Source organism: Lissotriton vulgaris, chromosome 1_1 (assembly GCF_964263255.1).
Source record: "Lissotriton vulgaris chromosome 1_1, aLisVul1.2, whole genome shotgun sequence".
Taxonomy (NCBI): domain Eukaryota; kingdom Metazoa; phylum Chordata; class Amphibia; order Caudata; family Salamandridae; genus Lissotriton; species Lissotriton vulgaris.
In genome coordinates, this window is record NC_141685.1 from 87,866,617 (window position 1) to 88,010,795 (window position 144,179).

The following is a 144,179-nucleotide window of genomic DNA, read 5'->3' on the forward strand; positions in this document are numbered from 1 at the left end:
GGAAATATAATGTAGAAATTGCAAATTTTTAGAAATAGACTCAGCATTAAAATTTATATGTCACTAAAAATGACAAAGTTCTAAGAACAGTTGCCACGTTAGGTCAAGACAATAATTCTCTTACCCTTTAAATGAATTCGCAAGTATATTCCTCACTAGTGTCTTCAACAATATAATCCTCTCATTTGGAAGCGACAGGCAGTATAAGCCTATAACTCTGGAACCATCAAGTGTATCTGGAAACCAACGTCAAGCAAACAAATGTTTACCAATAAATTACTCAATTTAGATCGTATTAACACTATAGGTGTATTTTGAGCATAAATCAATGATCGCCTAATAGTGCCAGTTTACCGCTACAGGGCTTTCCCAAAGTCATACTCGTATTTGCATTATGAGGATCTCTACGGTAAGCCCAATAACACATGCATGTACGAGTAAAAAATAAAAAATAAAAACGGTATGCTGACCATATCCCCCGCAACCGAAGAAGCTAGAACCTATATTTCCAATTATGTGGGCATACGTTATCTAACTAGTATCAAGCAAAACTAACATTACACTCACCTCGGGTTCCCGTACCCAATCCTCATCGTTAGAACGGCGTGTTGCGCCCGCGCCATCTTGAGTAAGTATTAAATACTAACGCTGAAGCACTGATGTCGAAAACGGACTCGGCACACTGCATAAAATAGCTCAGTGCTTTCGGTCCATTAGCCGATAATAGTTGCGGCCATCAAGGAATATGTTTAAAAGCTAGTATCTTGTGTTAGCAGTCCTGTACATATTATGTAGCGGAAACCAACGCAAAAGATCGTTAGATCGCGGACCTAATCGTAAACAATTAGAATATATCGGCCGATAGCACACTACCGCCGGCACCATTTTAGATCGGTCCTATTAATGATAAAAACCCAAGTTGAACATATATATTTTTGTAAAAACAAAACTAATAAATCTTTAAACAATAAAACTCAAATTCTTAATATTGCTCCATTCTCAGCAAAGGTTTAAGAAGTATCTAGACACAAAGGATTAAATTAGGGCAGTCTTGAAAAAAAAATTTTGAATTTTTTTTTTTTTTAGAAGAGAGTAGAAACAGAAAAAGGACAGCATAGAAGCAGCCCAAGTAAAAGAGAAGTAAGGAAATTAGTCAACACTACTATGTGGGAAACATAACCACAATTGCATAATAAGCTTGACATTTTACATGTGAATACATATGTAATCATGTGAGCTGATGTTGTTGGTGGAGGTGTCTTTTATTTTGACTTGGTTCCCCCATTTTATGGGGATCATAATAGGGTATAATTTGTTGTTTCAGCCCTGAGGAAGTCATTGGGTGATGCCCCTTGACGAAACACGTGTTGGCGTTTGGCTGTTGTAAATTATATCAAGACTGTACTGCTATATCTGCAAGTCTTCGTGATCATCTGGATTGAGAAAATAAAATAAGGACTTTTTTCAAACTTGGATACATAGATATGGACTATCATTGTTTGAATGGATATTATCTGTAAACCTTACAGATACGCTCTTATATTCTTGTGCTCAGGGAACTCTACAAAACTTGTTATTGTGACAAAAATTACTTTGTAATTTGCTGTCTCTTGACAGCGGTGGGTGGTAGCTGTCTGTGGTTCCCTTGATGCCCCTTTGAGATAACAATCTGTAGATTTATTGCTGCATAGGCTATGCGCTGACAATACCTCACCACCTATTCATTAAAGTGTGCTCCCAAGGATTTAGCAGTCTCCGTGTCCTTTTTCATTTTTTACAGAGTGGTGTCCACAGCCGGTCCAAAGAGTTGTTGCTGATTGAACAGCTGGTTGAGGATAGTTGTTTGTACCTCCTGTTTGAAGCCAGAAATGCGCAACCAAGCATGTTGTCTGAGTAACATACTAGTGTTAAAGGCCCTAGAGGCGGGGTCTGCTGCATCAAGGGCACACTTGATTGATGCATTGGATATTAATTTCCCCTCTTGGATGAGATCATTGGCCTTGGGCTTGTATTGATCTGGTAAATGTAGCAATAGGTTTTCTAGTTGGTCATAGTAAGCCGTATCATACCTAGCAAGTAATGCTTGTGTGTTGGCTATCCGCCAGGGATTAGCTTCTTGAGCAGCAACTCGTTTGCCAGAAGCATCTAATAATTTAGACTCCATGTCTGGAGGTGGTGCCTCACCAGAGGTCTGAGAATTAGCCCGTTTTCTAGCATTAGCTACCACCAGAGAATCTTAAGGGAGTTGACTTTGATGTAGGCGGGATCATTGAGAGGAGGTTTATATTTTTTGGCAATTCTCGAATTGAGAATTCTAGCCCTAACAGGGTCTTTAAATATGTCAGAGGCATGTTTAATGACACCTTTTAACAATGGCAGGGTTTGTGCAGTCTTTAGTGGCTGCTCAAAAGTGTCTGAATGCATTGAAACACCACGGTATGTAGCTGCCCTATTTACCAACTGACTAAAGCCAATATTGCCATCGGTGGGAGATGGCTTTGTTGGGTATGCCTGGGGATCAGGGAGGTCTGGAGGGTCTACTGGGTCATCATAATCGGCTGAGTCTTCCAGTGGTACGTCTGTGTCGGTATCAGGGTCTGTAAAAGGGTCATTGTTGCCTCCCCCATCCCCTAAATCATCATCAACCTGTAGTAATGGTGAGATTGGTGAAATTATAGGAGAGTGTGGAGGAGAGATAGGCTTAGAAGGAAGAACAGGAGAAGAGAGTTGTATAGGATAAGTAGCACAGGCTTTTTTCTTAACAGACACTGCAGGAATGCCTGGTATATCCAGTTTCCTCTTCTTGGGTGGAACAGGAGACACATGTCTGGTTTTAGGGTCTATGTGGAGTATTTTTTTATTTGGATCGATAGCATCCGGTCGAAAAAGTTCTTCCTGTTCGGTAGACGCTTTCGGTGCCGATCTTTTCAGGTCCAAGCGAGGTTTGGATTTTTGCTCGGGAGTCTTTAAAGGTGTTTTTGTATCCTTCGACTTTGATGTGGAGGCAGAAATCATTTTTGGTTCTTAATGTGTTGGTTTCGGATCAGATGCCTTTTCTTTCGGTGCCGGGGTGGTCGGTGCTGATTTCTTTTTTTGGAGAAGGCTGCGCTCCTGACTTGTGGGACACTGACATGCGGCTTGCTCGGTCCCGTGCTGCCTGAAGGCCTGTTGTTTGTCTTCGGAGCCGAGCCGGGGACGGGCTTCTGAAGATTGTTTTCGGTCACAACTGGGGCCGACAGGTGAAGTCTTGACCATGGCCTTCTTTTTTGCAGGTGGGGTTGGGGTTGGGGCAGTTGTACTCACTCGTTGACCTGGAGAGATGGGGTGGTCGTCTGAGTCGGAGTCGTTGGCCTAGAACATGATTTTCAGATCCTCAGAATCTTCCTCCGGGATATAGAGGCCTTCATCGAAGATGCCGGTACCGGAGCTGCATGCTGCGCCATGATGTGTCGTTGGGCCTGGCGATCACTGATGGTTTGTTTGGATCAAGAGGAGGTGCAGGCCTGGCAATCATTCTCGCTGTGCTCTGTTGAGAGACCCAGGTTACAGACCTTGTGGTGGTCACTGAATGGGAATTTAGCTCCACACTGGGGACATTTTTTAAACAGAGTCTTTTCCACGAGCCATAGGCCCGAATGGCGTCGATAGGCCCAGCGGCCCGCGTCGACGACCGGAATGGGATATGTGAGGAGCGCGTCGAAGGTCATGCGATCGAGAAACAATACAGCCGAGTTTTATGATGGTTTGCGCGTCGAAAAAAAATGTGGAGATATGGTGCCGAACCGGAGCGCAGAAGTTACATCCGAACCCGATGGCGGAAAAAAACAATCTGAGGATGGAGTCAATGCACTATTGTCCAAGGGAGGAATCACCTATCTTGTGACTACAAAATACTTCTTCCAAGACAACAAGGTTCAAGCATCCAAACCCAACACCAGATGGCGATCTATGCACAGAGTGTGAATTCTGCGGCTCATATGCCTCGAACAGTGTGTTTCTGTTGCAGTAATCCCCCCACTTTTTGCCAGACTACTGATGCACTTTTCTTTGGTGTGCCCTGGGTCCCTGCTAATCAGGTTCCCAGGGCCTGTGTTCTTTCCCCAAAACTAACCCAATTGACACCTCTGGGCACATGTCACCCCTGGTAAATGGTACCACAGGTACCCGGGGCACTGTGACCTAAGCAGGCCTCTAAGGGCTGCAGCACTTATTGAGCCACCCTTAGAGGCCCTGTACCCTGACACTCACACACTGCCCTTGCAGGCTGCGTGTCTTGGTGCAGAACAAAGGGAAGAGTCGACATGGCACAACCCTGTGTGCCCTGCCCACAAACAACTGCCCTGGCTTACATCAATATGAAAGAAACAAATTGCCTACAAGGGATTTTGTTTGTGGAAAGTTAATGCTAGATATTATCTCTGTTATATCACTTGAAGGCACACTCTAATTAGTGGTGTACAATGTACTCTCGACGTTTCGGTCTGTGGTGGCATCTCTTCAGACTGACATTGATTGTCTAAAAGTCTACAGAAAGATGTCAACATAGCTGTTGTATAGGCTAAAATATTGTCACCTTGCAAGGTATGTTTGGTTGCTTTTTATCATTTTATACCTGTTTTATATATTAAATATAAGATTTTTTCATAGTACATTTTTCGCCCCGTGTGTTACTTATGTAATTACTTTATGTGATTGCTATTCATCATTTGTTGAATTCGAAGAGATTTCATCAAATTGTGTTTTTGATTAATTTCACTGTACACCACTAATTAAGAGTGTGCCTTCAATTGATATAACTCTCACCAATTGCTGCCATTGCTTTTAACGGATGCCATATACCTCATCCCAGGGAACACGGAGAGGACTTGCGGGGATCTTCTGTTCTGCCCAGCTTACGGAAGGGGCACGAAGAGGGAGACGTCCTGCTGGGTTCTGCGAGGCCCCGGACTGCAATTCCCAGGGGGCCTTGCAGCACGCAGAATCGGTGACGCGCCGCCAGGGCAACCAAGGCCCATAAGACCAGGAGCGCTCTACCGCAGCGCGGGACGCACGCGGGCGAAGCCCGTGCCAAGGGCGGGCCCGTCCGCGCCCGTCAAAGCCAGGAGAAGGCAGGGCAGGGCAGGGCCAAATCTCTTACCTCCGGACTTCAGGCTCCTTGGCCTTATGCTGTGACATTTGCAAGTGGTCAGCGACTCTTCACCCTTGTTTTGGAGGTGCATGCATGCTGATCCTTGTGTTTTATATCTAGCCATATAATACTGGTAGTTACTTGAGACTATGAGCAAAACCAGTGATAAGGGGGCAGGGGGCTCACGGGTAGTGGGAACCCTTGATGCGTTTTTAATAAGAGCAGGGTCTGTTCTGTGTCGGAAGATTGAACTAACACAAAGGCGCCTTCCTATGGATCATCGTCGTTCTTCCATCGGTGTCCCTGTTACTGGCCCAGTGGTGTCGTTAGAGCTAGATGGATCTGTGGGTAACAGAGAAGGCCGGGTGGATGTATCATTAGCGCCGGGTCCATCAACACTCTCACCAGACCATCCTGAAGTTTATACCCATGTAGAAGGGGATACTCCCCTTACCCCCCTTCCCCTTCCCCCGTAAAATATGGACTCGTCAACAACGCATGAATAAAGCTTTCAGGAGGGAACACCAGGCAAATGTAACCTCAACAAAGCGGAAAGCGGGCAGCATCCCGGCCACCTTACAACAAGCTAGTAAAGTGCCCAGAAAAGGGGGTGGTACACGGGGAAAGAAGGGGTGTGCACGGGAGGCCGTTGGATTAAGTGCACACAGTGCGTTAGACAGTAGTTCTCAGGTTGGGCCAGAGCAATTATCATGTGACCTGGAGAATCGTATTGTGTCTAAAATCGAAGAGAAGTTATTAGAATTATTGAGACCCATCTCTTCTAAACTCTCTGAAATAGACTCCAGGCTAGATAAAATTGAACATCAGCTGTTTTTCTCTGTAGGTAATCCACAGAGAGGAGGATCTAGTCAACCTACTGCCCCGACTGGGCCTATGAGGACCTTGCCTATGCAGAATTCCACAGTGGATGATGCGGGGTGCAGTGTAACACCAATGCCCCCGCGCCGAATGTAGGTGGTAAGCCTGGCCTGCTCTCTAATGAATGATCAAGGGATGGTCCCCGGGATGGTAAAACTGAGGCACCAGGGCGGGGGATTCGTTCACATCAGCCCACAACGGATAGGTTCAATCTTCCCCCCGAGGCAACCCCATATTCGGTCATTATGACAAACGTTCCCCCCCTAAAGAGTGGTGTGGATGAACATTGGATGTCCCTGGGAAACAAGGCACTACACCACGTAAATAACCTGACTGGTTTGGGGAGCTGTTTATTCAACGAATTTAAAATGACACGTAGGATCCCATGGGTAGGGGAGTCTGCTAAAACTTTTAGAGGGGATTGTGTAATTTTGAATTTTGCCTTACCACAGATCGTCAAAGTGATCCTGGAGAGGGCAGGCACGAGGCAGGGCTTAGAGGACGCTATTGGTATTGTACCCTTGTTTTTTTTTTATAGAAACCCCAAATAAATGAAAGGCCACCACGCAGGCATCTACCCCAGGTACGAGGCCCCTGCGACTTTTTTGTACCGGTTCAAAACAGATTTGAGGTATTCTCAAACCTGGAAGAAATCGACTGACTAGTAACTCCAGGAGCATCTACTATTGATGTACAGCTGAATGGGGCCAAAAGGAAGGAATTACTAGGAGTAAGCCCCTCCCCCAAAGAGAGGGAGGTTCTGAGTGAAACCAAAGAAGGTACCAAGATTTTAACTTGGAACATTGCAGGTTTAAAAAATAAATTAGTCGATGTCCTATGGAGAAACTCCTTATGTGGGGTTGATATCATCGGGTTGCAGGAAACATGGGACACTGAGAGAATTTGCTATGTTTAGATGGCTATACAACCCACTTTATTCCAGCAATTGCCTCTAGTATGGGGAGGGCAAAGGGTGGGTTAGTGACTTTGGTTTCCGCTATTATCCCAGGTATCCATACCAACTTGGACACGGGGTCTCCGCATTGTCTGGCAGTGCAAATTGCTTCTAGTCACGTGTGCACTATTTTAATCATTAATTTTTATAACTCATTTGACAGAGTCACTGCTACTGAACATCTGGTTAGTCTAAATCAGTTCCTTGACAACTATAGAGCAACTTACACAGACCCTTTCTCGGTTATTGTCTTAGGAGACTTTAATGTTCACGGTTGCCCTGAGAATTGTCTGGTTATGGACTGTTTAGGCCCCATGGACCAGGGCATAATCCATTTTGAGCATTCCCCGCAAGGAGAATTCTTGGAAGCTTTAATGGCGGACAATGGATTAATATTGCCCTATATAGGGAGTAAGGTTGTACCCACCTTTAAAGGGAACGGAACATCTTCGATTATTGATTATATTTTTATTCGTTCCGTGCTGGGTGCCAAGGTCTGTGGATGCACAGCAATCTGGTCTACATTTAGCGACCATAATCCAGTGGTTCTGACCATGGTGGACGTGGTCAAGAAACCGGAACGGTGTAATAGGAAGATGGATAAAATGGACATCCAGCCTACAGATCAGGCCCGTAGAATTAGATGGTGCCGAGTGATACCTGGGGATTTTCATACCAACCTATTAACTAAGGTTGGAGCAGAGATGTGTATTTGCTTGAATGAGCAAGCTGGGGACAAGGAAGTTTTAGAGGCATACACTAAAGTCTGCTCTCAGGTTGTGGATGATCTCAACCGGCTTGGAAGGTGCAAGATCTAGCCGGGGAGGGGTGGTTTGATCACAATTGCTCACTAGCACATACGAAACTGTTGGAGGCCCTGAAACGAAATCCAGTCGATAAGCCCACTGTGGCAGCTTTAAGGAAAGCATATAAAGATGTACTGGAAAGTAGAATCCGTGAAATCAGAGGCGAGGCATGGGAGGACTTAACTTCTATTGACGTCCTCAAAAATAGCTCCAAATTTTGGGCAGTGGTCAATAAACCTTTTTTTAATGATTCCTAAAATGATCAACTAGATTGTGGTATCCAGGAACAGGTGTGGTGTTCGCATTTTAAATCAGTCTATGAAGGACCAGACTTGGGAGGGGTCGGTATATCCCTACCCATGAATGATCCTTATACTTTATCGGTTACTGAGCTAGAGGTGGCAGATGCCATCAGCCAGATGACAAGTAATAAGGCTCCCGGACCTGACGGCGTACCAGCCGACCTCTTTAAATCAGATGTCAAGACATGGTCAAAGGTTTTATGTAATGTTTTTAACAGGGTGTGCAAAACAGGTTTGCCGGGAACTTGGTTTGAATCTGTCATTGTACCCATTTTTAAAAAGGGAAACAGAGGGGACCCTGGCTGTTATTGACCCATTTCCCTTATTGATTCTGCTGTTAAAGTCCTCGGACGAGTGGTTTTAAGTAAACTCACAGGGTGGCTAGCAGAAACCAATACACTTTCGGGCCTGCAATTTGGGTTTAGGAAAGGGCGAGGTACAATAGATCAAAGCCTCAACCTTCAATTACTAATTGGAAAGTACACAATCGCCAAAAGGGGCACCCTATACTTAGCGTTCATGGACCTTTCCTCTGCCTTTGACCGTGTGAATAGGTCCAAATTATGGGTGATGCTCCCTCACCTAGGCGTGGACAAAAATATTGTGTACTTTCTTGCTGACCTTCACAGGGATCTGTCGGTCACAGTGAGATACGGCCGTAAGGGAAATTGTACAGGGAACATTTGTATTGCCAATGGTGTTAGGCAGGGGTGCATTTTGGATCCCCTGCTTTTCACCCTGCACATTAATGACCTAGGTTCTGTCTTAACGGAGGCTTGCAAGGACATACCGAGGGTAGGCAAACGATCAATTCCGGCATTGTTATATGCTGATGATGCCGCCCTTTTAGCACGTACAGCGGTAGGACTGCAAAGCCTTTAAAACTCATTTTCTGTTTTTATGAAATCTATAGATCTTAGCGTTAACTTTTCCAAATCACATGTTATGATGGGGGGCACAAATGTGAAGGGGGTAAAAACTCTGCATTGTGAAGGGAATGTGCTGTCTAGGGTATCAACTTTTCCATACCTAGGCGTTATCTTTGATGACAAGGGGACATGGACGCCTTAGATAACAGCTAAACGTAATGTTGTAGCTAGATCCATTTTGGCCGTTTTGGGCTTTGCCCGTAAACTGGGAGTTAAACCATTTCAAGCCTTGCTAAAGATATATGACGCCAAATGTACCTCCCTTGCTATGTATGGGGCAGAGCTCTGGGGCTTTAAGAATGTTAAGGCCATTCAAGTGGCGGAGGATACATTTCTGAAAACCATTCTATCAGTTCCTCAATCCACATCTGGCTATATCATTCATCAGGAGTGTGGAGTTGGTTTTCTGGAAGACCGGATAGCTGTAGCTCCTCTTTTAAAATGGATTTCTATCTGGCTAAATCCCGAGCTGGAGCTGAATCAAGAAATCCTTAGAGATTGTTTAGCACTTGATTTTGGTCATCGCATTCCCTGGCTGAGTTATGTCCATAAACTAGCTGTTAAATTGGGTCGACCAGAATTGTTTAACTCGCCTGATAAGTTAGTGAAAGGGGATATCAAGTGGGCTAAGGATTCCCATAAGTTAGCAGCTTGCTCAGCCAGAGAAGATAGAGAGCTGGGTAAACCTACTGTAAGGGCTCACCTATTGTTACAAACCTCAGATTTGATTGAGCCCTGAATATTGTAAATAATGCAAATCATCGTTTTTTACTAACTAGATTCAGGCTGAACCAATTCCATCTCCTTTTTTCTGAAACCCCAGGGTGGACAAAGGAGGAAGATTTGGGGATCTGCTCTTGTGATGGCTTCTCCACCAAAGATACTATGCACTTGTTTTCTTCTGTGAGCACTTTCACCCGATACATAAGCGTTTTATCATCCCCCTCATAAAAGATAAAGGTTTCATGCAGGTCAAACCGGCCCTCCTTTACTTGCAGCTATTTTCCAATGTGTGGGAGATTTTTAACATAGCCAATTTCCTCACGGTGGCTGTAAGATTAAAGAAAAAAAAATGGAAATAGTTATGATAATGATTTCTGAAGTAATTAATTGTGACTGAGTACACCCTTTTTATTTATCCAATTGGTTTTAAAGGTTTTATAATGTTTTTAAATTGGTATGATAAAATGTACTGTATTCATTGTTAATGGGCATTTTTTTATTGTATATTTATCTTTTTTATTCTTGGTCTTGACACAAAATGTTTAGTATACTTTTATGGTTTTTGTTATAAAGCGAATAAAGTATTTTTGCCTGACTGATATAACAGAGATAATATCTCGCATTAACTTTCCACAAACAAAATCCCTTGTAGGCAGTTTGTTTCTTTCATATTGATTTCGCCCAAGCCTGCAAGGGTTTATTGGGTTCCCACCCCCTTTGTAACTGGCATACATCAGTCACCCCTCTAGCTGGGTGCCCTATGCCAGTGGTGAGGGTACAGGTGCATGAGCCCTGTATCCCTACAGTGCCCAAGTCTATTTCTGGGCACTGTAAGTGCAGTGCTGCCATTAAGAATATATGGTGCTGTGAGTTTGTCATTACGAACTCCACAGCACCTTAATGGGTACACTGAAGACTGGGTAGTTTGGTATCAAACTTCTCAGCACATTAAACCCACACTGATGCCAGTGTGGGATTTAATGTAAAATGCACAACAGAGGGCATCTTAGAGATGCCCCCTGAAACACGACCAACTCCTAGTGACTTGACTGAGTGGCTGCTTAGGCTGCCACCACCAGACATGTTTCTCGATCCCTAGGTCGAGAGCTTGCTGCTCTCAGGGGCCTGAAACAATGCACATCCTGGGAAGAGGTGCCAAGCCTCCTCCCCCAGGATGGGCAACTCCACCCCTAAGATGGGGGAGGCGAGGAGAAGCACAACTTCGAGTCCCCACCATCATGAGGATAGGGGAACCCAACCAACCAGGGACAGGCTCCTGCCCCCCCTCCCACTGGAGAGTGGCAGAATGGGGGTGTACCCACCACAGGGAAGGGACCCATTTTTCCCTGCCCTTTACCTACCTGTAACACCCCTACATTTTGTATTCAGGGGCAGCCTGAAACTTCCTTCCTCAGATCCAGCAACAACAAGAAAAGAAGAGAGGAAGGACGAGAAGCAGCGCAGAGAGGACGCCGCCCACTGACTTGGCCCCAGCCCTACAGGCCTGTCTCCCCTTGAACCTGCTCCTTGGAAACTCTGGCGTGTCCAACAGCCAGCAACCTCACAAACCCCGGAGGACCTGCCTGCCTTCCCTTTCAAGACTGATTCTCCTGTGAACACCGGACGTGTTTAAACTGCAGCTTCTGGTGCCAGCCAGAAACCGAGAATCCAGCCCACTCCGCACCCACCGAACCGTGGCTCGTTCCAGCCCCATATACCTAGCCTTCATGGACCAGTTCTCAGCATTCGACTGTGTTGATAGGTCCAAGCTGTGGCAGTTGATGTTCTCCATTGGCATTGACAGTAACATCATTTTATTTCTGAGGGATCTGCACCGTGATAATAATCACTAGGGAAATCATTTACAGGGTAGCATAGTATTCCTCACAATAACTCCAGGAGTCACAGTCCACACAATGTAAATGCGTTGTTCCCCCTAATTCCAACTTTACATGTACCCCCAATCACTTGCCCAAACCTCTCCCTGCTGATGTCAATGCGTTCCTCCGTCAACCCGCAGACCATATTTTTGGCCCCTTTGAAAGTGCCCATACAATAAAAATGCTGCAGTTGTAAATACATATCAACTACCATTTGTTGTGTTTAAAACATTTTATTGAATAATAAAACCTAGTAAACATAAGCTGATTATTAAAGCAAAACAAAACATCAGTTGCCATACACATAAGAGACAAAAGTTGTACATAAACAGCTTTATGAAGTAGTGAAGGGACTAGTGGGGGAAACTTCTGATCTGGCCCCACCTCCGTCACAATCCTTTTGTGATGAACTAGCCAATTTTTTCTACATGAAGGTCAATGATATTTATATGGCCTTCTCCCCCAAGCAAACTCCCCACTCAACCAGTACGATATCTAGGGAATGTACTCTAACTCATTTCAGAGAGGTGACAGAGCAACAAATCCTGGATAATATTAACACCATAAAATCAGGATCTGCCCTGCATCCATGTCCCCCAAAAATCATCCCACCAGTCTTGGATCTGTTAATCCCTGTGGTTACACAAATTTGCAACGCCATTTTTAAATCAGCAACGTTTCCCACCACCTTGAAAAATACTCTTTTAAAACCCCTCCTGAAAAAACCTCACCTGGCAAAAGATGACTTAAAAAACTATCGACCTACAGCCAGCCTCCCCTTCCTGGCTAAGGTGGTGGAGAAAGCTATGAATCACCAACTATCAGAGTATATTGAAGAACATGCCTTGCTGGATAATACCCAGTTTGAGTTCCGCAAACATCACGGCACAGAAACAGCTTTAATCAAAGCCGCTGACGATATCAGAACCATCAAAGATCAGGGAGGTACGGCAGTACTTGTACTTTTGACACGGTCGATCATTCCATCTTGATCGACTGTGTTGGAAAGATGGGAATCCAGCAGCGTGCGAAGAATCTTCTGAATTCTTTCTTGTCTGATAGGACCCAGGCAGTTACTTTGGGCCCTTTCAAATCTAGTGAGCTTTCTCTACCTTGTGGGGTGCCGCAAGGCTCATCCCTGAGTCCGACACTTTTTAATATCTATGTGTCGGACCTAGCTACTGTCATCAGGCAATATGGGATGGGCCTTACCTCTTACGCAGACGACACCCAATTGGTCATCGCCATTAATAATGATGGAGAAAATATGGCGAAACGTTTTCAGGAGGGTATCCTGGCTATTGGGGACTGGATGTCCGCCAGTTCCCTTAAATTAAACTCCCAAAAGAGCGAGGTTGTAATTTTTGGAAACATCTCCCCCTGCTGGTCTCCTGAGTGGTGGCCTTCATCCTTCAGAACTCCGCCACGTCCTGTCCCAAAGGTTAGGAATTTGGGAGTGGTATTTGATGATAATCTCAATTTTTCGGCTCATGCAAATCAAGTTGCAGGCACAGCTTTTCATAAGCTGAAACTCATCAAAAAAATTACTCTATTCTTACCTGACGCTGCAGGTAAAACCCTGGTAAGTGCATTGGTATTATCGTCACTCGATTATTTTAATGGACTGTTTACTAGTGCACAAACCAGAGTCATCAATAAAATGCAATCGGTGCAGAATGCAGCAGCGAGACTGTTGACCAGAACCCCAAAATTCAAACCCATTGCTCAAACTATTCGCAACCTTCACTGGTTGACGATCAAAAATCGAGTAAAATTCAAAGCAATGTGCCTGGTTTTTAAGACTCTTCAGAACTCAGGTCCACAGTTTCTTAGGAATCAGATAACTCCATACCGTCCACAAAGACAACTGAGATCAGCCACCTTGTTTCATCTAAACGTTCCCCGCACAAGAACAGTCTCTTGGGGAGTTGGACGGTTCACAGTTGCAGCATCCAGACTTTGGAATTCCCTTCCTCTGTCGATTCGGATGAGTCATACGCTGTTGTCATTCAGAAAGAACTTAAAAACTTGGCTGTTTAACCAATGAATTGGTCGATAACCTCAGTAGGGAATCATGAATTGAATTTTTAGCGCAAAGACGCCCTTGGGCATATGTTCGCGCTCTATAAATTTTAAAAATAAATAATAAATAAATATATTTTAAATCAAGCGCACGATTACCAAAAAGGCATCCTGGCACTAGTGTCATTTGAAACCTGACAGTGCGGGATATAAAATACCTAAATATTTGCCTAGCAGTTAGATGAGAACATTAAACTATGGGCTGAAAAGAAAAGGCTTAAGTTCCTTCCTGAACTTCAATAGTTTAGGCTGACCTCAAATGATTGGATAGAGTTCCACCATTTGGAGGTGGAGTAGGAGAAACATCTTCCTACCCCATGGACACTTTTTATTCTGGGTACACATACCTGCCTAGTATTGCTGGACCATAGAGTACGAGAAGGGGCATGTCATTTAAAAATCTTGTAGGAAGCGAGGGCCATCCTGATGCAGTGTCTTATGGGCACAGCATGAGGCTTTGAATTTAATTCTTGTCCTAATAGGCAGCCGATGGAGGTCTTAAATGGCTTCAAAGGCAGAGCAGAATTTGGGGAGGTTCTTCAGCACTCTTGCTGCCACATTTTGAACTGTTTGCAACTTATTGAGAAGACAACTGGGAGCCCATATAAAGTTCAGTAAAATAATCCATTTTAGATTCGACAAGAGCCAGGATAACACTTTTCCTAAGCTCCATGGGAAGGAAGGCCAAGATTTTCTTTGAATGTTTTAACATAAGGAAACAGGAAGAGGTTACCTGATTGGATTGGTCTTATAAAAGTGAGTTTTGAGTCAAAGACGACTACCCAAATTTCTAGCCTTCTGAACTGGGAGTGGAAGGGGCTCGAGACTGTGTGGCCACCAAAAGGTGTTCCAGAAGGAGGAATCCTTACCAAATAGCACTAACTCTGTTTTTTCCGCATCTAAATTTAAGAAATTCTTCTGCATCCAATTAGCGATGCTAGTCATACTCGTTCTAAAGTCTTTTGCCACTTTTTCAGGTTCTGCAGTCACCGATACCACTATTTGGGTATCACTGGCATAAAATAATGTAGAGGAGCAACAGGATCGAACTAGTTCAATTAATGGAGTGCTATATGCATTAGGCAAAGTCAGACTTATTGAAGATCCCCAAGACCCCACAAGGAAGTGAAAATGGGGCAGAGGTCAAATCTTCCAAAGGTACCAATTGCCCTCTGTTTGACAAAAACAACCTGGTCAGTTTGAGAGCAGTACCGTTGATGCTTATACTTACTAAACGGCTTACCAAAGAGAAATGGTTAACTGTATCAAATGTGTCCGAAAGATCCAATAGGCTCAAGGCTGCATTTATCTCCTCTATCCACAATGGATCTGATCTCTTCAACTACTGCTGAGAAGGCCGACTCTGTACAGCAGTAGGGTCTAAACCCATGTTGAGCAGGATCCAGACAGTTGGTATGTTCAAAGAAGGCGGTGATCTCCTGATTCATGGCCATTTCTAAAATTTCATCAGGAAGAGGAAAGACCAATTTGGATCTGTAGTTCTTTACATCTGAGGGATCGAGGGAAGGAGTCTTTAGAAGTGGCAAAATCGATGCTTTTTCTAAGCATCTGGAAAAAAGACGGACTTGAGCACCATTGTAATAACAAAGTGAGATGAGCAGAAATGGTCGCTGAAACCGGAAGGAGGGCAAGAATCTGCAGGGCTCCACATTTCATAGTGCTAATAAGATTAGAGACTTTCTCTTCAGAAAGTGGGGTGAATGTACTCATTACCAGGAAATGGTAAGTTAGTTTATTCACCGTACGTTACTCCACTGTATCTGTCCCTGAAGATTATCTGGTGTTATCTTAAAATCCAGGAATATTTTATTTACTTTGGGAAAAAGAATTCGGCTAGTTCATTACAGCTTTTTGGCTGGGAGTTGCTAAATTTTTATAACCAAATGATGAAAGTGATTTAACTGTGTTGAACCGTAGGCTGTAACTCTTCCTCCACAATTGTTATTGGTGCCTATATTTGCAGATCATAGGAGTACCATGGCGCGGAAGGCGCAGACAGATGGTTAGTCTTCAATCTAAAAGGCCCTACTTGACAAACTGACTGGTAACAATGTGCAAGATGAGGTCCTACTGTCTGGTGGGGGAGTCCGAAGCCCTCCAGATGAATGCAAAACAGCAGGCAGGCCGGTGAGGAGTAAATAAACAAAGAACACATCACTTGCCTGCTGCTGAGACTCCTCCTTTTATTGGCCCATTGGCGAGCTCTGGATCAATGCAAGGACGAGGTAGCATTCACTGGCATTTTTTTGAAAAATGCAGACTTGTTCCAAAACTGGCGATTTTTTTGGCACATCGCTAAATCCTGGAGGGTCTCAATGACAATGCTCCCAAATATAATCATGCCCTGTGGGAAACAGTGGCCCAAATTCTGCAGGCGAACACAAGCTATTCAGGATAGATGTGTTGCAGCAAAGTTTGTACTATGTTGTGACTTGGACATAGCCTATTGCTTGGGTCAGGCGATTGGCATGAGTGTAGAACTACAGTGCATTGCCAAGATTAGGTCTATATTGTTCTCTAAAGAAACCCGAGCATCGTTAATGGACAAGCTATTCGATGGCTCTCGCCTTTTAAGCAAGAAAGTGGACTAGGCCCCAGGCAGATTCCTTTGGTCTGTCTGCCTCCGCCACGCAATTTCATCACAAATCTCGTCCCCTTTTGGTTACTGTAGGGTTTTTTAATACTGCCAGCGCCAGACCCTGCTGCAAACCCAACAGGTCTCCCAGTTCTTTCAAAGCCATAGCACATAAAGGCAAAGTCCGGGACATCATGCCACTGAGGGACCTGCTGCTACAACTGGTGCAGCTGCAAAACCTCTTTGTGTCCGTCCAGACACTTACTCACCCTATTGTAGGCCGTACCCAACATTTTCTCCAGTGAATTAGATTATGCCAGTGGCAGACCCCTCTCCCTATTCCACCCAGACTTAACAGTGGCAACGGATGTATCACGTCTGGGATGGGAAGGCCATATGGGAGACAGAGACTAGGGTACCCTCGTCACAGGCAGAGACCCAACTCCACAACAAGCTGTTGGAGTTGCGAGCATTTCACTTAGCGGTGAATGTCTTCCTGCCCACCATCACAGGATGGCTGGTGCAACTTCTCACAGACAAGACAGTCAATGACGATGGTCTCATCAGGAAGAGTCACACTTGAACTTGTTTGACAGCGAGCCGAGGATTCACTGGCTGCAGTAGTTTGGTCCGACGAACGGGCCCTGGAACTGTAGTTGAATTTGACTTCCTCCCAGGTACGCTGCCCCGAAATACAGAAGAATCCTTACTGGGTTGTATTGAATATAGTTGAGAATCATATTGGAGAAGCGGCGATCTACCATCCTGATAAGACCATGGTAATTAACTGGAACGGTTGAAACATTGACTATACAGGGACTATTTCATATAAATGATATCTTCTAAGAATCGCCTTTGCTTAACTTGTATTGTACAAAAGTATTTACACCCCTGTTTCTGTGTGCAAAATGTGGATCGGACTGTTTTATTATCATATCAGTTTCAACTTTAGCACTGCGCAGTCATCACTCAACGATTTATATATACACTTGCTGCTGAGAACACAATTAGAATTTTTGGAATTGAAAAGACTTCATCTGAATTCTAATCTTGATAAAAATGGTGAATTAATATCTGCCCAGGGCCTGCATATGTGATACAGACCAGTGAGATAATGAACTCACAGACCTTTGTAGTTGTTCACAGTGCACATGGGAAGTGCTTCTATGCGTCTACGCTTGTCACTTCTGGAGCAGGTTGATGTGACACTGAGCTGCATGATGTTTCCTACTGTGTGCAGCAGGACTACTTTAAAGTTTGAGGATCCAGTCTGGCGTGTGGGGAATATTCACACGGTAAGGAATCTGTAGGTAAAGGAGTATCCACCAGAAAGAGCGTTACCGAAGGCAAGTAACTGGTTTGTTATGTTTTCCTGCTGTCGTATATTATCTAATTCCGGGTGGTGAATTCCGCTTGCAGAGTTTCGCGTACTCAGCGGAGCTCGCGGAGTTCCTAAAAACTCTGCACCGTGGAGCGTAGCAAGGTTTTTTTTCACGCTCGCGCTCTTCAACGTCATGTACTGGAGCGAGGAAAATCCACCTCCTGATGAGATTTTCCTTGCTCGCGCTCGCCAAGGTCTAGTTGGAGGGCAAAATCCACTTCCTGGCGAGATTCGTTGTCGGATTTCTCAACGCGAAAGGTCGCGGCAGGTCACTAGCACTCGCGTTGAGAAACCTTCCTTCGCATTGACAAAGCTGCCGCTCGAGTAAAGCAGCTGCACCCTCTTGCGCTGCACATGATGCCATTCACGATTATTTTTGCAGGGCATGACAAACAATCGGAGATCAAAATCACCACGAACGGCATGACCCTAACGCACTATGCTGCTCGTAGAACTCCACGTAGAGCGGCGGAGTTTTTTCTTACACTTCGCGGAGTTCTTCATTGAGGAACACCGCCTAGGTTTAATCTTATCATGAAAATATAGATTTCAGTCATATGTTAAGAAACAAGGGTGAGTAGAAACCTTCTGGGTGGAGAAAATTTAAGGCATTAATATTGTGAATTTTCTGGTAATTTGTTGATTTTTGCAAGTACTAACACTTCTCTGTGTGAAGTAAAGACCTTGAGAGTTTTGTAACTTTCAGATACTTAAATTGTGGATTCTGTTGCAATTAAAACATTTTCAAGACCTGAAATTTCTTTGGAGGTTGCATGCGGGCAGCCTAAGTTATCCTGCAAGAGTTTCTTGATGAATCCTATTGCAACTACAATATGTGCTCTCTCATGTAAAGTAAGGTTGTTAGAAGCTTTTCTGCAACTCAAGAAACGCCTCACTTTTCACCTCATGTGGATGCATTTCTCATGTTTAGTGAAATCTCCTTTCTGAGTATAACGTTTCTGGCTTTCCCCTCCTGTATAAGGCTTTAGTCCAGTGTGAATTCTCTCATGTGAAGTGACATAGTATTCAAGACTAAACCTTATCTGACATTCAGAACACACAAGGCTTTTTCCTCCTGTGTGAGTTCGCTCATGACAAGTGAGAAGTAATTTGTAACCAAAACTTTGCTTGCATTTCGAGCACTCATAAGGTTTTTCCCCAGAGTGGGATCTCTCATGAAGCATAACACTATCTTTCAGATTCAAGATTTTATGGCATAAGGATTTTCTCCAGTGTGGAGTTTCTCATGGTGAGATATCGTTTTTCTCTGCAGCTTTTCTGGCATTCAGAGCACTCATAAGGTTTTTCATCAGTATGGAGTCGCTTATGGTTAGTGAGGCTGTGCCTATTAAATAGGAATTTCTGGCATTCACAACATTGGTAATGTTTTTTCCCTGTGTGCGTCTGCTCATGTACTGTGAGATTGCGTTTAAAATTGATGCTTTTCTGGCATTTGGAGCACTGAATCATTTTTGATGGTGTGTTTTCTTATGGTGCATGTAACCATCTCTACCTCTGAATCTTTTCTGACATTTAGAGCACTGATAATGTTGTTTTTCCCCAGTGTGGATTTTCACATGTGCAGTGAGACTAGATTTTTGGCTGAAACATTTTTGGCATTCGGAGCACTGGTAAGGTTGTTCCCCAGTGTGGGTTCTTATATGCTGAATGAGACGTCTTTTTTCACTGAAACATATCTGGCATTCAGAGCACCTATAAGGTTTTTCCCCAGTGTGGGTTCTTATATGGTGAGTGAGATTGCGTTTGTCACTGAAACATTTGTCGCATTCAATGCACTGATAAGGGTTTTCCCCAGTGTGGGTCCTAGTATGTTTAGTGAGTTTTCTTTTGTCACTGAAACATTTCTGGCATTCGGAGCACTGATAAGGTTTTTCCCCAGTGTGGGTTATTATATGCCGAGTGAGACTGCGTTTGCCACTGAAACATTTGTCGCATTCAATGCACTGATAAGGTTTTTCCCCAGTGTGGGTTCTTATATGCTGAGTGAGATGGCTTTTTGCATTGTAACATTTCTGGCATTCAGAGCACTGATAAGGTTTTTCCCCAGTGTGTGTTCTTATATGCTGAGTGAGACTAGGTTTGTCCCTGAAACATTTGTCGCATTCAATGCAGTGATAAGGTTTTTCCCCAGTGTGGGTTCTTATATGCTGAGTGAGATGGCATTTTGCAATGTAATATTTTTGGCATTCAGAGCACTGATAAGGTTTTTCCCCAGTGTGGGTTCTTGTATGCCGTTTGAGGCTGTTTTTGTCAATGAAACATTTCTGGCATTCAGAGCACTGATAAGGTTTTTCCCCAGTGTGGAATCTCAAATGTGCAGTTAGAAGTGATTTAAGTTTGAAATGTTTTGGGCATTCAGAGCACTGATAAGGGTTTTCCACAGAGTGGGTTAATGCATGTTGATATAGACTCCGTTTAATACTAAACCTTTTCTGGCATTCAGAGCACTGATAAGGTTTTTCCCCAGTGTGGATTCTCATATGCTCAGTGAGATAAGATTTACTGCTGAAACTTTTTTGGCACTCTGAGCACTGAGAGAGGTTTTTCCCAGTGTGCATTCTCTCAAATTCAATGAGATGAGATTGATGGCTCAATCTTTTTTGGCACAGGTAACTTATTTCCCCAACTTGGGTTATTTTGCTTTGATTGAGGTGGGTTTGAACTCTGAATTTGTTCTCACAGCACGTGTTTTTATAAGGTGTATTACTAGCGTTACATTTAGTTTTCTCTTGCTTATATGCCACGGTACGAGTGAACCCGATTTTAGAGTCGGGCTTGTTTAGATAATGTTCAGTATTTATTTCTAAAAGAAATTGTGTGTAATCTTCTTAACACTTTAATTGAGCAAAATATGTCTAGAAGCAGCCCTGTAACACCTGTCGAAATGTTTCTAGCAGATAATAGTCTTTTGGTAATAGCCTCTCCGGCAGCAACTTATTTTGTGACTGAAGTTTTTCTCAAAACTATTCTTATAGTGCAGTGATAAGGTGTTAGTCTGATATTTAATGATTAAACTGAGAAGTACCTTTTTACACTGACCTAATGGCAGTAAGTGAGAACATTAGAACATGCACAGTACTATTGTGGCTCACCAGTCGCAGAACATCAGTTAATTTTACCCTTTCTATGTTTGGTGTAAGGTGTAGTTCTGAAGACGAGGATTTATTTACATTAGCTATAGCGCAACGATGCTCATTTAATCAGTTTTTACATATCACTCCTGCACAACTAATAATGTTGAGGCGATTTACATAGAATTACAGAACAGTACACATTAAAAAAGAAACAATCTGAGATAGTCATGAAAACAATAAAGTGGTGGATTTTTAAGGTTTTCGCCAGAGCAGAGTGGGTCGAGGTGTTATATCCCCAGGCAGATAGTCTCAAACTTGTGTAACTGGGTAAAAATGGTTGTTGAACAGAGGCGATTTTCCAATCTTTTGGTTGTTAACGTGTCAGCTTCGGAGTCTTCTTTCAGAGTCTTTTCTTTGATGGTTTACAGAAGAAACCTTTTGTTATATCTTTCTTTTATGCAGTGTGTGCTTCCTCTCTGAAATTACATGATGCTTTAGATGAAAGTTATTCTGTCATGCTGAGGTAGTTTGTCTTTCTGATAATATTTCAGATGAGGATGCTGTGATTGGTCTTTCTGGGATTATTTCTGATGCTGTGTGCACAGATATGGCTTTGCTCTGTGTTAATGAAATGCTAAATTAGAGACTTCACTTACAGATATAGTACTTTCCTCAGCTCCCACTTCCTCGCCACACCTAGATTCTGGAAATTGTTTAAACTTAGAATGCTGGATGTCCTTCAGTTTTTCAAAATAATCCTTCTTATGGCACTAACATTCAGTTGCCTGGTGCTAAATCTTGCTTTCTTCGTCCGTAATTTCAATCACCTATAGTATTAAAATTAAATAGTTAATGCATAATACATGTAAATTTCCACAAAAATAATTTACAAGCAGAGTGTAGAATGGTAGCCTGAGAGTACTTGGATGTAGGAGTGACGATTTGTAGAATTTCCAACATTTTATTAAGCTCACAAAGGATACATGTACCCTATGGACTTGTAACATAGAACCCCAAAGGCAGATATTAAAGTCATATGGACTGGCACCAAACAGATATTTAAAAAAGAATACTATTAATTTATTTTTAATGTAGATTTTTGAGAATTTCCCTCCCACGGAAAACAGGTGTTTTCCCCTGCCCTGAGTTACCACCTACTTGTATCTGGTACCGTGACTTTTGAGTTCTGGCCTCTGCCGCACGCAAATCTATAGTGTGTTGCAAGGACTATGCCTAGACCTATCCCTCAACTATGGTCCAGAGTATGAATCAAGGGCAATGAAATTAAGGCATACTTTCATGTGTCAGATAGTTACTAACTGGTACTATACGCCGGAGCGCGTGAATCGCTTTGACCCTCGATGTAGCGATCTGTTGTTGGAGGGAGTGCGGGGAGAAAGGAATATTGGAACACATCCTCTGGAGTTGCACCCACATACAGCCATACTGGTCCCAAGTACTGGATGAAATAGATCTTCACTTAGAAACTCGGCTCCCTCGTTTTCCCTCCTATATCCTCCTGGGCCTACCTAATCCATTGATGTATCCACTTAAATCCCGAAGGGAACGACTAATAGCGATTGCCATAGGGGCGGCCTTGAAGAACATCTTCATTCCCTTGTGCAGCGCCAGAATCCCTACACTCTCCGGCTGGCTTCAACGGCTTTGGATGATCCTGGGTATGGAGAAATTCACACTCACACTGGCTGGTAGGGGGTCGGAGTTCCCTGAGTTGTGGTGACCCTTCTTGACCCTCCTGGTGTCCGAATTTCGAGAGTTGACATGCCCCAGATATCTTCTACTACTGCGTCTCCCAGACACGCAGATTCCTAGTGACAGTTCCACGAAAAGTCATACAAGACGACGCTGATCAGGGCGTAGCCTTCCCCTTTATCCCTTCCAATTTTACTTTTTTCGGTGGACAAGGGACGGGGGGGGGGTTAGTTTGGGAAATTCTTTATTTGTTCTTCTCTTGTTGATTCTGTCGACCCGCTCCATGCTTCTTGCCTGTGGTAATGTTAAAAATTGCGACCTTGTGGTCTCCTTTGCATTCTGTCGTGGGAGCTGAGGGTCCTGTTTTTCTTCTGTCTAAAAATTAATAAAGATTTAAACCATAAATATTTGGGCGTGTTTATTACAAGGGAGCCACAGACAGGAACATACTCCAGAAATTAGACCGGCTTCGCTGGGATGCCCCACACTTGCGGGCGCTCCCGCTCTCCTTACTGGGCCGAGTTGCCCTATTTAAAGTGAATACCCTCCAGGGTCTCCTGTACATCGTGCAAAAAAACATCCTTTAAGATCCCACCAGATATTTACTTTCAAAAGGTAGACGGAGAACTTTGGCTCCTGTTGTGGGATGGTTGCACTTCGTGCTTAGTAAGGTATAGAGGGGAGATTAAGGTGGACTGGCGGTCCGGAGCATTCTCAAGTATAACTGGGTCACGCAGCTGGTGGCAGTCAACAACTGGGTTTTTGCGGACCGCGAGGATCCTGCTTACCGGGTAGATCAATTGGCCATGGGCAAGAGAGGTTACCTCACCCCGGTGCTGTATTGAAGAAAGTATGAGTGCACCATATCTACTCATACCCAAACAGTGGTAAGGGTGTGGAGAGAGGCTACCAAGTGTTTAGGCTGAGGAGGTAAGCTGACTGAAATTACTCCACTGTATGATGGTGATCTCTTAAGTGCAGTGGGAGGATTGCAGGGCTTCACAAAATGGGGATTGGTTAGCTTAGAGCGGCCGGGCGATGTGTGGAGGGGACAGGCACTTGTGTCCTTCACGATCCTACAACAAAAGTATAAATTAGGTGACTAAAAACGGTTCTTACATTTGCAGGTGGGTCACGCTCTGCAAGGTCACATCTGGGAAGGGGGAAGTTGCCTGATGCATCCCTACTGGAGGACCAGCTGCTAACTAATCCACTGACCGAAAAAGCAATCTCAACCATCTATAGGAAGTTGATCCACAATTCTCTGGATCCCTTGGGGATGTTTCAGGCAGCCATTCACCAACTTTGTGGTTTTCAACAACAAGCTTCCAAAGCTGGAGTTTGTTTTTAAAAACCAATAACTAATCTTTCTCACACCCTTGGAACTTTCTCCCTGATTAATTTTCTCCCAGGAAGTGGGATTCATTTAAAAAGAAATTCTCACCACGACTGCCAGGTATTCCCTGTTGGTCCTGAAAAAGAGAAAAATACATTAGACAGCCTGATCTAGAGAGGAAGGGCTGTCCGATCTATTTACAGGCAGACCATCCGTTTGTTGGACAGGATACTCCACCACACTTGTGAAGGAGTACCCTGCTCACCAAACTCTAAATCAAGACCTTTATCTTGTATGCATGAATCTCTAGGTCTGCTTCATTATGTCCATCAGTCTTTGTATTAGTTACCTGTTATTGAGGCTTATGTGTTTAGTACAGCGTAATCTTACGGTGTGTGTGTGGGTTTATTTGAACCCTGCGGTTTAATTTGCACTTGTTGTTTATGCGGTGTTATGTGGTGTTGTCACACCCTTGTAATTATAAAAAGTATGTGACAGGCGACCAGGAGCCTCTTGCCTGTGACTTCTGAGGAAGTAATGGGGCACAGTTAACAGCAGCAACATTGCAAAGTGTCAAGAGCCTGATTTAGAGTTCGCTGGCCGGGTTACTCAGACACAAACGTGACGGATATCCTGGCCGCCGTATTACAAGCACCACTGAATATAATATATGGGAGCCTCATTTCTTTCTTTCGTACTTTCTATTCCCTTGTTTTTATTATCTTTATTTTACTCTTTTTTTTCTTTCTTATTTCTTTGTCTGTTTCTCTCTATTCCTGGTTTATCTTTCATTCATTTCTTAGTTTAAGAAGGCTTAGCCTCCTAAAGCATTTTTTTCATTTGCATTTCTTCTTTCCTGTCATGGGGATGACTGCAAGATATCCTCAGAAGTAGGATCTTTTGAATTCTGCAAGAACCTACAATTCGGCAAGGTGAAAGGAAAGGGAGAGAACACTGGCTAGTTCTGGGGATTGAGACAGCGGGTGAGGAACTTAAAAAATTGGCCGAGAACATTAAAGACCTTGAGAAATCGATTTCTGAGAATGATAATATCACTGATGCAAAAAAACTATTAGAGAAACTTGAGAAAACTGTCTCGGAATACTACCGCATTGAACAGAATAAGAAATCATTGAAAGTTAAAAAAGATATTAAATCTTACACGGCAGAAAGAACGTATCCATATCTTCAAAAAGATTTCTATATTAATCGCAATTTCAATCAAAACCCCCAGAACCCGAGACCTTGGGGCAGGTATAATCAAAGGAACACAGTGTTAGGTTTCACTGATTCATCAGCTGATTCATCAGATAATTCAGACGCTGGTGAGGGCTCCAGCACTGCTCCCCGCAATCCCACTCATAATTTTTTAGGACGGGGTACAGGCAGAGGGGAACCCCCCAAGAGAGGCAAAGTGAAACAGCAGGCTCGCTGGCACAACCCTCCAGGGGAACGCCAGACGAGGCAGAAATTTTACAAGTGGTGAGCAACACGGGAATCCCTGACATGCCTATTCCTTTATTTAATCTTTCCAACCATGATCTCTCCTCCCACGAGATCTCCTTGCTCAGTAAGGGATTATCCTTTGTACCAAGGTCATACCCCAATTTCCTTGAAATGCAGTCTGAGTTACTTGCATTCTTTCGTAAAATCAGACTCAAAGCCTTTTTTGAACTGAACCCCACCTCACCAAAGATCACTACCACACCCTTCAGACCCCCTTCCACCTTTCTGCCCTCTGCAAATATGGTCCCTAAGGAAATCTCCACCTTTGAAAAAGTTATTCTGAAGGCGGCCAATGACCTATCGCAAGAACATATGTTCATTCCCTACAATATTTCCTTGGACGAGAGAAAGGCTATCAAAACATTAAGAGACAGGAATGAACTTGTAATCAAACCAGCGGATAAAGGGGGTGGGATCGTGGTACAGAATGTAGATAGTTACAAGGCAGAACTCTCTCGCCAGGTGTCTAATACAGATCATTACAGCAGACTTCCCACTAACCCCACCAAGGAATTACAAACCTTGATAAAACAGGTTACCTCTGAGGCTTTAGATATTGGCTTCATCTCAAAACATGAATTTAACTTCCTGAATGTTAACCACCCACGCATACCAGTAATTTATACATTACCCAAGATCCACAAACGCCAAGATAACCCACCAGGCCGACCCATTGTCTCGGGCTGTGGTTCAGTCTTGGAACCTCTCGGTCAGTATGTGAATTTCTTTTTGAAAGATTTTGTCCCCAACACCATCTGTTACGTCAGGGATAGCATGAGTATGATCAACCTCATTGAAAACTTACCTTTTGACCCTGATTCACAGACTCTTTGTACACTTGACATCGAGTCATTATATACTAACATCCCCCAAAAGGACTCACTACTTGTTATGGAGTCAATACTCGACAAACGGCCACGACCACATCCAGTACCGACCTCCTTCATAATGCAATTGTTGGAAATATGTTTGACTCGTAATTACTTTATGTTTGATGAACAATACTTCCAGCAAAACAAAGGGACCTCTATGGGAGCGGTTTTTGCTCCAACATTGGCAATTCTATACATGGACTGGTTGGAATGTACCACCATCCTCCCTGCCACCAACCCATTCCACTCGGGCCTCCTCATGTGGAAACGCTACATCGATGATGTCTTTATGATATGGGGGGGTCCGGTGGAAATTCTACCCACCTTTATACACTGGCTGAACAATAACTGCCATGGACTAACTTTCAGTATAGACCACAGCAAAATCAGCATCCCCTTCCTGGACCTATGCATCCAGCATAATGAGGGAGCACTATTCACCTCACTATTTCGTAAGCCCACTGAGAGAAATACGCTCTTATGCTATAACAGTTGTCACCCCCGGGCTCTCAGAGACAGTCTGCCTTACTCACAGTTTCTGAGGCTACGGAGAAACTGCTTTAAGAAAACTGATTACTTCAGGGAAGCAAATACCCTAGCGAACAAACTCAGGTCTAGAGGTTATCCAAAAAGATTGATAAGAAATGCCATGAAACGGGCATGGTACTGTCCACGCGAGACATTACTTGAACCGAAGGCCAAAAAAGAGTCTGACAGGCTGGTGTGCGTGACGACCTTCTAGTCTGCCTCAAACAGAATAAAGAAAAGCATTAAAAAAAACTGGCACATCCTCAATTCGGGCGATCTCTCACTTGATCAACCCCTATTTGCCTTCAAACGCAGCAAGAATCTAAAAGACCAATTGGTGAGGGCAGCACTACCACCTCCCAAGAAAACTAACACCACTCTGAACGATCTGTGGGGTCTCCCTCCCCTGATAGGCCACTCCAAATGCGGTGCTTGTGTTGTCTGTGATTTCTGTATTGAGACTAAGGAATTTGTGTATAACGAAACTAGGAATGTTCTGAGGACTTTTACCAACTGCAACAGCTGCAACTTGATTTATGCTATTCTGTGTCCTTGCGACATGATTTATGTTGGTCAGACGAAACAAAAAATTAAACTCAGGATATCACAACACCGCAGCAGGATAAGGTGCAGAACAGCAAATGCACCGCTGGTCGAACATTTCTTGGAAAAGGGACATTCTGAGAATCAACTGAGATGGACAGTGATCAACCAGATCATCTTACCACCACGAGGAGGCGACCTCACTCGGATGCTGAACAAAGAGGAACTTAAGTGGATTTTGAGAACTAACAGTCTCAACACAGGACTCAATCTACAGGAAGATTGGACGAGCCTACTGTAAACTGGTCCACTGAATTGTAAAATGAACTGTATGGGTCAACTATCAGGCTTTTTTAATAGTTTTTTATTAACTAGGATGTTTTAAACACTCATGGATGTCACTTCACTTTTTTGCATGCAATCCACCACATATCCCAAGATGGCCGCCACGTTTATTCCCTTCCCTTCCTCACTGTTTACTAGCAAGTCTACCACCTAACCCAAGATGGCCGCCGTCACTAGTCCCTCGATTGTTTCTATCCTTCTGTCCACCTATCAGCAACCAACCCTCTGTGGTTTATACTTCCCCCTCCCCTCGGACTCCGTGTACAACGCGGAACCACATTGCTGGTATTCTGGACCCTGCGAAGCCTTCGGTAAGTGTAACTAACTCCTGATGCGCTACCTTAGCTCTACCACGACACGGGCTTTAATAATGCCCCTCGTGTGTTAATAATGCCCCTCGTGTCCTTCCTAAACAGGCTCGCCTCACTGCGCCTCATTTGGCGGCTGTATCATTACCCAGTGCCCCATTGTGGACAATCCTGAACTTTACCGGTGACCTCCCTGTTCCTCCGGTAAGTGCAGCTCTCACGGCCAGCTCCCCTGCTAATGCGTACTGTGTCTGATCACCTCCCCCTCTCTCTCCAGACACACAGAGAGGCGAGGCACCTCCGGTTTCGGAAGTACAACTGATCGAACAGTCTCCTATAAACCTCAATAATAGGACCTGGGTAAGTGCCCGGACGCGGTCTACCGACCCGATCCACCCAGATGAATCCTTATTGACCCGTTCCTTTTCCCTCCTCAGCCCAGACCAACCCATGATTGGCGCCATCCCTGCACTTAGACGTCGGGGTTCTCAGGCAATTGCCATACAGGTAATTCACTATATGGCATTATATGGCTATGCATGATTCACCTCAGCCACCCATGCTCTTTGGACTTACTGCGCATCATTTCACCACCGGGCACTACACAGACACTCGGTTGGCTAATTCAGTAACCTATCACACCGGTTATCAGGTTTTCTCACTTAAGGAGCTGTCACTCACATGTAGACACTCGAGAAACCCCTTTTGAAAAGAAATCACTCTTCGAAATCACGCGTGCTATATTCTGCTCCCTTATGGACCATGTAGTCACTTAGGCTCACCAAAAGTCACCAGATACGTTCTGTTCTATGTTCCTTTTGACTAAAATTTCCTAATTTCTTTTTTCTCTAGGCTATTGTGTAGAACAGGTTTTAGGCATAACACTTTGTGTCCTGATGATGATTCCTTGTATTTAGGCTATGGAATCGAAACGTCGTCGACCTCTTGTCGCACCATATATGAATGTGTATATTCATTGAGATATGCTATTTATGGTGTGGTTGAATTTCTGTCATTGTTATATTTTACAGAAATCGCTCACTTTCTGCCTAAGATTCTTTCTCTCCCTTTCCTTTCACCTTGCCGAATTGTAAGCGTGAAGGCACAGGCTTGTGTCTCACTCTTTGCTGAATGTAAGAGAATTGTTGTTTTTCATTATATATAGTAAAAATTCCTGTGATCACTGTCCGGCTGGACAAATCACTCTAAAACAAATATAGTTCGATTGTGTCTATATGATTATCTCTTTATTCTAAACTTGCATGGGACCACTGTTGTTAGATATAACGCAGGGCTCCTCCCTGTCACCGCACCTTTTTAATCTGTATCTGTATCCTCTAATTCAAACCTTAGGCTAAAGAAAGGTATGCACTTTCAACTACGCTGACGATCGTCAACTGATCTTGTAAATCGACAAGTCTGCAGCCTCCGTTAGTAACTTTCAAACTACCATGTTACATATTGGTAGCTGGATGAACAGTAACCACCTGCATTTAAACCCAGACAACACTGAAATGATCCTAATTGGTGGGCCCTGGAACTCAAATTTTTGGCCGACTGAGTTGGAAAACCCACCCCTACCATCTAGATCAACTAAAAGACTTGGCATCACAATCGCTGCGATCTGTCTATGAAATCCCAGATTGTGACGGTGGTCTCTAACTGCTTTTATCCGCTCCGGAAGATCAGGAAGATGAACATAAGTTACTTACCTGTAAGCTGTGGTTCTCCAGTATTGGTATCTTTGATAGACTCACATGCTTGAATCTCCGTCGCTGAAGTGGGAGTCCCACGGTACATAGAATAAATAGCAATATAGCAACAGCATAGCAACGCGCAGAGATACCCCTTCGGGGCTGATTCAGGCGCGCTACAAGACTATAAATAAATAAATAAATAGCTAAAAGAGCAGTAGGAAGTATTGTAACATAGAAGTTAACAGGAAAAAACTTGTCACTTTAATAACTTGTCCAAGTCCTTAGATATGGTCCAAACTCCAGCCAATAAGGCGACAGCACCCTCTGGAACCTTCACATCAGAGGCTCAGGCTCTACGATTTTTGAGCAAAAGTGTGGCATAAGAGCCAAGGAGAAGAGGGGAGCTTCTGAGGGAAGGTGGGTGGGTCACATGTGAATCTATGAAAGATACCAATACTGGACAACCACAGTTTTCAGGTAAGTAACATATGTTCTTCTCCAGTATTGGGGTGTCTTTCATAGATTCACATGCTTGAATCAGAGTAGATAGCAGTAATTCGAGAACTGTGCATAGTAAACCAAAAGTAAATCGTAAACGGAGTACGAGAGAATACATGTACGTATATTACAGTATAGCAGTAAAAATGGGCACATCTGCAAAAGCAGAAATATATACATACATACAATGTGTGCAGGAGGAGGTAAGAAACAGAGGCTCACCTTACTTAAAAAGATTACGTAGCACCGCTTGCCCCACAGCAGTGTCAGCATTGTTGGCAGCTGCCAGACAGCAGTGCTTGGTCGCAGCTCTGCAAATCTGATGAAGAGGCACACCAGCAAAGAGAGAAGTAGAAGAGGAGACTGCACTAGTAGAGAGCGCTTTAATCGTTACATGAAGTGTCTTGCCTGCTTGCTGATGGCAAAAGGAAATTGCTCTAGATATCCAACGTGCAATAGTCTGTTTAGCAACTAGAAGTTCTTTACGCATCCTGCTGTAGGCTATGAAGAGCTGATCAGTTTTACGAATACTGGTTGTTCTTTGCAAATAAAATGTCAAACATCTCTTAACATCTAGAGAATGTAAAGTCTTTTCTGCTGGCAACTGTGGATTAGGGGAAAATTCTTTAGGATGACATGCTCATTCAGGTGGAAATCAGATGGAACTTTAGGAATTAAGGCCGGATTAATGCGGAGCGCCACAGCGTCTTTGGTGAATTGAAGAAAAGGTTGTTTGATAGAAAAAGCTTGTATCTCGCTGACTCGAAGTAAGAGCTAAAAGCAGTGATGTCTTCCAGGAGATGAATTTAAGATCAGCCCTACGAATGGGTTCAAATGGGGACTTCATGAGTTGTGCCAACACAATGTTCAGATGCCAAGGAGGAGGCGGGCGTCGAATTGGAGGGAACATCTGAAATAAGCCTTTGAAAAAATGTTGAATAATTCATGAAGAATAAAGAGAATTGGAGCCATCCTGCCGGAATCTGGAAATTGCAGCCAGAAAAACCTTCAGGGTAGAGTGAGAGAGGCTGATATTGCTAATTGTAAGAAAAAAGGCAGAAGCTGCTCTGGCGTAGAGTGAACAGGGTGAACATTTATTTTATCATTATTTGTAAAGCGCAACTGACCCCCTACGGGTAACCAGGTGCTGTGATACAGGCGACTAGCTTAGGGCCCGAGAGACTGTGTTCCCTGCCAGGAAGGAGTTAGCAGGATGCCAAGGAGCATACTCGAGGGTAGAGCCAGGTTTTTAACCTTTTTCTAAAGTGCAGGATGTTGTCTATTTTTCTCGTATCAAATGGAAGCGTATTCCAAAGGCGGGACGCTGCCGCACTGAAGGCCCTACCTCCTGATTTGACTTTCCTAACTCTAGGCACCCTCAACAGGTTAGCCGATGAGGAGCGCAGTGCTCATGGAGGGACTTACCATGTCAGTTTCTCCTGCAGAGATTTGGGCCTGTGACCATGTGGAGCCTTAAATACTATACATAGTGCCTTAAATCGTATCCTCTGCAAGACTGGCAGCCAGTGTAAATCTGAGAGTGCCCGGGAGGCGGAGGAGCGGCGTTGTTGCACTAGTACCAGTTTGGCCACCATGGTCTGTACTCTCTGCAATCTCTCAATCAGATATTGCGGGGATTCTAGTAACAGGGCATTACAATAGTCCGGCTTACGGAGGATGGTGCTCCGGACTATCAACGCTCTGTTCTGTTAAGAGAACATCGGAAGGATTTTTCGAAATGCTCACTTCCAGCTGTTTTGTTGACAGTTTTCTAATGTCGATTTGTTGTCAACCATGACTCCCAGATTATGTACCACGCTACTGGGAGCCAATGGAGTAGCAGGGGATGTTGGCCAAAACTCAAGCAGAAGTGTAGGAGGGATTCTACCTACTGCACAGTGTAGAATCTCTGTCTTCTAAGAGTTAAACTGAAGAATTTGGATTTGAAGCTTCACACCAAAGATAGAACCGTTTCCACTTGAGTTTGTAGGTTTTGATAGTGGAGGGTGCTCTAGCGTTAGTGAGGACCTCCCTGCAGTCCAGAGGAATTATCAAATTAGCAAACTCATAGTGCTCAGGCGCCAGTTGGATTCGGATGGCAGATCAGGCCGTGGTTTATAGTAAGAAGATTCGAAATTGGGCGCAGCCAAATTGGATTGCACTCCGACAGAAGGAGGAGCTCCGTAAACCAGAACTGGCGAGGCCATCTGGAGGCTATGAGAAGAATGCAGCAGGGTTATTTCCGCATTTTCCAAAATACCCTTGGGACTAGAGGAATCGGTGGAAAAGGTCTTGCCCAGATATGTGCCTGCGCTGCAACACTGTGGGGTCTGATTTCTTACATTAACCATGGCCCAGCGATGCAATACACTCCATCTGGCAACAAGCTGTCGAAGAAATGGTGCATGCCACACAACTAAGTATTGATCTGACAACCAAATGCTGTTTATTAGGCCTCTTTAGATGCCAGAAGGGCGCAAAATAACCTATAAATTTGGTCAGTCGCCTATGGTACTGGCATGACGTAAAAATGCAATCACATCACTGTACCCGCTAATGACTGAACTGATGTGATTTTCTATAATGTAAGCACTACTGCTCTTTCACTGCTCCATGATGTGTCTTATGATGGAACTGTTTCTTTCAATAAAAAGATGTTAAAAAAAAAAATGCAATCACATGGCTGTCCCAGCATGCCCCAACGATTGCGCTATGGCACAGAGATGCGCTCGACTGGGCCCTAGCTGAGGAGACACATATGCACCTTAGCAGAAAGAATGACATGTTTGAGAATACACTAAACACTTGCCGATGCTCATACAGATAACTCCTAGCTCCTGCTTCCCGAGTGACAACAGACACAGACTCTGGTTCTGAAACTGATGAGGCAGAACACTACGACACTGGGGACGAGCAGGGAGGTGTCTCCACATGATAAATATAAGGTACATTCCCAATTAGGGGAATGGGACACTTATTGATCACCTGGAGAATGGGAAAGCAGATTAGTGCAAGTGTAATTATTGATTGCTTCTTGATTAACCTACTTACGTAGAACATATTGGTATGATATGTCTGTGAATACTCTGACTGCCAGGTTGTATGTTGACAAAATTAAAATAAAGTTCTAAAAAAAAAAAAAAGCCATTACATTGTGGGTGGTAGAGGGTAGTGAACCGGTAATTCACACCACACTCCTTCGGATTCAAGTAGCCAGACATGAAGTTGGTACCTCTGTATGACACCACCTCCTTAGGGAAGCCCACCCTGGTAAAGATGCTAATGAGGGCCCTAGCCACTGCAGGGGCAGTGGTAGTCCTGAGGGGAAGAGCCTCAGAATACCTGGAGGCATGATCTACTACCAGACCTCACTGAAGGACGTAGAGTCACCACGCCACGGCCCCGGAGTGACGTGGCTCTTCCAGGTGCGTGGGGCTCTACGGGGTTTTGGAAAGGGGCTGAGTATGAGAGGGACGGGAGGGGAGGCTGTGGGGTGAAATGGACCCAGGGAAAAGGAAATAAGTGAGACAGAAAAGAAAGACAAGAGCAGAAATCATCGGCTACTCTTTTTCTTTTGGTTGCTCCAACCTCTAGCCCCTCCCTTCACATTTATGCATAGCTATTATTTATCCCTCATTGACTAAACCATAAAGCAAAAACACTTACCTGAGTCTTTTCCTTCTGTCCGAGGGACGGCGACAGCCGAGGCTCACCTAAGGGACTGAAGAGGAAGACCCTGTGGGAAAGAAGAATATAACAGAGACAATCAATCATTGTGATTTCCTGTAATACTAATAAAAAGTGCATACCAAGAAATTATTCAATGCAGTGTGCTCCTTCTTGACCGACTCTTCTACAGCGAGGAGCTACATACTCTCCCTACAGGGAATGGGAGACAGACACACAGACACACACACGGGAAAGCACTGTAGGAAAAAGCTACATACAGTTGTTCTATGCTTGCCATATGTACATTGTTTTAGAAAGATGTTCAATGTGCTTATACTGCTAATTACTTTTATCTGCTTATATTATCATTGCAGCACATAAATTCTATACAAGAATTACGACGGTTCAATAAATAATGAAAATGCTAATGTTATGTTATTTTAATTTGAATTCGCACATGAATTACCCCTAAGCAGAAACTACTTTAAGGAGAAATTTAGGATTGGTATGTAGAACCACTCTATCTTTGTGAAGTTGAAAGAAAGGCTCTTGTATAGGTAATGCCTGAAGTTCATCAACTCTCCTTAGTGAGGTTATCGTTTTGAGGAAAGCAACTTTCCATGACAGGAATTGTAACGGACATTTGTGCACTGGTTCAAAAGGCGGGGCCATTGGAAGAACTATGTTTAAGTTCCACTCTGGAGCAGGGGGAATACTTGGCGGTATAACCCTTTCTAATCCTTCCATGAAGGCTTTAATCACTGGTACTCTGAAGAGAGATAAGTGTTGTCTATTTTGCAAGTGTGCAGCTACGACTCCCAGGTGTAAACAAATGGATGTGTAAGTTAATCTACATTGCTGTAAATGCAACAGTTAAAAAATTATTCCGCACAAACGCATCAAGATAATTGATATTGTTGTAGTTACAATAGGAAACAAAACGTTGCCATTTGCTGCATACCATGCTCTAGTAGTAGGCTTTCTAGCTTCCTTGAGAATATTCATGCAGTCTGGTTGTAGTTGTAATTAAACAAACTCTATGACTTCAGGAGCCAAATCGCTAAGTTGAGTTCTCTGGGAATTGGATGTCCGACTTCCCCATGGATCTGAGTGAGGAGACAAGGTGTGAGATGTAGCTTTTGATGTGGAACCACTGAGAGTTCTAACAGGGTGGTGTACCAAGGTTGCGAGCCCATGTGGGGGCTGTTAAGATCAGTGTGAGGGACGTTTGTCTGAGTTTACGAACAAGTAATGGAATTAGCAGGAGAGGCGGAAAAGCATAAGCAGATATACCTGACCAAATCATCCAAAGGGCATTGCCTTTGGATGCTGGTTGTGTGAACCTAGATGTAACGTTTGGGTATTTTGCGTTGTGTACTGTTGCAAACAGATCTATATGTGGAAAAGCCCATTTTTGAAAGTAGGGAAGAAGAACTTCTTAGCTTCTCAGACTGTGTTTGCTAAGCAGGGCTGCAATCTGATGGCCTACCCCAGGGAGGTGTTCTGCTAGGAGATAGATTTGTTGGTGAACCGCCCAATTCCAAATGCTTTGTGCACAGCGTAACAGCTGGAGAGAGGGAGTCCCTCCCTGTTTCTGTAGGTAGTACATTGCTGTGATGTTCTCTATGCGAACTCAGACAGTCTTGCCTACAAGTTGGGTGAAAAAAGCTTTGAGTGCTAGGAACACTGCTAGAAGTTCCAGGTAGTTGATGTGAAGACGTTTGTGTTTGTCCGACCACAGCCCTGTACTGTGTAATATTGAAATGGGCACCCCAACCTGTTAACGATGCGCCTGTTGTGAGTATAGTCTGTGGAATCAGGTCTACGGAAGGCGCCCTTTTGCTAAGTTTTGAGGGTTCAACCACTGCAGAGAGCGTTGGGTGCCACTGTCTACCGACACTAGATCGGTTAATAGACCCTGTGATTGATTGCACTTACTCGCTGGACAGTGCTGCAGAGGACACATGTGAAGCCTTGCATGAGGTACGATTGCAACGCAGGATGCCATCATTCCCAGCAGCGCGATACCAAAGGGGATGATGGACGGAGCGATTGAGCAAATCAAACACTCACCCCCAGTCAACTGATCTGGGTTTAATCCATCACCATTCTTTAGCTCACTCCGCCACTCCAGTTCAGACATGGCCATATGCAAATCAGCCTGACCCTGTGCCTCATGGGAACAGTCCAGCCCGAACTGCCAAGCGATGTCTTCCCTGGACCGGAAACAAGCATCCTGGGACCGGTTTCGGATTCATAATCCTCTTCAGCCAGGTTGATGAAGGCTGATAGCCAGAAACCAGACTTCCTCCAGCCCGTAGATACCACGATTCCTGTATCAGGCCTACTCCACGCCCCACTCAGACTGAGATCCTGCGCTCCGTGATCCCAGGAGGACCCCACCCGGGCCCCTTGAAGGGCTGCTGCTTCCTCTCTGCCCCTTCAAGCATCAGCCCCCCGGACAGCCCGCATTTTCAATCACCATCCACTGCAGCCCATCGTTCCAGTTTTGAGCCTGGGACTCCTCATTTGGAGTTCTCCACTCGGTTATCTTTCTACTCCTTTTTGACGCCTCGCTCAGCATTTGGCCAGCGTGTATCCCGACCTTGTTCAACCTTCCCCGGTGCACTGATTTGCTCCCCTGTTACCTGCCGACTTGTGCGCCTTTCCATTTGACCTCCCAGATACCCCCACCAGTATTCTTTTATTGACTTGTGCCCTGATGAACGTGAGACCTCGCTGAGGTCGCTCACCGAAACATACGTCGGCACCGCGAATTTCACCTGGCGATACCTATGTTTACTATTGTATCTCCATATTTTTCCATTGTCATTATTTGTGGAGAAAGGTATTCCTTACTGTTTATACTTTGTTATTTTGTGCAACATTTATTGTATTTACAAATTCTGATTTGGTTGGACTTTGATCCACTAATGATTTGATACTACACCGTATTCAGTAGGAGTATCTCCATTTATTATCTTTCTTCATTACCCTAACTCATAGGTTTTCGCCCCTGTTTGATTAGTTTGAGAATTTTAGTTTCCCTAAATGAGTGGATCTTTGTGAGTCTCTGGACGTCTGTGAATGAATGAGTGAGAATGTTTTATTCTTGTGTGGGGGATCATTAACCGTTTTTGTGTTTAGTTATCAAATGTCTTGCAAATTTATAAATTATCTCTTTATGAATTTTGAATTTTGATTAAAACATACCTATGTACTCAACTTTTTTATTGCTTTGCTGATCTTCTTTCTCCTGGGAGGGAGGCCTTCTATATCAAGTGACTTTATAAGCACTTAATGATTTAATACAGGTGGAGCTTTCTTGTTTTATTGTGATGAAGGCTGATAGCCAGAAACCGGTCCTAGGATGCTTGATTCCGGTCCAGGGAAGACATGGCTTGGCAGTTCGGTCTGGACTGTTCCCATGAGGCACAGGGTCAAGACTGATTTGCATAAGGCTATGTCTGAACTGGGGTGGCTTGGTCAGCAAAATAACGATGGATTAAACCCAGATCTGTGACTGGGGGTGAATCTTTTGCCATTGTGCAACATTCCGTCCATCATCTTGTGTGTTTTGCTGTTCCCTCTATGTGGGAAGGGTATGCCCAGACGAGGGTCCCTTGCTCACAACGCCACTGGAGTCAAGCTATCCTGGCTGATGAAGGCTGATAGCCAGAAACCGGTCCTAGGATGCTTGATTCCGGTCCAGGGAAGACATGGCTTGGCAGTTCGGTCTGGACTGTTCCCATGAGGCACAGGGTCAAGACTGATTTGCATATGGCCATTTCTGAACTGGGGTGGCTTGGTGAGAAAAATAACGATGGATTAAACCCAGATCTGTGACTGGGGGTGAATGTTTTGCCATTGTGCAACATTCCGTCCATCATCTTGTGTGTTTTGCTGTTCCCTCTATGTGGGAAGGGTATGCCCAGACAAAAGTCCCTTGCTCACAACGCCACTGGAGTCAAGCTATCCTGGCTGATGAAGGCTGATAGCCAGAAACCGGTCCTAGGATGCTTGATTCCGGTCCAGGGAAGACATGGCTTAGCAGTTCGGTCTGGACTGTTCCCATGAGGCACAGGGTCTAGACTGATTTGCATATGGCCATTTCTGAACTGGGGTGGCTTGGTGAGCAAAGTAACGATGGCCTAAACCCAGATCTGTGACTGGGGGTGAATATTTTGCCATTGTGCAACATTCCGTCCATCATCTTGTGTGTTTTGCTGTTCCCTCTATGTGGGAAGGGTATGCCCATACGTGGGTCCCTTGCTCACTACGCCACTGGAGTCAAGCTATCCTGGCTGATGAAGTCTGATAGCCAGAAACCGGTCCTAGGATGCTTGATTCCGGTCCAGGGAAGACATGGCTTGGCAGTTCGGTCTGGACTGTTCCCATGAGGCACAGGGTCAAGACTGGTTTGCATATAGCCATTTCTGAACTGGGGTGGCTTGGTGAGCAAAATAACGATGGATTAAACCCAGATCTGTGACTGGGGGTGAATGTTTTGCCATTGTGCAACATTCCGTCCATCATCTTGTGTGTTTTATCATTCCCAGCAGCAGTATAAAGACTCTGGCTGGTAATGATTGGTTGGGTTGAAATTGTAATAGTGTGACCTGGATATTGTGAATCCTGGCTATATTTGGAGTGGCTAGAGCTTTGAGAGTGTTGATGGAAGCTCCCAGATAAGATTGCACTTGTGCCGGATACAGGTGAGATTTCTGTGCATTTATTGTAAAACCCAACTGGTGAAGTAGGTGTACTGTTGTCTGAGTGTGTAGTATACAGTTTTGGTAAGTGCTCGCTTCGATAAGCCAGTGGTCCAGGTAAGGGAAGACATGTAAACATTGTTTTCTGAGATGAGCAGCTACTACTGCAAGACATTTGGTGAACACTCTGGAGGCCGTGATGACGCCACATGAAAGTACCTTGTAATGGTAATGTTCGCCTGCTATCATAAACCTGAGATATTTGAGATGAGCGGGATGAATTGGAATATGAAAGTAGGCGTCTTTTAGATCTAATCAATCAATTAGGGGACTAGTAAGCGTGCTACTCTCCCATGAAGGTTTTAAGGCGCGGGGGTGGGGAGGGGAGAAGCAGCTCTTTTCAGTAGAAGAGCCAGGTCTTGAGCGTCTTCCCGAAGATGTTCACGGAGGGGGAACGTCTGATGTCGATTGCAAGCTTGTTCCAGGTCTTGGCCCCGATGAGAAGGCTCTTCCACCTGTTCTGGCTTTTCTGCTGCATGGGGTTTCGGCGAGGTCGGCGGATCAGGGGTTTCTCTTGGGTACGTAGAAGGAGATCCTTTCGTTGAGGTATTGGGGGCCGGTGTTGTGAAGGCATTAGTAGGCATGGGTGAGTTTCTTGAAAGTAACGCTCTTCTCCATGGGGAGCCAGTGGCGGTTACGCAGGTGTTGGGTGATGTGTTCATGTCGAGGGATGCAGAGGACGAGTCTGGCTGCGGTGTTCTGTATGGTCAGGAGTTTGTGGAGCAGAGACCTGTTGATCCCGGCGGACAGGGCGTTTCCATTGTCCAGTCTGCTGGTTATGAGTGTGTGGGTGACCGTCTTCTTTTTTTCGGCGGGGATCAGTTTGAAGGTCTTTCGGAGGATGCAGGGGTGTTGAAGCAGCTAGAGGTGACGGCGTAGACCTGTCGGGTCTTGGAGAGGGAGGAGTCGAGGACGATGCCAAGGTTTCGGGCGTGGTCCATGGGGGTTGGAGGGCTGCCGAGGGCGGTGAGCCACCAGGTACTGTCCCATGCAGAGGGGGAGGGTCCAAGGACGAGGACCTCTGTCTTCTCCGAGTTGAGCTTCAGCCAGCTGCTGCTCATTGAGGATGCAACATCCATCATTCCTTCCTGGAAATGGAGTCTGGTGGTGAGTCCATGCTGTTTGACGATGGCGGCGAGGGGGGCCATGAAGATGTTGAAGAGCATGGGGCTAAGCAACAATCCTTGGGGTATTCAGCAGTTGATTTCCGTAGGTTTGGAGAGGAAGGGTGTCAGTCTGATTCTTTGGGTTCTGCAGAGAGGAAGGAGCGGATCCAGTCGAGGGCGGTTCCGTGTATGCCGGTGTTGTGGAGTCTGGTGGTTAGTGTGCGGTGGGAGACGGTGTCAAATGCAGCAGAGAGATCAAGTAGGATCAGAGCCGCGGTGTGCCCTTGGTCGAGGAGGATGCGGATGTTGTCTGTGACGGCGAGTAGAGCTGTCTCAGTGCTGTGGTTGCTGCAGAATACGGATTGGGAGGGGGCGAGGATGGAGTTTTCTTCAATGAATTTTGTTAGCTGGGCATTGACGATCTTCTAAGTGACTTTGGCCGCAAAGGGGAGGAGGAAGATGGGTCGGTAGTTCTTGAGGTCAGTGGTGTCCGCAGAGGGCTTCTTGAGCAGGGGTCTGACTTCTGCACGTTTCCAGTTGTTGGGGAAGGTGCTGGTCTTAAAGGCGGTGTTGATGGTGCGTCGTAGATCTGGGGTGATGGCGGCACTGTGGTAGATGTGTGGTAGGCAGGGGTTTGTGGGGGCTCCTGAGTGGATGCCTTTCATGGTCGAAGTGGTGACTTCGGTGGTCACTGGGGTCCATGAGGAGACGGTAGGCTGTCTGGCATTGTTGGGGAGGGGGTGGTTCCGGCGTCAGGTGTCTGGTCATTGAAGTGGTCGTAGAGGCCCATGATTTTCAGATGGAAGTAGGATTCAAGCTTGTCGCAGAGGTCGTAGGAGGAGGTGATGCCCGTGGTTTTGCTAGGTGTTTGGTGAATTCCTATATAGACTACTATTGGGGGCATTGATTGGTGGTTGCATCTGGTGTTTCTATTGGTTTATGGTTAGTGTTCTCATTGGTTGGTTATTTGAGGGTTCTGATTGGGTCCTGGATCAGTGATTCTATTGGTGTAGGGATTAGGGTTAGTGATCTGATTGGTGGATAGGTTTAGGGTTTTGGATTGGTTCCTGGGGCTAGGCTTTTTATTGGACGTAGGGCTTAGAGTTTTTTGTGTGATTGTTGTGTAGTCTAGGGTTAGGACTAGGGCTAATGTTAGGCTTTCTATTGGAAATAGGGCTCAGGGTTTCCTGTGTGATTGGTTACTTAATATAGGGTTGGGACTAGGCCTAGGGTTAGGTTTTCCATTGGAGAAAGGTTTAGGGTTTCCTGTATGATTGACAGGGAACTGGGTTGGGACTGGGTTTGGGGTTAGGCTTTCTATTGGACGTAGGGTTTAGAGTTTTGTGCCTGATTGAGTCCTTGGCCTCCTATTGGCCCTAAGGTTCAGGTTTAGTGTTGCGATTGGATAGGGCTAGGGTTTCCATTGGCTGAAGGGGTCACCTGACTACTATGGATGTAAAAGGCCAAGGGTACGGGAGGGGATGTAGCCTTACGGTAAGAGCGGTTGACCTCAAAGCTGGAGAACCAGGTTTGAGTCTCGACAACAACGCACAAAATCCTGTGATTCTGGGCAAATCACTTAATCTCCCCTTGCCTAGCAAAATGAATGTGTCCTTGTGTAACGAAACTGGTGCTCATGTAAAGCACTCTGATACCTGACATCTTCGGGTCTAGTTCGGGCTACATAAAAAAAAAAGCTTAGGGTGTCTCACCTGTGCATCGAGGCTGAGGGTGGGGAGGACAAGGGTGAGTGCCTGTTTGAAGCTGGTCGGGACTAGGGTCAGAAATGCTGCCCATTTCCCCATTCATCAGCACACACCCTGCAGACCTCCCGAGGCTTCTCCGGGAGCAACGTTTCTTTTTACTTGTGACTTTTAGACTTTGCTCACCTGCTCATCTGCACTGCCATAAGCACTCAGGACCCAGCGCTCAGTTACTCCCTGGCTGCCCTCTCTCCTGCACGCGACCCAGACCGCCTCCGCTGATCGCCCCCTCCTTGCCTGGCTCTCGGAGTGGGACGGGCGGCTCCTCCATCTTGGGCGGGTCTGGGCTCGGCGCGGCAGTTCTCTGGCTCCTCCCCCCCTGGCAATCAGTTAAAGGCTCATTCCTGTCTGCTCGCCTTAACCTGCAGACCTCCCGAGGCTTCTCCGGGAGCAACGTTTCTTTTTACTTGTGACTTTTAGACTTTGCTCACCTGCTCATCTGCACTGCCATAAGCACTCAGGACCCAGCGCTCAGTTCCTCCCCGGCTGCCCTCTCTCCTGCACGCGACCCAGACCGCCAGACCGCATCCACTGATCGCCCCCTCCTTGCCTGGCTCTCGGAGTGGGACGGGCGGCTCCTTCATCTTGGGCGGGTCTGGGCTCGGCGCGGCAGTTCTCTGGCTCCCCCCCCCCCTGGCAATCAGTTAAAGGCTCATTCCTGTCTGCTCGCCTTAACCTGCAGACCTCCCGAGGCTTCTCCGGGAGCAACGTTTCTTTTTACTTGTGACTTTTAGACTTTGCTCACCTGCTCATCTGCACTGCCATAAGCGCTCAGGACCCAGCGCTCAGTTCCTCCCTGGCTGCCCTCTCTCCTGCACGCGACCCAGACCGCCAGACCGCCTCCGCTGATCGCCCCCTCCTTGCCTGGCTCTCGGAGTGGGACGGGCGGCTCCTCCATCTTGGGCGGGTCTGGGCTCGGCGCGGCAGTTCTCTGGCTCCTCCCCCCCTGGCAATCAGTTAAAGGCTCATTCTTGTCTGCTCGCCTTAACCTGCAGACCTCCCGAGGCTTCTCCGGGAGCAACGTTTCTTTTTACTTGTGACTTTTAGACTTTGCTCACCTGCTCATCTGCACTGCCATAAGCGCTCAGGACCCAGCGCTCAGTTCCTCCCTGGCTGCCCTCTCTCCTGCACGCGACCCAGACCGTCAGACCGCCTCCGCTGATCGCCCCCTCCTTGCCTGGCTCTCGGAGTGGGACGGGCGGCTCCTCCATCTTGGGCGGGCCTGGGCTCGGTGCGGCAGTTCTCTGGCTCCTCCCCCCTGGCAATCAGTTAAAGGCTCATTCCTGTCTGCTCGCCTTAACCTGCAGACCTCCCGAGGCTTCTCCGGGAGCAACGTTTCTTTTTACTTGTGACTTTTAGACTTTGCTCACCTGCTCATCTGCACTGACATAAGCGCTCAGGACCCAGCGCTCAGTTCCTCCCTGGCTGCCCTCTCTCCTGCACGCGACCCAGACCGCCAGACCGCCTCCGCTGATCGCCCCCTCCTTGCCTGGCTCTCGGAGTGGGACGGACGGCTCCACCACCTTGGGCGGGTCTGGGCTCGGCGCGGCAGTTCTCTGGCTCCTCCACCCCCTGCCACGCCCCCGTGACCCTCTTCCCTCATGTGTCCCTACATAATGGCTCCTCCTTTCCGGCGGCGCAGCGGACGGGCGCAGCGGGCGCGCCGAAGGTGCGCCGAAGTTGCGCCTTAGTTAAGCCCATCTGTGCCCGTCCGCGGCCGTCCGGGGCTAGGGGCACGTCACTCTGCTCAAATCATCACTTACACTTCCTCCCAACTCCGCAGTCTTCATGGCCCGTGGCCTTTGCCCGCCTCCCCTTGCTCTCGCATATCTTCACTTGATCTGTCCCCCGCCTCTTTATCTTCCCGCCCTCTTGCTCCCCCCACTCCCTCTCATTTTCCCAGAGAGGATGCCAGCCTAGTATCACTTAGGACTCTCTCGGCCTATTATCTTAACACCCGGTCAGCAGTGGCCCACTCACACGAACTGTCGGTGCTGCTGGACCTTTAAGCACCTGATCTCCTCTTCCTAACAGAGACTTGGTTTAGTGAGGATTCTCTCCCTGCCTTATTGGCCACTCTCCCTGCTCCATACTATGCTCTACGAGCAGACCGTTCTGCTGGTAGGACCGGGGGTGGCGTAGCGGTCATTACTCGGGCTGACCTCCCCTTCCAACTTCTATCTTTGCCAGATATCGCCACAACAGAGTATCTTGCCATTCGTACTACATCTACCACCCCCCTCTTACTTGTGTTCTCACTTACCGTCCCCCACAGTCACCCTTACTCTTTCTCTCTGATTTTCAGGAGGTATTGGCCACACTTACGGTCAATAACTCTTCCATCTTATTATTGGGAGACTTTAACTTTTGGCCTTCAGATCCAGCGGAATGTCCGTCCTCAAGAGAGTTCTCAGATACACTTCAATCCCTCAATTTTGTGTCACATGTTCATTCTCCCACTCACGTCAAAGGACATATCTTAGATCAGATTTGGTCCTTGAACTGTCCGGTAGACTCCCTGTCCATCTTACCTTGCACCTGGTCTGATCATCACTTGATTTGGTTTACCCTTCCCATTAACCCTACCTTTAGGCCCCCGCTCCCAAGGAATGTTTGGGTCCGCTCATGGAGCCGAGTGGATCCGGGGAATCTATCCGCATTATTAACCTCTTCCTACCCTACCCTACAAGGCCTATCCACTCTTTCTCAGGCCGTTGCCATTGAACATTGGCTCTCCTCAGGCTGTGATTCCATTGCCCCGCTGAAGCGGGTGACTTCAAAGCGGGAGAAGGATGCCAACTTGTGGTTTAACGAGGATCTTAAGACCATCAAACTAGCGGTACGCCGAGCCGAGCGTGCCTGTTCGAGAGGGATATTTGTCCCTTACTCAGATCTGAGTTCACCACTCTCCTGGCTCAATATAGGAAGGCCATCTTGGCTGCAAAAACGGCCTACTTCTCCTCAAAGATTCTTGCAGCTGAGTATAAACGGAGGGAAATTTTCTCGATTGTCCACAATTTGGCATTTTCCGATAGGACATCTCTTAAGCCCTCCCCTTCCCAGGACCTTTGTCACTCCTTAAATAATTTCTTTATCGAGAAGATTGCTATTTTCAAAGCCAACATTCCCTTCACCCCCCGACTTTTGTTGACCCTCAGTGTCCTCCACCTAAGGGACAACTCGATGCCCTTCCCCCCCTGACTAAGGAATCCTTGACCTCGATAATTCCCCTTGTTAAATCCGGCTCCCCATTGGACACTTGCCCCGCGCACATCCTTCGCCACATTTATACAACTTTTCCAGATTCCCCTCTTCACTTCCTCAACAGTTCTCTTTCCCAGGGGGTTGTAGCCAATCCACTGAAAACAGCTGTTATTGTTCCCATCTTAAAGAAGCCTGGCGCAGACCCTTCGGTCCCCGCCAATTATCACCCCATCTACCTCCTACCATTTTTGGCTAAGGTGCTCGAACGCCATGTTACCAGGTCTTTGAGCACTTTTGTGGAGGAGTACGGGGTTTTGGCTCCCCGCCAGGCCGGCTTCCGCCCCGCACACTCTACGGAGTCCGTAGTACTCTCGGTCCTTGACAACCTCAGGGAGGGAATGGATACCAACCAGGCCCAGGCTTTGGTCCTCCTCGATCTCTCAGCCGCCTTTGACACGGTTGACCATACCATCTTGCTTTCCCGTGTCGGGGCGGCGGGGATCGGGGGTACCGCCCTGGTATGGTTATCCTCCTTCCTGAGGGACCGCACCCAGGCTGTTCACCTGGGTGATTTTTCTGCGGACTTCCGGAAAGTTCAGTGCGGGGTCCCCCAAGGTTCCTCCCTTTTACCTCTTTTGTTTAACCTTTATATTGCCCCCCTTATTTTTTCGTTGCAGCAAATGGAGGTCAGCGTATACAATTATGCAGATGACCTCCAACTTGTTTTCAATCTGTCTTCTTCCTCTGCTTCCATCTCAAACTTCCAGTCTATTATGATTTTCATCCGGGACTGGATGAACTACAACCACTTGAAACTTAACCCGGATAAGACCGAGCTGGTGTTGACGGGTGGTTGCTCCAGTCCCTGGTATTCACTTTTTTGGCCCCCTTCCCTAGGCTCTCCCCCGGTCCCTTCTACCTCAGTTAAAACTTTAGGTATCAAACTTAATTCTCAGCTCACTCTTCACTCCCAGGTTAGTTCTGTGGTGTCCTCTTCTTTCCTGTCACTACGCACCATCCGCAAGGTATCCCACTTTTTTTCCTTCGATGCCTTGAAATTGATCATCTTGGCGATGGTTATTTCCCGCCTGGATTATGGCAACGCCCTATATGCAGGTATACCTGCATATAGTTTAAGGCGCTTGCAGCTGATCCAGAACCAGGCGGCACAGTTGGTGTTCAATCTTCCAAAATCCCACCACGTAACACCCCTTCTCAAATCCTTACACTGGCTCCCTGTCCGTGAACGCGTCCAGTTTAAGCTTGCTTCTATCATCTTTCAAGCATGACTGGTCGCGGCCCCGGCCTTTATTACATCTGAGATCGTTCCCTATGTTCCAACTAGGGAACTACGCTCATCCACGCAATCCCTGTTGTCAGTCTCCCGTTTCTGGAGGAAGAAATGGGGAGGATCGAAGTTTGTGACCCTTGCCCCAGTCCTGGGGAATTCCCTGCCTTTAGAGCTTAGATCTCTAACTCTTTACCCTCAATTCCGGAAAAAACTCAAAGCCCATTTATTTGCTAAATCTTTTAACTAGATCACTTGCTGTTTCTGTTTTTTTCCTATTATTTTCTGTTACTCCTACTCTGGGGATCTGTCTGTTGCAGTGCCTTGAAACCGCTGGTGAAAGTGCGCTATATAAATATTTTTAAACTCAAACTCAAACACCCAACCCCATCCACGACCAGAGTAACACACACACACCAAATGTACTCCACTCATGGACTACAAACTAACCCTATGCACAATCCAATTTCTCAGCACACACTACTAAACCACGTCTTTATACCGTTCTATCCCAGCTACCACACATTTCTACCATCACCTGCGAACAGTACATAACTCTATCCTACACAACTAACCAATCCACTCATCACTAACTGTAGGAAAGTAGGAACTGCTTCTTATGGTTACCCCCACTTTTTGCTGATTGCAACCACTGTTTTTGACTAGTCTGGCTGGGATCCTGCTAATCAGGACCCCAGCCTATCTGCTTTTTCCTCCTAAACTGTAAAACACGTACTAGGTACACTCCAGATTGGACACTGGGGTACCCTTATCAGTCCCTAGTATATGGTACACATGTACCCAGTGCATTGCATAGGTACCCCAGAGGCCTCCCACGGGCTGCAGCATGTATTATGCCACCCATGAGAGTCCATGCAAAATGCAACTACAGGTCTGACATTGCAGCCTATGTAAGCTGATGCTTCACCACTTATGAAAGATATAGGTTTACTATATCTATAAGTTACTACACTTAAAACCTATCAGTCACCCCTATTTCAGGCCTTATCAATCCTGAAGGCAGGGTGCTGGGTTTTACGTTAGAGGGCGCCCCTGCATAAGCAGGGCCCCTATAAATAATAAATTGGTGGCGATACAAGGAACTTCATTCTCACCAGATATGTGGAGGTTCTGCTGTGCCCGAACAGGCCGCTTAACTGCAAATTGCAACCTCCGCATCATCCATTTTAAATACTTGCACCAGTTGTACTATACACCGCTGCAATTGAAGCGCTTTGGTCTGCGGGAGAATGCCTGCTTTGTTCGGTGAGGGCAGGGGGATGCAGAGTTTCTGCATCTTGCATGGCATTGTACAGGAATCTATCAATTCTGGACCAAGGTCACAACTCTGCTTACTAATGTGGTCTCTGAATCCGTGATGTGTACTCCTGATGTCTGCCTGCTGGGCTGGGTAAAGAACCTCAAACCCTGCAACCATAGTTTAATCGCTGTCTCGACCTTGCTTGCTAAACGGGTGGTGGCACAATGCTGGGGGGTCTAAAACTACTGCTACTCTGAAAAAGTGGATCGGGAACTTACTCTACTGTAAAATACAACTTGAAATATATGCAGAGGAACTGCCCGAGTCTTCACGCCCTAAAGATTTCTGGGCCTAGTTGTTTGTGCATCTCCTGGGCAACCCTGATTTGCAATAGATACTGTATTGGGGCTGGGTGGGTGCACTGCCTCAGTGCCAGAAAGTCTGCACGAGAAGCACATTTGGTGTCCCTGTGCCTAGTCCAGTTCAAACCAGTTCTTTGAGTCGTTGGCACAGGCTCTGGCACGAAACTGGACAAGGACATGGGAGTATCCTCCCCACTGTCCAGACCCTCTCCTGGGAGGGTCCCCTGAATCTGTCCAACCCTCTCATGTGGGTAACGAAGGGCTTACCTGGCTATAGGACCCTAGATTCGACGTGGACAAGATTCTGAACCAGAAACCACTGAACTTCGACCGTCGGGACACTCTGGACTTTGCTGGACTTCACTGACCCCGACTTAGTCTCCCTCTCTGTCCAAAGCATCGTCTGTGCCCATGCACCATACAGGTTCAGTGTAGGACCCTGTGGAGCATCAAAGACTACGGAAGTATTTTCCTTGGAGTGAAGGAGTCACTCCCCTGCATTCACAGGCATGTAACACAATTAACCGGTCTGCTGATCCTGAGCTCCTGCGGATTCCGAAGGCTCCAACAACACAGGAGGTGGGTTCCCAAGTTCCCTGAGGTCGAGCTGCCCTCTCACCGAGTTTGAGGCCAGTATCCCTCGTGGGGACCGCATAACCCATACCCCTGTGCACCGCGTTCATTTGCAAGTGCATATGCTTCTTGGCATTCCCCAAATTTGTGCATTGGGGTGTCAGCCCCAACCTCTGTGCACATTTCCTACCAAGGACTTCGGCCTCCTCGCACTCTGTGCCCTGGGAACTGAGGTTTTGTGAAATTGCCTGAGGTCCCCTTGCGACTCCTGTGCCTCCCGGATGTGGGTCCTCTTGAGGGTCAACAGTGCTTTATTTGGGCTCCCCTGGTTGCTCCAGGCTTGCCCTGACTTCCCTTGCTGTGGTGAGTCTCCTGGTCCATGTTGGGCCAGACCTAACCAATCTTGACCATCTTCGTGGGTTGTCATTGCCAAGGCTTGTTGGTGTTCCCGCCGGACACTGACCCCTCAGCACTCGACATCCGGGACAGCTCACATCTGGCTCCTGGTCGTCCTCGACGTTTCCTTGTCCCTGCAGCTGAAGAATCAAGAACCCCCTCATCTCACCAGAAGCACCCGACATCGGTGGGCATTCGTCTCCAGAGCCCCTGGTCACTCCTGAATGACCCAAACTCTGTCCCCTCTGCTTTCAGGTTCCTTCCATCAAGAATCCACTTGTGGATTCCAGTGGACATTCTTCTTCCTTCCAGCAGTGGCATTTCCTTGAAGTCTCCCATTGAGAACGACATCGGTTTCCGACACCACTTCAGCCCTATGCACCCAGCTTCCCTGGGATAGGTAACACTGGTACTACAGTATCCACGGCTCTCCAACATTCTAAGTTCCAAAGGGTTCTTCGTAATCCACTGGTAAGGGTCCTTAATCTTTAAAACTTCAACCGCAACTCTCCCATAGAGTTGTCTGGAGCACGCGTCCTCCGTGGGGTCCCTACGTACTCAACTTGGGTGGTTCCTTGGGGTTGTGCGATTCTACACGTCCTAGACATTGTCTTGACTCAAGTCGTGGTTCTTATACCACTATTTTAGTATATGGTTTGGTCTTCCCCTGGAGCCCACTGCGTATTGTGCTACTTATGATTGTTTAATTGCTAAAGTATTGTGTGTTGTGTGTTATATCCTCAAATAGAGGATACTAGAGAGTGTTATATTAATAAATACATATTTTTATAACTACTGTGTGGTTTACCTTTAATTCAACCAATACTATAGGGTTGCATTCTGGTAAAACAAGCATTCCTTCAAGACTAAGCCTAACGGGTGCTCTCCACAGATACCACTTGGATAGCTTTTTCAGGTTATCTTTAACCTAATCACCATAAGGGATGTTTGGACTGGTGCAAGGTGCCCTAGTGGACAGCATATACCAGGCCAACTTCTCATAATTGGTGTGCAGCCGTTGGGATTCAACCCTGCATTATTTTGCTACATAAATCTTTGTATTGATTAACTGGAAAACCACAAGTACTAGGTGCATATAATACTAGCTTGGATAAGTAAGTCCTACTGAACTTGGGGTTGAGTAGTCAAGGGTTTAGCACACACTTCCCCAACCTAAGAGAGTTTAGTTTCCCATTAGGTTAGGTAGGTGCACACACCACACCACACTTAGTATGTTTACTAAAGAAGAAACCAGTGGCTCTCTGCCCTCTAGATACAGGAATTGAAAGCCCCGTGTGCCTCTAGAAAGCTGAAGACAGGGCGAGCAGCCAACACTCAACGCCTGACTGAGGTGTTACTCATAAATGACCTTAGGAAGACCCCTGGGTCAGAAGAGCTGGAGAGAGTGGGTGGGTCAAGGAATGAGGACATGTCAGGAGGTGACACCTTTTATGACTTAGACTCAAACCCGGCAGGAGGAACCTGAAGGTTCCCACCTGGACTATTCAGATATTCCAGAGGATCTGGGAGATGGCTCAGGGGAGCCAATCGTCACCCCTCCAGGAAGAGTGAAGAGTTTACCAAGGATATCTAGATCTCCATCGGCAGAATCAGACCGCTCCGGGCATTCAGTACAGACCTCTGTATCCAGCTAAAGGGACCACTCCACTCTTTAGATAGGGAATACCAGTTACTTGAGCTTGAGAAAGCTAGGTTTAGAGTCAGGCAAGAGCAACTGCCCCTTGACAAAAAGTCCCCGGAAGTCCAGAGAGCTAGAAAAAAAGTTGGGACTAGAGTCCCATGGTGACAGCAACAGTGTCCCTAGAGTTAAGAAACATTCATTTGACAATAGGAACCTGAGCAAGATTGTCCCTCTCTACCATGTTGGGGAGGACATCCACAAATGGAGACCTGCTTTAGAGAGGGCATGTAAAGTACAGAGGGTCCCTCTAGAGCAGTGGGCAGCTATCTTGAGGCTCTCCTTTGCTGATAATAGAGATAAGCTCCTCACTGTTAGAGAAGAAGATGCTGACAATTATTCAGTTCTGAAGAGTGCTCTCATTGATGGGTTTGGCTTAACCACTGAGCAATACAAGATTAAGTTCAGAGACACCCAGAAGGCTCAGACTCAGGCCTGGGTAGACTTTGTGAACAGTGCTATTAAGGCTCTGTAAGGCTGGTTGTTTTGCAGCATGATTTTGTAGGATTGTATAATAAATTATGAAGAAGCAGATACTTAATATTTGCCAAAGTCCGTTATTGCATCAGTACCTGGTTGACTCAGATTTGATCTCTCCCCAAGAATTGGGATAGAAGGCATATAAGTGGGCCAGAACCAGGGTGAAGCAGAAAACCCAGAACAATGGTGGTGACCAAAAGAAGCAAGATTCTAAGGGCCAGATGTAGGTAGCCCAATACCGGTCGGTAACGGCCGAAATTCGGTAATTTCAGCCGTTACCGACCGGTATTGGGATGTAGGAGTCAAAAATGTACCGATTCGGTAAATACGAGTCTGTATTCTACCGATCCGGAATTTACCGAATCCTCATTTACCGAATTCTTATTTACCGAATCGATAAATAAGAAATGGTAAAAAATTACCCTTGAGATGTAGGAAAGCTCAAAAATACAGAATTTCATGAAATTCGGTATAAAGAGTCGGTATTTACCATGGATTGAAGGCAGGTGGTAACCAGGTGCAGGCTATAAAATGAGGCCCCAAAATGCAACAGTTTCACCAGAATGGCGTCATTCTACGTCATAGCAAGGCGGCTACGGCTACAGGCAGCAGGAGAGAGGGTATGGAGAAGGGAGGAGCAAGTCTACAGGCAGAGGATAACGCTCTTCCAAATGACTGAGCCAGAGATACTGCAAAGGTACAGGCCACGCCCCCACACCATCCTGGACTTGATCAGGGACCTGCACCCACTCCTTGAACACCCAACACCAAGGGTGCACGCCATCCCACCCCATGTGCAGGTGCTGTGTAGCCTACACCTGCTTGCCTCTGGGAGTTACCAGAGTGTGATTGCTGCAGTAGGTGGGGTGTCCCAGAGCTGCCTGTCCCGTTTCTTCAGGAAGTTCCTGGAGGCCATGATGCAGAGAATGCATCATTATATTAGGTTCCCTGACACACCTGCGGAACTTGCGAAGACCAAAACAGATTTCTATCAACTGGCACACTTCCCTCACGTCATAGGCTGCATAGATGGCACCCTCATTCCACTCTGCCCACCTGCAGCCACAGAACACATTTACAGGAACCGGAAGTCAACGCACTCAAGCAATGTGCAGGTGATATGCAATGCTGGCAACATCATAACAGACATTGTGACCAAATTCCCTGGGAGTACCCACGACTCGTACATCTTCCAGAACAGTGGGATATACACACGCCTTGTTGCTGGAGATTTCCGTGACGGATACCTGCTAGGTAAATGTTGGACAGGCCACGTGAAGGGCTTGCTCCCTCCCCGCACGACCGGTCCCGAGCCCGGCTCTTCAGGAGTGACACGCAACAACCACCCGTTTCCCGTCTCATATGGGACCCCTGCCCCTAGACATCTCCACCTCATGGACCCGAATCACTACCGGCCCCCTCGCCCGGCTTGGGCGCCATCTTGGACACAGCACCACGAGGCCGGGTGGCCTCCGATCGACCCTAACCCTGGGCCTGGCCAGGCCCCGACATCCCGACACCACCATCCACCCAGGAGGTGAGCGGACTACTTGGCAGGTCAATGGGAGAAAGAGGTGTCGATGGCTCTCCCCCGCCAGGTGCCGATCACCCCCGGCTCCCCCGGGCGCTGGCTCCACCCCCCTGCTGGGTGTCTGGACTCCCTCATCCCGGACCTCCCGACCTCCAAGTGCGAGGGTCCGGACATCAAAGGGGGACAGACCTATAACTGGGGCAGCTCCAGAGCAGGAAGGCAGTTGTATCCTGGAGTCGAGAGACGCAGTGAAGAACTCATCCTTGACGGACTACTGGCGCTGCCGTAGCCCTGCCTTGCGAACTATCGTCCTGCCTGCTGGCGCTGCCGCAACCTTCTGAAACCTTCATCGTCGTCGGGACCTGCTGGCGTGGCCGCGGACCGTTTGGAACTACCACCTTCATCGGGACCTGCTGGCTCCGCCGCGGACCGTCGCTACCTTCAACCATCTCGGGACCTGCTGGCTCCGCCGCGGCCCGATCATCTAGAACGCCGAGCTCGAGGATTGTGAGCTATCCATCTATCACCGCATCTACCAGATTGGTAACAAGACTGTCCCGCTACCCCTTTTCCCAACCAAGAGACTAGAACCGAGGGGACCCCTGAGTCCAGACCTCCTTGTACCATTTCACCGTACTTAAAGAATTGCTTATAAAGAACGTTAAACCTTATCCTTGTGTGGTGTACATCTGTGGGGGGGAAGTTACTCGTCTGTACGATCGCTGGAGACGGCTCTCCCCGGAGACCTCTCCCCTTATTCTCGGCCGACCCTCCCGGTCCGTCTAACATTGGTGGCCAGCGGCGCAATCCGAATCAACGCGTAATCGTACAGAGAGTAGCTCACCCCACGACGAAACCACAATGACAACCAAAGAGAGCGGATCCACCGAGAAATTCCAGATGGAGAAATTGGAAGAGTACAGCCATCGTGAGTTGAAACAATTCTGCATTGAACTAGGTATCGCTACCACCGGTCTGAGTACTAAGGACGATTTCAAGCACGCCATTGAGTCATGGGCGGAAACCGGGGCCGTCAGACCCCCGGACCAAAATGTCGCAGCAGCAGAGAAAAACACCACGGCTCCCGAGGAGCAAAGAACGGGTCTCTCGCAAAACGAGATCCAAGAACGAGAGAGAAACAGACTACATGAACTAGAAATGGCCCGGCTCAAAATGGATGGCGAACTCAAATTAGCCGAACAAAAACTGAACCTAGAACATCTACGGCTCCGAGAAGAACGGGAAGAGAAACAGAGACAAAGAGAGCTCGAAGAGAAGAGATTGGCGTATGAACACGAGCACAAACTAGCCGAGATAGAATTACGTAAGCAGAACAAAGAATTAGGGGTGCCCGAGCAACCACGCACCCCGGGAGCAACAGAAAAGAAAGTACACATCCCCAAGGATGTCGTTCGAGAATATTTCCGAGATGACGACATACAGCAATGGTTCAAGGCCTACGAGATCGCTATGACCTCCCACCGGATCGATCGAAGCGACTGGGGAGCCGGTCTATGGGGGAGGTTCGTCAATGAGGGCCGCGATGCCCTGTTACAGCTCCCAGACCATCTGATGACCTCCTATGACCACATGAAAGCTACCCTCCTCACCCGCTATGGGCTCACACCCGAAATGTACCGCCAGAGGTTCCGAGACTGCACCCGGATCCCGGGTACAACTTGGGTGGAGTACGTGAACTATTTCAGCCGAGCCTTCGAGGGTTGGATCAAGGGAAGCAATGTAACGACCTACGAGCAACTCTTCAATCTCATGGTATGGGAGCATCTATCTAACAACTGCTTCGTCGAGCTCAGGCAGCACCTCCTCGACAGTAAATTGACTGATCCACGGCAGCTCGCCGCCGAGGCTGACCGGTGGGAAATCACCCGAGTGGGCCGAAATGGGTCACATGAACAGAACCGGAACCACCCAGGTCAGCACCGTCCCTGAGGAGGAGGAGGGGGCCAGGGACGAGGAAGAGACAATGCCCCGGCCGCTCCCGCTGCCAGCACCCCACCCCCGGCCAACCGGGGCAACACCCCGGCGCGCCCGGGGTACAGAGCCAATGTCACGTGTCACCGATGCCAGCGAGTCGGCCACTACGCAAACGACCCGAATTGTCCACAGAGCCAGACTCCGAGACCCCGCCAGATGGCTGCCGCCGCCCTGGGGGAAGAACAAATCTCCGAAGAACACGAGGAACGTGAGCAAGAACACCAAGAATGGGAACCCGCCGCCATGGTTCTAGCGTGCCTAGGGGGAAAAGACATGGTCCCGCGGGCCCCCCTACCCGCCAACACCCGGAAGTACAGTCAGTGGGTGAACATTAATGGACGCAGGGCCGAAGCCCTACGTGACACCGGGGCCAGTGTGACAGCCGTCCGCTGTCACCTGGTGACCCCAGAACAGATCCTGCCGAACGTTCTCTGCCCTGTCCGTTCAGCCGACAATTCGGAGAGTCTATGTCGGATGGCCTGCGTCCCCTTCGAGTGGGGAGGAGTCTCTGGCATGTTGAAGGTGACGGTCCGAGATGATGCCCCCGTAGACTGTCTCCTGGGAAATGATCTGGAGAGTTCCCCGTGGGCCGCCGTAGAGAGAAGAGAGCACCTGGGGATGTTGGGCCTCCCGGACTGGGCATGCGTAACCACCCGGTCCATGGCTGCCCGTACCATCCCCCGACCCGAAGAACCTGAATGGCCGGCACCTCCTCCCCCGGTCGCTCCAGTAGAAGACACCGACCGTACCGACCCCCCAGAGCAAACTCCCGAGGGGCTCGCTCAGCCTCAGGACCTTCCCGACCTGGCTCAGTGGCGTCAGGAGGGGGGGCCCACCCAGGAACAGTTTCGCCAAGAGCAGAAGACCTGTCCCTCCCTCGAGGGACTCCGCCAACAAGCCCTCGCCCAGAGCGCAGGGGATACCTCCGGAACCCATTGGGTCTATTGGGACAACGACCTGTTGTACAGCGAACAGAGAATCGCGGAGTTAGGGGCCAGTCGAGTGCTAGTGGTGCCCCTCCGCTATAGAGACTTCTTGCTAAACCTGGCCCACGATGTCCCCCTGGCTGGTCACCTGGGTCAGGACAAAACCTACAGTCGCCTGGTGACCCACTTTTTCCGGCCCAAGATGAGGAACGACGTACTCCAGCACTGCCGGTCTTGCCCCACGTGCCAGGCCAGCGGGAAGAGCGGCCGCAAGCTTAAAGCACCTCTGCAACCTTTCCCAGTGGTCACCACCCCGTTCGAGAGGGTGGGGATAGACATTGTGGGGCCCCTGGACCCCCGTACAGCACAAGGACATCGGTTCATCCTGGTACTGGTGGACCACGCCACCCGCTACCCCGAGGCTGTTCCCCTGCGAACTGTGACAGCCCCGGTGGTCGGCCGGGCCTTGATGGGGATCTTCTCCCGGGTGGGCTTCCCCCGAGAAGTCGTCAGCGACAGAGGCACAAACTTTATTTCAAAATACATGAAATCCCTCTGGCAACAGTGTGGGGTCACCTACCGATTCACGACCCCCTATCACCCTCAAGGAAACGGACTAGTTGAGCGGTTCAACCGCACGCTCAAAGGGATGATTGGGGGGTTGGAAGAGCCCCTCCGTCGCCAGTGGGATGTGCTACTGCCGTGCCTCCTCTTTGCCTATCGAGAAGTCCCCCAGAAGTCCCTCGGCTTCAGCCCGTTCGAACTCTTATATGGACACCCTGTGCGAGGGCCGCTCAGCCTAGTCAAAGAAGGTTGGGAAATGCCCCCTCTGAAGAACCCTCCAGATGTTTTCAAGTACCTCCTGACCCTACGCAACCAGACCAGACGGTTCAGAGAAATGGCTAAAGCAAACTTGGAGGCCAGTCAGGAAGACATGAAAAGGTGGTACGATCAAAATGCCTCCTCCATCGAATTTGAACCCGGCCAACAAGTATGGGTGATGTCTCCCACCGAGCCATGTGCCCTGCAAGACAAATGGACAGGGCCCTTCAAAGTGGTCGAGCGCAAGAGCCCTGTCACCTATCTCATCGATATGGAATCTTCACGGAACCCCCTTCGGGTCCTCCACGCCAATAGACTAAAGCCCCACTTTGTGCGCTCGGAGCTCAGCCTCCTAATGGCAACAGACAACGGGGCCGAGGAGGACTCCGAACCACTCCCTGACCTCCTACGGACTCAGGAGAAGGACGGCTCCGTGGACGGGGTCCGACTCTCGGAGGCCCTCAACCTGTCACAGCGCCAAGGCTGCCGAGACCTCCTACTGCAGTTCGCCACCCTGTTCTCCCTCACCCCAGGGGTCACCCCCTGGTGCTTACACGATGTGGACACTGGAGACAGTCCCCCTATCCGACATCGGGCCTACCGCGTACCAGATCGGGTACGGGCCTGCATCCAAGAGGAGGTGTCCAAGATGCTCACGCTCGGGGTCATCGAGCCCTCAGACAGCCCCTGGGCCAGCCCAGTGGTACTGGTCCCCAAAGCGGCCGCCCCCGGCACCACTCCTGAGCTCCGGTTCTGCGTCGACTACCGGGGCTTGAATGCGGTCACCCGAACCGACGCACACCCCATTCCCCGAGCAGATGAACTAATCGACCGCATGGGAGCTGCCCGCTACCTCAGCATCTTCGACCTGACAGCGGGCTACTGGCAGATCGGTCTCACACCCCGGGCCCAAGAACGATCTGCCTTCTCCACCCCTGATGGCCATTACCACTTCAAGGTCATGCCATTCGGCATGAAGAATGCTCCAGCAACATTCCAGCGGCTAGTAAATCAGGTCCTGGCGGGACTTGAAGAATTCAGCGCCGCCTATCTGGACGATATCGCAGTGTACAGCCGCCACTGGTCCGACCACCTCAACCACCTCCGAGAGGTTCTGCAGGCCCTCCAACAAGCCGGCCTCACGATCAAGGCCAGCAAATGCCAAATTGGCCAGGGGTCCGTGACCTATCTCGGGCACCAGGTGGGAAGCGGTCTGGTGGCCCCGCTGCAACTCAAGATCGCTGCCATCCAGTCTTGGCAGCCCCCCATCACCCAGACCGAGGTCCGCGCCTTCTTGGGACTCACAGGCTACTACCGGCGGTTCGTGAGGGACTATGGCAGCATTGTGGGGCCCCTCACGGAACTCACATCCAAAAACCAACCAAAGAAGGTCAACTGGACCCCAGACTGTCAAGCGGCCTTCGAGAAGCTGAAGGCCGCCATGTGCTCCGCCCCTGTGCTCCAGGCCCCCGACTACAGTCGGGAATTTATCGTCCAAACGGACGCCTCCGACCATGGCATTGGGGCAGTCCTTTCCCAGCTGAACCTCGAAGGACTTGACCAACCAGTGGCCTTCATCAGCAGACGTCTCCTGGCCCGAGAGCAACGCTGGAGCACCATCGAGAGGGAGGCCTTCGCAGTGGTGTGGGCCCTCAAAAACCTCCGGCCTTATCTCTTCGGTACCCACTTCCGGGTACAGACCGATCATCGGCCCCTGCAATGGCTAATGCAGATGCGGGGGGAAAACCCGAAACTATTGCGTTGGTCCATCTCCCTGCAGGGGATGGACTTCACTGTGGAACATCGGCCCGGACAAGACCACGCCAACGCGGATGGCCTGTCACGCTTTTTCCGCCTCGACGAGGAGAGTCCCCAAGAGGATGGGTGACTCTCCCCGCCTTCAGCTGGGGGGGACGCATGTTGGACAGGCCACGTGAAGGGCTTGCTCCCTCCCCGCACGACCGGGCCCGAGCCCGGCTCTTCAGGAGTGACACGCAACAACCACCCGTTTCCCGTCTCATATGGGACCCATGCCCCTAGACATCTCCACCTCATGGACCCGAATCACTACCGGCCCCCTCGCCCGGCTTGGGCGCCATCTTGGACACAGCACCACGAGGCCGCGTGGCCTCCGATCGACCCTAACCCTGGGCCTGGCCAGGCCCCGACATCCCGGCACCACCATCCACCCAGGAGGTGAGCGGACTACTTGGCAGGTCAATGGGAGAAAGAGGTGTCGATGGCTCTCCCCCGCCAGGTGCCGATCACCCCCGGCTCCCCCGGGCGCTGGCTCCACCCCCCTGCTGGGTGTCTGGACTCCCTCATCCCGGACCTCCCGACCTCCAAGTGCGAGGGTCCGGACATCAAAGGGGGACAGACCTATAACTGGGACAGCTCCAGAGCAGGAAGGCAGTTGTATCCTGGAGTCGAGAGACGCAGTGAAGAACTCATCCTTGACGGACTACTGGCGCTGCCGTAGCCCTGCCTTGCGAACTATCGTCCTGCCTGCTGGCGCTGCCGCAAACTTCTGAAACCTTCATCGTCGTCGGGACCTGCTGGCGTGGCCGCGGACCGTTTGGAACTACCACCTTCATCGGGACCTGCTGGCTCCGCCGCGGACCGTAGCTACCTTCAACCATCTCGGGACCTGCTGGCTCCGCCGCGGCCCGATCATCTAGAACGCCGAGCTCGAGGATTGTGAGCTATCCATCTATCACCGCATCTACCAGATTGGTAACAAGACTGTCCCGCTACCCCTTTTCCCAACCAAGAGACTAGAACCGAGGGGACCCCTGAGTCCAGACCTCCTTGTACCATTTCACCGTACTTAAAGAATTGCTTATAAAGAACGTTAAACCTTATCCTTGTGTGGTGTACATCTGTGGGGGGGAAGTTACTCGTCTGTACGATCGCTGGAGACGGCTCTCCCCGGAGACCTCTCCCCTTATTCTCGGCCGACCCTCCCGGTCCGTCTAACAGTAAATAACTGTGACACACTCTGATAGTTAATGCTGTTGAATGTATCATGAGTATGTAACTAATGGCGCTCTTTTCTACCTAGGCGATAGCGCTTATGCTGTGCGGTCCTCTGTGCTCACCCCCTACCTCAATCCATCTACCAGGAGTGAGCAGCGTTACAATATGGCACACAGAGCAACTCGCAGCGTTGTAGAACGCACATTTGCACTCCTAAATAGCAGGTTCCGCTGCCTCCACAAGAGCGGACATGCACAGCAGTACTCCAATCATCTGCTGCAAAATCATTGTGACCTGTGCCATGCTGCACAACCTTGCCACCAAGGAAGGCACAGAGGTGGAGATTACACATCATGAGGACATTGATGATGGAACTGAACAGGCAGAGCCCTATGCAGCAGGAGCAGCGCAAGCCACAGATGGGAGACTGAGACGGGCAGAGATCACACGCAGCTATTTCTAAGTAAGTAAGGAGACACAGCCAGGCTTTGTATTTCAATTACGTAGTTAAATTGTCACTACGGCAGTGGACGGATAGCAGACCATGGTACTTCAATGTCTGAATACCACACTGGGTGGTCACAGGTTACCTCACAGTGACATGTCCTGTGAGTTGTGGGCATCATCATTGTTTGCGCCCACGCACTACAGTGCGGGATGCACGAGGCTGGGTGGCAACAGTGGCAGTGGAGACTGGCTCAGCAGGTTGGCGTCTGCTGCTCCATCGAATGTCAGGAACAGGAGTGCTACAGCTACCCCTGCTGATAGAGTCTTCTGTGTCCCCGAAACCTGTGTCCCCAGCAGTGGCTGCCTGGTTGGTGAGTAGTATCTCCATGGCCGAGGTAACTCTCCCCATCCCCCTCGTCAAATCCGTGCAGCAGTGCACAATGCCATCTTGCATGGCAACAGAGCGCCGACATAGCAGGGAGGTTGCTGTGGCAAGCCGGTTCATGGCCTTTGTTGGCGCATGCACTGTCTATCCTGGCGCCTCTCTGAGTGGTCATAGTCTAGTCTCTCACAGAGATCCATCACGCACTGTGTCATGTCCCTCATTCCATTTGCCATGGACTGCATGATCTGTGCCATGGAGCCAATTCCCTGCTCGATGTTGCCCATCCTGTGATTCAAGTTGCGCACCCGTCTATGTACAGCTAATATGCCCTTTGCTTGCAGGCGCTGGACTTTGACCATGGTTTCCTCAAGACCACAGAATACCCCCTCTCCATCCTCGCCATTGCCTCTCTCCCATACCCTCCGGCCTCTTGTACCGGTACGCACAGCTCCAGATGCACTCTGCTGTCCTGCGTTGTCTGCCTCCCCATCATCCTCATCGGACGACTCCAGAATCCTGAGAGGGGGAATATCATGCCTCCTTGGCCGTACCAGCACAGATGACTCTGAGGTTGGTGTGGGGGAAAGTGCAGGTGGTTCCAACTGTTGTGACCCAAACAGCAGAGGTGACAGAGGCTGTGGTGTGGTAGCTCGCTCCGGTGTAGTTGCTGCCTGCGCTGTGAGTGTGAGTGGCAGAACAGTGCTTTGACCTGCACTTCTGGGTGTTTCCTCACTCCTCTCCGTTGCTGGTGCCCTCTCCTCCCATTCCTGCGCTGTACTGCGCGATGACTCTCCTGTGGACAGATATGAACATTGGCTCAGCGATGTGTGTCATTATTAAATCACATTCCTATCACACAATTGCCTGGTCCTCAACAGCTTCTGGATGTAGTGTGTGGCATGCCTTGCTGATTCCTATGATGACTGTATTGATGTTCCTAAGACTACGTCTCCCATGATGCATTGCTGGAAATTCCTAAAATCTGTACTGGAGTGTGATGCAGACACCCACATTGGGGAAGGGGGGCAGGGAAAGGGGTGGGGATTCATGTCCATGCAGCTTACCTTGTTTTTTTGCAGCTCTGGCTGAGCTTTCAGCATCCCCGATCCCATGGACACTCTCTGGCTCCAGGGTGGATTCCACCAGCTGCTCCAGGTCTGTCAGTCTTGGTGCACGGTTCCACCCTCCACCTGTGGCTCCTGCTTCTTTTCTCTGGGCTGCAAGGGTTTTTTTGTTATGATCCGCAGATCATACCACCTTTTTTTAAGGTCATCAATGTCTCTGGTGATGACCCCAATAGCATTGACCTTGGACTGGATCCCCAGCCAGGTGTTCCTTTTAACAGACTCTGCAACATGCAGAGACTGCTTCCCAAAGAGCTGGGTGTGGTGTTTCACGACCTCCTCCACCAGCACCTGCAATTCTGCTGGGCTGAATTTAATTTTCCTCTTGTGCTCCGCTCCATCCTTCTGGCCATCCTGGGACTTCGTTCTGCAGTCCAGCTAAGCTCAGGGCAGCCTGTTCCTCTCGGTTTCCTCTAGCTCTCCAAACTGTTCAATTGCTTTGCACCTGCATGGGTGTGGCCACTCCCAGGTACTGGGGAGGGGTAGTTGCATCTGATTGGTTGGTCCCTCTGTTGCTATGTTGTGGGGTGTGGTGGATGCTCCGGATTGGTTGACAGACTCAATTGGGTGTTTTTTTGTATCACCGATTCGGTATTTACCGATTCAGAAATCCGACTGTTACCGACTCAGTATTTTTTACCGAATTTTGTCCTACATCCCGTTTTCCGATTCTGTAATAACGAATCGGTATGATTCTGTATTTTAGAGTCGGTAAAATGGGATTACCTACATCTGGCCCTAAGACTCCAGATGGAGGTATGGGGAAGGGTACAGATCAAAAGTCTTCATTGGGGCCCCATAAACCTAAATCTGGGCGGGGGTGTCACAGTCTAACAAAGGTAAAGGCAAAAAGAAACCTTGGTGATATTTATGTAAAGGAAAGACCCATTGCACAAAATATGTAAATTGTCCAAAAGCCAAGGATTCAACTCCACCTACTACCACTGCCCCTAAGGTAACTTCACCACCTAGCACAGGTACAAGTGGTGGTACAGGGAACAAGGCAATAGTAGGGTTAACCTTGGGCTCCGAGGTGGGTTCTTGCTTAGCCAGAACTCCAGCTCGGGCTGTACTTGTCTGTGATGGTGGCAAGCCCGACTGCGCCCATCCGCGCCTGACCGGGGCCAGGACCGCTGCTACTCGCAGCACGGACCTCCGAGACTCACTAACCTATTCCAGAGAGGTACTCACTGAACTCAACAGGCATACCCCAAGCAACCACGCAGAATGCTTTAAAGCTTATCCTGGAAACATCAAAGGACCATTCACATGCTTAAAATGCAAATGGTGCAGCCTAGCACACATAGAATCCACACCCGAAACGGTGAATAACGGCCTAAGAACCAAATGCCTATAGCTCAATGCTAGATCCCTCCCCAAACACTCCTTGGAGATCTGGGACATTATTAACTAAATGAACCCCGACTTAGTGTTTATAACTGAAACCTGGCTAGATGAGAACAACTGCCCTGATATACCCAACGCACTCCCCCCAAAAATATAAAATCATACGTCAAGATAGACAAGGGAAAAGAGGAGGAGGACTTGCAATAATATTAAGGGACAACCTCAACTGCCTCCCAATTTCAGTAGCGCAGCTTGAAGAGCACGAATTACTAGCATTCCAAGTAGCTGAGGGTAATCACTCCCTATTAGGAGGAGCACTGATATCTATTCCCCCGGATATCATGGAGACTTCAGCGCGAAGCTGCTCACACAACTATTCCCGGTCTGTCTCAAATACAAAAACTTCCTGGTGATCGGAGATTTTAACATTCACTTCGACAAACCAGACAACTTAGCTGCCACCCATCTATACAATGACATGCAAATTCTCCAATTTAAACAATGGATCCAAGGTCTCACTCATAATGCAGGCCACACATTGACCCTACTGTTCTCCAACATTGAAACTACCTCGATTGAGGAGATTCAACCCGTGACATGGACGGGCCACTCCCTTGCCTCCTTTTCATTTGCTCAGCCTGCGTTACCCGCAGGACCTTCTCTACCTGCGCCCGATTATTACAGACCTTGGAAACTGGTAACTACAGAATCATTTAAACTCCACTGGCCAACAAACAACAACCTAGAACACCTAGGTACTCGCCTCACCAACAAAGACGCTCTGAATCTTGACACGGAGATCACCCACACTTTGAACTTATGTGCCCCCTTAATCAAATCTAAATCCATAAAAAGAACCACCTCTAAAAAATGGTAAACCCCAGAAATCAAAACACTTAAAAGGAAATGCAAAATCAAGGAACACACCTGGAGAATGTCCCGACTAGATGCTGAAGTTAATCTACAAAACTGTTCTCAAAACTTACAATCATGCCATAAAAAAGGTAAAAAGGACACACTAAGCACAAAGAATCAATGAAAATAGCAACTCAACCAAAGAGCTATATAAAATCGTAAAAGAACTGTGTAAACCCGCCTGCACGTCCCAAACATTGCACCCTTCAACAGAAAACTGTGAAATGATCAGTAATTTTTTCACAGATATAGTAGAAAAAAATCTACTCAAAATTGGACCTAAACACCCCAGTGGCCCCCACTAGCAGGGGAGATTCAGACCCCCCCTTGAATAATCACACCCAACTAAATAGCTTCGCCTCAATTTCAGAAGCAGATGTTGCCAGAACCATGAAGATATCAAATCTGGAACCCCCCTTGACCCCTGCCCACATTTTATTTTAAGACAGATCATACCCTCCCTCCCCCTTGCTATCACGCAGCTTTTAAACAACTCCCTAGAAGCAGCAACTTTCCCAGAAACATGGAAACAAGCGATTGTGACCCTGCTGCTAAAAAAAAGGAAGTAAAGATGTGACAAACCCGGTCAACTACAGACCCATATCTCAACTCCCGTATCTCTCCAAAGTGTTGGCGGAGCTGATTAATAGACAGCTATCCAAGTACCTAGAAGACAACAACATACTGGACCCCTCCCAAACAGGCTTCAGGGCTACCAATAGCACAGAGGCCACATTGCTGGCCATCACAGACAATATTAGAAACTCTCTGGACCAAGGCAAAGCTGTGGCCCTGATCATGTTAGACCTGTCTGCAGCGTTCGCCGCGGTCTCTCATCATCTTCTGCTCGAAAACTTACCGGAAAATGGGATAAATGGAAAAGCCCTTGAATGGCTCAGTTCTTTTCTGTGCAACAGAACCCAAACGGTCCAGCTAGGAGCCTTCTCATCTGAACCGAAACAACTGAAATGTGGTCTCCCACAGGGAGCATCCCTCAGCCCCTCGCTGTTCAATGCCTATGTCTCACCCCTGGCACAAATTGGGACAAAATTGGGCTTTGGGGTTTGCTCCTATGCGGATGACACACAACTTACAATCACCATAGGGAAGGGGCATGAAGACACCAAAACTAAACTTACTAGCTGCCTTACCGAAATGGCTGACTGGATGGCAGAACACTGCCTAAAGCTAAATGCAGACAAAATTGAGATCCTGCTCCTCGGAGAAGTCAAACACATCTGGGACCCCTCCTCTTTAGGAGACGCCCCCACACCCAAGCACTGTGCCAAAAACCTGGGTGTAACTATTGACGACACACTATCTATGCAGGCCCACATACGAACTCTATGTGAGAAAAGCTTTGCCACCCTGAAACTCCTAAAAAGGTTATTCCTGTGGATCCCCCTGGAAAGCAGGAAAACAGTCACACAGGCCCTGCTAGTCAGCAGGTTTGACTATGGCAATGCCCTTTTTGTGGGCATGCCAGACTACCTATTTAAACGCTTACAGGTGGTGCAGAATGCTGCAGCAAAACTAGTGTGCAAAGAAGGCAAACACAGCTCAGCAAAGGACTGCCTAAAACAACTCCACTGGCTGCCCATGCGTCAGGGAGCCTGCTTCAAGCTCCTTGGTCATGCTCACAGGACACTCCATGACACAGGCCCCATGATCCTTCAGAACAAAATACACTTTTATATTCCCACTAGACCACTAAGATCGCAACACCTTGCTCTGGCCGAAACAAAAAGATAAATAAGTCTAGAACAGGAGGCCGTACCTTTTCACATTGGAACGAGCTCCCAGTCGAACTTAGGTTGACTAAACAGTACAACGCCTTCAGGAGAAAACTCAAAATACACCTATTCCCTAAAGACTGATATCTGGCCCTCACCCACCTACTCACTACCGTAACCCTTAGCGCCGTGACATCCCCTAGGATAAATGTTGCGCTTTATAAATATAAATATATATATATATATATATATATATATATATATATATATATATATATATATATATATATGTATATAAAAATATGGCCACCTTATTTGTCAGTCCAAGTAACTTGGGAAAATGCAGGTAGCAGCCGTCGATTAATGGTAAGGAGGCCATAGAATACCGGGACACAGGTGCCAGTGTCACTTAGGTGACAAAAGATCTAGTGGACCCTGATCAAATCATACTTGGTGAGATGTAGGAAGTGACCAAAGCTAACAATGCCAGGGCTGATCATTCCTTGCCAGTTGTTAATTTCAGCTGGGAAGGGTTCACAGGCCCTAAGAAAGTTGTGGTTAGTTCAGACCTTCCGGTGGAATGCTTATTGGGCAATGATTTAGAATCTTCAGCATGGGCTGAAGTAGAACTAAGGACTCATGCAGCAATGCTGGGCATCTCTGCAGATGTGTTTGCTGCGACTAGGTCACAGGCCAAACAGACATCCACTGAACAGGCCCTGGATCCTGGAAGAATGGACCAGGAGGGGTAAGGCTGTGTCTTCCCCCCCAGGCTTAGAAGGAGGACCAGTCTCCTGAGGGAGATGATCACGGTCCCTGTGAAGGTACTGTCTCAGAGGAACTTGTATCTGATCAGGTTGAATTCTTGGGGGCAGGGGGCCCTTCCAGGGCAGGCCTGAGCCGGGAGTAGCAAACCTGCCCCTCTCTTGAACCCCTCAGACAGAAAGCTGCTGCTGAGGCTGATGGGAGTGCCAGTGGGTCCCACAGGATCTACTGGGATGAAGGACTCCTTTACTCAGAGGATGGAGACCCCAAGCCTGGTGTCACCAGAAGGTTGGCCCTTTCTACCTCTGAAGTCTAGGGGCTTCCTACTGACACTGGCACATGACATCCCTTTAGCAGGACACCTAGGCCAAAGTAAGACTTGGGACAGGCATGTCCCTCACTTTTATTGGCCTCACAAGTCAGAGGACAAAAAGAGTTTTGTCGCTCCTGTACCACCTGCCACAGATGGCTCTTCCTGATCGGGGGGAGGTGTGAACACCTCCACCCAACAAAGGCATTATCGACCTCAAAGTGCACAGGCACTCTCCCCATGAGGACAGAACACTGTCCGGTGGTAGGCTCAGGCCAGTTGGTGACCCCCCTAAGGATTGGTAGATTTTAGGGGACCCCTCTAAGGGGCACTCTGTGGGCAATGTTTAATAAATCGGACACTGCATCAGTGCAGGTATATTATGCTGAGATTTTTGGTACCAAATATCCCATATTTCAGTGCATCCTTCATGGAGCTGTGGCACTTGTAATGACAAGCGTCCAGCCAATGCACTTACTATAGAGCTTCCCTGGTCACTTGCAATATCCAGGAATCGACAAGGATATTGCTGGGGCATATCTGCTCATGTAGATATGCCCTCACAGGAGATATCCCTAAAGCAGCGTGCACTATAAGGCCTGCTAGAGGGGTGTCTTACCGATATCTCAGACAGTCCCAATGGGCATCGCATACAGGGATGAGTGCCATGTCGACTCTTCAGTTTTGTCTGCACCAAGACACACAGCTGCAGTGGCAGTATGTATGTATGTATGTGCTTGGTGAGGGGTCCCTTAGGGTGGCATAATGTGTGCTGCAGCCTTTAGAGACCCTCTTTAACAACAAGGCCCTTGGTACCAGAGGTATCTTTTACCAGGGACTTATGGAGTGCCAATTGTGGAAATGACAGGTACACTTTAGGGAAGGAGATCTGGCTCAGGGGACCTGGTTGACAGTGAACCTGTGCACTTCCAGTCAAATTCTGCATACGCAGTTTCAATTATTTTGGGTAGTTCAAATGGAGAGAACTCCTGTAGGCGTTGGCGGATTGACACTGATGCTGCTTCCACATTAATGTTAGTTAGTATTATGGTGGAGACCTGGTTGTAGTTATTTATTAACTTCATCCCTAAGTTTAGGGCAAGTTCTGCTCCGTACTCATTTTGTATTTGTCTTAATACATATGGTATTATTGCTAATGAAGGAATACCATGAGTTCTGGTGTATATGGCATCAAAGACTGTACCCCTAGAGGCGCAATCCTCTATCTGTGGTGTTATCCCCATGGGCAAGCAGATTGTTAACATTCTGTGTTTTTCAAATGGTGTTGTATTTGGGAATACTGCTTTTAACTGGGTTGTTTTCTGAGCTACCCAGAAAGGAATTTGTTCAGGTTTTGTGGGTACTTTGCCCATTACCGTGTGTAATGTTTGTGGACTAATTTTAGTACCTGTGCTCTGTGTAGGAGCTGCATTAGGTGTAATTACGGTAGGTTGGACCGGTAGTGTCCTCAGGACGAAGTGTGTCATGTTTCTGTAAAGTTTGAGTTGAACAAGCAGTTTATCACGTGGCATTGTGTCAATGTCAGGATGTGGTGCATAGGCCACTAATATCGGCCATGTTGCTCCTGGTCTTCCTAAAGGACCAAGGCTTGCTCTTGTAGTAACGTGGGGTACGGCGCCATTAAACCAGAAAAAATGATCCTGGTAGGTAAGCGGAATCTCAATAACCGCAAACGGAGTGTAGACCGCTGAAACTTCTTCATGTGCGTAATAATGAAACGTTTCTGTTACGGAATTCGCTGCTGGGAATATAACCTATGAGTAGAATACCTCTGTCTAGAATGCCTCTATCACGAATATTACTACACCTCCTCTGGGTGGTAACCCATTTTTGAGTATTTAACTGTCAGAGTATGCTTTACATTGGGAGCAATCCGTATTGCATTGACATCGTCTTCTTCAGACTGATTAAGTGCCTGGGTTATTGGGGTTAAGGCTCCTTCTTACACATCGTGTTTAAGACACAGAATAACTGTCGAAGGAATTTTAAGGTACGGTTTTATGCACATTTTAGGTAAATTCCTTCAAGCTGGATTAAACAACAACCAATACACAGGATATCTTGCCTACTCAGCTGTGGCGGAGTTTTGTGCCCACCCACTCCCGACTCTAGTTTTTGTAAGTAGGGGTCTCTGGGAATAACCCCAACTGAGCTACTCAGATTCTACTGTGAAATAGGTACCAGACGTTGGTGGCGCCATGTAGTGTAGCTCCTATAGTACCCTTCATGCAGGACCTGCGCTGTTTTTAGATAACATATACTGTGGACCTGGCGGCAGACTGCCTCTGTACACCCCAGCCGAGTATGTTAGCCTATTTTTGCATTAGCTTGCTCACAGTGCCACTGGAATCTCTTTTTATCAGAGAGATTAGTTTTTGGCAACTTCAGAACACAACATTCTTTGACCTACAGAGGCTCATTCATATTTTTTTGCAACAACAAAGAAACGTTTATTGCAGCTTGTGTCACTAAAGAGATAAAACCCCTGGGCATGTTTAATTAACTACTGACAAACATGAACAATCAAAAACATGAGTTTCTGGTAAATCATCAAGAATCCAATCAGAATCAGCCACCCTTCACATCCAGGAATTCTTGAGGCTTTGGAGAGGATGAATTGCACATGGTATAAGAGGAACACCACATCGACTCAAAGCTCACTTCTCAGGGATGTACTGAAATGCCAGCCTCATGGCACACTTAGCCAGCTCTTCGCCTCCTCCTCTTCAAACTGTTGACCAGCTATCAGGGCAAATGAGCATGCAGCAAAGCATCGCTGGCTTGATTCCACACTGGCAGGTGTGGTCAACTCCATACTCCTCCGAATCAGCAAGCACTCTGGTCGAGCCAGTCCTAACCCCACACAAATGTTCCCCATTAAAACTATTTTAATGGTACTAAGTTATGTTTCTGCCAAATGACTGAGTCAAAAAGTGAAAGGTGTTACTAGGAAGTGCTGGAAGAGAAATCATGAAGTTTTTCAATATTTCTGCGTCTGCCACAGTACACAGGAGCATTATTTCTCTACAGCAGCAAATCATGTATGTGCCCTGTAGAAAGCATGTTTGAATGAAACATGGAAGTATTGCAGCCAAAGATCTGTGCAACATCATAGCAGAGTGTAAGATAATTTGTGTTATTATTCCAGCAGAATGAAATGCCATTCCTAATGGGTAAGTCATTTTAAAGACAACCCCAGGAAAATATATGGTCAAGTGTTGTTCTTCTGCCAGTTAAAAGACTATCACCATTAATGTGTCAGGAAATAAAATACTATGAGAAATCCTACTTGTTGGCAGGGTGTTGCCTGCCACTATATTGCAGGTTACTTCCAACATAATCTGATTTATACATACATACTGCAGGGTGCTGCCAGCTATCAGGTCTGCACACAGCAGTCTGGAGCCACTCAGGAAGGAGGTAAGCTCTGCATTTCATCTTAAGCCCTTAGGTTACATTCACAGCCTGATGGGTCCGTAGAACTTTATCCTCACTCTAACTGCGCCGAGCAGATGGACTTAGCCCAACATAGGCTGTGTTGTGTGCTGGGTGATGCTTGGCATAATATTATCGTTGGCGGGAGGATGAAGCTCTGATAGGAGCTACTACAAGAAGAGCAGAGAAACAGGATCACAGTTTGCCAGAGAGCAACAACTGCCCAGAAGTTGAAGAAAGAACTCTGAAACAGCAAACCTCCTACACCCTGGAGATTTTCCAGGATAAGCAAATGATGGTAATGAAATGCAAACTGCAGCATTAAGGTCACACACTACAACATCTTTCCCTTTAAACCGAAGATAACCGCCTACAATAAAAAACTAACCAAAAAGCAACAAAACTAGAAAATGCATTTCCAAATGCTGCAAAAGAGAAACAGTTAATACAAATGAACAATATTAAACTTTGTTGGTACCTTAGCAATGTGCTTGCTTCTGGCTTCACTCCATCTGCAGCAATAACGCTCTGAAAGGAGAAATTACTGCTATGAGTCTCAGTGTCTTCAGTATTACTGGTCTCAGTCACGAAGACTGCGATGTCGGAAGATAAATTTCTCTTATTTGGCTTTATAGTTCCACAAGTCACGCCATCGATTTTAGCAGACACGCTACTGTCAGCAGCATCATAACTTCAGGCAGATCAGCAAAGCGGATATCACCACTCACATTGGGTGAACAGACTCATCTCTGCTACATACATCTACTCTGTTTTCAAATTTGCTTGTGGCTGTCAAAATACAAAGAGCTGCAATATATTCGCCACACTTTCCTGACTACCTTGTTTTAAAAAGTTGTGAGATTCAAGAGCGATTCTTGGTTCGTCTGTAAGCTGAAGTTTTTTAGAGGTTCTATTGCCACACAATACTCGTCCCATATTCCAATTTGTCCACATGGTGCTTCAACCCTGGTAGGTTATCAACGGCCTGTTTTGCAGATGATTTTAGATAGTTTCTGTAAGAAAACTGAATTATTATCTGTTGTAGATGAGGAACAATCACAACCGTTGTCAGAGTGAACTTTCAAAGCCATTCAATTAACCTAGGATCAACCCCCTGGTACTTAAGCACCGAACAGGCAGGCTTAACTTAAGGTAATATGTAAAATATTTAACCAAAAAATTAAAAGTCAAAATACAAAACATTAAAAAACCCAAACCGAAGTAGAAAAATGAAGTAAAATGTATTGAACAAAATGACACTAAAATGACAAAATCCAATAAGGAGAATGAGATATAAACTGTAACGCTGTAAGAATTACAAGGTGCCAATGGATGAGGGGCCCGGGCATGGATTAGTCTCTCTGGAGCTGACTGCCAAGTCAGAGGAAACCGGAGGCCACAGCCTGCAAGCACATGGTGCAGGAATTAGCCGCAGTGGTCCTAGAAGACATCTAGTGCTCTAGGCTAAGATAGGGCTGCTGGCCTACAGGGGATTCACAGCAGGTACCGGCGCAAAGTGCTTAGAGTATTGAGAACAAGCAGCAGATGCCCAGCAGGGCAATAGCAGACGGTGGAAGACAGCAAGGCCCGGACGAGACTGAAAGGAGTGACACCTCGGGCCCTCACCATCAAGCAACAGCGTAGTGGAACTCAGCGGGAGGACAACCCGGTGACTGCCACCCACTGGGGCTGGGACCCCCACGACAAGGCCACCCACTGGGGCTGGGACCCCCACGACAAGGCAGGCTGGTCTGGTGACGTGGTAAGAGATATAGCAGCCATGTCCTCAGCGAGAAGCAAGAAGGATCCGAATCTAAAAAAGATGCTGACCAAGCTCCCGATGACCGGCAGCGGAGAAGGGAGGCTCTCCCCAACGATACAAATCGGTCAAGATGTAGATACCTCCGAAGCCCCAGTTACCCACGCCTTTTTAGAGTCGCTATTTGGTGCATTACAAGGCGACTTGCAGACGCTGAAAAGGGAAATAGCGGGGGAGATGAAGGAGATAACCAATGGAGGCCACATGACCCAAACAGCATCAACGTCCCGCCTTTTGATAAGGCGGGATGTTGATGCCGTTGGGGACCGTATGGCCTCCATTTAGGATCAGAAGCAAGCCTGGGAGGAGGAGGTGGAGCATCTACAGCAAGAGATAGTCTGGCTCAAGGCTCAACAGATCGATCTCCATGCACACACAAAAGACCTGGAGAATCGGTCTCGGCGAAACAACATCCGCGTTAAGGGAGTTCCACCTAAAGAAGAAGGGCCAGACATCACACAATACCTGCAGAGTCTCTTCAGGAGCATACTGGGCGCCCCCACCGGATATTTTGGCTTACATTCCAGACTTTCAACTGAAAGAGTGTATGCTACGTGCTGCCAGGGACAAGCAACCACTAAGATATCAGGACCACTCTATAGCTTTGTACCAGGACCTGGCTCTAATACACCTTCAAAAGTGTAAGGAGTTCCGAGTGGCAACCCTGCGTCTTCGAAATCAAGGAATACCGTATTCTTTGGGTCACCCTTTCCGGCTGATTTTCATATGGCAGGGCAAACTCCTCCAGCTCAGATCCATGCAGGACACTTGCCAGGTGCTAGGCATCGAGAATCCAATCCAGGAGGAGACAGAGGGCCCACAGACCAAAACTCCTCGAGAAAGATTACATAAGGTCTACGGGAGGAGTAGCACAGAGCGAGCAACGAGACCGGACCCCAAGACCATGGCACAAGAAAGACTGGCAGTGCAGGAGACATTGTCGAAGGAGACATTCCCCCATGATGACACAGTGAACGACTGAGGGACAGACAAGTGATATTTGCAAGGCTGGGTGGGCGGCGAAGAAGTGTGCGGGGAGCGTAGAGACACGGGGAGTGTAGAGACACAGGGAACAGGCCACACACGTTCCCAACTATTCCGACTTCCAAGGACGCGCATGCACGAATGGCGGGCCCTGGACAATTTGAGGTTAATGGATTTCTAAGTTGGGGTTAGGGAGGGGAGGGAGGAGAACTGGTATGCAGGTTAAAGGCGTTGAAGAGAGGATAAAAGGGCAATGGAGGCCGGGCAGACGTTGGGAGCTCAGGGGGGAGAGGGATCACAGTGACCCAAATACAGGCCAATGCTGGTGCACACACTATGACACGCTATTTCCCAGCCCACACTGAAAATTCTCAATCTCAATGCGAGAGGTCTCAACAATCCCAAAAAAAGGAGATCCATCCTTTCCTACCTGGATAACATAGAGGCAGATGTGTGCCTCCTCCGGGAGAAACAGCTCCTCTCCAAAGATTGGCATAGAATGAGGTCACAACTCTTTCCCCAGCTGTTCTTTTCATCTACCCTGGATAAGAGGGCCGGTGGCTATTTTAGTAGCCAAACGTTTTAAGGGGACAGTGGGTGAAAAGGTGGCCGAAATCAAAGAGGTTGATGGGAGCAGGGCCATCGATAGTGTAGGTGTTGGTATGAGTATTTTTGATGTCGAAATTGTGTTGCAAACCGCCAGAGTTACTGCTCCCGCAATCACCCTTCACCCGATATACGATCAATCCAGGGGTTGCCTCAATTGCCCATAGATAGGAAAGGGTCCCCCCACACCCCTATACCAATAACCATTTCAAATACCAAGGGATGGTGCTAATAAGTTAAACAGGTCCAGGGGCTCGAATCAGAACAGGTTGTCTAGTACCTTTTGCATTAATGTTCCTGCCGTCCCAAGTATGAATGGCTAATCAGGATGTCCTGAGTCTGCCGCCCGCTGATTGCCCTTATTTGTTGGTACTGGCAGGAGTACCTACTTTAAAGAGGGATCAGTATGAGTGATGGGACCAGCTACGCAATAAATGTGCGGACTGGCTATCAAGGCATAGAAGCTTCCATGTATCCGAAATAAAGGATATTATTATGGCACGCAGGGTTGGGTGAGTCAGTGCATCTATAAAAAATATCGAAGGGTAATAATAATAATAATAATAATAATAATAATAAGACATTTTTAACCCCTTCCATGCTGATGACGGCCCCCAGCTGTCATGCACTACGGGGCTCGCATGCTGATGACGGCTGGGGGCCGTCATAACCCCGCCCGTTCGCAATTCTGCCGCACAGGCGCAGAATCGCTGCCGCATGGAAGGGGTTAAAACCCCTGGTTACACTAAGGCCAGTGTGTCCCCGCGCTATGATACGGCTAGTAATAGTTAAGAGTACCAAGTATCTCTATCTCTATCCCCACAGAGAAGCCCACCCTCTATATAAGAACCACAACTTGACTGCACACAAGGCCTAGAGCCTGTAGAATCACTGGGCCCCTTCGGAACCACCCAAGGTAGTGACACAGGGGACCCACTGGAATGCGTGCAGTGTGGGAACACAGCCGCAAGTGCCGTTAGCTTCTATGGGGAAAGTCGCGGTTGGAAATTTAAAGTTTCAGGACACTTAGCAGAGGACTAGGAACAAACCCTTTCGGACTTAGATGGTTCTAGGTCCAACACCGATGGGAGACCTGGAGTACTCGTGTTACCTAACCCAGGAAAGTCGGGAGCATAGGTGCCAAATGGTGTTGGGTCGCGTCGTCCTTTTCAATGGCGAGGTGCTGCAAAGTGCTGCTGACATGAAGTGGAGAAGTGTCCGAGGAGATCTAAGTCTGGATCGAAGATGAGAAGAACCTGAAATCAGAAGGGACTGAGTCTCGGCCACTAGTCAATGACCAGGGGCACGATAGTCGAATGCCCACCGATGTCGGGTACTTCAGGTGAGATGAGGGGAAGCTTGACTCTTCAGCCACGAGGACCAGGAGGCGTTGAAGACAACCAGAAGCAGGATTCAAGCTCGCCCACAAAGGATGTCAAACGCTGAAGCGTCGGTGCCTGGATTGGACACAACAAGCCTTGGCAACAGCAACCGACGCAGAAAGAAATCAATGGCTTCGGAGTGGACCAGCAAGGTCCAGGCGACTCACCAAGCGATGGAGAGTCAGGGCATGTCGGAAGCAACCAAGGAAGCCCAAGGAAAATCAGAATTGCCTTCTCAGGTACCCACAAGTCAACGGACAAGGGATCGTGAAGGTATCTCGAGCTGAATCACAAAATGGCAGCCCTCGGTTCACACGGAGTGGGTAGGCCAGCAATATTCAGTGGATTCTCTGCTCAGGGTCGGGCTACAACTAATCCAAAGCACAGCTTCGAAGAATGTCAGGAAGCTGATGTACTTGCAAATGTGAATGGTGTCCAGGGGTTCCGGTTCCACATTACCCACGATGGCTACAGGTCTCGGCTTTGCTGGGGACTCAGATCAGCCTAGGGGAAGTCTGGAAATCCACCTCTGGTGTTGCAAAGTCTTTGGCGTCTTGCTGGAGCTTCGGAGATGCAGACCGGTCAGATGCGTTTTTGGTGCCTGCCAAGCAGGGGAGTAACTTCTTTACTCCAAGGGAGATTCTTCAGTCATCTGGCGTTGAACAGATCATCGAAGGTCCAGGATTCAGTTTCAGAGTTTCGTCCAGGGATATCTAAAGTTCTGGTTACAGAGGTTCCTTCATTATACCCAAGGAATGGGTTGGACTAGCTCTAGGGACCACCTATGGGAGGGTTTGGAAAGAGGAGGGGCTACACCCATTTCCTTTGTTCAGTTTTGCACCAGAACAGGGGCTGGTTTGAACTGGACTATGCACAGGGATACCAAATGTGCCCCCAGTGCAGACTTCAAAGCACTCTTGGAGTGCTCCCACCCAGCTCCAATACACAAAAGCCTGTCTGGGAGGTGGTTACACCTCCCTGTGACAGGAAAACTATTGTCAAGGCCTCCCGTGCCGGAGTTTCGGTCAGCAGCAGGAGGCAGACTTGTGTCTGTGGCTGCAGCATCCATTTTGTGATACCAGGGCTCTTTTAAGCTGGCACAGGGTATACCTGTGCTATCATGTCTCTCCCTCTAGAAGGGTGGGATCAAACTCCCACACCAGTTGCTGGTGTGGGGGTATGATTCCAAGGTGTTTGACACCAAACATGACATGTTTCAATGCAGCCAGTCCAAAGTCAGCATTTACCGCAAGGTTATAATGCACTTAAGAGTAGATAAAGCCAGGCAGTGGTATTTGATTTAGGTAACAAAGCACCACATAGAATAATTACACACATTATTTTAAGGAACCCAGTATTTGACGGTGCTAAAAGGTGAGGAGAACCACCCCACTCCTCAGGATAGGCCTCTGGCTTCTAGAACAAATGACACTCCTTAGCACACGTCTCACTAATAAAGTAACATAAGTATGTAACACGTTTCCACAAATTCAAAATTAAATAATGCACAAAAGATTAGTCTTCCTTCTTTTTTGTTGGTCACTTTATTATGTGCAAGTCTTCCCAGAAATTCTCTACAGCCAACACGTGTTTCGTCGTAAACGGGAGGTCGTCCCGCGACTTTCTGAAGGCTGTGTGATTTAGAAAAAAGACACAAAAAGACCAGTATATATATTGGGAAAAACAGTCCCATTGATAACAAACAAACCATACTATATCAGTATTGGGAAAGTCACCAATCAAGTGTAACTCATGCTTGTGGTGGAATAAGAAATCAATACAAAAATCCAACAACACAATAACACAGAATATACCTCTGTGAAACAGTAGATCTCTGAACCTAATAGCGATGAAGAGACCAAGTAAGTGCACTTAGGATAGTAAAAGCCAGCTAAAACTCTCCCACACTAAACTAAGTGAGAACTTTCCGCTGTTAGAGTGATCGTGAGAAGTGTGAATCATTACGAGGGCTAAGGGTCATATTAAAAGAAATCTGAAGTGTGCACTGAATAGTTAAATAAAATAGTGATGTAAGTAAGTGAAACTTAGACACTAAAAGCAAGTCTTATTTGAGGTTATATAAATACCTATCGCCTGTATGAGAACTGATTCTGTAAAACAAGCAGAAAGATTTGTATATATCAATCCATAATTTGAAATTCAATGTTTGAGATTAGCTTTAAGACTAGTGCCTTTAAAATTGACCTACTTATTATGCGGTGATAATTCCAAACCGCAATGGGGTTCAGGTGTGGTAGCGTCTATGATTCCGAACGAATTTCACTGGTTTCTATTTCTTCCAGTAACAATCTTCTTAGTGCTGCAAAAATGTGAAATCACTAAATAATGCTTATTTGGAACCGTATTTCCTACTTAAGTCACTGATCATTAATAGCAACAAAGTCTTTGCTATTCTTTATTAAAAAGGCTTCAGAGCAACTTACGTGTTGTATAAATATTATAGTTTGCTTAATGAACATGCAGATTGACAACTCAATCGAAATGAAGTATCCTAAACCAAAAGCCATGCCAACGAAAACCCATGCAGTATACTGTTTGTAATGAATACCTGCATATTTGGGCCATAGTTACCAAAATCTTCCTTCTTATGCTACGTGTAAAGAAGCATATTGTGAGCGTAATAGTCTTAGTTTACCGTCGTATCGCAACCATAAGTTGGTGGATGTGAAGAGCCGGTGTAGTTAGAATGGCCGCCAAGTTAGAATAGAATGCTACGTCCTTCCTCTCTGTTTACACCATGAGAGTAGGGAGTGAATTCACAAACCACGTGAACACGCTGTTTACACTTCCGGTATTTAAACTAGTTTGGGAAACTTCTTCGTACAAGCATACTCGGCATCGAAGATACATGGTGGCATCGCGGAGGATTCTTTTAAGAGTGGAACAAGGTAAAAAATAATGCTAATGCTGAGGTGGTAGCACGACTCAGGAATTCTAGATTCTTCTAATGTTGAGTTTGCGATAACATTAACATCGTTATATATCTTCATGACAACTTTTAAATATTTTGTTTTTTTAAGGGGACATACTATAGCCAGTTGGTGTTTTTGAGCCGCATACATAAGTACATTAGGAAGAATGTGTAATTTTACGTGTCACCTCTTGTTCTAACATTAACAAGATGTAACTCTCCGAGTGTTTAACATTCTAACTAAACCGGCGCTTCACAACCACCAACTTATGGTTGCAATACGACGGTAAACTAAGACTATTTTTTGGTTCCTCTCGAGGTACCTTCGCGATCCCCTGTCCGTTGACTTGTGGGTCCCTGAGAAGGCAGTTGTAACTTTCTTTGGGCTTCCCTGGTTGCTCCAGACGTGCCCTTACTCTCCATAGCTTGGTGAGTCCCCTGGACCTTGCTGGTCCACTCCGAAGCCATTCTTCTCTTCCTGCATGGGTTGCTGTTGCCAAGGCTTGTTGTGTCCAATCCGGGCACCAATACCTTGTTGGACAGCTCCAATCCAGCTCCTGTTTGTCGTCGACACCTCCTGGTCCTCGTAGCTGAAGAGTCAAACTTCCCTCCATCTCACCTAAACCATCCGACATCGGCGGACATTCGACTATCGTGCCCCTGGTCACTGGCAAGTGACCCAGACTCTGTCCCCTCTGCTTTCAGGTTCTTATCATCTTCGATTCAGGCTTGGATCTCTCCGACACTTCTCCTCTTCCCGGCAGCAGCACTTTGCAGCAACTCGCCATTGAAAACAACGATGCGACCCGACACCATTTGGCACCTATGCTCCTGGCTTTCCTGGGTTAGGTAACTCGAGTACTCCGGTGCTCCCGTGGGTATTAGCCCTAGAACCATCTAAGTCCAAAAGGGTTTGTTCCTAGTCAACTTCTAAGTGTCCTTAAACTTTAAATTTCCAACAGCTATTTTCCCATTAGAAGCTAACGGCGCTTGCGGCTGTGTTCCCACACTGAACGCGTTCCCCGTGGGTCCCCTGTGTCACTACCTTGGGTGGTTCTGAAGGGGCCCAGCGATTCTATAGGCTCTAGGCCTTGTGTACAGTCAAGTCGTGGTTCTTGTACCACTATTTTAGTATACGGCTTGGTCCCCCCCGGGGCCTATCGAAAACTGTGCTATTTACTGTGAAAATTTGACTTGTAACTTGTGTACTTCGACTTCTAGCCTCATAAAGAGACTAAGGGGTGTGTTTTAGAATAAATACATGTATTTTATATATATACCTGGTGTAGTTCTCATTTGGTCATTCAAGAGATTATAGACTGGTAAAACAAGCTGCTTTATATTCCTTCAAGACTTAGCCTAAAGGCTGCTTTCCATAGCCACCACTAGGACAGCTTTCAATAAAGGTTTTCTTTAATCTATCATCAATAATGGTTGTTTGGACTGGTGCATGGTTCCCACTATAACTAGTGGACAGCATATGCCAGGCCAACTTCTCACACTCACCTCCTCTTCACCCCTGGACATGCTTCACCTCCTCTGCCCCCTGGACAGGCCTCACCTCCTCTGCACCCCTGGACAGGCCTCACCTCCTCTGCACCCCCTGGACAGGCCTCCTCTCCTCTGCCCCCTGGACAGGCCTCACCTCCTCTGCACTCCTGGACAGGCCTCTTCTCTTCTGCCCCCAGGACATTCCTCACCTCCTCTGCCCCCTGGACAGGCCTCTAATCCTCTGACCCCTGGACAGGCCTCTGCTCCTCTGCCCCTGGACAGGACTCTCCTCCTCTGCACCGCTGGAGGGGCCTCACCTCCTCTGCTCCCTGGACAGGCCTCTCCTCTTCTGCACCCCTGGGCAGGCCTCTCCTCCTCTGCCCCTGGACAGGCATCACCTCCTCTGCACCCCTGGACAGGCCTCAACTCCTCTGCACCACTGGACAGGCCTCAACTCCTCTGCACCAATGGACAAGCCTCACCTCCTCTGCACCCCGGGAGAGGCCTCTTGGTGCTTCTGACAGGAGCTCTCAGTGAAGGATTCATATTAAGGACAGAGGAGCCCAGAGTTCATTTCCCCCCATACAGCACCTCTGACTCCGCCCTGAGCCTCGGGCGCTATGAACAGGGCCCGAAGAGAGACACTGTTCCCCTGGACAGACCTGACCTCCTCTCCAACCCCCTGGACAGGTCTCACCTCCTCTCACCTCTACTGCACCCCTGGACAGGCCTCACCTCCACTGCACCCCTGGACAGGCCTCTCTTCCTCTGCACCCCTGGACAGGCCTCACCTCCTCTGCACCCCTGGACAGGCCTCAGCTCCTCTGCACCCCTGGAAAGGCCTCACCTCCTCTGCACCCACTGGACAGGCCTCACCTCCTCTGCAACCCTGGACAGGCCTCTTGGTGCTTCTGACAGGAGCTCTCGGTAAGGGATTCTCATTAAGGTCAGAGGAGCCCAGAGTTAATTCCACCCCATCCAGCGCCTCTGACTCCGCCCTGGGCTCGTGGAGCTATGCACAGGCCCCGAAGAGAGACACTGCTCCCCTGGACAGGCCTCACCTCCTCTGCACCCTTTGACAGGCCTCACCTCTTCTGCACCCCTGGACAGGCCTCACCTCCCCTGCACCCCGGGACAGGCCTCACCTCCTCTGCACCCCTGGACAGGTCTCACCTCCTCTGCACCCCTGGACAGTCCTCACCTCCGCCATCTCCCTGAACAGGCCTCTCCTACTCTGCACTCCTGGACAGGCCTCACCTCCTCTGCAGTCCTGGACAGGCCTCTCCTCCTCTGAACCACTGGATAGGCCTCACCTCCTCTGACCCCTGGACAGGCCTCACCTCCTCTGCACCCCTGGACAGGCCTCACCTCCACTGCACCCCTGGACAGGCCTCTCCTCCTCTGAACCACTGGATAGGCCTCACATCCTCTGTGCCCCTGGACTGGCCTCTCCTCCTCGGCGCCCCTGGACAGGCCTCTCCTCCTCTGCACCCCTGGACAGGCCTCTCCTCCTCTGCACCCCTGGACAGGCCTCTCCTCCTCTGCACTCCTGGACAGGCCTCACCTCCTCTGCACCCTTGGACAGGTCTCTCGGTGCTTTTCACAGGAACTCTTTGTGAAGGATTCTCATCAAGGACAGAGGAGCCCAGAGTTCATTGCACCCCATACAACGCCTCTGACTCCTCCCTGAGCCTCGGGGTGCTATGTATGGGTTGCAAAGAGAGACACTGCTCCCCTGGACAGGCCTCAACTCCTCTGCACCCCTGGACAGGCCTCACTGCCTCTGCACCCCTGAACAGGCCTCTCGGTGAAGGATTATCATTTAGGAAAGAGGAGCCCAGAGTTTATTCCACCCCATACAGCGCCTTTGACTCCACCCTGAGCCTCGGGCGCTATGCACAGGCCTAGAAGAGAGACACTGCTCCCCTGGACAGGCCTCGCCTCCTCTGCACCCCTGGACAGGCCTCTCCTCCTCTGCACCCCTGGACAGGCCTCACCTCCTCTGCACCCCTGGACAGGCCTCTCCTCCTCTGCACCCCTGGACAGGCCTCACCTCCTCTGTACCCCTGGACAGGCCTCACTGCCTCAGCACCCCTGAACAGGCCTCTCGGTGAAGGATTCTCATTAAGGACAGAGAAGTCCAGAGTTCTTTCCACCCCATACAGCGCCTCTGACTCCGCCCTGAGCCTCGGGGCGCTATGCACAGGCCCGAAGAAAGATACTGCTACCTTAGACCGGCCTCACCTCCTCTGCACCCCTGGACAGTCCTCTCCTCCTCTGCACCCCTGGACAAGCCTCATCTCCCGACCCCTGGACAGGCCTCACCTCCTCTGCATCCCTGGACAGGCCTCTCCTCCTCTGTACCCCTGGACAGGCCTCACCTCCTCTGCACCCCTGGAACGGTCTCACCTCTTCTGCACCTCTGAACAGGCCTCATCTCCTCTGCACCCCTGGACAGGCCTCACCTCCTCTGCACCCCTGGACAGTCCTCTCCTCCTCCTCTGCACCCCTGGACAGGCCTCCTCTCCTCCCACCCCTGGACAGGCCTCACCTCCTCTGCATCCCTGGACAGGCCTCTCCTCCTCTGCACCCCTGGACAGGCCTCACCTCCTCTGCACCCCTGGAAAGGTCCCACCTCCTCTGCACCTCTGAACAGGCCTCATCTCCTCCGCACTCCTGGACAGGCCTTTCCTCCTCTGCATCCCTGGACAGGCCTCACCTCCTCTGCACCCCTGGACAGGCCTCATCTCCTCCCGACCCCTGGACAGGCCTCACCTCCTCTGCATCCCTGGACAGGCCTCTCATCCTCTGCACCCCTTGACAGGCCTCACCTCCTCTGCACCCCTGGAAAGGCCTCACCTACTCTGCACCTCTGAACAGGCCTCTTCTCCTGTGTACCCCTGGACAGGCCTCACCTCCTCTGCATCCCTGGACAGGCCTCTCATCCTCTGCACCCCTGGACAGGCCTCACCTCCTCTGCACCCCTGGAAAGGCCTCACCTACTCTGCACCTCTGAACAGGCCTCTTCTCCTGTGGACCCCTGGACAGGCCTCACCTCCTCTGCACCCCTGGACAGGCATCAGCTCCTCTGCCCCCCTGGACCGGCCTCACCTCCTTTGCACCCCTGGACAGGCCTCTCCTCCTCTCCTCCCCTGGACAGGCCTCTCCTCCTCTGCCCCTCATCTGGACAGGCCTGTCGGTGAAGGATTCTCATTAAGGAGATGGGAACCCAGAGTGCATTCGACCCCATACAGCACATCTCAATCAACCAATCAATCAATCAGGGAATTTGTAAAGCGCATTGCTTACCCGCTAGGGTCTCAAGGTGCTGGGGGGCGGGGGAGGGGGGCTGCAGCTAGTGGTCGAAGAGCCAGGTCTTGAGCAGTCTTCTGAATGCCGGGAGGTCTGCGGTCTGTCGTAGGAGGAGGGGGAGGGCGTTCCAGGACTTGGCGGCGCGGTGGGAGAACTATCTGCCCCCGGAGGTGGTTCTGTGGATGCGCGTTACGGCGGCCAGGGACAGGTCGGCGGAGCGGAGTTTCCTGTTGGGTACGTAGAAGGAGAGTCTGTCGTTGAGGTAGGCTGGGCCGGTGTTGTGGAGTGCCTTGTGTGCGTGGATCATGAGTTTGAATGTGATTCTTTTGTCGACGGGGAGCCAGTGCAGTTCTCTCAGGTGCGGGGTGATGTGGTCCCAGCGTGGGACATTGAGGATCAGGCGTGCGGAGGCATTTGAATTCTTTGGAGTCTGTTGATGAGTTTGGACGGGGCTCCGGCGTAGAGGGCGTTTCCGTAGTCGAGTCGGCTGCTGACGAGGGCGTGGGTGACGGTTTTCCGAGTGTCCGTCGGGATCCATCTGTAGATCTTGCGGAGCATGCAGAGGGTGTGGAAGCAGGAGGAAGAGACTGCGTTGACTTGGTTGGTCATGCTGAGCTTGGAGTCGAGGATGACCCCTAGGTTGCGTGCGTGGTTGGTTGGTGCTGAGGGGTTCCCAGTGATGCTGGCCACCAGGAGTCGTCCCACGCTGAGGATTGGGCCCGAGGATGAGGACCTTCGGCTTGTCCGTGTACAGTTTGAGTTGGCTTGCCTCCATCCACTCGGCGACGGCCTTCATGCCCTGGCGTAAGTTGGATTTGGCGGTGAGGGGGTCTTTGGTAAGGGAGAGGATCAGTTGGGTGTCGTCGGCGTAGGAGATTATGTTGAAGTCGTGTAGTCTGGCGATGCGAGCGAGGGGGGCCATATAGACGTTGAACAGAGTCGGGATGAGTGAGGATTCCGGGGGGACGCCGCAGATGGTAGTGGTGTTTCCGGAGTGGAACGGGGGTGGTGGACTCTCTGGGTTCGGTCGGTGAGGAAGGAGGTGGTCCAGTTCAGGGCCTTTTCTCGGATCCCTGCATCGTAGAGGCGTGTGCGCAGTGTGTGGCCGCAGACGGTGTCAAAGGCGGCAGAGAGGTCCAGGAGGATGAGGGCCGCTGTCTCGCCGTTGTCGAGTAGGATTCTGATGTCATCTGTGGCGGCGATGAAGGCGGTCTCGGTGCTGTAGTTGCTGCGGAAGCCTGACTGGGAGGGGTCCAGGATGCTGTTGTCTTCTAGGTAGTGGGTGAGCTGGGTGTTGATGATCATTTCCATGACTTTCGCAGGGAGCGGAAACAGGGAGATGGGCCGGAAGTTCTTGAGGTCGCTCGGGTCAGCCTTGGGTTTCTTCAGGAGGGCGTTGATCTCGGCGTGTTTCAAGCTCTTCGGGAAGGTAGCGGTCTAAAAGGAGAGGTTGATGATGTTATGCAGGTGGGATGCGATGATGCTGACGGCTTTGTTGGCGATGTGGTGCGGAAGCGGGTCAGACAGTGAGCCTGAGTGGATGGTGCTCATGGTCCTAGTCATGTCTTCGGTGCTCACGTTGGTCCAAGTGGTCAGGGGGTCGTGTTTGGTGGGGCTCGGGGTGTTCGTCGTGGTGGGGTCCGTGGGGTGCATCCGGGGGGTGAAGCTGTTGTGGATGTCGGTGATCTTGCGGTGGAAGAAGGCAGCGAGGGTGTCGCACTGGCTTGTGATGGCAGAATGTCGTTGGTGCAGGAGCTGAGAGTGAAGAGCTCTTTCACGATGTTGAATAGCTTTTTGCTGTTGTGTGCGTTGTTGTCGAGGCAGTCTTTGAATGAAGCTTTTTTGGTGGTCCTGATGAGTTGGTGATGTTTGCGAATGGCGTCTTTGTGGGCTGTGCGGTTGGTGGGTGTTCTGTCATTGAGCCAGATGTTCTCCAGTTTCTGGCAGGTGCGCTTGGAGGCTAGGAGCTCCGGGGTGAACCAGCTGGCTCTCTGGCTGGTGTCTCTGTCGGTGGGTTGTTTCATGGGTGCTACGGTGTTGGCGCAGTCCTCCATCCAGAGTCTGAGGGTGCGGGCCCCCTCCTCGGGGTCGGTGGGGCTGGTCGGTGGGTGGAGTGCGAGGTGTGTTTCTAGTCGTTCCTTGGTGACTTTTCCCCAGCGTCGGCGGGGATCTGTAGACTGCGGTGGTGGGAGATGGGTTTCTGGAAGGTGAAGTGGACGCAGTGGTGGTCGGTCCAGGTGAGCTCGGAAGTGTGGTTGAAGGCAACGTGGGGGCTGGCGGTGAAGATGGCGTTGAGCTTGTGACCGGCGATGTGGGTCGGGGTAGTGACGATCTGTCTCAGTCCGAGGGTGGCGAGGTTGTCGATCAGGGTGGAGGAATTGCTGTCGTTGTTGTTTTCTAAGTGGTAGTTCAGGTCACCGATCAGGATGTAGTTGGTGGAGGTCAGTGCGTGCGTGCTGATGAAGTTGGCGATGGAGTCGCAGAATTGGGGACGTGGGCCTGGTGGTCTGTAGATGAGGGTGCCTCTGAGGGTGGTCTTGGTGTCGGTGTGGATCCTGAAGTGCATGTGTTCGGCGGTGGCGAGGGTGGCGTCGGTGTTTGTGGAGACTTTGATGGTGTTCTTGTGGATTATGGCGATGCCTCCCCCGGCTCCATTGGTGCGGTCTCTGCGCGAGATCTTGTATCCGTCGGGGATGGGCACTGCGATGTCTGGGATGGAGGCATCGTTCATCCAGGTCTCGGTCAAGAAGGCAACGTCTGGTGAAGTGGTGGTGAGTAGGTCCCAGAGCTCGACGGTGTGCTTGCGTGCGGAGCGGGGGAAGAGCAGGATGCATCGTAGTTGGTTGGGTTCCGCTGCTGTGGTGGTCTCGGTGTTGTTGTTGCAGGAGAAGTTGCAGTTCCGGCAGGTGAAGGGGCCATGGGTGCGCTTGGGGGTGACCTTGTAGCAGTTGGGGGTGCGTCCGTGAGTGAGTGCGATTAGGGTGCTGGCATCGTAGCGGTGGTGTGCATTGAGGGTGTTGTGAGGGACAGGGGTTATGGCCCTGGAAGGGGTGCAGGCGCAGACGAGCGAAGACGGGCTTGCCTTAGGTGGCCCTCGGGCGCGCCAGCGGCAAGCCCGCTGCCTACGGCCGCCAATTAAGGGGAGGAGGGGAGGGAGTACCAGCTAGGAGGCGGGAGGCAGGAATACGGAAAGCGAATGGGCATGGGTGGGCGGGGCCGCAGGGGGGACAGCGGCGGGAAAACTCGGTGGGAAAAGGGCACGAAGCAGACCCAAAAATAAAGGGCAGGGGCACAGACACACAGGGTACAAAAAAGAAGGGTTGGGGCACAGGCACACGGGGTACAAAAAAGAAGGGAAGGGGCACAGACATACACGGTACAAAGATAAGAGAAGGCAGGGGTGCAGGCACACAGCAGAGGGGAGAGCGTCAGGCATGGGGGCAGCAAGCACAAGTCAGCAGGAAGGAGGCGGCAGCAGGAAGGCAGAGTCACTGGTGGTGCTGCAGCGGAGGGGGAGCGACCTACCAGAAGGTCAGGGGTCTCAGACTCCGCCCTGAGCCTCGGGGCGCTATGCACAGGCCCCGAAGAAAGACACTGCTCCCCTGGACAGGCCTCATCTCCTCTGCACCCCTGGACAGGCCTCACCTCCTCTGCACCCCTGGACAGACCTCTCCCCCTCTGCGCCCCTGGACAGGCCTCTCCTCCTCTGCACCTCTGGCCAGGCCTCACCTCCTCTGTACCTCTGGACAGACCTCTCCTCCTCTGCGCCCCTGGACAGGCCTTGCCTCCTCTGCACCCCTGGACAGGCCTCTCCTCCTCTGCAACCCTGGACAGGCCTCACCTCTTCTGCAACACTGGACAGGACTCTCCTCCTCTGCACCACTCTGGACAGGCATCACCTCCTCTGCACCCCTGGACAGGCATCACCTCCTCTACACCCCTCTAGACAGGCCTCACCTCCTCTGCATCCCTTGATAGGCCTTACCTCCTCTGCACCCCTGGACAGGCCTCACCTCCTCTGCACCCCTGGACAGGCCTCACCTTCTCTGCACTCTTGGACAGGCCTCACCTCCTCTACACCCCTGGACAGGACTATCCTCCTCTGCACCCCTGAACGGGCCTCACCTCCTCTGCATCCCTGGACAGGCCTCTCTTCCTCTGCAACCCTGGACAGGCCTCACCTCCTCTACATCCCTGGACAGGCCTCTCCTCCTCTGCACCCCTGGACAGGCCTCACCTCCTCTGCACCCCTCTAGACAGGCCTCACCTCCTCTGCACCCCTGGGCAGGCCTCACCTCGTCTGCACCCCTGGGCAGGCCTCATGTCCTCTGCCCACCCCCTTGGACAGGCCTCACCTCCTCTGCACCCCTGGACAGGCCTCATCTCCTCCCGACCCCTGGACAGGCCTCACCTCCTCTGCATCCCTGGACAGGCCTCTCATCCTCTGCACCCCTTGACAGGCCTCACCTCCTCTGCACCCCTGGAAAGGCCTCACCTACTCTGCACCTCTGAACAGGCCTCTTCTCCTGTGTACCCCTGGACAGGCCTCACCTCCTCTGCATCCCTGGACAGGCCTCTCATCCTCTGCACCCCTGGACAGGCCTCACCTCCTCTGCACCCCTGGAAAGGCCTCACCTACTCTGCACCTCTGAACAGGCCTCTTCTCCTGTGGACCCCTGGACAGGCCTCACCTCCTCTGCACCCCTGGACAGGCATCAGCTCCTCTGCACCCCTGGACCGGCCTCACCTCCTTTGCACCCCTGGACAGGCCTCTCCTCCTCTCCTCCCCTGGACAGGCCTCTCCTCCTCTGCCCCTCATCTGGACAGGCCTGTCGGTGAAGGATTCTCATTAAGGAGATGGGAACCCAGAGTGCATTCGACCCCATACAGCACATCTCAATCAATCAATCAATCAATCAGGGAATTTGTAAAGCGCATTGCTTACCCGCTAGGGTCTCAAGGTGCTGGGGGGCGGGGGAGGGGGGCTGCAGCTAGTGGTCGAAGAGCCAGGTCTTGAGCAGTCTTCTGAATGCCGGGAGGTCTGCGGTCTGTCGTAGGAGGAGGGGGAGGGCGTTCCAGGACTTGGCGGCGCGGTGGGAGAACTATCTGCCCCCGGAGGTGGTTCTGTGGATGCGCGTTACGGCGGCCAGGGACAGGTCGGCGGAGCGGAGTTTCCTGTTGGGTACGTAGAAGGAGAGTCTGTCGTTGAGGTAGGCTGGGCCGGTGTTGTGGAGTGCCTTGTGTGCGTGGATCATGAGTTTGAATGTGATTCTTTTGTCGACGGGGAGCCAGTGCAGTTCTCTCAGGTGCGGGGTGATGTGGTCCCGGCGTGGGACGTTGAGGATCAGGCGTGCGGAGGCATTCTGGATTCTTTGGAGTCTGTTGATGAGTTTGGACGGGGCTCCGGCGTAGAGGGCGTTTCCGTAGTCGAGTCGGCTGCTGACGAGGGCGTGGGTGACGGTTTTCCGAGTGTCCGTCGGGATCCATCTGTAGATCTTGCGGAGCATGCAGAGGGTGTGGAAGCAGGAGGAAGAGACTGCGTTGACTTGGTTGGTCATGCTGAGCTTGGAGTCGAGGATGACCCCTAGGTTGCGTGCGTGGTTGGTTGGTGCTGAGGGGTTCCCAGTGATGCTGGCCACCAGGAGTCGTCCCACGCTGAGGATTGGGCCCGAGGATGAGGACCTTCGGCTTGTCCGTGTACAGTTTGAGTTGGCTTGCCTCCATCCACTCGGCGACGGCCTTCATGCCCTGGCGTAAGTTGGATTTGGCGGTGAGGGGGTCTTTGGTAAGGGAGAGGATCAGTTGGGTGTCGTCGGCGTAGGAGATTATGTTGAAGTCGTGTAGTCTGGCGATGCGAGCGAGGGGGGCCATATAGACGTTGAACAGAGTCGGGATGAGTGAGGATTCCGGGGGGACGCCGCAGATGGTAGTGGTGTTTCCGGAGTGGAACGGGGGTGGTGGACTCTCTGGGTTCGGTCGGTGAGGAAGGAGGTGGTCCAGTTCAGGGCCTTTTCTCGGATCCCTGCATCGTAGAGGCGTGTGCGCAGTGTGTGGCCGCAGACGGTGTCAAAGGCGGCAGAGAGGTCCAGGAGGATGAGGGCCGCTGTCTCGCCGTTGTCGAGTAGGATTCTGATGTCATCTGTGGCGGCGATGAAGGCGGTCTCGGTGCTGTAGTTGCTGCGGAAGCCTGACTGGGAGGGGTCCAGGATGCTGTTGTCTTCTAGGTAGTGGGTGAGCTGGGTGTTGATGATCATTTCCATGACTTTCGCAGGGAGCGGAAACAGGGAGATGGGCCGGAAGTTCTTGAGGTCGCTCGGGTCAGCCTTGGGTTTCTTCAGGAGGGCGTTGATCTCGGCGTGTTTCAAGCTCTTCGGGAAGGTAGCGGTCTAAAAGGAGAGGTTGATGATGTTATGCAGGTGGGATGCGATGATGCTGACGGCTTTGTTGGCGATGTGGTGGGGAAGCGGGTCAGACGGTGAGCCTGAGTGGATGGTGCTCATGGTCCTAGTCATGTCTTCGGTGCTCACGTTGGTCCAAGTGGTCAGGGGGTCGTGTTTGGTGGGGCTCGGGGTGTTCGTCGTGGTGGGGTCCGTGGGGTGCATCCGGGGGGTGAAGCTGTTGTGGATGTCGGTGATCTTGCGGTGGAAGAAGGCAGCGAGGGTGTCGCACTGGCTTGTGATGGCAGAATGTCGTTGGTGCAGGAGCTGAGAGTGAAGAGCTCTTTCACGATGTTGAATAGCTTTTTGCTGTTGTGTGCGTTGTTGTCGAGGCAGTCTTTGAATGAAGCTTTTTTGGTGGTCCTGATGAGTTGGTGATGTTTGCGAATGGCGTCTTTGTGGGCTGTGCGGTTGGTGGGTGTTCTGTCATTGAGCCAGATGTTCTCCAGTTTCCGGCAGGTGCGCTTGGAGGCTAGGAGCTCCGGGGTGAACCAGCTGGCTCTCTGGCTGGTGTCTCTGTCGGTGGGTTGTTTCATGGGTGCTACGGTGTTGGCGCAGTCCTCCATCCAGAGTCTGAGGGTGCGGGCCCCCTCCTCGGGGTCGGTGGGGCTGGTCGGTGGGTGGAGTGCGAGGTGTGTTTCTAGTCGTTCCTTGGTGACTTTTCCCCAGCGTCGGCGGGGATCTGTAGACTGCGGTGGTGGGAGATGGGTTTCTGGAAGGTGAAGTGGACGCAGTGGTGGTCGGTCCAGGTGAGCTCGGAAGTGTGGTTGAAGGCAACGTTGGGGCTGGCGGTGAGGATGGCGTTGAGCTTGTGACCGGCGATGTGGGTCGGGGTAGTGACGATCTGTCTCAGTCCGAGGGTGGCGAGGTTGTCGATCAGGGTGGAGGAATTGCTGTCGTTGTTGTTTTCTAAGTGGTAGTTCAGGTCACCGATCAGGATGTAGTTGGTGGAGGTCAGTGCGTGCGTGCTGATGAAGTTGGCGATGGAGTCGCAGAATTGGGGACGTGGGCCTGGTGGTCTGTAGATGAGGGTGCCTCTGAGGGTGGTCTTGGTGTCGGTGTGGATCCTGAAGTGCATGTGTTCGGCGGTGGCGAGGGTGGCGTCGGTGTTTGTGGAGACTTTGATGGTGTTCTTGTGGATTATGGCGATGCCTCCCCCGGCTCCATTGGTGCGGTCTCTGCGCGAGATCTTGTATCCGTCGGGGATGGGCACTGCGATGTCTGGGATGGAGGCATCGTTCATCCAGGTCTCGGTCAAGAAGGCAACGTCTGGTGAAGTGGTGGTGAGTAGGTCCCAGAGCTCGACGGTGTGCTTGCGTGCGGAGCGGGGGTAGAGCAGGATGCATCGTAGTTGGTTGGGTTCCGCTGCTGTGGTGGTCTCGGTGTTGTTGTTGCAGGAGAAGTTGCAGTTCCGGCAGGTGAAGGGGCCATGGGTGCGCTTGGGGGTGACCTTGTAGCAGTTGGGGGTGCGTCCGTGAGTGAGTGCGATTAGGGTGCTGGCATCGTAGCGGTGGTGTGCATTGAGGGTGTTGTGAGGGACAGGGGTTATGGCCCTGGAAGGGGTGCAGGCGCGGACGAGCGAAGACGGGCTTGCCTTAGGTGGCCCTCGGGCGCGCCAGCGGCAAGCCCGCTGCCTACGGCCGCCAATTAAGGGGAGGAGGGGAGGGAGTACCAGCTAGGAGGCGGGAGGCAGGAATACGGAAAGCGAATGGGCATGGGTGGGCGGGGCCGCAGGGGGGACAGCGGCGGGAAAACTCGGTGGGAAAAGGGCACGAAGCAGACCCAAAAATAAAGGGCAGGGGCACAGGCACACAGGGTACAAAAAAGAAGGGTTGGGGCACAGGCACACGGGGTACAAAAAAGAAGGGAAGGGGCACAGACATACACGGTACAAAGATAAGAGAAGGCAGGGGTGCAGGCACACAGCAGAGGGGAGAGCGTCAGGCATGGGGGCAGCAAGCACAAGTCAGCAGGAAGGAGGCGGCAGCAGGAAGGCAGAGTCACTGGTGGTGCTGCAGCGGAGGGGGAGCGACCTACCAGAAGGTCAGGGGTCTCAGACTCCGCCCTGAGCCTCGGGGCGCTATGCACAGGCCCCGAAGAAAGACACTGCTCCCCTGGACAGGCCTCATCTCCTCTGCACCCCTGGACAGGCCTCACCTCCTCTGCACCCCTGGACAGACCTCTCCCCCTCTGCGCCCCTGGACCGGCCTCTCCTCCTCTGCACCTCTGGCCAGGCCTCACCTCCTCTGTACCTCTGGACAGACCTCTCCTCCTCTGCGCCCCGGGACAGGCCTTGCCTCCTCTGCACCCCTGGAGAGGCCTCTCCTCCTCTGCAACCCTGGACAGGCCTCACCTCTTCTGCAACACTGGACAGGACTCTCCTCCTCTGCACCACTCTGGACAGGCATCACCTCCTCTGCACCCCTGGACAGGCATCACCTCCTCTACACCCCTCTAGACAGGCCTCACCTCCTCTGCATCCCTTGATAGGCCTTACCTCCTCTGCACCCCTGGACAGGCCTCACCTCCTCTGCACCCCTGGACAGGCCTCACCTTCTCTGCACTCTTGGACAGGCCTCACCTCCTCTACACCCCTGGACAGGACTATCCTCCTCTGCACCCCTGAACAGGCCTCACCTCCTCTGCATCCCTGGACAGGCCTCTCTTCCTCTGCAACCCTGGACAGGCCTCACCTCCTCTACATCCCTGGACAGGCCTCTCCTCCTCTGCACCCCTGGACAGGCCTCACCTCCTCTGCACCCCTCTAGACAGGCCTCACCTCCTCTGCACCCCTGGGCAGGCCTCACCTCGTCTGCACCCCTGGGCAGGCCTCATGTCCTCTGCCCACCCCCTTGGACAGGCCTCACCTCCTCTGCATCCCTGGGCAGGCCTCACCTCCTCTGCACCCCTGGGCAAGCCTCACCTCCCCTGCACCCCTGGGCAGGCCTCACCTCCTCTGCATCCCTGGACAAGCCTCACCTCCTCTGCACCCCTGGACAGGCCTCACCTCCTCTGCACCCCTGGACTGGCCTCACAGGACTCTCCTCCTCTGCACCCCTGGACATGCTTCAACTCCTGTGCACCCCCTGGACAGTCCTCTCCTCCTCTGAGCCCCTGGACAGGCCTTGCCTCCTCAGCACCCCTGGACAGGCCTCTCCTCCTCTGCACCCCTGGACAGGCCTCACCTCCTTTGCACCCCTGGACAGGCCTCTCCTCCTCTGCACCACTCTGGCCAGGCATCACCTCCTCTGCAACCCTGGACAGGCCTCACCTCCTCTGCACCCCTCTAGACAGGCCTCACCTCCTCTGCATCCCTGGATAGGCCTTACCTCCTCTGCACCCCTGGACAGGCCTCACCTCCTCTGCACCCCTGGACAGGCATTTCCTCCACTGCATCCCTGGACAGGCCTCTCCTCCTCTGTACCCCTGGACAGGCCTCTCCTCCTCTGCATCCCTGGACAGGCCTCTCCTCCTCTGCAACCCTGGACAGGCCTCTCCTCCTCTGCACCCCTGGACAGGCCTCACCTCCTCTGCCCCTCCTCTGGACAGGCCTCTCCTCCTCTGCCCCCCTGGACAGGCCTCACCTCCTCTGCCCCTCCTTTGGAGAGGCCTCTCCTCCTCTGTCCCTCCTGTGGACAGGCCTCTCCTCCTCTGCACCCCTGGACAGGCCTCATCTCCTCTGCACCCCTGGACAGGCCTCTCCTCCTCTGCACCCCTGGACAGGCCTCACCTCCTCTGCACCCCTCTAGACAGGCCTCTCCTCCTCTGCACCCCTGGACAGGCCTCATCTCCTCTGCACCCCTGGACAGGCCTCTCCTCCTCTGTACCCCTGGACAGGCCTCACCTACTCTCACCCCCGGGATGGCCTCACCTCCTCTGCCCAGCCCCTTGGACAAGCCTCACCTCCTCTGCACCCCTGGACAGACCTCACCCCCTCAGCACCCCTGGACAGGCCTCACCTTCTCTGCACTCTTGGACAGGCCTCACCTCCTCTACACCCCTGGACAGGACTATCCTCCTCTGCACCCCTGAACAGGCCTCACCTCCTCTGCATCCCTGGACAGGACTATCCTCCTCTGCACCCCTGAACAGGCCTCACCTCCTCTGCATCCCTGGACAGGCCTCTCTTCCTCTGCAACCCTGGACAGGCCTCACCTCCTCTACATCCCTGGACAGGCCTCTCCTCCTCTGCACCCCTGGACAGGCCTCACCTCCTCTGCACCCCTCTAGACAGGCCTCACCTCCTCTGCACCCCTGGGCAGGCCTCACCTCGTCTGCACCCCTGGGCAGGCCTCATGTCCTCTGCCCACCCCCTTGGACAGGCCTCACCTCCTCTGCATCCCTGGGCAGGCCTCACCTCCTCTGCACCCCTGGGCAAGCCTCACCTCCCCTGCACCCCTGGGCAGGCCTCACCTCCTCTGCATCCCTGGACAAGCCTCACCTCCTCTGCACCCCTGGACAGGCCTCACCTCCTCTGCACCCCTGGACTGGCCTCACAGGACTCTCCTCCTCTGCACCCCTGGACATGCTTCAACTCCTGTGCACCCCCTGGACAGTCCTCTCCTCCTCTGAGCCCCTGGACAGGCCTTGCCTCCTCAGCACCCCTGGACAGGCCTCTCCTCCTCTGCACCCCTGGACAGGCCTCACCTCCTTTGCACCCCTGGACAGGCCTCTCCTCCTCTGCACCACTCTGGCCAGGCATCACCTCCTCTGCAACCCTGGACAGGCCTCACCTCCTCTGCACCCCTCTAGACAGGCCTCACCTCCTCTGCATCCCTGGATAGGCCTTACCTCCTCTGCACCCCTGGACAGGCCTCACCTCCTCTGCACCCCTGGACAGGCATTTCCTCCACTGCATCCCTGGACAGGCCTCTCCTCCTCTGTACCCCTGGACAGGCCTCTCCTCCTCTGCATCCCTGGACAGGCCTCTCCTCCTCTGCAACCCTGGACAGGCCTCTCCTCCTCTGCACCCCTGGACAGGCCTCACCTCCTCTGCCCCTCCTCTGGACAGGCCTCTCCTCCTCTGCCCCCCTGGACAGGCCTCACCTCCTCTGCCCCTCCTTTGGAGAGGCCTCTCCTCCTCTGTCCCTCCTGTGGACAGGCCTCTCCTCCTCTGCACCCCTGGACAGGCCTCATCTCCTCTGCACCCCTGGACAGGCCTCTCCTCCTCTGCACCCCTGGACAGGCCTCACCTCCTCTGCACCCCTCTAGACAGGCCTCTCCTCCTCTGCACCCCTGGACAGGCCTCATCTCCTCTGCACCCCTGGACAGGCCTCTCCTCCTCTGTACCCCTGGACAGGCCTCACCTACTCTCACCCCCGGGATGGCCTCACCTCCTCTGCCCAGCCCCTTGGACAAGCCTCACCTCCTCTGCACCCCTGGACAGACCTCACCCCCTCAGCACCCCTGGACAGGCCTCACCTCCTCTGCACCCTTGGACCGGCCTCACCTACTTTGCACCCTTGGACAGGCCTCACCTCCTCTGCACCCCTCTGGACAGGCCTCTCCTCCTCTGCACCCCTGGACAGGCCTCACCTTCTCAGCACCCCTGGACAGGTCTCACCTCTTCTGCACCCTTGGACCGGCCTCACCTACTTTGCACCCTTGGACAGGCCTCACCTCCTCTGCACCCCTCTTGACAGGCCTCTCCTCCTCTGCACCCCTGGACAGGCCTCTCCTCCTCTGCACCCCCTTGGACAGGCCTCACCTCCTTTGCATCCTTGGACAGGCTTCTCCTCCTCTGCACCCCTCTGGACAGGCCTCTCCTCCCCTGCACCCCTGGACAGGCCTCGCCTCCTCTGCACCCCTGGATAGGCCTCACCTCCTCTGCACCCCTCTGGACAGGCCTCTCCTCCCCTGCACCCCTGGACAGGCCTCGCCTCCTCTGCACCCCTGGACAGGCCTCACCTCCTCTGCACCCCTGGACAGGCATCACCTCGTCTTACTCCTGGACAGGCCTCACCTCCTCTGCACCCCTGGACAGGCCTCACCTTCTCAGCACCCCTGGACAGGTCTCACCTCCTCTGCACCCTTGGACCGGCCTCACCTACTTTGCACCCTTGGACAGGCCTCACCTCCTCTGCACCCCTCTGGACAGGCCTCTCCTCCTCTGCACCCCTGGACAGGCCTCACCTTCTCAGCACCCCTGGACAGGTCTCACCTCTTCTGCACCCTTGGACCGGCCTCACCTACTTTGCACCCTTGGACAGGCCTCACCTCCTCTGCACCCCTCTTGACAGGCCTCTCCTCCTCTGCACCCCTGGACAGGCCTCTCCTCCTCTGCACCCCCTTGGACAGGCCTCACCTCCTTTGCATCCTTGGAGAGGCCTCACCTCCTCTGCACCCCAGGACAGGCCTCACCTCCTCTGACATCACCATGAATTCCAGGATTAATAAATTGCAGCCAAGTGAGTTGGCAGCTCTCCTACCTGATCAGAAACCTGTCCAGGCTCTCTCCTCCTCCTGGGGCTGGGGGGGGAGCAGATCTGGGGTCTGGGGTCTGGGGTCTGTGTGGGTCTGAAGATGGAGGTAACTGCAAACACAGACAGACAGGGCTCCTTCCTCCTCTGCAGCAGGCTGGACACAGAGCACTGGGAGGAAGTGATGTCACCACTGCTACTTGTGCTGTCTCTGCCGCAGCTGACTGGGAAGAGGAAACGCTTCTCCCTTTCATCCAATGTGCAGCTCAGTGGGTTTCATCAGCAGACGAGGAGCACCCTCTGGTGGCCGCTGACGGAACCGCCGACTCCAAGCTCCAGCAGTGAATACATTTCACACAAACAAGCATTTATACCTGTAAAGACCTGGGTTTTCAGATGTCACAGACATGAATGTTTTTAAAGGTCAGACAGTTCAAGTACAGGGCCTCACACTTGGCTGCTGCTGTAAAAAAGTATTTATAGCTTCACTTCAGATGAGCATCTTCAAAACACTGATGTAAAGGACTTAAGAGTATTTACAGAAAGGTGACAACTGGAAGCGACAGTCTGTATTTCAAAGAATATATCTGTATTTCAAAGAATATATCTGTATTTCAATGAATATGTCTGTATTTCAATGAATATATGAGTATTTTGGTCAGTTGTGCAATTAAACTGGGCAGCTTATTTATTTTTTATAATCATTTATTTGCAGGTTTTTCAAATCCACAGTGTGGCACACAGGAAAGTAAACAGAGGAAAATACCATGGAGTTTTAAACACCGGATCAAATAGAATGTGTCATAAATCATGTGTCAATGCGACAATTAAAGGAACCGCTTATTTCTAATTTTCCTGCGTCTGAGGCTCATTCCTTATATTTGATACAGATTTATATCCTCGAACAAGACTGAAATTTAGACCCTAGTTAGGTTTTGAGTTTCTTATTTAAGAGCACAACTGTCTCCTAAATTATTAAGATACAGGCGTCTTCGAGGTTTTGTTGTTTTGTTAACAGTAACTCCCTCCCTCTCTCAACAAAGATTCACTGACAAAAAAGAAAGCAATTTATCTTTGTAACAATGAATTCCTAAGATAGTGATATCAAGTATGAACCAGAAATTTCTCACACAGTTCGCATTGTTTCATAAAAATGACTGGGTGTTACTGGTCTGAAGAACAGGGGAGGGGCATTTCATTACTCTAAAATATTTTACTCCTTCACATAGGCCCCTATATCACAGTACGCTCGTCATCAGTACACCATTGATTAGTGAGTGCGTCAACTCTTTGTAGCATTGTCATGCAAGAGCCTTGAGTGCCTCGACAGCAACATTAGTTTGGACATGTATACATCAGAGCCCTCAAGCCTCACTCATCACGAGTGACACTAACACATTTGGAGGTCGGTCTGACGTCTCACTCAAACCTGGCCCATTCTTCAAAACTATGGGGATTAACTAATACTTCACACATGAATATTGGGCATAGTTCCAAATTTTGTTGGCAAAACCTTTCTCATTTTTCACCTTGAGTACTGCACACAGTTCAGTAGAATGTTAAATTGAATGTCTGTTTTAGTAAGACTTGGTTGTTAGTTTTATCACTTTACATTTGTTCTGATGGTATCTACAAATTCAGTAATGTCTCTTCCTTTGGTATTGTCAAAGTCAAATGTTAAGTGACACCGCTCCCTGTGTATTTTTGTAATACCTCAATTCTCTATTGATTTTTCATATACAATGAGCATTTAACGTGTATGAAAGTTTAACGATTCAGCAGAGTCCAATATACTGTATAAACTAGAATTTGTGAGAAGACATTGATAACAGAAAAAACAATAAATAAGATAACCCGTCCAGATAGAGGTGATGTGGCCCAGAAGATCCTGCAGATTAGCAAGAAGGAGGATGAGAGGGAACACGAGGGAAAGGGACATGGGAACAGGAAGAAAAGTCACGGTGCCAGGCCCCATGGTCTCCCCCCAAAAAGCCAACTCCCACTACGAAGGCCGTAGCCAGAAAACTCTTACCATGGTGTGTTAAATCCTGGAATATTGACATTTTGTGAAGCAAGGTCAGACGGGCCATGAATTGCGGTGCCACCTCTAGGTTGGTCATCACGGTATCCCAAATGGAGCCGTAGTAGCCCAAAGTACTGTATAGTCCGCAAGAAATGCAAAATGTCACAGGCGACTGCGCCACATCGTCAGCACCTCCAGCACGTGGAATCCTCAGCTGTATGTGCTTTATAGATCCACTCCAACATCCAGTGCCAGTGGTGTAGGAACTTGAAATAATTGAATTTCAACCTGACCTCCTGGAGGAAACTGCCATGGTCTTTCCAAAGGTTGTGCCCGTCCTGCTCAGACAGTGAGAGGCACAGCCTCTGCTCCCATAAACAGCATAAATTGTGGGCAGTGGTGCTTGAAAAAAGGCTGTCCGCAGCTGTAACATACACTCCCACTATAGTGTCCGTGTATCCTTTCCACATCAGGATATAATGCAACATTGGGACAGTCTCATGATCGTAAGGGGGAGCACCTGGCATGTGTCGCAGGCTCTGCATGAGCTGTCCGTACTGTCAGTGATGCGATTGTGGCAGCCCATAATCAAGCATGAGAGTAGCAAAGTGGGCCCACTCACCGTCCCCTACTATATCGTCCACAGAGCGTATCCCTCTGGTCCTCCACTGTGTAATGAGACGTCAAATCACACTTGGCTCCAGGCAGCTCCTTGAGAAGAGCAGGTGTCAGCAATGCGTTATACGTCTGAGCCAGGTGAAGCGTGAGGTCAGTCAACCAACACTGTTATGCTTCACAGTGGCACTTATAGGCGGCAAATTGTTCATCGAATTACCTCTCAAAGGCCATCCTGCCCTCTCACAGCACCTGTGCATTGGAGATGGAGCCAACGTTCTCCTCCAAGTATTGGCTCAGATATTGGCACCATCTGTGTTGTCTTCAAGGGCTTTACACCATGCTGTGTACATACGTCAAAGGACCTGAGGGGTTTGCAACAGTCGAAGATTATAGTGGATTAGCACGGGGCATGGCCAACTGCCGGGTATGGAGGACGGGAGCTGAAAGAGCTCCGTGCCAAGCCCCAACACTTTGCCAATAATCCTGTAAGATCGGGGGCCGTTGGAGTCACAAATCAATGCATGGTGCGGAGGAACACCTGAGGCACCGGCAGCTCTGACACGGAGGATCAGGACACCGATTTTCGGCATTCCTGCGCCGCTTCTCTTGAAAGCAGCGAGCTGGCGGTGTGAACTTGAATGGAGTGCTGGTTGGTGCTGGGAATATGGGAATGATTGGAAGACAGGGAGTGACCCATGACCTGTTGGAGTTAACCACTGGCTGGATTGAATGGCCCACGCTGCCTGTGTACGCACTACCCAGAACTCGGCAGGGCGATAAAAACCGTCCGCTGGGTGAGGAAGAGACAAAATGGTGGTCAGCAGCGAGTGAGAGCGGCGATTCACTACAGGCCACTGGGGAGCTGCTGGTGTTGTGCAGAGACCCTCGCCCAGGCTAACTGAACTATATAGCACACCCAAGGTAGACCAGGGTAGACTACTGCTGGGGATACCCTACTGCACCATAGCCTTGTGCTCCTGCTATGGAAACACCAAACCTGCGGCCTATCGGTGATACCTTGCGGACGTATTGCCTGGGTACCGGACACTCACGCTGTGTGGAGGGCATTCGATTACCCCGCAGACTAACACCGCGAAATTGAGGTAAATGTAGGTGTTGCCGCTGCGCTGGGGCACTACATGGTGGCTGGATGGTCACGCTGCAGTGGCGGCAAAGAGTAGGGCTGTGTCATTGGTGGCCGAGAGATTCAGTGAGGTGACTGTCGGAAACACACTGCAGGCGCCCCCGCGATGGTGATACAAAGAGTAACTGTCCCTGCATCGCCACTGTGCAACAACTAGCTGCTAATATCCCCTTCAAGATCTGACGAGGTGGCCAACAGCAAACAGTACTGGGGCCCGGGTACACCAGTTTGTATCGATGAGGTCTGACTGCGCTGTTGCCCTGCGAGCGTACGCCACCGCACCACCACTGTACGGCAAGACTGTCTCCAACACACGGATGTATCTACAGGGACTTGGTGCGGCTCCTGTGTGTGCAGCCATCAGTTATCTGATGCCTCCATGGTGTAGTGTCCTAGAACATAGCTGGTGATAGTGACCCCCTGGCCTGCATACATTCCAGTGCAGTCAGGCTTGGATGGTCAGTGCTGCTGTCCAACTCCAAGCTATAGTAAGTGGAGCAAGGGTAGGATTCCCCGCTTGTGGTTCCCGAGGGAGATGATGTGAGGGGTCACCGCTCCTCTACATCATGGGTCGCACCAGGGTCAGACAGGCCGACCTCTCTACAGCTGATGACACACATACTACAATGAGCGGAGATCAGGCGCATGGCTTCGATACTGCTGTGGTACAGCCCACAGGAGCTGAACAACACACTGATAAGCTAGACTTAATACTAAAAGAAATCAATTCAAGTACAGCGGTTGAAACGCAAATAGGGTCACTCTCTACTAGCCTCAATCTCTTACAAGTGGACCACAAGAAACTGGCAGATATGGTAAAAGTCAACAAACTTGCTCTAGATGATTTTATCCCGCAACAAACTATGCATACGTCACAAATGGAACAACTACTACAACACGTTTTTGCGTTTTGCAGAGGAGAAGAGAGTGAGAAGCGAGGAGCGAGGAACAAGGACGCCTCCCGCTGCCTCCCGCTGCCGGCCCTACCGCCAGCCCCCAAAGCCCCTCAGCCCCAGGTGCCACGGACTTCACTTGAACGGGCCTCAGCCGGGGATCCCGTTCACGGCCCGAGGCCCGTGGCTGATCGCGCCGGTCCTGCATTCCAAGCCGCAAATCGCCTGCAATGCATCCCTAATCACTTCTATTCGGACCGAGAGGGGGCTGAGCAGGGAGCAAGCTTTGCTCAGCTCCCCTCGCAATGTATCGAACAGCTGCCGGTTGGGGGGTGCGGGGGCGTGCGGCAGAGCGGCAGAGAGGCTGAAAGGCACAGCCCCCTAGCCCCACAGCAGCAGGGCAGAGAATCGCAGAGGGCAAAGAGGCTCAACAGTACAACCCCAAGCCAGATAAAGCAACTTTGAGCCGGCACTTATGACTAAGGTAGGAGTTGGAAGTAGGCTAGCTGCACTACCTGCGTGGGTCAGATAAGTGAATCGTGCAGGACAGCCCACCTGACTCACGTGATTCAGGGCACGAGATAAACACCGAGCTGAAGACAGAGAGGAGGAGTGTTTTCTTTGACAAAAAAAAACAACACAGCAAGACGTGGCGAAAGCAAGGAGGCAAGGCGGTGTGGAAGAGAGTGAGCGGGATTGTGAGAGAGGGAGTGTGGCCCCCAAGTGGCAGGCAGTGGAGTGAAGTGCCCAGGGGAGCCCAGCCCTCAATCTCCCAATCTCTCGACTCCTGGCAACCCCAGTCCTGCTGTTCTCCATCAAGCTTTCAGTCCCAAACATAGATCAACTGCAACTGCAAAACTCATCTCTATCCCGGTCCCGTAGCAGGGAAACATCCCAGAATGAGGTCAGGGAGGACGAGAGGAGGAGAAAAAGGGGAAAGAAAACGCTACTCCACCCGACACAGGGGGAGGAAAAGGCGGGTTCCCCAGCGCCAATTAAAGAGCATAACAGCAGCTCGCCTGGAGTGCCAGGAGAACTATAAACCACAACAGGAACCACACCAGAGGGAGTGAACCAAGCAGGGTCAAGGTCCGAAAACAGAGAACTGCGGCCCAAAGTGAGGGCTGAAGCCACAGTGACAGTCACAGTCACAGCCACTCTTGCAGCAACAGCTACAGCAACTACGCCCACCACAGGAACGGAAAGTAATAAGGCAGCAACAAGTAAAAAGGTCACAGAATCCACCTCATGGGTTACCAAAAAAGGTGTCAAGATAGTCAATCCATCAGCACCCACCAGGCACCATTCATGTCCAAACAGCAGCAAACGGGCACTGATTACCGATTTTCTAAAAGCAGCCATCAAATCTACCGAGCAAAGCAGGAGTCGCGATCATAGTAATGACCCACTTATTTTCATCTTCCCAAGGCCAGGAACACCAGCATGAACATCACTGACCCCCTGAGGAGAGCTAATACAAATCCCTCCGACAAAGGTAGCCCTACCAGGGGCGGGAAGAAAATAGACAAACAGCGGGCATGTGTTCAGACCTTCAATTGACTACAAAAAAAGAAACCACAGATTTACAGACATCAATAACCATACTTCAAAACTCATGGCACTACGACCAGCGCAGTAACCTGCAAGTAGTTGAGGCACAAGTATATGGTCACCCGTCCACCTTAAAAACACAATTACAGCAACAACAACAAATCATATTTGGAAATCTAGAGGCAATCCCAACTACCCAGAAACTTACAACACCGCAAATTCCTTAATAAATATAAACACCGGAGGAGAAATCCCAAGAAAGCAACAGACCCATTGAGGGAAGTTGTCCAGGAATGTCTCAGTACTCAGAGGGACCCTAACAATAAAGCAACAGAGTCTATCACAGAACAAACTCAAGCAATTACGGATACATTTCAACAACTGAACGGACAGGGCCTATGAGTGCCCCATCCATCTCACCCAAGGTTAACACCAATCAGTCGTCAGCAAATCAATCAAAAGCATTAGCTCCATTATCCAAGCGGGAGAGAAAATGTCTGAGGAAGGCCAGAAACCGCAAACAACTCAGGCATTCAACAAAGGCAATTGGCACAATGACTGAGCTAGAAAGGACCGAAAGTGAAGACATCACCTCTTCAATCCTAGGGGAGGCCGGAACTACTGAGGACCACTTCACTCCCCCAACAGAATTGTTTGCTGCTCGAAGCACTCATAAATCGCACACAGCGGGAAAAATTCCACCTGCAAAGGTATATGGAATATTCAACCCGGCTGAGCGGAAGGGAAAACAACATCTTACAACTCAGGCTACACAAACCAAGAAGCTCAAGCTAAGCAACAACACAAAAGAACCTACAATAAATAGCTTGAAGGAGGCCATCGGGCCAAAAACAACAGAAAGTGAAGAGAGGCCGAAAACAGAAACAACAAACACTCCAGGACAGGGAGGTAGTGTATCGAACTCCATCATGAGCATTGATAACTCATTACAAAATCGCATAAGTAATCACCAGATTTGATTCTTATCAGACCCAGAGCGAATCATTGTGGATCTGCAATCCAATCAGAGCTCGGTTACCGAAATAGGACACACCCACTTCAACCACGATCAGAAGTTGGATTTTATTCCCCATTATGTTTCAAGGGGACCTCATGACATCCTCAACAGAAGCACACTATTGAAAGTATTTAAAGCCCTTCCATCTCTGTGTCATATTAACACCAGCAACATAGAAAGCATAGAAATTAGACCAAACTTCAATCCAATTGGCCAAGAGATCACCACAGTCACCTTCCTTGACAGCTCCATCATTGAGCAGATCTGGCTGCAACAGGACTCTCTCGCCAAATGGGGCATTGAGGTAAAAAAAGCCAGCTTTCAACTGCTACCCAACCCCACTTCAACCACCCAACCAGTCAGAGGGCTTGCTCAGAGGAGCCAAAGGCCCAGAACAGGACAGCCCAACGAAGGTAATAACCCAAAGTCTGAGAAAAATCACCATCACTTTTTCCCACCCAGAAGCAGTTAGGACTTTAGGCACCAGGCAGATGAATAGAGCCGGGAACAGCAATACCATGGCATGAACACTATCTTCCAAATACCCAATTTTGAACCAAGGTTGCGACATCTGTTCCTGGAATGTGAACGCCCTAAATGCAAAACTGGAAGACCCTGATTTTATGGAATTCATCAACCAATATGATCTACTTCTCCTCCAAGAAACATGGCAGGCAAATTGTAATCATATAGTAGGTTTCAAAGAATATCTAAATCCGGCTAAGAGAGTCCCCAAACACGGAAGAGCAAAAGGAGGACTCTCCACCTTTGTTTCGACTAACATCCCATGGCATGTTATCGCCATAGATCTTGATTCAACCTGGATGCTATGCATTAAAATAGTTGCGTTGCCCTCTTATAGCTTGTTAATATTGAATGTTTATATCCATCCGCTTCCAAACTAAAGAGGTCAAGAGTGGAGAAATTATGTGCCGCATTAGCCACCCTCAAACTCGCTCACCCGTACTCTAACATCATACTGTCGGGAGACTTCAATATGAACCAACTTCATGGAGGGGAAAAAAGTAAAATTGGCGGCCCATATATCAGCAAACAACAAGATTTCCACGGTACTAGATGTGTAGCTCTTTTGGAAGAACTCTCAATGCACATGCTGAACACACGTGGTCTGATCAACCACCCTCCAGCCTGTACAAGGGTTACACAAAAAAAAGTCTCAATCATTGACTACACTTTTACGGACTATGATATTTTACCATACATTTCGAATTTTCAAATAAAAGATAGAGCAGAAAGTGATAATTTACCACAAACTTTCAAACTACTCACAAATACACCAAGACTAATAACAAATAAGGTGGTGTCTTCACAATCTCAATGTTTTAACCTAAAGCGCCTTACCTGGAAAAAGGAAACTATTGGTGACATAATGGGCGTATGTACCACCCTCTTGGAGAGCATCGAATATAAATATCGCGCATAGAGGCATGGGAATCCTTTGTTCTCAAACTAGACAAAGAACTCCCAAGACAGAGCAAAGCGAGAAAGTAGGAGGTTCACTTGGGGCAGCATGGTTCACAAACAGCCTACGGAAACAAAAAAAACAACTGAATATATATTTAAAGACGTCTAAGAACCTGCAGTCAAGAATCCACCCAAGAGACCCTAAGCTTAATAGAAAAAACCAGAAAGGAATTCAAAATGAACATCAAGGTAGCCAAGCGAGATTATAGAGAACTCGCATGGGTGAAACTCCTCCATGCCAGCAAGAAAGGAGACGCCAGACTCTTCTGGGGTATAATCAACCAGCTGTTAAATGGCCAGAACCGACACTTCAACTCGGATGTAATGGAGGATACTTGGCGAGCCCGTATCGATCAAACATATAATGCAACCTCCACCCCAGTTCTAACAACTCACGGGAGACAACCTGAGAATGGGGGATCCCAAGTAGGAATAGTCGCTGAATCACCTAGGTCACTCTCACAGGAATTTGCTAGCCAGTTCACGCAAGACCAGGTCTATAAGATCATAAAAAATCTAAGCCCAGAGGGAGCCCCGGGACCCAATGGTCTGCCAAACGTCCTATTTCGGCAGGACCCATCGTTCTGGAGCGGTATTCTGACCCCACTTTTTACACATGCTCTAGTAACTGTCTTAATCCCGGATTCATGGCGAGGAAGCAAATCAGGCCCTCGCGCTGACCCCTCCAATTATAGAATGATTGCATTATTCGACTATGAGGCCACGATATACGCATCAAACTTGTTGCTAGATCTAGAGCATTGGGTGGATCGTACAAACTTGATGCCAAACACGCAAAGGGAATTTCGGGCAGGAATGGGCACCCTCACAAACATCTCGGCGGTAACTCGTCTAGCCAATCAAGCCTATGCAAAATCCTGCACCTTGTATGCATGCTTCATCGATCTCAAAGCAGCATTCGATAACGTTCCGAGGGCAAAATTATGGGCCAAAATGCAAAGTTGGGGGGTGCCCAGAAAACTACTAGAAGCCATAATCAACTTGTACTCGCACACGTGAGTCCAAATAAAAATAGGGGACGGGCGTACTCTAACAAAAAATATTTATACATGAAATGGACTAAAACAGGGGTGAGTTCTGGCTCCCTGCCTATTTAGCATCTATACTGCAGACCTTGAGAAGTACCTCTAACTTACACAAGCCGACCCCCCAAAACTGGGCAAAACATCGATACCTAGTCTCCAATACGCGGATGACATAGTCCTCCTAGCCCAAACACCTATAGGCCTACAGAGATCAATATCTCAATTAGGTGCCTACAGTACTTCCGCCCAACTTTCAATTAATGATCAAAAAACAAAGGTGCTATGCTTTTCAAAACACTGAAAAAATAGGAAAAAAGGTAAATTTACTTGGAATTTAGATGCGAACCCAATATCCCAGGTGGATTTGTATAAATACCTGGGGTTTAATCTTGATCATAATCTAAATTTTAAGCCACAACTGGAACAAGGCAAAACAAAAGCGAAACAACTCCTCTTTGCCTTTAAAACTGTTCAGAAGAAGCTAATAGGCTGCTCAACAGGCCATCTCCTTAAAGTAATCGCTGCTAAATTCCTCCCCTCCATATCCTACGGGTCAGAAATTTTTAAAACAAAAGATGCCACAGTCCTTAATCTGGTTGATGGAGGGTGCACTGCTGGTAGTTATAATGTTTTGCCAATAAAGTTGAATATTCAAATGGTTCAAATGGTTGGGTGCTCTCACAGGTGACGTCTCCGTCCGGTGGCGCTTATGTAATAGTAGGTTGTGCACGCATGGATTGCAAATGCATCCCTGTAGAAGAGGCACTCCTTGGGGTTCATGAAAAGACTCCAAAATTAGTTTGTAAATCTCTTTCTTTATTTATATTGTTGTAATGAGATCATGATATTCATAGCATATCAAAAGTAGGTGGTTTCAGATTCAATTTATATTGAATTCCATTCGAAAAGGACTCCAATGCATTTCGGACAAGAACAGTCCTTTGTCAAGGAGTTCTGAAAGAAGAAGATGCAACAAGCTATCAGGCTGATCAGAAAAGGCATGGTAGTAGAGTACAAAAGATGTGCAACGTGCCAGTGTTTGAAGATTAAAGAAACGTGCTCGTGTTTAAAGATCAAAGAAACAGATACCCATGCATGAAGATGGTGTGGAGGATTCCGACGATATCGGGGAGGTGCAGGAGTAGCGAGTTTAACTGTGATGAACGGGTAAAACAGAATGAGTGAGGGGACATGGTTCGTTGCGTAAGCCTAATATAAAATAGGGGTGCAGGGTGTCATTAAGTGCTAAAAGAAACGAGGTGAGAGAATCACTGAGGTGAAAAATTTATGAAAGTATCGCTAGCAGCATAAACCGTCAATAAGATCAAAGAAGTGTGAAGAACTTACTTGAAAGTACAAGCGCTGGTTAAGTAAAATAACGCCGATATGCAACGTTCCCGAGGGGAAATTACATGTATAAACGCGATGACGGTGTGTAACGTGTGACGTCAATGGTGTGTGCTGGAGTGGGGAAGGGACTAAAACTAAAAGAAGTACTATGATGGGAGCCACGCTGGGTGAGGGGTAGGGTCATGTTCAATTAGGGTAAAAAAAAAGAAGAAAGAAAATAAGGAGTAGTTACATTGTCATATAAATACATGAGGGCGCACTAAAGGTGGAAATGGAATACATTTATAAATAACAGCTAAATTCAGAACGGTCATTAAGTCCAAACGGCTTCATCGATTGAAGGCGATAGATCCATTCCATTTCGCGCTGTAGAAGAAATTTGCGATTGTCTCTTCCTTCAATTTTGGTTATGGTTTCCAGAACAATGAACTTCAGTTGAGCAATGGTGTGTTTGAATTCGAAGAAATGGGTGGCAACATTAGATTTTTCATTCTTAGTACGAATGTTTGATTTATGCTCATTAATGCGCACTTTGATTTTTCTTTCAGTTTTGCCTACATAGATTTTCCCGCAGGGGCATTTGAGGGCATAAATTAAGTTTGAGGTGTCGCAGGTTGCGTTGACATTAAGTTTGATGGTGTTGCCTTTCATAGGGTGTGTGATGTTATTTCCTTTTATGATACAATTACAATTATTACAGTTCATACATGGGCGAGTCCCTTTGTTTTCTTTGACAGTTTCCATCCTTGTAGTTAAGATTTCCTTAATATTGTTGCTACGCGTGTAGGCAAATAGGGGTTGTGTTTTGAAGATGTCTTTAAAATCGGGTTCCATTTGTAAAATGGGCCAGTGTTTGAGGATGATTTTCTTAAAGATAGTACTAGACGTAGAAAGTGTTGATACTAAAACCATGCGTTGGTCTTTAGGCGTGCTTATTTGTTTCAAGGCATCCTGTCTGTTGATTGCTTTAACACGTCTGGTAGCGTCCTCAAGTATGGTTTCAGGGTATCCTCTTTCCACAAATTGGTCATGCATTTCTTTAATTCTTAGTTTGAATGTGGTCTCATCAGACACAATGCGTTTTAAACGTAACATTTGTGAATATGGGAGGTGTTTCTTGAGTGATCCCTGGTGAAAACTTTACATATTTTTATTTCTGTGAGAAGGGGTATCTCAAATGTTTAATAATATGTTTTTTTTATATTATATTGTATAATAATGTTTTTTAATGTAACACTTTTTACAAATTTTGAACACATGTTTTAACTTTTTGTGTTATATTTTTAATTTGTATAATTTTATTGTTTTTAAATTATACATTTTTGGGGTTTTTTCAGTTTTGAATTTTTTTTTGTTTGGGATTATTAATAGTAATTTGTGCTGGGTTTTTTATCCAACACTTTCCCTGAGTTTAGTTGGTTTTGGAGTTAGAATAGTATTTTTTTGGGTTTATTATCCAGCACTTTCCCTGGGTTTAGTACATTTTGGAGTTGGAATAGTAATTTATTTTGGTATATTATCCAGCACTTTCCGTGAGTTTAGTTGGTTTTGGAGTAGGAATAGTAATTTTTTTGGTTTATTATGGCTTAGTTTATATGTATATTCAAATATAGGAGAGGAGTTGGAGTTGGCATAAGGGCTAGGGCGCTCGACCTCGGACCTGGGGAGCTGGGTTCGAGTCTTGGCAATGACTCTAAAACATCCCGTGATTCTGGGCAAATCTGGGCAACTATCCAACACTTTCCCTACTGTTGCACTCTTTGGAGTGGGAATAGTAATTTTTACCCCTACGGTATCCAACAATTATTTACTTTTTTAAATTTGTTTTAAATTTTTATTAATTGTAATTTATATTATTATTTTATGTATATAAATTTATTTGTAATTTATTATATTTTCATTTATTTATAAGTTATTAAAATATTTTTTTAGAGTTATTATTAATGAAGTATATACTATGTATTATATCTTTATTATTATTTGTTTTTATTACATCATTTATTAATTTTAAATATTATAATATATTTTTAACTATGTTTATTACATATATAAGTATTATTTTAAATAAAAAACAATATATATTTTTTTCGATATCTTTGACGTCTTTTTTTTTTGTCGATATTGTTGTACTTACCTTGTTTGAGATAGGATGTCGATATTGTTGTAATCGATATTTTTGTTGCGATATTTTTGTATGTAGATATTTTTGTATTCGATATTTTGTCATAGATTCCTGTTCAACGCCAGATGACTGAAGAATCTCCCTTGGAGTAAAGGAGTTACTCCCGGCTTGGCAGGCACCAAAGACGCATCTGACCGGTCTGCATCTCCGAAGCTCCCGCCAGACGCCAAAGACTTTGCAACACCAGAGGTGGATTTCCAGACTTCCCCGAGGCTGATCTGAGTCCCCAGCAAAGACGAGACCTTTAGCCATCGTCGGTAATGTGGAACCGGAACCCAAGGACACCATGCACATTTGCAAGTACATCAGCTTCTCGACGTTCTTCAAAGCTGTGCTTTGGATAATTTGTTTGGTTTGCCCTGTTCCCATCATGCACTGGGACAGGAACAGACTAATTTGCATACAGCCAGGTTCTGAAACTGGGATGGTGCAGTGAGCTAAAAAACGGTGTTGGATCTAGCCCTGATCTCTTGACTGGGTGAGAGCTTTCTGCTTAATTCAGAGACTCTGTCCCTCACCACCCCTTGTTGTAAATATTTTTGTCCACCCTAAGCGTGGAAGGGTATTCTCAGATGTGAGACCCTTGCTCATTGCACCATCAGGATTCAAGCAAACCGGGCCGAAGACGGCTGTAATGCCAGAAACCGGTCCCCGGGAGCTTGTTTCCTTCCCAGTGTAAGAATTGGCTTTTGTAGTTTGGTTTGCCCTGTTCCCATCATGCACTGGGACAGGAACAGACTAATTTGCATACAGCCAGGTTCTGAAACTGGGATGGTGCAGTGAGCTAAAAAACGGTGTTGGATCTAGCCCTGATCTCTTGACTGGGTGAGAGCTTTCTGCTTAATTCAGAGACTCTGTCCCTCACCACCCCTTGTTGTAAATATTTTTGTCCACCCTAAGCGTGGAAGGGTATTCTCAGATGTGAGACCCTTGCTCATTGCACCATCAGGATTCAAGCAAACCGGGCCGAAGACGGCTGTAATGCCAGAAACCGGTCCCCGGGAGCTTGTTTCCTTCCCAGTGTAAGAATTGGCTTTTGTAGTTTGGTTTGCCCTGTTCCCATCATGCACTGGGACAGGAACAGACTAATTTGCATACAGCCAGGTTCTGAAACTGGGATGGTGCAGTGAGCTAAAAAACGGTGTTGGATCTAGCCCTGATCTCTTGACTGGGTGAGAGCTTTCTGCTTAATTCAGAGACTCTGTCCCTCACCACCCCTTGTTGTAAATATTTTTGTCCACCCTAAGCGTGGAAGGGTATTCTCAGATGTGAGACCCTTGCTCATTGCACCATCAGGATTCAAGCAAACCGGGCCGAAGACGGCTGTAATGCCAGAAACCGGTCCCCGGGAGCTTGTTTCCTTCCCAGTGTAAGAATTGGCTTTTGTAGTTTGGTTTGCCCTGTTCCCATCATGCACTGGGACAGGAACAGACTAATTTGCATACAGCCAGGTTCTGAAACTGGGATGGTGCAGTGAGCTAAAAAACGGTGTTGGATCTAGCCCTGATCTCTTGACTGGGTGAGAGCTTTCTGCTTAATTCAGAGACTCTGTCCCTCACCACCCCTTGTTGTAAATATTTTTGTCCACCCTAAGCGTGGAAGGGTATTCTCAGATGTGAGACCCTTGCTCATTGCACCATCAGGATTCAAGCAAACCGGGCCGAAGACGGCTGTAATGCCAGAAACCGGTCCCCGGGAGCTTGTTTCCTTCCCAGTGTAAGAATTGGCTTTTGTAGTTTGGTTTGCCCTGTTCCCATCATGCACTGGGACAGGAACAGACTAATTTGCATACAGCCAGGTTCTGAAACTGGGATGGTGCAGTGAGCTAAAAAACGGTGTTGGATCTAGCCCTGATCTCTTGACTGGGTGAGAGCTTTCTGCTTAATTCAGAGACTCTGTCCCTCACCACCCCTTGTTGTAAATATTTTTGTCCACCCTAAGCGTGGAAGGGTATTCTCAGATGTGAGACCCTTGCTCATTGCACCATCAGGATTCAAGCAAACCGGGCCGAAGACGGCTGTAATGCCAGAAACCGGTCCCCGGGAGCTTGTTTCCTTCCCAGTGTAAGAATTGGCTTTTGTAGTTTGGTTTGCCCTGTTCCCATCATGCACTGGGACAGGAACAGACTAATTTGCATACAGCCAGGTTCTGAAACTGGGATGGTGCAGTGAGCTAAAAAACGATGTTGGATCTAGCCCTGATCTCTTGACTGGGTGAGAGCTTTCTGCTTAATTCAGAGACTCTGTCCCTCACCACCCCTTGTTGTAAATATTGGATAATTTGTAGCCCGGCCCCGAGCAGAGAATCCACTGAAGATTGCTGGCCTTCCCACTCCGAGTGAACCGAGGGCTGCCATTTTGTGAATCAGCTCGAGGTACCTTCACAATCCTTTGTCCGTTGACTTGTGGGTACTTGAGAAGGCAATTCGGATTTTCCTTGGGCTTCCCTGGTATCTTCAGATGTGCCCTGACTCTCCATCGCTTTGTGAGTCGCCTGGACCTTGCTGGTGCACTCTGAAGCCATTGTTTTCTTTCTGCGTCGGTTGCTGTAGCCAAGGCTTGTTGTGTCCAATCCGGGCACCGACACTGCAGAGTTTGACATCCTTTGTGGGCAAGCTTGAATCCTGCATCTGGTTGCCTCCTGGTCCTCATGGCTGAAGAGTCAAGCTTCCCCTCATCTCACCTGAAGTACCCGACATCGGTGGGCATTCAACTATCGTGCCCCTGGTCACTGAATAGTGACCAAGACTCTGTCCCCTCTGCTTTTAGGTTCTTCTTATCTTCGACCCAGACTTGGATCTCTTCGGACACTTCTCCTCTTTATGTCAGCAGCACTTTTCAGCAACTCGCCATTGAAAACGACGACGCGACCCGAAACCATTTGGCACCCATGCTCCCGGCTTTCCTGGGTTAGGTAACACGAGTACTCCAGTGCTCCCATGGGTGTTGGCCCTAGAACCATCTAAGTCCAAAAGGGTTTGTTCCTAGTCAACTTCTAAGTGTCCTTAAACTTTAAATTTCCAACAGCGACTTTCCCAATAGAAGCTAACGGCGCTTGCGGCTGTGTTCCCACACTGAACGCTTTCCCCGTGGGTTCCCTGTGTCACTACCTTGGGTGGTTCTGAAGGGGCCCAGCGATTCTACAGGCTCTAGGCCTTGTGTACAGTCATGCCGTGGTTCTTATACCACTGTTTTAGTATATGGTTTGGTCCCCCCCCCGTATCGAAAACGGTGCTATTTACTGTGAATATTTGACTTGTAACTTGTGTACTTCGACTTCTAGCCTCATAAAGAGACTAAGGGGTGTGTTTTAGAATAAATACATGTATTTTATATATATACCTGGTGTAGTTCTCATTTGGTCATTCGAGAGATTATAGACTGGTAAAACAAGCTGCTTTATATTCCTTCAAGACTTAGCCTGAAGGCTGCTTTCCATAGCTACCACTAGGACAGCTTTCAATAAAGGTTTTCTTTAATCTATCATCAATAAGGGTTGTTTGGACTGGTGCATGGTTCCCATTATAACTAGTGGACAGCATATGCCAGGCCAACTTCTCACACTCATCTCCTCTGCACCCCTGGACAGGCCTCACCTCTTCTGCACCCCTGGACAGGCCTCACCTCCTCTGCTCCCCTGGACAGGCCTCTCCTCCTCTGCACCCCTGGACAGGCCTCTCCTCCTCTGCACCCCTGGACAGGACTCACCTCCTCTGCACCCCTGGACAAGCCTCACGTCCTCTGCACTCCTGGACAGGCCTCTCCTCCTCTGCACCCCTGGACAGGCCTCTCCTCCTCTGCACCCCTGGACAGGCCTCTCCTCCTCTGCACCCCTGGACAGGCCTCGCCTCCTCTGCACCCCTGGACAGGCCTCTCCTCCTCTGCACCCCTGGACAGGCCTCGCCTCCTCTGCACCCCTGGACAGGCCTCTCCTCCTCTGCCCCCCTGGACAGGCCTCACCTCCTCTGCACCCCTGGACAGGCCTCACCTCCTCCTCTCCTCACTCAGCCGCATCAGCAGGAAGAGCTGAGCTCTCCTGACCTCACCATGAATGCCAGGGGAGGGGGGGGGGGGGGGGCTTGGAATCTGATCCATGGATTCATAAATTGCAGCCAAGTGAGTTAGCAGCTCTCCTACCTGAGCAGAAACCTGTCCAGGCTCTCTCCTCCTGGGGTGCAGATCTGGGGTCTGAGGGGGGGCAGGGGCCAAATCTGGGGTCTGTGTGGATCTGAAGATGGAGGTAACTGCCCACCAGACAGGGCTCCTTCCTCCTCTGCAGCAGGCTGAACACCAGGAGAGGCCGGAAGGGATGTCACCACCGCTGCTCGTGTTGTCTCTGCCGCCACTAACCCGGAAGAGAAAAGCCTTCTCCCTTTCATACAAAGTGCAGCTCAGTGGGTTTCATCAGCAGGCGAGGACCGCCCTCTGGTGGCCGCTGATGGAACAGCCGACTCCAGGCTCCAGCAGGGAATACATTTTACACAAACAAGCATTTATACCTGTAAAGACCTGGGATTTCAGATGTCACAGACATGAATGTTTTTAAGAATCAGACAGTTCAAGTACAGGGCCTCACACTTGGCTGCTTCTGTGGAAAAGTATTTATAGCTTCACTTCAGATGAGCATCTTCCAAACACTGACGTAAAGGACTTGAGAGTGTTTACAGAAAGGTGACAACTGGAAGTGCCAGTCTGTATTTCAATGAATATATCTGAATTTCAATGAATATGTCTGTATTTCAATTAATATATCGGTATTTTAATGAATATATGAGTATTTCGGTCAGGTTTGCAATTAAACTGGACAGCTTATTTATCCTTTTAAATAATTTATTTGCAGTTTTTCAAAACCACAACGTGCTAGATAGCAAAGTAAACAGAGGTAAATACCATGGAGTTTTAAACACCAGATCAGTGACAATGCGGCATAGATCATGCGTCAAAGCGACAATTGAAGGAACAGCTTATTTCTAATTTCCTGTGTTTGTGGCTTATTCCTTATATTTAATACTGTTTTATATCCTCGAACAAGACTCAATTGTAGGTTCTAATTAGGTTTTGAGTTTCTGGTTTAAGAGCACAACTGTCTCCTAAAATATTAAGATAGCGGCCTCTTCCAGGCTTTTTTGTTTTGTTTACAGTAACCACCATCCTCTCTCAACAAAGATTCACTGACAAAAAATAAAGCAATTTATCTTTGTAACAACTAATTCCTAAGATAGAGATATCAAGTATGAACTAGAAATTTCTCACACAGTTTGCATTGTATCATAAAAATGAGTGGGTATTACTGCTCTGAGGAACAGGGGAGGGGCATTTCCCTACTCGAAAATATTCTACTCCTTCACATAGGCCCCTATATCATAGTTAGGGCTCCCGGTTTTATGGTATTTATTTTTTTGCCATTTTTTCTGTATTTATCCACATTTAATTTTGCCACAAGCAAAAGACGATGCTACAGCTAGTATTTTTCCACATTTATTTAAATTGACAATTTTATTAGTTTTCTAGTACAATATAGTATATATTGTACTAGAAAACAAATAACAAGCATTGACATAGCCAATAGGTCTCGCCTTTGGGAACGTATAAGTATTAAGTTATGCAGCACAATATCCTTGGTGCAACAACATCAACTGTTGCATGGATAAACACTTATAAGCACTGAGAGGCGCTGTCTTTTCTCCTGCCGAGAAATCCAGCTTCACTGTTTCCGGTTTACCTTTGCGGGTTGCTGGGATATCGAGTTCAGAGAGAGAGATACAAGACCGCCTTCATTCTAAACCAAGGTACGGAGCTGATTAAACTCATCCAGCCACATGTACCATTGTAGCAATTTGCGATTCCTAAATTGCGAAAATTAAGGAATTGCAATTTAGGAATCCCAAATTCCTATGCATCAAGAAATCGCAAAAGTTTTTGCGATTTCTTAATTTTCCTCATTTGCGATTCCTTAATTGTGAATCGCAATTAAGGAATCGCTTTACATTGATTCCTATGAGCCTAGAGGCCCATAGGAATCAATGGGAAGGCATTCTCATTTTGCAAATTCACAATTAAGTAATCGCAAAATGAGAATGCAATTTCAAGGGTGCAGGGGGGGGTCCAAAGGACCCCCCCCCGCACCCCTGAAATTTCACGTAAGTACATTTTACTCACACACATGCGTGTGTGTAAAATATAAGTTTCATAAATGCACTTTTGTGCATTTATAAAACTTTTCGCAAATTACCATGAAGGTTTACTTCATGTTAATTTTCCCCTTCCTAATTGCGAATTCGCAATTTAAAAAAAATCATACATAGCATTTAAGAAATTGCAAACTTTGCGATTTCTTAAATGCTATTGCCATTTAAGAAATCGCAAAAAATTGCGATTTCTTAAATTGCGAAAAATGATGCATCCCAAAAAAGGTTTTTGCATTCGCAAACGGCCGAATTTTGCGATTCGCACCGTTTGCGAATGCAAACAATCTTGATGTATGTGGCCCTTAGAGAATTCCTTATCAGACTCTTGGCAGAGAATTACTAAACTTAAAGCTACTCCTCACTTACTCCCTCCCTCGTACTAGACTTAGGTTAGGTACACCGGGGTAGGCGTATTTTAGAAGCACCAGTTGAGTACTTTTAGCCATCTTTTATCATTGTATGTATTTTATATGTTTTAAGCAACCTATGGCTTAGAAACCATATCATGCTATTAGAGTACTACTTTATAATACCGTTCGTATTATATGCCTTGTACTTTATAACCAATATTACGATTGTAGCAGTACATTTCTTATGCTTGAGAGATAAGACTGTTCAATAAATACTTTTTATTGAAAACGCCCGTCTTTTCCTTTTCTAAGCATCTCTGGTGAAACGAACCATGCACGAATGACTGAGCGAAATAACTATCTATTGTTTCCGCAACTCTGGAGATACGTTTCATTCTGGGGAAACAAAGTTGGCATGTTATACGGTTGTCAGAAACGAATCCCTTCTTGTTTATTCGAGAAAGTTTCTAGTGACCTCTGAGCTAGCTGGCACTCACTATTAAGTTTAATAGATTCGGTAGAGACCTAGTTGACTTCATTCCTACGTCTAATCTACAGGATTTATTATTCCAATGCGCAGAGCCTATTGGGAATATAGGAACTACACTACAGTACATTGACATTGCTCCGATTCTATCCATATATTAGAGAAATGACGAAAATGCGGAACCAATCCTTCCGCCTAGATCCTCAGGTCCCTGTAATACGGGCAACCTGTAGCTCTCCTCGCTCGGCGTCTTGTGAAATCGCATACTATAGTAGCAGGAGCTAGTAGTGGCAGTAATGTGGTCTTTCATGGTTAATGACTGATCTAATTTTAGGCCTAGATTTTTAACACATTGTTTAGGAACAGGAGCTAGTCCCAATTGTGAGGGCCACCATTCATCAGACCAGCTAGCTGAGGCTTTCCCCGTTAGCATGACCTCGGTTTTACCAGGATTCAACTGGAGGCAGTTCTGTGTCATCCAGCTAGAGATTACAAGCATTCCGCTGGAGAACCGCAATTTCTCTGCTTCTATCTTTGGGCCAATAGTAAATATAAGCTGAGTATCATCAGCATATGAAATTATCTCAAAACCTAGCTGTTCTACAATTTTTTCTAACAGATATGGATCTAGCATAATAGTTTGCGTTCTGTCTGACAAAGTTCTGCAACCACTTCAAGGCTGTCCCTTGAATGCCACAGGAAGCTAGTCTCTCCGTGAGCACTAAATGTGAGATGGTATTAAAAGCCGCCGAGAGATCTAGAAGGATCAGTACTACCGATCCTCCAATGTCTATTTTCTGTCTGAGCGAGGAAGTTACAGCGAGCATGGCAGTCTCGGTACTGAAGCTCGGTTGAAACCCGGATTGTGATTGATCCAGAATTTCGTTGGACTCCAGGTATAGACTTAGTTGCTTGTTAATTATACTTTCCATCAGCTCGCCCAATAAGGGTACCAAAGGAATAGGGCGGTAGTTGCTGAGTTCTCGGGGATCCGCAGTTGGTTTCTTCAATATTGGACGTACAAATGCTTCCTTCCATGTTATTGGAATGGTACCTGATTGTATTGAATAATTATTGATATTTAGAATTGCTGGCACGCAACGAGTGGCTAATAGGGCCATTGTCTTTGGAGGACAAAGATCTTGGGGTGAGCCAGATTTTGAGAAGGAGAGAGCATTGGAAACTTCCTCAAGCGTGGTTAACTCGAAACAATCTAAGGTGCTAGCTGCCATTTTTATCTAAGCCCTCTGTTCTAGTAGAGGCTTCAAGGTCTTGAGAGGTGATCGATGAAAAGTTAGCATAAATATTAATGATCTTTTCTTGAAAATAGATTGCTAACGAATTACAAAAATCTTGGGTTTCCATAGGCGATTGTCTACAGACATGAAGAGATACGAAGTCTTTTACTATATTAACAAGCATTTGCAATGCAATAGGTCTCGCATTCACGCAAGTTTGAGCTATTGACATTGCAAATAAGAATGCCTTTTTTTGTTGCTTTTGTTTTAAAAACAAAAATAATAGGCATTGTTATTTACAATGCTAATAGCTGAAACTCTCGTAACTGCAAGACTTATTGCATTGCAAATGCTTGTTCTATGTGCATAGTCAGAGAAAAACTATTGCCTTTATTGGCAGAGCTCACCTTTTGTAACATCGCTGGTACAGTCTATCATAATAACATTGGTATAGTCCCCCATCTTATGTCTTCGTTGGGACTGCCCCTCCCTCATTGTCATCATAGGTACACTGCATCTGCATATGACATCATGATAAGATCTCTGCTTATGACGTCATTGGTGCAGTTCTCCTAATTAATTTATAGGACAGAAAGATCTTACAAACGTACAGCAGCAAAGCCATCAGAAATGTTTATTTAGTTAAAAAATGGCAATTGATCCCTCGGACAAAGAACAGTTTTTTTTGTCTCTGATGACTTACTTCAGACCTCGGCCCAGTTTAATCCATGGTGGCCCGTGGCAATCAGGTTATTCCCAGACAGCGGGACCATGTGGCCTCGTATCCCCGTCATGTGCTATCCGCGACAAACTCTGTGGCCTCTGTCTCCGAAGAGATCCATCGCCCAATAAGGCAAGCATGGTGCCACAACACCACAAAAATGACCTAGGCACAGTGCCTCCCACTCCAGAGTTATGCATCTGCAAGCCCCTGGGCACCGATAGGCACATCGACGGAAAGGAATCACCACACTATGCCTTTCTCTCCAAGGATCTGTATTTCAGAGCCCCAGAGCGCTGCACTGCACTGCTACAGAAAGTGCCCTCTCGTCCCCATAACAGGTACAAGGTGAACCCTGACTGTACCAGAACATTCCCTCACCCCTGACAGACTGTCAACACCTGCACTCCTACAGGCAGAACTGTGATGTACATTCTGATCCAGTGCTTTAAATGGGCTGCTACTCACAGGTACTGAGTACCGACACTTCTTATTTTTATCACTCTGAGTACCAGTACTTATGAAGGGTAGGCGCAATGGCCTCTAGTAGTGGTAGCCTGTCTCTTTGACAGCCAACACACTTTTATGGCCCTGAGCTGAGCCCCCGCTTAACTATTCCGCGTGGGCTCATTTGCATGATATCCGGGTGTTCGCCCTCATGCTGTGTTGCAAGGAGTGGAGGCAGCCCAGTGGTGATACAAGCCATGGGAGGTAAGGTGGATAAAAGGGCTTTTGTCTGCTTATGTTTGTCTGTTTACCTGCTTGTGTGTGTGTGTGTGTGTGTGTTTTTGTGTGAGAGAAAAACTAGAGAAATTTTACAAAATAAGGAAATGTTAAAATGATCAGTGTTTGACTTACGTTTTGTATAACGAATTAACCTGTTTTGTTTATAGAATCACATTTCTCGTGTTTTGGTATGTGTTGCAACTAGTATACAAGTCAATACGCTTCGCATGTCTTGCCGTTAGCCCCGCCCCTAGACCCGCCCACTCGCCATATTCAAACCTGCACTATTGTTTCCCTATTTAAAGCACTGCTCTAATCTCTTCCCTTCCTATTACTTACTGTTTCCCCTCGCCACTACACTTCTCCCTCAAGGCATTTGGAAGCAGCCCTAGCTGGTAAAAGCATTGAACAAAACAATCATTCAAAATAAAACACATGTTTCTGCGATTTCTTGAATGATTACGACCACTTCCAGCCACTCACTCCGGGTGTGAGGGGACTGACAGATGGTCCTTTAATCGCTACTAATCACTTTTGAGACGGATAGCTTTTTTCCAGTCACCGATGTCTCTCTCGCCCTCTGGGCTCCCGGGATGAATGAAAGCTCGCTCTTACCTCTGACAGTGACACCCAGTAACTCACTGCTTGACAAATGTGAGTGAATTTGAAAATGCATGCTAGGCATCAAGCAGGAGCAAGATGCATCATTTGTCAGTGATGAGGTCCATCCCGACAGGCAATGCCCAGAGACCACAGCCATCCGTCAAAGGACTGTCTCTAAAGACAGCTAAAGTGATGAAGGGCCGGATGTAAGAACGGGTTTACCCACTCTGTATCTATGGACACGTGCGGGACATAAGGGCCGACAGGTTGAACCCCAGAGTGCAGAACACAAACCAGGGGCTGGACCTGGAAAGCAAGAGGTGCTTCAGTGGAATCGCCTCCTTCTTCGCATGCCTCAGTGCCCTCCCAGCTCATTCTCACCGCTGTGTTATATTATTATCTATTCTGCGCTCCCAGTCACCACACCCATACTGCGAACAGCAGCAGAGATGACATGCCTGGAATTAGTAACACCGGGAGAAACGTGTCGATTGTGAAGAGTTATCTGAAGGGGTATCTTGTACTGAGGACAGGGGACACAAAAGGGTTAGCACAAAGAATCCCCAACACCAAGTAAAAGGAAGTGTGAAAGAGAGAATCTGGCATGGAGGAAAGGACCGTATTAGGAGTCAGCCCCTACCCCGGTTAGATGAAGCACCGGCAAATGACAGGTAAGAGTGGGGATGGGGGCATGGAAGAGTGTGTCAAGACTCAAGAGGGACTTCCAGCACCAAGAACATGTGTTACTGGAAAGTACCTCCAGCATGGGTATTTAACGACTGCTCCATCCCCATTTACTCCTCACCAAAAACGGCAGCGCATTACAATACATTTATACTAAGAGATACAAATTCGTGAATAAAACTCCAATTCTACTCTTCCCAAAAGCAAGAGTTGTCAGAAGTTGGCTTGGAAAAATATATATTTCCGCCTGCAATGTACGTCAATGCATGACACGTTTAATTCCTCGTTTAACAAGCAATGTCTGCCAGTGCCGTCAGATGGTTCGCGCAGTGACGCTTGGCCGTGCGCCCTGCAGCTAGCTCCAGCTAATAGGGGCTGTGCACAGGCGGAGGCCCTGTCTCGGCAGCTGTGGAACAGGAGAGGCAGCCGGAATCGCTTCACAGGTGAGGGGTGAACGGGGGGGGGCATCAGCCATCACGGAGGGATTTTGTATGTGGGCACGAGTAATTGACAGGGGAGAGTTACTTGGTCGGGCCAGTGCTGGTGTGCTGTGACTTCGGTGCATGCGAGTTGATGGGCCGTGGTTTGCAAGGGAGACAGGAGATGGGCACAGCGAGCGCGTGACCTGATCAGATTCCTGAGGCTGTGCGTGCCCATCTCCTGTCTCCTGGGAAGCAGAGCCGGTGACTACAGGTCTCTGGCGAGACAGCGCTTCACGCTGTAATCGCCACGAGACCTAAAAAGGGCCTTTGGGACGTTACTGGCACGTTCAATTTGGACGTCTGGCTGATTTTAAATTCAGATTACAGCTAGACAAGAATTGTTTAAAGCGTAGTTTGTTTTGTGGGTCTTTACTAACTCGCCAAAGTCTCTCCAATCTCTTGCATTTGGATTTTTCAATCTTTAGCTCCGAGGTGCACCAGGGGGCTGATGGTAGACATTGGGGAGAATCCAAAACTGTCACAAAGGTGGTATTAAATTCTTCCAACGTCGTAGGTGCATCCTTATCCTTCTTTGGTGATTCCAGGTGAAAATCCTCATAAAAGGCTTCTACAGGAAGATTTCGCCAGGGTCTTGCGCCACTTGTTTTTGTCCTGCACTTAAGTCTGAGCTCTCAGGGCATGGCTGTTGGATAGAGAACCTAATCAATGAATGATCGGTCCAAGTGAGAGAGTTTGGGAGGTTACAGGTTAGATGATCAATATTAGAAAAGATTAGGTCTAGCGAGTGGCCAGCTGGATGAGTTGGGCCTGTAACTCTTTGGGTGAGTTCAATCATGTCAAGAGTAGAGAGGAGTTTATTAACCTCAGGGTTCGTATGATTTTTACCATGAAATTTAAAATCCCCCAACAAAAGAAATGTATTTGAGGGGAGAACATGTATAGCAATTAGATCTATCAGTTGGTCCGTGAAATTGGTCTTAGTTCCGGGGGGTCTGTATATTAGTGCACCGTTCCAACTATCTTTTGGTGACTTAATATTCTTGAAAATTCCCAGTTCTATGCTTTCATGCATGGCACTCAGATCCGTCACGTGAGACATCCTGTGATTCTGGGCAAATCATTCAATATCCCCGTGCCTAACACAAATGAATGTGTCGATCTGTAACGCAACTGGGGCTCATATAAAGCACTATGATCCCCGATACCTTCGGGTCGAGTGCGAGCTTAATAAAACTCCGAACAAAATGCAGGGGACATTCCTATTCCAACTCTAATGCTAACCCTATAAAGCACCCTACAACTTTAGGGCTACTTACACAAAGACGGACTGTAATCCCAGTCACAGAGTTTCAAGCCCACTACTTCCTGAAGTAAGCCTAAAGGAGGTTCTGGCGGTGCCCGACCAAAAGAACCAGTGGAGGCCAAGTTGCGTGAAGTTTGGGTGGTTTCCTAGGGTCAGCTCTAACTGCAGCGGTTTAGGGAACGTGACTCTTCCTCCTTCAAGAGTTTGACATCAGCCGCTGTCCTAGTGTTTTATGATTTCAAACAAGTTTTTATTTGTTGTTTCCAGACAAAATTACATATAGTAAATCATATCAAGACATACAAGGCTATATACGGAAGGATAAACATCAACTAATCATATAAGAAAGTAACAAGTGCAATGGGATCGTAGTTAACATCACTGCGCAGTATGGTACAGTAGAAAATCATAGATAAAAACAATACTAATACATACTAAACACAATTTGGTAGGAGAGGGCCTGATCCAATTACTCAATATTTAAATCCATTGGCTTTGAGTCTCTGTGACCTCCCCTTGAAGATTTGACTAACAGTGTCACATCGAGCCCCTCACAACTCCCGATGAGGAAGACTCTAGACATTCATTTCAAGCGTTGTCTCTTCATTGTGCCAGACTCCCTGCTGACAGCAGTCACACTGTCGAGACGGGACCCCCTTCTAATGCCTCCTCTATCAGACTCCCTGCTGACAGCACAAATTATCTTGATTTTAGGGGAGCAATCTCATTTCAATCAGCAGTCAAATGCCAAAATCCAAATCATTTTTTTAATTCTATTACATATCAAAAAACATGCATTTCTTTTTAACATGTAAAAGCTAGTAATTATTGTGTACATTTTATAGCATCGTGATTGGTTCTAGCTATATATTATTTTTGTGCAATCAATCTTCTTGTTTTTCATTTCTTTTGGGGAACAATCATTTCAAAATTTGGCTCCATTAGCCATCTAGAAGTTGTTGTCCAAGAATGTAAAATGGTGATTTTGCCTGGCTATCAAACAGTGTGAGGCTCTGTGACTTTTGTTAATGAGCCCGTACTGTTCTGCAGAAAACTCTTGTGCTCAACCTGAATATATCACAACATGCGGCTCATTGACATTTATAAATGATTCTTCACTCTCCTGAAGAGAAGCCGCGTGCTCACCCTGGCTATCACAAAGCATGTGGGTCAGAGACTTTCATTATTAATTTGAATCTGCTGAACAGACACCTTGTGCTCGGCCTGGCAATCACATGGCTGCAGCTCCGTGGCCTTCATAATTGATCCTGAACTGTTCTGAAGTGAGGTACGCAACCTGGCTATCATACAGCTGCAGCTCCATGACCTTCATTATTGATCCTGCACTATCGGCATAGTTGGAGCGATAGCGAGGAGTTCATGCGTCAGCTGCTACGAAGGGCAAAATCCTTATCGCTCAATGGCTGAGAGGCGGCAATGTGTCACGCTCATCATAGCAGCTGACGCGTGAACTCCTCGCGATCGCTCCAACTATGCCGATACCACGGCCCAATACATGATTCGAATCCCAAAGTGAAGCCGTTACAGCCTTTCCTCCACTCTAAATGCCTTATTGACTACCCCAGTATATCCATCACGGCAGGATTGTCATCCTTCACCCTATGGATGGCATCACCGCTTTTACAAGGCATTGTGTAAAAATACCAGGCAATTATTTCTTTAGTCCTGATGATGATGATCCTTGTATGTTAAGAGATAGGGATCGAAACGTCGTCGACATTTTCAAAAATAGTACCATTGTTTAGCAATTTATATGAAGAATGTGGTCTCTGTTTTGGCTAGCTTGCTTGACTCTATGATTATTCCAAGCAGCCATTGCTCTTTTGTTGCCTGAAACCCTTCGTGTTGTATGCGTTTTGTTTTGCTTTCTCCTAAATTGGATGCAGGATTGCGTTCCTTTTTTACATTGTGTTGTGTTGTTCCTTATGTAAACTATTACTGACCAATTGCAAATTAAAAATTCTTTGTCCGGCTGGGCATTGAATATCTATAGCATTGAATGGTGCACAGACATAATATCGACTACATAATATCGTTTGGACATAATATCGACTCCAAAATATCGTTTGGAGAAAATATCGACAGGACAGAATATAGACAGCCAAAATATCGTTTTTAAGGTAAGTGAAGTAATATCGTTTTTAAGGTAAGTGAAGTAATATCGTTTTTATTTTTAGGGTTCAGGGTCAGTTTTGGGTTTTTGGGTAAAGGGGTATTTTTAGGGTTCAGGGTCAGTTTTTAGTTTTTGGGCAAAGGGGTATTTTTAGGGTTCAGGGTCAGTTTTCAGTTTTTGGGCAAAGGGGTATTTTTAGGGTTCAGGGTCAGTTTTCAGTTTTTGGGTAAAGGGGTATTTTTAGGGTTCAGGGTCAGTTTTCAGTTTTTGGGTAAAGGGGTATTTTTAGGGTTCAGGGTCAGTTTTCAGTTTTTGGGTAAAGGGGTATTTTTAGGGTTCAGAGTCAGTTTTCAGTTTTTGGGTAAAGGGGTATTTTTAGGGTTCAGGGTCAGTTTTCAGTTTTTGGGTATTATTTTATTATATTTTATTACTATATATATATGTTTAATAAATATGAAATAAAAAAATATTTATTTAACTTTCATTAATTATTTAATTATTATAAGTTAATTTAAGTAATTTTAAGTATATTTTAGTAATTAATTATTAATATTAATTTAATTTAACACTGTTTTTAGTAAATACGATATTTTTTACAACTATATTTTTGTAAACGATATTTTTAACTCGATATTTTTGTACTTACCTGTTTGTAGATAGAAACTCGATATTTTGACTGTCGATATTTTCTCAACGATATTTTTGATGGTCGATATTCTGTCGGTCGATATTCTTTCAGTGATCCGCATTGAATATCTATAGTACCTATTAAGGTCTATATGTTATTGTCTCTTCTGCACTTCCTATCTAAGGACCACTGTTTCTCTAAAATACTCGTATTACTCTAGCATCCATGACATGCATGTGCGACTGGACGCCATATTGTGCACCCCTGGCGTCCATGTTAAGGTGACAGATAGTGAGTATTTAGTGAGAACAATCTCTGACCATAATCCGTTGTTAGTGCGGATACGATGGAGCTGAGAGAGATCACTTATACAGACCTGGCGGCTCCGCCCGGAGGCGCTGGAAGATCCAGTCTTTAGTGAAGGGTTGGGGGTGGGCATTGCCCGATATTTTGAGGAGAATGAGGGGACGGCGCCATCGGCGGTAATAGAATGGGATGCATTTAAGGTTGTGGTCAGGGGCGTTTGCATTAACAAGGTGGCAGGGGTCAGGAAAACGTTACTGGCAGACCTGGAATCAGCGGAGGGCAGACTGAGGGGCAAGAAGCCGAGGAAGCTGTTGCGGTGCAGATGAAGAGGTTACGCTCATTCGATTACAAGAAATTAGGACACGGATACACGCGAGGGGGACAAATCGGGCGCTCTGCTGGCGTGGCTAGCCAACCCACTACCAAGGGGTGAACCGATCTTAGGCTTGAGGGCGGCCTCAGGGAAGTTGATGCACAAGCAGGTAGGGATTAATGGGTGTTCCTAGAGTATTATGCGATTTATACCGCACTCAGCTGGCCGTGTATGCAGAGGGAATTATCTGGAAGGGCTTGCGATGCCGAGTTTGAGCAGGGAGATTCGCGGGGTGGTGAGATCACGGTGGGCGAGATCAGATGCGCGATCAGGCACATGGCCTGCAACAAGACACCTGGGGTGGATGGCCTGCCTATTGAATTTTATTCCAAATACCTGGACTCTCTGGCCCTGAGACTGCAAGTAGTCTATAAGGAGGCACTCGCAGTGAGGAGGCTGCCTGGGACCACTAGGGAGGCGATTATCAGTCCCCTCCTGAAGCCTGAGTTTGAGCAGGGAGATTCGCAGGGTGGTGAGATCACGGTGGGCGAGATCAGATGCGCGATCAGGCACATGGCCTGCAACAAGACACCTGGGGTGGATGGCCTGCCTATTGAATTTTATTCCAAATACCTGGACTCTCTGGCCCTGCGACTGCAAGTAGTCTATAAGGAGGCACTTGCAGTGAGGAGGCTGCCTGGGACCACTCAGGAGGCGATTATCATTCCCCTCCTGAAGCCGGGTAGGGAAGCTGCGGATGTGAAGGCCTACCGCCCACTTTCAATGTTGGCGACCGACTACAAAATCCTGAATAAGATCCTGGCGACACGCCTACTCCAGAACATGACGCAGTTAGTGCACCGGGATGAATCGGGGTTTATCCCTAAACGCAGCGCGGCTATCAATGTCAGGCGCTTATTGTGAATCCTGGCAGACTGCCAGGAGCCGACAGTGAAGGCCTTGATTTTATCGGTGGATATAGAGAAGGCATTTTGATAGCCTGGAATGGCCATTACTTTTTCAGGTAATGCGCAAAGTGGGATTGGGTGAAACGTTTGTGAGGTGGACCCGCATCTTGTATGATTCAGCGACGTGGGGGCGGTATCAGTGCCCTGTTCAATGGGACGAGGGACGCGACAGGGCTGCCTGCTATCTCTGTTTCTGTTTGCATTGGCAATTGAGCCACTGGCGGTGCAAGCCTGGTCTGGGAAGTATTATGCTGGGATAGAGGTCCGTGGGGAAGTACACTATATATTGCTTTACGCGGATGACCTATTGATGTTTCTGGCCGAGCCCGATGAGGTAGGCACAGGGACCACAGAGCAGTTGGGGAAATTTGGGGAGGTGTCAGGATAATGCGTAGGGAGAGGCTGAGATGGGAGCCTAGTTGCCTACAATACCTGTAAACTAACATCTACCATGAACAGGCGGATCTATTGGAGGGCAATGTGAATAGAGCGTTATGAGGGATCAAGGGGAGTATGGCGTTCTGGGACACTCTTCCGCTCTCGGTTGCGGGTCGAGTGGCACTGCTGAAGATGGTAGCGCTGCCTAGACTTTTATATTACTTCAGGACGCTGCCGGTCGAGATCCTGGGCTCGGTGCTCAGGGCACTGCGGTCCATGGTGGGGGGTTTCTGTGGAGAAATGGTAGGCGGCGGGTGGCTCTCGCCACGATGATGAGGCCTAGGGGCGCAGGAGGATGGGCGGTCCCGGATTTTGAAGGGTATTATTTGGCGGCTCGTCTGCAGTGGCTTATGCAGGCAGTGGCTAGGGAATTTAGGGGGCCGGATGGACCAGAGAACAGATGGCTACCAAGGTATAATCTCTCATTTGTGGTAATTGGACAACAATTGCGACTCAATTCCTTGACCAGTGAAGAGAAAACACTCAGAGCAAGATGGAACAGATACAAACGTAGGTGTAATGTTCCACGCCCGTATGCGCCGGAAATTCCCCTGGGCATGTGCACGGCCTTCCCACATGGGGGGGACTGGTCTGCATTGGCGGAGTGGGAAGATTTAGGACTGCAGATGATTGGGGACTTATATGAGGAGGAGGCCCTCCTGCCTTTCCAGGCATTGCAGGACAGCTATGGCCTGCCTAGAGGTGGCTATTTGTTGCATGCAGCTCTGCTGGCTGCGATTCAGAAATACTGTGGAACAGGGCTATTGGAGCCTCAGACGTCCTTGACGTGCCAATATGTGGTAATGGCTGCGGGGACGGTGAAAGCAGTGACATGTCTTTACAAGCAAAAGGTGGAGGAAGGACTGCAGCCACTGACACAGCTGCGCGGAAAATGGGAAGCGGACTTGGGAAAGGATGTTCCTGAGATGGCATGGACCAGAGTAGTTAAAGGGCATTGAAAGGTACACTAAATGCCAGGTTTCAGCTCATTCATTTCTACGTTGTACATAGAGCCTACTTAACCTCAGAGCGGATAGCTAAATATTTTCACGTAGACACTGCATGGTGTCCCAAGTGCAACATGAGAATGGCGGATTTCCAACATACGATGTGGAGTTTCATGCAGCTCGAAATGTATTAGGAGGCGGTGATGGAGGTCTTGTGTGGGGAAACAGACAGGCAGGTGGAGCCCGACATGGGGGCGTGTATTTTGCACTGGTTCCCACACACAAAGCGCACTAAGATCACAAACAAGTTTATGGACTGAGGGTTGTTGCTGGCTAAGCGAGAATTGGCAAGGCAGAGGAAATCCAGGCAGGGCCCTAATGTGGAGCGATGGAGGGTGGAGTTTGTGAAATGGGCAGCCAGTGAGAGCATGGTTAGAATCCAACAGGCCAGGAGAGTGAATACCGACAGAGCGATGGAAACCGCACAAGCATGGGAAGCATTGGTGGCGCTGTTCACGCATCTGGAGGCGGATTCGGACGCAGGCTCACTGGAGGGTTCTCAGGATGCTGTCGGTCCACGAAACACGTAGATAGGTGTAAATAGTCCATGGGCGAGTGGGAGAGGAGGCAGAACTAACGGACCTGGGAGTATGGCTGAAGTGAGATCAGAGACCTACATTCCCTAGCACGGAAAGACATTTGGTTATTCTTGTTTATGTTGTTTGGAGCCCACCGGTGGGGGCAGTTAAGGGGAAGGGGGAGGGCAGGGCGGGAGCATGCGGGAGGCACTAGATTGAGGAGTCGTTGCACCATGGGATGGCATCAAATGCATATATTGAGGAAGTCCTTGATAAATAAGGTGAACAGGATGTAATATAAGGTGTCATAGACTAAAGATATTGATGTAGTCTCCACTGTGGATACTGAATAATCATGCATTGTATTTCGATTTGTGCCTTCCATTGAGCATGTGCCATGTAAAAGTAAGGCCTTATGGGCAAAAGTCATGACCTTGAACAGTATCCTCTTCCGCACCGGAAGCCAGTGAAGGGATACAAGAAGGTTGGAGGCACTGGTGCGGCGGTGCAGGCCAAAAATTGCACGAGCAGCAGCATTCTGGGTAACCTGCAGACGCTGGAGGAGATATTCAGGCAGACCCAGATATAGGACATTTGCATAGTCCAATCTGGATCCTATAAGTGCCTGAACAGTGATCCTCCGATGTTCCTCCGAGAGAAGGGGAAAGAACTTGCGTAGCATTCTGAGGATCCCAAAGCATGTTCCCGTAAGAGTAGAAACCTGGGATTTGAGCGAGAGCTCGTTGTCAATTTTAACTCCCAGGTTCTTAGCCCACTTAGAGGACTGAGTGGGAGGGAACATGTCAGCAGGCCACCATCCATGCCAATCTGGTTCCGATGGGCATCCGAAGAATAGTATTTTGGATTTGTCCGAGTTGCACTTGAGGCTGTTGTGTTGAAACCAGCTGAAGACAGCCCCAAGGCACTCGCGGATCCTTTCTCCATCGAACTCTTCGCTCTTGCGACAGGTGAATAGGAGCTGGGTGTCGTCAGCATAAGAGACGATCCGGGCCCCATAGGACTCCGCCAATGTCGCCAGAGGGGTCATAAGGATGTTAAATAGAGTGGGGCTCAGTACAGAGCCCTGAGGCACTCCGACTCCCAATGGCGGCATCTCGGCGGATCCGGGTGGGACCCAGACCGTCTGCCGGCGGTTGGCCAGAAAGGAACGAAACCAGTTGAGCACCGTCCCCCCTAGTCCGATGTCATGAAGTCTAGTGAGGAGGTCCTCATGGGGGACGGTGTCAAACGCCGCCGACAGGTCTAACATGACTAACATCACCCTGCCTCCGGTGTCCAGCACCTCCTTAACGATCTCCGAGACTTCCAGGAGCGCCGTCTCGGTGCTTAAGTTGGAACGAAAGCCCGATTGGGATTCATGAAGTAACTCATTAGACTCCAGGAAGTTAGAAAGCACGCTGTGCACGTGTTTCTCCAGGATCTTGGTCAGTGCTGGAAGGAGCGAGATTGGCCTGTAGTTGGAAGGCACCTCTGGGTCAAGGTTAGGCTTTTTGATTAGGGGGATGACCATGGCCTGCTTCCAGGTCTGGGGCAGAAAACCCTGACTCAGGGATAGATTCAGGATAGGATTAGCTATGGGGTTGACGACGTCTGCCATTTTCGCTAAGAATTTTGCTGGGCACGGATCTAACGGAGAGCCCGATTTAAGGTTCCTCATCAAGGCTAAGGATGCGGCAACCGGAAGGGGTGGGAAGTCTAGCAGAACTGGGCCAGGAGGAGACAGGAGAGCTGTCTCAGTCGGCATCGTAGATAAGTCATCTACAGATCTCAAAGGGAAAGAGTCCTGAATTTGCCTGATTTTGGTGGTGAAGAACTTAGCAATAGTGTTAGCCCAGGTCTCCACCAGAGCGCCCTGAGTAGAGATTGACCGGGGGCTGGTGAATTCACGCACAATTGAGAAAATCTCCTTACAGGAGTTAGCCGCGTCTTCAATCCTTTTGGCAAAGTAACATTTCTTGCCCTGAAGAATTAAATCATGGTATGACTTCATCATGATTTTATAACGTTGTTTAGCCTCAGGTTCATACTGGACTCTCCAAGCCCGCTCAGCAACTTTACATTGCCTACGGGCGTGGGCTAATTCCTCCGTGAACCAGGGGGCAGAGACCCGTTGGGCAGCAGACCTGGGTGGCTGTAAAGGAGCGATGTCTTTCTCTCACCCTGATAAAGCGCTCCGATACCCTCTCGTCATGTTCTCCTATGTGAATCTTTAAATAAATAAATGACTCCCACATTATGGTGTAGAGCAGAAGTTTATTTATTTTATTTACTTTGTGGTGTTACTTCTCTCAATTTCTTTTTAGCTTTTTTAGTTTGCCAGTATTATCCACCGGAGTGGGAGATCACTGGTTGGACTAGGAGACTGAGCTGAGCTGGTCTGTTGTTGACTTGTCCCACCTCTAACTTTAGTGCTTTGTGAGATAGCACAACAGCATGGCTCTAATAGTTGAAAGCTGTGGTGCGTCTGTGTAGAGAGTGCACGGATGGTGTGCCAAAGCCTGTTAGCATCCTTTCACTCCTGGACCATGCCCAGCACACGAAACACTCTCCTAAAAACATCTCTTAAATCAAATGGCTCTGTCCAGAAGCCCTACACCACGGCTGCCCCCCACTCTTTCATCCATAAAGGTAGGCCCGGTTCTTGCATTTATTCATCTGCTCCTCACATGCAAAGCCCTGCTGGCAACATTCCTTTTCCAGCCCAAAGCCTGTGAACAAGATTTTCGAACCACATATTTCCCATGACTTTCCATAGGTCTCTCCTCCTACTCACGCTTTGCAACATCACCGGTACAAACCAGCGTGGCCACATTTAATGGAACAATACTGAGGGGTGCTCATTGTTTACACAAGATGGAGAATGCACCACAACAGTGCACGAAGATAAAATGCCTTCTGCAACACTCACACATGCCCGACAAGTACGCAGTCTCTACACAGCTTTTGCAAAGGACCACAAGCTTAGCACTGCTTTTCAAATACACACAAAATCCCATAATTACAGCTCAACATTGTAGAATAAAATTAATTAATGGAGTGAAAAGCACCGGCAAATGATCTAAAGCATGCTGCAGGCCACCAACAGTCTATACTATTTCAGCTGGTCCTTCCCACAGCAGCACCGCTTACGGGCACCAAAGTGTTCTTTTTTTTAAAAAGTGCTCGAGTCAACGAGTGATAGGTGAGGTGGCTGGATAGTGGATTATTACTGCATTGTGTCCGAAGAGCCTGTAATAGCATATGTGCTAATCCCTCAGCAGCTTCTCTTCTATGACCAGGTAGAGCGCGTACAGACTCGGACCAGACAGTAATAACACATTTATAGCCCAGGAGTATTTTGAGATAAAGAACAGAGTGTAGGACACTGGCTTCCAATAACACAGCACTGAACACCATTTCAGACCATCTTTAATGTTTGTTTGAAGAACAAAGCAATAGGGAAATGTGTGTTAAATGCAGACCATTAACCTTTCACCAGCTGCAATGAAATATTTATGAGATAATGAGATGCAAACATACCTCCATCCTGCACATCCTGGGACTAGACTGTTGGAAAGCGATAGATGGGAAATGAGACAGGTTTGGAGGTGAGCAAAACACTGAAACAGGACCTAAAAGAGCAAATTCAAAAAAGAGAGTTAGGAGAAGATAGATGGATATTAGAAATGGCAATAGGGACAAACAGGAGAAGGTATTAAACTGAATATTCTGTGAATTTTTACAGAGCAAAAAAAGTAAACATTTTTTACAATTTTAGACAAAACTGGAAAAAACACCACAATTTAGAACTCATTGAAACTGAAAACAGAAAAGCCTCTGCACCTTGTTTTCAATGTGCATTATCAGAGAAGAGGACTAATTATGGGACCTAGTGTGCCATGATGGTGCACCAGGTGCAGTTTTCTGTACTCACGCATTCCAATGGGCTCTGGGAAGTACAGTCTTTTTGTAACTGTGTTTAACGTGGATGCTGAGGGGTGTGGCCAAGATGGTGACCGGAGCAGATGTGCATTAAGATGCTCTGTCGCAACCAACCACAAGATGCTGAAATTTCGAGAGGCACAGGAGCGATTTGCTCCAGCAACGGCCCTATGACCATCGTTGGGGACCTTGAGATCCTGCTCAAGGCGTTTCGAGGTCGTCTGAGCTGCCGCATCTGGCAGTTCGGGCTGGACTGTTCCCATGAGGCACAGGGTCAGACTGATTTGCATATAGCCATGTCTGAACTGGGGTGGCAGAGTGGGCTAAAGAACGGTGATGGATTAAACCCAGATCTTTTGACTGGGTGTGAGTGTTTAATTGATTCAGATGCTCCGTCCATCACCACCCCCTTTTGTACCGCTTTTGGCCGCCATAAGTGTGGCAGGGTATGCTCAGACGTGAGTCCCTTGCTCACTTTGTCACTGTATTCAAGCAAGCCGGGCTGAAGACGGCTGGAATGCCAGAAACCGGTCCTCGGAAGCTTGTTTCCGGTCCAGGGAAGACATGGCTTGGCAGTTCGGGCTGGACTGTTCCCATGAGGCACAGGGTCAGACTGATTTGCATATAGCCATGTCTGAACTGGGGTGGCAGAGTGGGCTAAAGAACAGTGATGGATTAAACCCAGATCTTTTGACTGGGTGTGAGTGTTTAATTGATTCAGATGCTCCGTCCATCACCACCCCCTTTTGTACCGCTTTTGGCCGCCATAAGTGTGGCAGGGTATGCTCAGACGTGAGTCCCTTGCTCACTTTGTCACTGGATTCAAGCAAGCCGGGCTGAAGACGGCTGGAATGCCAGAAACCGGTCCTCGGAAGCTTGTTTCCGGTCCAGGGAAGACATGGCTTGGCAGTTCGGGCTGGACTGTTCCCATGAGGCACAGGGTCAGACTGATTTGCATATAGCCATGTCTGAACTGGGGTGGCAGAGTGGGCTAAAGAACGGTGATGGATTAAACCCAGATCTTTTGACAGGGTGTGAGTGTTTGATTGATTCAGATGCTCCGCCCATCACCACCCCCTTTTGTACTGCTTTTGGCCGCCATAAGTGTGGCAGGGTGTGCTCAGACATGAGTCCCTTGCTCACTTTGTCACTGGATTCAAGCAAGCCGGGCTGAAGACGGCTGGAATGCTAGAAACCGGTCCTCGGAAGCTTGTTTTCGGTCCAGGGAAGACATGGCTTGGCAGTTCGGGCTGGACTGTTCCCATGAGGCACAGGGTCATACTGATTTGCATATAGCCATGTCTGAACTGGGGTGGCAGAGTGGGCTAAAGAACGGTGATGGATTAAACCCAGATCTTTTGACTGGGTGTGAGTGTTTGATTGATTCAGATGCTCCGTCCATCACCACCCCCTTTTGTACCGCTTTTGGCCGCCATAAGTGTGGCAGGGTATGCTCAGACGTGAGTCCTTTCTCACTTTGTCACTGGATTCAAGCAAGCCGGGCTGAAGACAGCTGGAATGCCAGAAACCGGTCCTCGGAAGCTTGTTTCCGGTCCAGGGAAGACATGGCTTGGCAGTTCGGGCTGGACTGTTCCCATGAGGCACAGGGTCAGACTGATTTGCATATAGCCATGTCTGAACTGGGGTGGCAGAGTGGGCTAAAGAATGGTGATGGATTAAATCCAGATCTTTTGACTGGGTGTGAGTGTTTGATTGATTCAGATGCTCCGTCCATCACCACCCCCTTTTGTACTGCTTTTGGCCGCCATAAGTGTGGCAGGGTATGCTCAGACGTGAGTCCCTTGCTCACTTTGTCACTGGATTCAAGCAAGCCGGGCTGAAGACGGCTGGAATGCCAGAAACCGGTCCTCGGAAGCTTGTTTCTGGTCCAGGGAAGACATGGCTTGGCAGTTCGGGCTGGACTGTTCCCATGAGGCACAGGGTCAGACTGATTTGCATATAGCCATGTCTGAACTGGGGTGGCAGAGTGGGCTAAAGTACGGTGATGGATTAAAACACTTGCTTCAAACAAGGGTTCCCTGTACACACAATTGAACCATACCCCTAGGTCAGGGAAATTACACAATGGAAAAAAACAACCTAGGCGGAAGTCTTAGAGTGCCTACACAATGGTTACAGGACAAAAACAAAGAAAAGGGGGGGGCCGCACTTTCCAATAAAAATTATACTACTTATATATATACTAAATAGATTTTATTTTTAAACAAAACAGTATAAAAATGCATATATTTCAATACAAAGTAAAAATGCAATTCATAAACAAGACAACGTAATAAAAAACACATATAGATTTCTTTTGCAAATTCCAAAAAGGTGGTGTGTCAAGTTGAATGTCAACGCGTTTCGGCGTCCAGCGCCTTTATCAAGACAGAAAAACACTCCCTGGAAATAAATTTATGTACTAAAATGTGTTTTTAGTAATAAGTGGCATAGTGTGTGAAAGTGTCCACAAAAAGTAAATGCCCCTCGCAGTGTGAGCAAACATCAGCGCAGAGTGCTCAGATTTCTTAATCTCTAAACACCCTCTTACTGTGAGTGATAATTAGTGCACCGTACAGGTCTGTAAATACCCCTTACAGGGGTGTGGAATTATTTAAAAAATCTGCTTGTTTTAAGGGCAGATTGATACAGGAATCAGCTTGCCCTTTAAAGAAATCCACTTGTCCAACCTACTACCTAAATATTAGCTGGATCATAAGACACATTTATAGCTCTTTTCAGGTCTCTTCTGACCCAGTGCATGTGCTGGACTGACGATACTTTTAGTGATGGCTCAAAAAATGCTACCATGGCCAACCTAGAGCTACAGTGCGTGTGCGCGGGCCCGCGCTTACGAGCAGAGGCACCATATGGCAAACCTTGTCATGCTCATTAAGCGCCGCGGACATGCACGCAAGCTGTAGGTTGGCCATGATAGCGTTTTGATTGCGAACACTTTTGCGGCCGCTTTGATGTTCTCCTTGTTTTGTTGCTGCTGTTTCGAGTTTGTCACTAATGTGCTGTCTCCCTCCAGTCCTGCCAAGTATCACGCTTCAGACATGACATTAACGCATTTCAGTGTGGTGTTCCGCGTCACCGAACTGAAATGCATTGTCACGCATTTTAATCCCACTGTACCAGCAATGGAGTACTGGGCATCGCCAGGCTGCTGGTGCGCACACCAGTGGCCAGCGCCGGCTCTGTTGCTCCCTGCAGACCTGCCGCCCGGGCGCTGCCACCAGCACAGGCTCAGTAACAGTTAATTAATTCTGTGCACTGCTGCTACAATGTAACTTAATGGCCTGCTGTATTAATATTCCCACTCGGGCCGCATGGGGCCGCTCGGCTGAGATACTTACCGACTACAACCTGGCATTACGTCACCCGGCCCGGTCGAGGTAGTGCCCAATACCGAGAGACATCCGAGCATGGCCTCTGCCTTCATTGGTTCTGATAACTGGCTTGTGGAGACGCGGGGGTTGTGACCTCACGTCCTCCTCGTCTTGGAAGGAACTAAGTGAGGTCGGATTCTTCAGGAAGCCCTGGGACTGTAAAGGCGTGCGCCAACAGAGGGACGAGCAGGTGGCCAATAACATCAAGGCCTTTGACCAACATTTCGTCCTCTGGTTAAGGTATATTGATTATATATTTTGTATTTGGAGTGGAACAGAAATGAATGCTAATAATTTTGTGGAAACCCTGAATAGGAATGAATTTAATCTTAGATTTTCTAGTGAAGTACATGCAAATGAAATTGAATTTCTAGATGTAAAAATACGGGTTGTTAACAACAAATTGGAAAGCACATAATTTTGCAAAACAGCTGGTAACAGTTTCCTGCATGCTGATAGCTGTCACCCCACGGATTTAATTAACAGCATACTATACGGAGAACTGCTTGGGGCAAGAAGGAACTGTAGCTCCAAGGAAGCCTTCAATGATAAAATGAATAAGATGAAAGTGAGAGTCAGAGAAAGAGGCTACTCTAAGAAAGTGATAGTACAGGCCTGTAATAAAAGTAAGAACTGTGAAAAGGGATGACTTACTGTGGTTTTGACAAAACAAACAAACATGGTTTGCTAATAAGCCTTGATTTAGATGCCAACTATTGGCTTGGATATAAGATATACATATTCTTACTTGTCAAAATTGTACGAGAGTACCACTAAAGCTACTACTTTAGTATTCGAACAAATGTATGTAACTTCACTCGCTGTCCACCTTTAGTGTTGATATGACCTGTGGGGTTTAAAAAGAGATCAACTGACCACATCACATGATGCATATGAATAAAGCCTAGAGGAGGCTGAAACGGGTTATGCTGAACCTTCCAACAAATTAATGAAGGATTTTAAATGACTACACTGGCTGGGTAGCTCTATTTGCCTCTGGAGCAGAGGCTGTCTCTTTTGGAATATATGATACGGACGACGCCTGTGTAAAGAACCCCTGTCCGCCAGGCAGGGCATCCCGGGAGCAAGGGACATGCTGTCCTAAAACGCGTAGATCTGTGCCTGCCTGCCATGATCTGAAAACTGTAAAATAAAAAGTGCAAAAGCGAAGGGAAGCACGAGTTCGTCCCATTTTTCCTCCTGCTGGGAGATTGTAAAAGGATATTTAATTGCAGAGTGGTTCTGCTGCTGGGAATTACGAACCGACATCAGTGCACTGCATGCCCCGGTAAAAGGAACCAAAGAGACGGATATATATATATATATATATTCACTGAAAAAACCATAGGTTTCACACCAGTTATAGTTAGCTGAACATTTTACTCATACAAAACCATTGAAATTCCCACGTTATAGTTAGTTGGACTCACTATAACTCGCGCGCCCTCAATCCACTGCTGATGATGTCACATATTACACCATTCATGACATGGTCAGTGACATCACTGATGACATCTCAAATGACATCACTAATGACATCCCAAATGACATCACTGATGACATCACTGATGACATCTCAAATGACATCACTGATGACATCCCAAATGACATCACTGATGACATCACTGATGACATCCCAAATGACATCACTGATGACATCACTGATGACATCTCAAATGACATCACTGATGACATCACTGATGACATCCCAAATGACATCACTGATGACATCATCCAGTGTCTGTGTGTTCCTGTAAGGTTAAAAAATGTTATTAGCTGTTTTTTATAACTATTAATTATAATTATTTGTTTTTTTTTTAAATTATTTGTTCACTGTATTTTTCTTTTTTTTTTATCATTTTTTCCCGGTGCGCTCAGGGTGAGCGCACCGGTGAGCTTTCCAGTATCATTTTGTCTTGGAGCGCTCCGGGTGCGCGCACCGGTAAGCTCTCCCGAGAGCGCAATTTCTGCGTTCGTAAAAAAAATATGTATGAAAACTAAATAATAATGCAAGACATTCAGTACCATGCTTATAAAAGTAGTATTTTTGATTTTTCGAATGAAAATGATTTTGCATTTCCGTAAAACTACCAAAACGTCACTCAGGTGCGCCGCATAAGCGCCCCCGGAAGCGCCTACGTTCGCGCCGCGTAAGCGCCCCCGGAACCGCTCCGGTGCGCGTAGCGTAAGCGCGTCAAGTCATGTGACCTTAAAATAACTCTTTTCATTGGTTAACAGTTTTTTTTTTACAACTAATGAAAACCCCACCCTTTTCCTTCACTTCTTCTTTCACTTTGGTGAGAGAAAGACCTCTTTTTTTCTGTGCTAACAATTTGTGGATAGAATGGCTGCCAGAGCATCCAGCAGCAGTGAGGAGTCAGATGGTTTCATTGATGAAGAGCCTCTTAAGCCAAAGGTGAAAGAACATTTTATTTGGAAAAAAAATTCTATACCTGACGGACTTAAAAGAGTAAATGCACCAAATGTTGAATGTAAAATCTGCCAAACTGTACTTTCCTGAGGAGACCCCAGAAGGAAGTACAGTTTTGGTAATTCAACCATGATTCGACACGTCCAGAGGAGGCACCCCCCAGAACTATGCCCGGGAGAGTGTCAGGGCTCTGGCACGAGAGGCTCCAAGGGATGGTGGTTCTACTTCAACTGGAGGAGCAACTGTATCGGTGAGGGGGCGACCAGAACAGCTGATCCCAAATATTCAGCCTGTTTTTAATGAAGCCACAATCAAATGCAAACATTGTGATCAACTACTTTGTTATGGTGAACAAAGTATTTTGAACATTGTTCGAGCAATAGAGAACCACCGCTGCCGTCCCCAGCCCTAATTTTGATTATTTTTTTTTGCTCCTGTTGAGCAGTTTTGCATTCCCTGTTTTTGTTTTTGTTGAAAAAAACAAAAAAAGAAGAAAAAAAAAGTTCTTTTTAGAACTACCTCCAATTCTCAAAAAACAGCTGTATTCTTAAAAACTCTATTTTTTTTACACTGTTTTTCCCTGCGGTGCGCTAAGGGTGTGCGTACCGGAGAGCGCACCTGGGAACGCACCCAGCGCTTACCCCGCGAAAATTACAACAAAAAAAATAGCTTTTTTTGCTCTTCAGAGTCCTTCTAGGCCCCCCTCTGAAAACCTAGGGAGTCAGGGGGTATCTACCCTGCCCCCTTTTAATTCTTTGCCCCTTTCTTTTTCACCTCTTGTGTCTCGATTCTACCGAGACACAAGATGGCAGACTCTCCGGACTGTTTAGAATGTTGACAGACACCCGACAGCCAATCAGCTTTCCGCTCGCGCACTCCCGTAGCGCGACGGGTGCGCTCCCCAGTACGCGTACCGGTGAGCGCTCGGAGCACGCCTATAGATATATATGTGTTTTTGAAGTTAATTTTCAAGAAAACCACTGGAGCAATGTTCACCAAATATAGCAAAGGCACATCTGCGTACCAGTCCCTACAATTTTGCCAAGTTTAGCGTAATTCCGTTCAGCGGTTCGGGCTGTAGACTTGTCAGACCGTCCTATGGAAATTAACATGGGGAAAACACGTTTTGGGACCCCCTTTTATTCTCAGCCCCCACTTCACGAATCCCCCCGAAACTTCCAGGGAAGAAGCAGAGCGGAGCTGGCCAAAATTTTGGAAAATTACACACAAATTCCTCAATCGGCGCCAGAGTTATTCCCAATAGAATGTTGCGGATTTCCTATGGTAGCCAATCCTAACTATAACTACCTACTGGCGATCGCCAGTAGGTTATATATATATATATATATATATATATATATATACATATATATATATATATATATATACATTACCTACTGGCTGTCGCCAGTAGGTATATATAGTTAGGATTTTTTCTCTATGGGATTTTTGAAAATTCTATGTCTAATAACTTTGGCGTTTGTGGACAGAATTGGCTGAAATTTTCAGGAAAATGGCACATTTTATTTCTGAGCAGCCCCTGAAAATTTGGGGGTGTTTCGTCAAGGGGGGGCCGAGAAAAAAGGGGGGTCCCAAAACGCGTTTTTCCCATGTTAATTTCCATAGGGCGGTTGGCCTCACTTTTAGCTCGAACGGCTGAATGGATTTCCACAAAACTTGGCAAAATTGTAGGGACTGGTAGCCCGATGTGCCTTTGCTATGTCTCAAGATATATGCTCCAGTGATTTTTACAAAAATTAACTTTGAAAAATATATATTGGGCTACATTGGGCTATATATATGTTAGAGCCCAAATGTAGCCCAATGTAGCCCAAAGATGGCCACCAGAGACAAAAAAAAACAAATGTAGCCCAAATATCAGCCAGATGTAGCCCAACTATAGCCCAGTGACAGAATGTCCCAGAGTGTTCTAAAGAACAACTAGAGCGCTAACAGTCTTACTTATGACAAAAGTCTGGCACACCTGAAGTCATCTTGATTGGAATAAAGTGTTAACACTTAAAACATTTAATTTGCAAAGGAACAAAATGAGGGGTTTCATTTTGCCATAGAAATGTTATATATATATATATATATATATATATATATATATATATATATATATATATATATATATATATATTACCTACTGGCGGTCGCCAGTAGGTATATATAGTTAGGATTTTTTCTCTATGGGATTTTTGAAAATTCTATGTCTAATAACTTTGGCGTTTGTGGACGGAATTGGCTGAAATTTTCAGGAAAATGGCACATTGTGTTTCTGAGCAGCCCCTGAAAATTTGGGGGTGTTTCGTCAAAGGGGGGCCGAGAAAAAAGGGGGTCCCAAAACGCGTTTTTCCCATGTTAATTTCCATAGGGCGGTTGGCCTCACTTTTAGCTCGAACGGCTGAATGGATTTGCACGAACCTTGGCAAAATTGTAGGGACTGTTAGCCCGATGTGCCTTTGCTAGATCTCAATATATGTGCTCCAGTGGATTTTGATAAATTACGTTAAAAAAATATATATATCTGTGACAGCGCTCCGGGTAGCGCTCCGGTTCGCGTAACGGAACTTTGCGAAGCGAAGCTGATTGGCTCTCCGGTGTCTGTCAACATTCTAAACAGTCCGGAGCGGCCGCCATCTTGTCTCTCGGTAGGATCGCAAAAAAAAAATAAAAAAAATAAATAAAAAATCGTTTTTTTTGCGTGGGGAGCGCCCGGTACGCTTTTGTGCAATGGGCGGTGGTAATCTAAATGATGAGGAGGGGGGGGGGCAGCGTTCAAAGCACATCAGCGTGCATAAACACGAAAATGTTTTTATCTACCACGTACTTGACTTATCTCTCTGAGATGCATTCCCTTGTGTTTCAGCAATGGTAGTCTGTTCATTACATAGATCGCCCGAGGGCGGTAGTACAGACCGCGCGTAGGAAAGGGTCAAAAGCCAGGGGTATAAGAGTATGTAACAAGCGAGCCATTTAATTGAAAAAACTAAACGTGACAAACGGTTGCAGGATCAGTGAAGGTTGATTTTATAATTGAAAGTATAACAGGATCAGTTACAATGAAATCGTCCATACGCACACCATGGGCGAGTATCATGGGTAACATTATTTCGAAGCTTTATTAATACAATAATCAATAATGAAAAATCGACATCAATAGGGTTGTCCGTATTCCCAGTCAGTACCCTTCCCCGCCCGCCATGTGCACAAAGACCGCATACATCCCCCATAACGTCAAGGCTAAGTAACTAGAACGTCATAAGGAGTTGCAAGTCGCTCCCATACTGGCTCCATTTTGGTCGAGGCCAGGCAGGTCCAGAGTATAGTTCAATGTCTCCAATAAGTAGCGGCAGGACCAGAATCCCTTTCGGCAGTTCTGGCTTCGTCATTATGAGCACTAGAAAACAAGACATTCTGGGCAATACCACCCTTGACGCAGCCCTTTATTCTACAAGATGGTGTCTTTCAAAAGCCAGGGGTATAGGAGTATGTAACAAGCGAGCCATTTAATTGAAAAAACTAAACGTGACAAACGGTTGCAGGATCAGTGAAGGTTGATTTTTTAATTGAAAGTATAACAGGATCAGTTACAATAAAATCGTCCATACGCACACCATGGGCGAGTATCATGGGTAACATTACTTCGAAGCTTTATTAATACAATAATCAATAATGAAAAATCGACATCAATAGGGTTGTCCGTATTCCCAGTCAGTACCCTTCCCCGCCCACCATGTGCACAAAGACCGCATACATCCCCCATAACGTCAATGCTAAGTAACTAGAACGTCATAAGGAGTTGCAAGTCGCTCCCATACTGGCGCCATTTTGGTCGAGGCCAGGCAGGTCCAGAGTAAAGTTCAATGTCTCCAATAAGTAGCGGCAGGACCAGAATCCTTTTCGGCAGTTCTGGCTTCGTCATTACGAGCACTAGAAAACAAGACATTCTGGGCAATACCACCCTTGACGCAGCCCTTTATGCAACAAGATGGTGTCTTCCATTCAGAAAATATTGTTGGCAGCATTTTGAAAGGAAAGATAAATGGCCGTTCTCCTAGTGAGTCTCACATTGTTACATTTATGAAGAATGTTGAAGAGTAGTATGTTGAAAATCTGAAGCCATCGTTCTACAAACTCTCAACCAGCCTTGGATGGAAAAATCCTGAAGAATGTACAAACTGAAAACCAGTTTTTGTCTGCATAGCATCAGCAGCAACACTTGAGTCAGCTTTGTGTGAAGCTGCCATCTTGATCCAATCAATACTGTCCCCCTGCACACATTCAGGGACCAGGCCGCAGGACGTGTCTTCAGGTCAAACGGATTGTGGGACAAGGTCCAGAATGGAAGAGTCACCAAAAGGCAAAAAGTTCCGCCGGACCCCGGGAGCCGGCCGCCTATGTCGGGGGCGATCTCAGGCCACACCAGGTCAACAAGACTTGGGGAGGGGGCAGGAGCCAAGTACCCCCTCCCAGTCCGCGCTACCACACCGCCCCTCGGGGGCCTCCGTCAAGCGGTTCAGGGAGGCACCGCAGGCAGCGGTTCTTCAGATCAGTGGCTCTCACCGGCAAGGCTCCCCTCCGTTAGCAGCGATCGTTGGCGCTGTGGTTGCGGCCGGAGACCCCGCCTAGTCAACGCCCCGGCCTCTCCATGTCATAGGCCGCAAGAGTGGGCGCAACTCAGCTGGCCGGGCGAGACTTGGGGAGGGGGCAGGAGCTAAGCGCCCCCTCCCTGTCCGCGCCACCACACCGCCCCTCGGGGGCCTCCGTCAAGCGGTTCAGGGAGGCACCGCAGGCAGCGGTTCTTCAGATCAGTGGCTCTCACCGGCAAGGCTCCCCTCCGTCAGCAGCGATCGTTGGCGCTGTGGTTGCGGCCGGAGGCCCCGCCTAGTCAACGCCCCAGCCTCTCCATCTCGTAGGCCGCAGAGTAGTCGGGGAGAAATCCCGGGAACGGCGGCATGCATTTGGATCGATGTTGCTGCAGGCTGCCATGTAAATAGTTATTTAATAAAACGTTTTACCCTGTTACTTTGCTGGTGTGTTGTATATATTTATAATATTTGCATAGGGTTTGTCGTTATTTTGGACGGGGTGGGCGGCGGCGGAGCCGAGCTGTCTTGCAGCCATCATGGCGTCGAGCTCAGTTCCTCTCACTAGTTTCATATTTCTCATGAGGGGTTGTTCCTAATGTTTCTATTTTAGCGAGGTCAAAAAGAGATCCCATTAGTGCCCTACTGATTTTGCTTTTGTTTTTTCTAACGATTTTTCACTATCTGCAAAGACTAAACAGAGTATTGCGACTTTGTGCTTGTTTGTAAATAGAGAATGAACCAAAGAGAACCAATTCCAAAACAGTAAATGCTTGGATAACAATCAATCAAATGGAGAGGGAAGCAGGCACGATGGATTACAACGGGGGCAAAGGCCTGCGTTACCAACCCTTCACTATCTGCAAAGAGAGAATACTCCTAAAAGAAAAGAGGGGGGGGGCAGCGTTCAAAGCACATCAGCGTGCATAAACACGAAAATGTTTTTACCTACCACGTACTTGACATTTTAAAGCTTTTGATATTTGCTATTAAAAAACCATTGAAATTCACTGAAAAAACCATAGGTTATAGACCATATATAGTTAGGAATTAGCATTTACAAAACCTTGAAAATTCACTGAAAAAAACATGGGTTATAGACCATATATAGTTAGGAATTAGCATTTACAAAACCTTATTTTACTCACACAAAACCATTGAAATTCCATATATAGTTAGTTGCACTAACTATATATCGCGCACCCGCAATCCACTGCTGATGATGTCACATATTACATCATTCATGACATGGTCAGTGACATCACTGATGACATCACTGATGACATCTCAAATTACATCACTGATGACATCACTGATGACATCATCCAGTGACTGTGTGTTTCTGTAAAGTTTAAATATGTTTTACATATTGAAGAATGAGTAGATGTAGAAGTGTCTGGATGAAGGATTTAGTAGATGCGTGACTGACTGTATGAGTGAGTGATTAAATGTGTCTCACTGAGTGCATGGGTTAGTGACTAAACTGTCTTAATTTGTGCATCATTATGTCTGTTGTTCTGTAAACTGCTGCATGTGTTGATCAGTAGCTATATGAGTAACTATATGGGTTATTGATTGATTGTCGAAGTATTTGTATGGGAGACTGAGTGTGTGTGTGGCTGGCTGGGAGATGTGTGACTCTGTGCAGATCAATGTGTTCTTGTATCAATGATTGTATAAGAGAGTAAGTATGTGTTAGTATATGTTTGAAAATGTAAGGTACTCTATGTTTACTGTATTGATTAGAAAATGGAAGTGTGATTGATTCTTTACAGGACTGACTAGGTGTGTGAGTAACTCCATGGATGAGTGGCAGAGTGTGAGTGTCTGTATAGGTGTATGAGTGCATATGATAGTGTTGTAAAGATGATTGATTGTATGTATGAATGATTGTATGGGTGAATGAGTGAATCTGTGTGTAGACATAGGAATCAGTGAGTGCGTATGTAGTAACTAGTATTGGTGTGTCAATGGTTTAAAAAATTATATTCTGTATTTTACTGTGGATGTAACAGAGGTTATATTAAAGTGTGAGGAGATGCATTGTATTGTCACATGAATGATATCATCAGTGATGTCATTTGAGATGTCATCAGTGATGTCATCAGTGATGTCATTTGAGATGTCATCAGTGATGTCATCAGTGATGTCACTGACCATGTCATGAATGATGTAATATGTGACATCATCAGCAGTGGATTGCGGGTGCGCGATATATAGTTAGTGCAACTAACTATATATGGAATTTCAATGGTTTTGTGTGAGTAAAATAAGGTTTTGTAAATGCTAATTCCTAACTATATATGGTCTATAACCCATGGTTTTTTCAGTGAATTTTCAAGGTTTTGTAAATGCTAATTCCTAACTATATATGGTCTATAACCTATGGTTTTTTCAGTGAATATATATATATATATATATATATATATATATATATATATATATATATATATATATATATATATATATATATATATTCACTGAAAAAACCATAGGTTTTACACACGTTATAGTTAGGAAGTAGCATTTACAAAACCTATGAAATTCACTGAAAAAACCATAGGTTTTACACACGTTATAGTTAGGAAGTAGCATTTACAAAACCTATGAAATTCACTGAAAAAACCATAGGTTTGACACCAGTTGTAGTTAGCTGGAAATTTTACTGA

General features: G+C 48.2%; 1 protein-coding gene across 1 annotated transcript; it reads right to left on the minus strand.

Moving 5' to 3' along the window:
• Window positions 1–17,053: 17,053 nt before the first annotated feature.
• On the minus strand, window positions 17,054–94,862 carry LOC147737484 (uncharacterized). Its single transcript, XM_086933192.1, has 4 exons — window positions 94,799–94,862; window positions 69,886–69,935; window positions 33,769–33,838; window positions 17,054–21,583 (listed from the first exon to the last, which is right to left on the minus strand). Exon 4 carries the CDS (start codon window positions 20,238–20,240, stop codon window positions 19,128–19,130), a length of 1,113 nt encoding a protein of 370 aa, XP_086789318.1. The 5' UTR covers window positions 20,241–21,583; window positions 33,769–33,838; window positions 69,886–69,935; window positions 94,799–94,862; the 3' UTR covers window positions 17,054–19,127.
• Between the last annotated feature and the right edge of the window lie 49,317 nt (window positions 94,863–144,179).

Excerpts from the sequence above, each read along its gene's own strand:
- LOC147737484 (XM_086933192.1), bottom strand. The coding sequence starts at position 20,240 with ATGCACACTGGGAAAAACCTCTCTCAGTGCTCAGAGTGCCAAAAAAGT.